The 144,179-nt window shown below is 26.7% G+C and overlaps 12 protein-coding genes across 17 annotated transcripts; 4 read left to right on the forward strand and 8 right to left on the reverse strand.

Moving 5' to 3' along the window:
- Window positions 1-1,178: 1,178 nt before the first annotated feature.
- LOC127290479 (major facilitator superfamily domain-containing protein 8) lies at window positions 1,179-8,376 on the reverse strand. Of its 2 annotated transcripts, XM_051319059.1 has the most exons (11): window positions 7,924-8,376; window positions 7,280-7,406; window positions 7,043-7,153; window positions 6,474-6,624; window positions 5,919-6,162; window positions 5,445-5,533; window positions 5,094-5,310; window positions 4,787-4,895; window positions 4,562-4,696; window positions 2,403-2,512; window positions 1,180-1,936 (listed from the first exon to the last, which is right to left on the reverse strand). In XM_051319059.1, exons 3-11 carry the CDS (start codon window positions 7,072-7,074, stop codon window positions 1,404-1,406), a joined length of 1,620 nt encoding a protein of 539 aa, XP_051175016.1. In that variant the 5' UTR covers window positions 7,075-7,153; window positions 7,280-7,406; window positions 7,924-8,376; the 3' UTR covers window positions 1,180-1,403. The 2 variants fall into 2 exon arrangements, with proteins under 2 accessions (XP_051175017.1, XP_051175016.1); XM_051319060.1 differs by lacking the exons at window positions 7,043-7,153; window positions 7,280-7,406; window positions 7,924-8,376 and having other exon boundaries at window positions 1,179-1,936; window positions 5,919-6,158; window positions 6,474-6,610.
- A 1,228-nt stretch (window positions 8,377-9,604) lies between these two features.
- Window positions 9,605-11,324, reverse strand: LOC127290485 (opsin, ultraviolet-sensitive). Its single transcript, XM_051319070.1, has 5 exons — window positions 11,042-11,324; window positions 10,720-10,935; window positions 10,266-10,647; window positions 9,970-10,154; window positions 9,605-9,839 (listed from the first exon to the last, which is right to left on the reverse strand). Exons 1-5 carry the CDS (start codon window positions 11,260-11,262, stop codon window positions 9,737-9,739), a joined length of 1,107 nt encoding a protein of 368 aa, XP_051175027.1. The 5' UTR covers window positions 11,263-11,324; the 3' UTR covers window positions 9,605-9,736.
- Window positions 11,325-11,604: 280 nt separating this feature from the next.
- On the reverse strand, window positions 11,605-16,088 carry LOC127290483 (tRNA (guanine(37)-N1)-methyltransferase). 2 transcript variants are annotated; one of them, XM_051319064.1, is made up of 6 exons: window positions 15,894-16,069; window positions 13,298-13,463; window positions 12,978-13,221; window positions 12,466-12,901; window positions 12,263-12,404; window positions 11,605-12,186 (listed from the first exon to the last, which is right to left on the reverse strand). In XM_051319064.1, the coding sequence occupies exons 2-6, from the start codon at window positions 13,439-13,441 to the stop codon at window positions 11,761-11,763; spliced, it is 1,392 nt and encodes a 463-aa protein (XP_051175021.1). In that variant the 5' UTR covers window positions 13,442-13,463; window positions 15,894-16,069; the 3' UTR covers window positions 11,605-11,760. The 2 variants fall into 2 exon arrangements, with proteins under 2 accessions (XP_051175021.1, XP_051175022.1); XM_051319065.1 differs by lacking the exons at window positions 11,605-12,186; window positions 12,263-12,404; window positions 12,466-12,901; window positions 12,978-13,221; window positions 13,298-13,463 and adding an exon at window positions 13,967-15,377 and having other exon boundaries at window positions 15,894-16,088.
- A 149-nt stretch (window positions 16,089-16,237) lies between these two features.
- LOC127290491 (probable small nuclear ribonucleoprotein G) lies at window positions 16,238-17,081 on the forward strand. Its single transcript, XM_051319082.1, has 4 exons — window positions 16,238-16,396; window positions 16,516-16,538; window positions 16,617-16,741; window positions 16,858-17,081. Exons 1-4 carry the CDS (start codon window positions 16,365-16,367, stop codon window positions 16,906-16,908), a joined length of 231 nt encoding a protein of 76 aa, XP_051175039.1. The 5' UTR covers window positions 16,238-16,364; the 3' UTR covers window positions 16,909-17,081.
- A 1,535-nt stretch (window positions 17,082-18,616) lies between these two features.
- Window positions 18,617-24,070, reverse strand: LOC127290477 (uncharacterized). Its single transcript, XM_051319054.1, has 3 exons — window positions 23,216-24,070; window positions 20,085-22,395; window positions 18,617-20,010 (listed from the first exon to the last, which is right to left on the reverse strand). Exons 1-3 carry the CDS (start codon window positions 23,300-23,302, stop codon window positions 19,922-19,924), a joined length of 2,487 nt encoding a protein of 828 aa, XP_051175011.1. The 5' UTR covers window positions 23,303-24,070; the 3' UTR covers window positions 18,617-19,921.
- On the forward strand, window positions 22,618-82,526 carry LOC127290487 (ribonuclease P protein subunit p29). 2 transcript variants are annotated; one of them, XM_051319073.1, is made up of 5 exons: window positions 22,618-22,631; window positions 79,516-79,641; window positions 79,761-79,897; window positions 79,974-80,364; window positions 80,438-82,526. In XM_051319073.1, exons 2-5 carry the CDS (start codon window positions 79,623-79,625, stop codon window positions 80,572-80,574), a joined length of 684 nt encoding a protein of 227 aa, XP_051175030.1. In that variant the 5' UTR covers window positions 22,618-22,631; window positions 79,516-79,622; the 3' UTR covers window positions 80,575-82,526. The 2 variants fall into 2 exon arrangements, with proteins under 2 accessions (XP_051175030.1, XP_051175029.1); XM_051319072.1 differs by lacking the exon at window positions 22,618-22,631 and having other exon boundaries at window positions 79,454-79,641.
- On the reverse strand, window positions 25,789-79,337 carry LOC127290475 (disintegrin and metalloproteinase domain-containing protein 12). The gene is made up of 13 exons (XM_051319052.1): window positions 78,979-79,337; window positions 45,179-45,270; window positions 38,973-39,128; window positions 35,649-35,838; window positions 34,688-34,752; window positions 34,232-34,396; window positions 33,771-33,940; window positions 33,315-33,512; window positions 32,627-33,223; window positions 32,359-32,560; window positions 32,084-32,288; window positions 31,881-32,013; window positions 25,789-29,375 (listed from the first exon to the last, which is right to left on the reverse strand). Exons 1-13 carry the CDS (start codon window positions 79,112-79,114, stop codon window positions 26,879-26,881), a joined length of 4,806 nt encoding a protein of 1,601 aa, XP_051175009.1. The 5' UTR covers window positions 79,115-79,337; the 3' UTR covers window positions 25,789-26,878.
- On the reverse strand, window positions 53,416-61,503 carry LOC127290481 (uncharacterized). The gene is made up of 2 exons (XM_051319063.1): window positions 60,892-61,503; window positions 53,416-55,417 (listed from the first exon to the last, which is right to left on the reverse strand). The coding sequence occupies exon 2, from the start codon at window positions 55,408-55,410 to the stop codon at window positions 53,977-53,979; it is 1,434 nt and encodes a 477-aa protein (XP_051175020.1). The 5' UTR covers window positions 55,411-55,417; window positions 60,892-61,503; the 3' UTR covers window positions 53,416-53,976.
- LOC127290473 (clathrin heavy chain) lies at window positions 81,706-91,867 on the reverse strand. Its single transcript, XM_051319051.1, has 14 exons — window positions 91,380-91,867; window positions 89,203-89,410; window positions 87,721-88,679; window positions 87,226-87,660; window positions 86,684-87,137; window positions 86,295-86,614; window positions 85,950-86,215; window positions 85,642-85,876; window positions 85,184-85,566; window positions 84,814-85,111; window positions 83,740-84,743; window positions 83,440-83,662; window positions 83,246-83,321; window positions 81,706-83,131 (listed from the first exon to the last, which is right to left on the reverse strand). Exons 1-14 carry the CDS (start codon window positions 91,419-91,421, stop codon window positions 82,998-83,000), a joined length of 5,037 nt encoding a protein of 1,678 aa, XP_051175008.1. The 5' UTR covers window positions 91,422-91,867; the 3' UTR covers window positions 81,706-82,997.
- An 809-nt stretch (window positions 91,868-92,676) lies between these two features.
- Window positions 92,677-94,330, reverse strand: LOC127290490 (60S acidic ribosomal protein P2). The gene is made up of 4 exons (XM_051319080.1): window positions 94,205-94,330; window positions 93,353-93,531; window positions 93,083-93,181; window positions 92,677-92,865 (listed from the first exon to the last, which is right to left on the reverse strand). The coding sequence occupies exons 2-4, from the start codon at window positions 93,522-93,524 to the stop codon at window positions 92,795-92,797; spliced, it is 342 nt and encodes a 113-aa protein (XP_051175037.1). The 5' UTR covers window positions 93,525-93,531; window positions 94,205-94,330; the 3' UTR covers window positions 92,677-92,794.
- Window positions 94,331-94,732: 402 nt separating this feature from the next.
- Window positions 94,733-102,079, forward strand: LOC127290484 (RNA-binding protein cabeza-like). Of its 3 annotated transcripts, none has more exons than XM_051319066.1 (8): window positions 94,733-94,906; window positions 95,173-95,547; window positions 96,645-96,738; window positions 98,210-98,241; window positions 100,144-100,286; window positions 100,499-100,860; window positions 101,058-101,372; window positions 101,546-102,079. In XM_051319066.1, exons 1-8 carry the CDS (start codon window positions 94,894-94,896, stop codon window positions 101,583-101,585), a joined length of 1,374 nt encoding a protein of 457 aa, XP_051175023.1. In that variant the 5' UTR covers window positions 94,733-94,893; the 3' UTR covers window positions 101,586-102,079. The 3 variants fall into 3 exon arrangements, with proteins under 3 accessions (XP_051175023.1, XP_051175025.1, XP_051175026.1); XM_051319068.1 differs by having other exon boundaries at window positions 101,549-102,079; XM_051319069.1 differs by having other exon boundaries at window positions 98,213-98,241.
- Window positions 102,080-107,340: 5,261 nt separating this feature from the next.
- On the forward strand, window positions 107,341-109,650 carry LOC127290486 (transcription factor Jun). Its single transcript, XM_051319071.1, has one exon. It carries the CDS (start codon window positions 107,826-107,828, stop codon window positions 108,633-108,635), a length of 810 nt encoding a protein of 269 aa, XP_051175028.1. The 5' UTR covers window positions 107,341-107,825; the 3' UTR covers window positions 108,636-109,650.
- Window positions 109,651-144,179: the final 34,529 nt, after the last annotated feature.

The raw sequence follows: 144,179 nt of genomic DNA on the forward strand, positions 1-144,179 counted from the left end.
AAACACTCCAAAAAAATTCAATTTTTCTTAGGCAGACGATTTTATTGCATTTTCTTGCACAAAATACACCGAAAAGTGTAGAAAAAAATTGACACCCAGATCCGAGTAGAGGATACCCAAAAAGGGTATCCACACACACACACACACATACATACATCCGGACAATTGATCAGGATCTTATATAACATGTTTCTATAAAGAAAAAAATTTTGTTTCCGCCACTTTGAAAAGTTTTATAAACGAAAGGACTACAAAGCTTCCTCCACGAGGAAGCAAAATCAGAGTTTCCCGATTCCTATTTTGGTAAAATTAGTAAAAATCAATTTCAGTCAGACGTTACTTCAAATGCTTATAATTTTGCTTTCAGTAGTAAAAGACATTTTTAATCAGACAACGCTTCTTTTAATTTCATATCATTAGTAAAAGTCAATTTCTTCCACAGAAATAATTTTTGTAATAAAATTTCATCAGTAGAAATAGTAAGGTTTTAGTCAGACAAAAAGTATTTAATTTCAAATTTATTATATGTAAATGAAATTATTTACAAATATAAAACAAAAAATTTCCAATAAGTAGTAAAATTATGTTTTTTTTCTGAAACTAATTTCAAAATCTAAAACATAAAAATTAAATTTAAAAATACATAAGAATAAATTTCCAATTTCTAATCTAAAGCGGAGAATTTTTGCATTTTGATTATATAAATTAGGTAAAGGAGAAGGTGATTACTAATTAGGTGGGAGAAAAGTGTTTCATTAAGCTTTGGGTTGATGGTGACATGCTGGAATTTGTCCCCGAACGCGTCAAGAAATTAGCGACAAGAGAGTACTAAATTTTCATACAAATTAAATGCGATTTTACGCAAAGGAAAGGGGTGAGGGGAGCCGTTGAATTTATGTTAATGAGCCACGAGTATATGTACGAGAAAGTTTACTTACTCCAAAACTCCAACAGAAGTACATCTCGGAAAACTTTCAGTTTATTACAAAAGAGAATTTCAAAGTGTAATTTATATATTATTGTTAACTGATGAAAATATTTTTTTTTATTCTATAAAAAAATAATCACACACACCTATATATATATATTTAAGAAAAATATTTTTATTTATAATATATATTTAAGTAGCTTTCTAAAAATTATAATATATGATTATTTATAAAATGTATAAAAATGATATTATTCCTAAAAAAAAAATCTCATTTATTTTTAATCACAAAAATTTTCAATTTAGAATTTCGATGAGTAAAAAAATCGAAAAATTAATTTAATATCAATTATAGAATAATTAATAAATTTAATACTTTTTTATTTAAGTGATTTAAATATTACTATAATAAAAAAATAGAAATTGTAGTTGTTCAAAGTCTCTTATAGATAAAAAAAAAAAAAAAAAAAAAAATTCAATCCTCTATATTTTTTTCATCATTATCTTGATTTAAAGGAACTCGTGTCGAGTCTGTTGTATGATGATTTTGATTTTCCATTCTTTTCAATGGCACCTCAATAATTCTTCTCTCTTGTTGTGTTGCATCGTCTGCGGTGACTTTTTCTAATTCCTCTAATGGAATAAGTCTCTTATCAACAATTTGTAACCAAATCATACACAAAACAAGTGTCATTCCAGTGACACCAAATGTATGATATGTCCCATAACGATTATAGATAACACCAACACAAACTGGTCCCAAAATTCTTGAGACACAACCCGCACCTGTCATAAGCCCCATCCAAACACCTTGCGGTCGGGGACCTAAAATTTTACTAAAAATTGTTTGCGTCAATGTCACACCCAATGGATATCCAATTGTTGTAAATGTATAACCAATCAAAAATTGTGTAATTGTCATTTGGGGCGTGTAACGACACCATTCTTGAATACTTGGACAGCCAACTTTTTCTGTACCATTAATGTAGGTCGTTTCATTTCCAAATGCTGCGGAAAAATAAATTTTTAATTTTAATTAATTATAATAAAAAAAAGTAATTAAAATAAAATAATAAATTAAAAATGTTTTAGTTGCTAAAATTAATTAAATAAATTGTTTATATAATGAAAATGAAAATTATTTAATTCAAATAATCGATTACTTTACTATTAGTCAAATATTTACTTGAGCCAAATAATTTTTAATGAACTGAATAATTTTTACAATAATTTTTGAAATATATTTCATTTTGCTCTCGAATTTAATTGACTCAAATAATAATTATTTATAAACATTTATTTAAGTAAGTAATTAAAAAAACCGATTATTTAATAAAAAAGTAAAATAATAATAATAATAATAATAATAATAATAATAAATGTTTCTTCATTGTAATTTAATAAAAACAATTTAGGATAATAATTTTATTGAATTGAAAATTTACCAATAGATTTTTTTTTATAATACACTTACGACCAAACTCAGCAATTGGTGGTGGATCTGGTCCCCATGGAATCATAAATAATCTTCCAACAAACATGCAGAAGAAACCACCCCACATCATTACTTTTCTTTCAGCGAATCTGTAAGAAAAAAAAAAGACGCATTGTCATAATATTAATATGTTTTTTAATGTTTGATTTTTATCTCAGAAAACAGTAACGGAATACAAAAAAAAAATAAGGAAATTTCAATAATTCACATTTATATATGGTAATAATAATCATGACAATTTATTTATAATAAAACTTGATAACTCATAACCAAAATGGGCAAAAGAAAAAAACATTCCAATTGAACCTAAATTGCAAAAGAATAAGAATAATCAATTTTATTCGATTTTTTTTGATAGAATGTTTTCCTGGAAAATGAAAAAATCCCTTTCAAAGTTAAATAAAATTAAGCAGCATGTCTCTATTATTTTTTTACCTTCAGACAAACCCTTAGTACCTTCAAAAAAACCTACCAATTGGACCTAAATTGCAAGAGAATAAGAATAATCAATTATATTCGATTTTCTTAGATAGAATGTTTTCCTGGAAAATGAAAAAATCCCTTTAAAGTTAAATAAAATTAAGCAGCATGTCTCTATTATTTTTTTACCTTCAAACAACACTCATAACCTTCAAAAAAAACCTACCAATTGGACCTAAATCCAAAAAAACACGTGAAATCAGTAATAACCAACTTCAAGTTAGGACAGAAGGACAGACGAAGCATTTTATTATTATATATAATTAATTTAATTTTAATTTTTATTAATTTTACTAGCAATATTAAACGCGCCAAATTGAGTATTTACTTGTTTGTTATAAAGAAATTAAAGATTAATATTATCAATAATAATTTAAATTTATTAGAATATTATTTCCTATTAAATGATAATAATGAAAATTATTATTATATGTTATTAAATTATATATAAAATTGAATTATTTTCCAAATTTTCAATTTATAATTCAATTATTTACCAAGTTTTCAATTTAAAATTAAATAAAATTCAAATATTACTCGAAATTTTAATTCAACATCAACTTAAATTAAATTATTATCCAAAATTTCAATTAAAATTCAATTATTTTCCAAAATTTCGAGTCAAAATTAATTATTATCAAAATTTTCAATCAACAATCAACTAAAATTAATTATTATCAAAATTCTCAATCAACTAAGATTTAATTATTTTCAAAATTTTCAATTTAAAATTCAATTATTTACCAAGTTTTCAATTTAAAATGAAATAAAATTCAATTATTTTTTAAAATTTTTATTCAAAATTAATTATCGAAATTTTCAATTAAAAATGAACTTAAATTAAATTATTATCGAAAATTTCAATTAAAATTCAATTATTACCCGAAATTTTAATCCAAAATCAACTTAAATTAAATTATTATCCAAAATTTCAATTAAAATTTAATTATTTTCCAAAATTTCGAGTCAAAATTAATTATTATCAAAATTCTCAATCAACTAAGATTTAATTATTTTCAAAATTTTCAATTTAAAATTCAATTATTTACCAAGTTTTCAATTTAAAATGAAATAAAATTCAATTATTTTTTAAAATTTTTATTCAAAATTAATTATCGAAATTTTCAATTAAAAATGAACTTAAATTAAATTATTATCGAAAATTTCAATTAAAATTCAATTATTACCCGAAATTTTAATCCAAAATCAACTTAAATTAAATTATTATCCAAAATTTCAATTAAAATTTAATTATTTTCCAAAATTTCGAGTCAAAATTAATTATTATCAAAATTTTCAATCAGCAATCAACTAAAATTAATTATTTTCAAATTTTCAATCAACAATCAACTAAAATTAAATTATTTTCAAATTTTCAATTTAAAATTCAATTATTTACCAAGTTTTCAATTTAAAATAAAATAAAATTCAATTATTTTTTAAAATTTCGATTCAAAATTAATTATCGAAACAATGCCAAAAAAACATTGAAAAATTTTAACCAACACAAAATAATGTCAAACAATACATTTAAAAAAAACAAAAGACCTATAACAAATACTAACTTCAGGTGTGGACAGAATGAACGAAAGATATTCACGATTATTATATGTAATAAATAAATTTTTTTAAATTTAAATTTTTTTTTTGAATTTTACCTTTTGCAAATTGGCCCAATCATTGCAAATACTCCGCAGGCAATTAAAGCTCCTACGCTCATCATAATACCCACATAGTACATGGCTTCCTTACCTGACCATGCAAATTGATTCATTGTCAAAGAACTACCTAGACTGAAACAATTCAATTATATTTCTATTTTTTTTTTTCTCTTTTGTAAAAAAAAAAAAAATTTTTTTTAAATAAAAATTTCCAAAACTCACGTTTCAATGAGAACAAAATTGAAGACTAAAACCAAAAATGCACATATTAATGTCCAAGAGGCGAGATAATCAATTTTTCTCGATTTCCATGATGATTCCTCTGCAATTTCTGTAATGAAAAAAAAAAAATTCTCGTTTTGAGAGGATATAACTTTTTTGTTTCGCTATATTTGGCAAATTAATTCCTCTCAGGAAAATTATTTTCCAATAAAAAAAAAAAAGATAAATTAAAAAAAAGGCAGATTAAAAAACAATTTTGAAATAATATAAATTCAAAAAAAAAAAAGGATTAAAAAAAAATTCATACCAGAATCGTTTTGCTCCTTTAAAGCTTCGCGAGCTGCAATTTTATGTTCAGTAAAATTTCCAGGAAGAAAAAGAATAAAGTTTAGAATTCCCAATAGTACATTGATCCAACCAACTGATGTGTACATATTAATGGGCAAACTGAACAAATAGAATCCTTGAGGTCCCAAAAATGTCATTGCTGATTGTAAAGCTGGTCCAACCACAAATCCCAAAACCTATATATATATATATATGTGAATGAATATTTTAGCATAAACATATCGCGATAAAAAATTTTTTTTTTTCTAAATTCCCCTCTCAAGGGTCTTAAAGAAACCTCTATAAAATTTTTGAACAAAATATTTCAAACCTGCGCTAGGGACACCATCGATACTGCTTGTGTCCTTTCTGAAAATCTTGTGGCAGCTGATAGATAAGATCTCGCTACCGCAATGTTTGCTGTAAAGAATTACATTCCATTTTTAAAGATTCTTTCTTTTTTTTCACACCTTAGTGTCAAGTAGATTTTTCAAGATAATCGCGATATATATTCAAAAAAAAAAAAAAAAAAATAGATTTAGAGCATTTGGTTTTTTTTTTATAAAATTTTTTTCCATGAAAAAAAAAATTGTTAAAAATAATAAAAGATGTGTAAAATTGTTTAAATGATAAAAAAAAATATTTTAATTAATAATTAATAATTAATAATAAACAGGTTTATTATTAATTAATATAAATATTAATAAAAAATTATAATTATTTTTGAAAATTATTTTTTTTTTTTATTTTTTTTTGATAATAAAAAGTCAAATGAATTTAAAGAAAATTTGTGATATTTAATTACCAGAACTTACGCCAACCAAAAAACGTGCAACGAGCATGGCACTTTTTCTTCCTTCGAGTGGAAGAATTTCCAGGATACTATAAAGTCCCGAAGCAAATGTAAAAATAGCTAATGTTATTAGCATTGGTAATCTTGATGATCCTAATTTATTACTCCACCAGCCAACTAATGGTGAGAATATCATTTGTCCTAAGGGATTTGCAGCCACAGCAAATGCCATAAACTCCACTCCTGTCGAATCTAACTAAATGAAAACGTTAATAAATATTATTTTCAAATATTTTTATTTTCATAATTTTATTAAAAAAAAAAAAAAAAAAATATTACACAATAACTTTAGGGCTTTTTCAAAATATGTGTAACAAATTTAATTAAAGAAAATTCATTTATTTTTATTATTTATTAAATTTATTTATATTTATTTAGATAATTTTTTTGTAATTTATATAATTATTTAAATAATTATTTATTTTGTTGAGAGAGAAAATTTCGAAAACAATAAAATTAATTATTTAACTTTAAAGGAAATTTATCATTTGAAAATGAAAAAATTACCTTCTTTTGTAAATAATCATATATCCCAGTAAGAACTATACTGAATCCTAAGGACATTAAAAACATTGTGAAATAAATGACGTAAATGCTTCTCCATCGTGCTCTTCTTTGGTCAAAATTTTCAAGGTTGTCACCACGAAATGAATGAGCTCTGTAATTTTTAATAAAAAATATTACTATTATTACATAACTTGATTTCTCTGGCAATAGTTATTAAATCAATTTTTTTTTTTTTGTTATTCAGAAAAAAAAATGATATTAAAATTTATGTTCTATGAATCAGCAATCTTATACTTTATCATTAAAAACGAGATATATATGTGTAATAATAAATGTTTTCCAAAAGAGGTTTCTTTCCAATATACATATATATACAAATAAATGGAAACTATTAATTAAAAACGCAAATAAAAAAAAATAGGTAAATTATTCTGAATTATGTGGAAAAATTATGAAAATTTAATATTATTAAAATATTAATTAATTATTATTAATTAATTATTAATTTAAAAAATTAATTATTTAATTGATTAAATAATTATATAAACTATTAATATCGAAATACTTACTTTTTACTATAGAACTTTTTATACCAATCCATTATTATTGTTTATTAATATTCATTTAGAATTTTGAGATAAAAATTTTGCCCTTCCTTTTGGACAATTTAATTAGCGGTCCTAAAATTTAAATAATTTATTGAAAAATACAAAAAAATGGTTAATTATGAAAAATTAGTATTTTTGGAAAAAATATTTATATATTTAAAAAAAAAATTCTTAATTTTAAAAAAGGAAACTACTTACCAAAATGCACTAATTAATCATTTTTCTTATAATTGAAACTTTGAGTTATATTTTTATTTCGATAATACTGAGTGCATTAAATGAAGATAATAATCATTTTGATAACGTTTCATGCATTTTTTTAAAACTGAAAAATACGTAAATAAATCGTGGACATTAATTAACAATTAAAAAAAAAATTGAAAAGATAACAAAAAAAATTATAAATTAATGTTTATAATTGAAAAAATATTTTATCAATATAGATATAATATTATTAACTTTATTATTAACTAAATAAATAAAACAATAAATAAATCATTTGTAAATGGTAAATCCACTTTATTATTTGTTACTGATAATGAAGTTTATTAACCGCGATCACATTACATATATTCGTCATTTAATATTCAAATTATATTATTTTCAGGAAGAACAAAGAAAAAAGAATTAATAATAATAATAATAATTAATTTTAAATCATCCAAAAATCATTTATTAAAATTATTATTTATCATTGTTAATTTTCCTTTGTTTCACATTAAAATAATTATTTTTTTTTTATTGTAAATTTTTCCATTTAAAAAGCAAAAATTTATAAATTTTTTTTTTTAATTAATTATTTATTAAAATTTGGAAAAATTCGAAAAAAAAAAATTTGTCACCTTTGTTTTTCATCGGCTCCGTAAGAAATGAACTAAAATAATATTTAAGATAAGTTTTTATAAAAGTGAAATAAAAAATATATTCTCATCATTTATTTCACAATAATAAATGTATCTTCTGTTTCATATGAACGTAATTGTTGAATCTGAACTATTATAACTATACATTCGAGATAAATCACAGATTAGATATTTATTCTAATATTTTGCAATATATTGTACTTTTAACACTATAATCTTTGGAAAGCATTTATTTCTTTTTTTTTTTTTATTATTGTCACAAAACTTGATTAACGCGTGGAAATTATTTATTTTTTTTTTTTTGTTTTGTATTTGTTTTCATAAAAATGAGAAATATACAAATGGCATCGAGTTTGTTAACTGTTACAAGTTGTATAAACTCGTGTCGAGTCGACAAACTGCCAGAGACGGTTCAAATATACGCGGATAAAGCCTCTTTACTCTCACAAATAAACTTGGACTTTCCACTTTCAGGCTCGAAGCAATTGTCTCTAGAACCCAGGATTAATTTGTTATTGTCAATAATTAATTGTTGAAAACAATAAAAAAGAAAAAACAAAATCAATAAATTAATTTCAAACAAAAATTTTCAATATATTCTAAAAAAAATTAAAATAAAGAAACTTACCTTTTCGTAACACTCCATAGTTTGAAAAAATCATTATTTTGCGTTTAGATGATTTAAAAAATAAAAAATATTCAAACAATGAAGGTCACATTGAAAAAAAAATATTTTGTTATAATAAAATATAAAAAATTTACCTATAAAAGATGTGTTACATTATTATTAATATTTTATTTTATTTAAAAAAAACGAAACAATAATCAATTTTTAAATTTAAAAATTTTTACGTTTCTCTTTGACGATTTCTTTAAAACAATAAATTTTTAACTTAAAAAAATGTTCTTTAAAACAGAAAACAATTTAATCAAAAGAAGAAAAAACAGTAAACACTTTTATAATCATTAAAATAATTAAAAATATTTACATATAATTAAATCAATAAAAATATATAATTAAAATTTGTTCTAAAAGACAATGCCATTGAGACATTTAAAAATCTGACAGCAATGGAATGTGGTCTCTTAAATACAGGAGCGTAAATATTTTAGGTAGTTGTGCCCAAAAGTAAAAGTTTCGATAAGAGAAACTTGATTTTAAAAAAGAAAAAGGAAAATACGAAACTCCATGTAAATTTATAATTTAACGAATTTGATTTCTAAAAGAGCTTTTAGTTGGATTCATTTCAAGGAAGCGGGTTATTTAATTCTTCCTTTTATATAAAAGTACATTCACAATTGTAATCATCCCTTATATAATTATATTACATAACAACCCTTAATTACATTTTCATTATAAAATTTAATCAGTTCAGTTATTAAATTAAATTTTCTTTTCTTCTTCAATTTAACCATTTTTCAAAAAAAAAAAAAGAACAAAAATTACACTTCTGAAAAATTAATAAATTACAATGACTTCGACGATTTTCATTTACTTTGTATTTAGTTCATTATTTATTTAAAACGTCGGAAGAGATCTTTATTACAAAATAAAATAAGAAAATTACATAACGATAATAACAAACAAACGAAAATATTATAATTTAATTTTTCAATTCTCTCAACATGGTCTCTCTTTTATTTTTTTCTTGAAATTAAAAAATTGAAAATATTTCATGTTTTTCTTTTTACCCCAGTTATCAGACATTAATAATAACGTAGTATTAGTAGTATTAAGTAGTAGTAGTAATAGTAAACTATTTACCAATCATTTAATTACATCTTATTAAAATTAAGTGGTAGATTGATTTACAGCTTCTGTTGTCGTGCTGGTTGAATCTGAAATTGGTTTTTCTTGTATTTCAAGCCAAGGCAGCCTCTTTTGTAATTCCAGTCTGTAATTATAATTATATTGGATAATATTTTTTTTTCGAATAATTCGAGAAAAAATTCAATATTGAAATCCTTTTTTTGAATAAATATAGAAATAATTTCTTATTTGAAAATTTAATAAATTTTTTTTACCTGTATCTAGGATGACTGATGGCATAAACGTAAGGATCTAAACAAGCAACTGCTTTACAACAACATGCTGGAATCATTGTCACTGCAGGAGTTAATAAAGTTTTATTTCCAAATGCTCCAATCATCGCCATCACTCCATAAGGTGTCCAAGCAGCAACGAACAGAAAACAAATCGTCAACGCAGCCTTTGAGTAAAAAAACAATTTACTATTTAATTTACCTTATTACTTTTTTAAATTTAAATTTTTACTTTGATTATTAATTTCATGAATAATTAATTTAATATTATTACGAACCTTGGCAATGCGAATTTCCGCCGATTGACTATTGGTATTGGCATTGCTCCTCAAACTTTCGACATTCATTTTTTTCGCCTGTTCTCGTAACGCTTTCTCATGATCCATTACATGGCCAACCATTCGACTGTAATAAAATATAATTAATGTCATTGGTATTACATAGGAGAATGTAAATATTGTTCCAGTAAACATTCGAATTTCAGGTGTGTCAGTTATATAATCGAAAGTGCAACTTGTTAAAAATCCTTCTGGAGCAAAACGTCCCCACACACCCATCACAGGCATTAAACCCCAAGGAATTGTGTATGACCATATTAGAACAATGAATAACATCACTTGACCACGTGTTAATTTTCCATCCAATGGTCTTGCTATTGTACTTTTGAAAAAGAAAAACAAAAATTAGTTTTTTTGAAATATTAATTCAAAAACAATTTTTTCCTCTTTTTACCTGTATCTATCGTACGCTATCGCTGCATTTGTTGTACCAGCACCAATTCCCGATAAAGTGCCCATAAAGCCAAAAATTTGACATCCCAAATTTCCAAGTGCAAATCCCGTGTTAATTGAATTGTAAATGAAAATTGGAGTCTTGAGCATCATTATAAAATCACATATCGCCAAATTTACCACAAACATATTGGACGGTGTTCTTAATGACTTGGCCCTAAAAGAAAATTAATATTACATTTTTTTATCGAATTATTTATTTTATGATCAATTTTAGTTAAATAAAAAAAAACCCCCTTTTTATTTGCAAAAAAATTACTTACGAGCAAAAAATCCAAATAACGAGTCCATTTCCAAGAAGAGCAATGAAAGTGAATAATACGTAAAGAAGTGCCAATAGATAATGAAGGGAGGGGTTTGGCTCAGGATAAACTAGCCAATGTTCTGGTATATGAACCAATTCTTCTGGTGGTACGTTCCATCCTAGCAGACGTGGTGCCCCTGCCGGGAGTCTCGCTTCCCAGTGAACACTACTATTGTACATAACGGTTGCTCCATTCGCCAAAGACCCCCTCAACCTTGATTGCTCTAAACTCGATCACTTCTTTTTATACACAACTTGGATAACGCGGCCCACCGCAAATCCATGCGCTTAGGGCTTTCTCTTACTTGAGACCTTAATTCAGTTTATTTAAGGGGCTTCGCAAAGCTAAGTCGCGGATTATCGTTTTTCATCTTGCGATAGTCAGCAGAAAAATCCCTTGAATGTCAAACTCATCCTTCAAAATCCCACCCTTCCAATTTTCCTTTTTTTAAAAAAAAAAAAAAATTCTCAAACCTGATTCCCATTAAACATTAAGAAAGGAAATTATCAATAAAAAATCAATTTTTAGAAATAAAACCTTTTAAAAACTTTATTACATAAAATTGACAGAGAATTTTCTTTTTTTAAAAATTTAAATAAATTTAGTCTTTTTTTTAAAATAATTTTTTAAAATATTTATCTCAATATAGAAAAATAGAATTTAGCTAAAATTTTTTTTTATTCACGACCTTGACGTTCAGTCGATTCATCAGCTAATGTATGAGCTGGTAAATAAATGGACGGATTATTTGGATCGCGTAAAAGAGGATTTCTCAATGTTAAAGTTGCAATGCCAACGCTACTATAACCCTTATCGTATAACGAACAATATGGTACATTAAAATCAAGTAGAAATTGCCAAATTTGATTGTAATTCCAATCGAATATTGGATTCACTCTTATTAATGATGGCCATCCTGCATCAGTTTGACAAAATGGTTCAAGATTCTCAGCATTTGGATCAGCTTTACGTGTTCCCATTAGACATGCACGTAATTTTGAATTTTCGTTAATAAACTCCGTCAATGCCTCCTTCATTGGACGATTTTTTCTCACTACTCGTAATCCATAATAGGCAGCTGCTTTCACAACAAATTCATCTACCTATTTAATAACAAATTTTTATAATTTAAAATTCCTATCTTTTTTTTAATTTTATAATAAAACCTCATTTTTTTACCTCAGGAAATGAATCGCCAATTATGTAGAGACTCAATAGAGGTTCAGCTCCTTTTAAGGCAAGAAAAGCGGATGTTAAATGTAACACTGCGGTACAATCTTTACCACCGTTGAATGAAAGAAAAACTTCGTTCGAAGAAAATCTGTAAAAAAAAAATTTCTGTCAATACTAAATAATATTTGAAAAAAAAAAATTGATATTACCTATCAAAACACTCTTCAATAATAGACCAACTGCGTTTTAAATGATGATAATTTTGAATTTTTGCAAATACTTTTTCGGCTAACGATCGATTAAATTTACTATCCCTCAAGCGACACGGTGGAAATGAATTTTTAAATTCTTCTTTAGCATTAAGAACATCTTCTTTTTTACCCTCAAATGTAATTCTCGTTGAATGTTTCGAACCCATTTGTTGTGGATAACTTCCAACGTTAACGCGATCTTTCCAACGTTCTGCAAATGCATCTAAACCCTTAACTAATTTTAATTCCTTTAAAGCAATATCCAATTCGTCTATATACAATGGAACACCAACTTTTAAACGAGAGACAATAATTTCGTCAACTGCCGATTGAAAATATTTCGGTGAACCCGGTAACACATAGACATTGTTAACCTTTATCACAGGAAATTTAACTGAAAAAAAAATTAAAATTTCTAAATTAGAATTTTTTTTTCCTACAAAAAAGTAATTAATATTTTATAAACTTACATGATTTTATGTAAATCACTTCACATGGTGATGGTGCCATTGCATAACGTTCAATTTCTGATTCATTTGGTAATAATTTTTCATAAATATCTAATAATTCTTGATTTTTCTCAATTTCTAATTTAAAACATTTAGCCACTGCCTCATAAGTTAAATCATCGTGTGTTGGTCCCACACCTCCAGCTGTGAAGACGAGGGGATAATTTTTCGAGACTTCTGATAATTCTTTGGCTATATCGAAAACCTATTTGTATTATAAATTCAATTTTAATTAAATATTTAAAGATCCCAAAAACAAAAGAGAATAGAAAAATTCTTACTGAATCTGGAATTATGATAACTTTATGAAATTTAATTCCTATTGCATATAATTTCGAGGCCAAATAAGATGTGTTTTTGTCTTCAACTTGACCTCTTAAGATTTCATCTCCAATTACAATCAATACTGCTGTGTTTTTCTCCATAATTGCAAATTTATTTTTTTTTCTAAACACAAAATAAAATGGAAAAAATTTTGTAAAAAAAATTCATTTTATTAGAAAAAACAAAAATTTTATTCTACATTTTGTACATTTAAATTTTCATATCTTTAACTAAACTAGCTGTTGATTCTGTCTCCATTTTTGTCGATTTCTTATTAGTTTGAACAATTTTTTTTTTCATCATTTTTTCCGATTTTTTTGAATCTTTCGCCTGATAGACTTCTTTGCGTAATTCCGCCAGCTGTTGATTTATTAAATTGGTTTTATTTTTGTTTGGATTTTTCACATTGTCCAGCTATGAAAAAAAAATAAAGGGGAAAAAAAATATATGACTATTACATTAATTTTAGATAAAAACAAAAATTACAACCTGACTTACATTTTTCAAATTGAGTGACACCTTTTGCGCTTTTGATTTAATGCGAAGTGTGCGAGATCCTGCAACTTTGAAAACATTTTTTGTTCTGTTGTTTGATCCTTTATTTTTAGCCATCTTTTTCCCTAGGACAATAAAATAAATTATTATCATTAGCATTTTATTTTGGCTTTCTTCATTGCTGGCTCCCCGCCTTTTAATATTGTTTGCGTTAAAAAGAATGAGACTCTCATCATATCTTTATTTGGTGCAACATTACGAACATAATGTACATCTATCAATGTTTCATGACATAAAGTCGTGTTAATTTTCTCCTCTATTAATAATTTTGCAATATCAGTCGCTTTTTCATTTTTTTCAACTTTCACAAAACAATAGACGTGAATTTTTGTTTTTTTAGTTGTAATTTTACAAATTTCCTCATCATTAAATAAATCATGAAATACATCTAAAAATTCAACAGCAATCGCAGGTAAATTCATGACAATATGTTCATATCCCGGTTCATTAGTTTCTCGTCGTTTTAAAATATCATTTTTCACTTCATTTCTTAAAAAATCCCTACCATCCTTATTAAATGCAGATAAATTGCCTTTTGTTTTATTTAATTTTGAATTTATCACAAGCCAATTGTAAGAATTTGGATTTAAATCATTGGCAAGTACTTTAATTCCCTTTCGTGAAGCTGGAATAGAAAATGGTCCAACGCCAGCAAATATATCGTAGAGTACATCTTGTGGTTTTAAATATTCAACAATTCTCTCGTGTTCCGTTCCCAATCGTGGATTCCAATAAACTTTCGCAAAGTCAAATTGATATCGACATCCATTTTCTTTGACTTCGACAATTGTATTTTCTTCACCGGCTAAAAGTTCCATGGCAAAATGTCGAAATGTCGTGTCAATAATGTTTGTTTTATTAACAACTGTCTTTGCAATTGGTAATTTATCGATAATAATTTGACCAATTATATTTTTATAAGGCAATTGAAAATCACGTAGATTTAAATGAACAATATGTCCAATTTGACTAAATGATCCTGGTGCTTCAAGATTTTCGGGAAAAATTGCTTTCAATGTTTCATCTAATTTCCAATTTTCATAAGTCACTTGTAAATTTAATTGAGAAAATGTTCCATTTTCTTGTTTTATTATTTCTCTGTCATTGTCAGTGAAATCTTCAAATTTGTTCAATTTCATTGGATCGAGATAAATTATTGTCAAATTATCATTGGTGACAATTGATTTGAATTGTCTCATTTTTAGAAGATATTTTTTAACAATTGAAATAATTTTTGAAATATTTGTTGTTTCTTGAAATTGTAAAGCGGGAATTTTAAATGATGTTTTAAAGGCATCGCGATCTAAATTTTTCATACCACGAACAGAAGCTGGTGGAACCAGCAAAGAAGCCATTGTACTTTGATAAAATCGACAATTAACACTCAATGCACAGTGTTTTAATATGGAAACAAAATATCCACTCATGTGATAACACCAAGTATTGCCAGATATGCTGAATCCTTCTTTGGAGGCCAAAAACCTAAAAGCATTTATTTCATTTATAAATGATTATTTTCTTTTTAATTATATAGCAAAATATTTTAATAAAACTTTTCTTAAAAATGTCTTTATTCTAATGAAGAGAAAAGCAATAAAGCAGGATTCAACAATTATCTGGCAATAATAGCTACACTTAATAACCTCAATATTTTTTTTAATTTTGACAGAAATTTACAAATCGAAATTAAAAAAATATTTCATATTTACAAATTGCAAGTTTGTTTTAATTAATTAATCATAAACGAATTATTTTTTTATTATTACTATTAATATTAAATTGATAAACTTAACCTAATTTTCTAACCTCTTTTGACAACTGTCAAAATAAATTTTACGAATATAATACTTATAACTTATAAAAGTTCCATAAAATTGAATAAAAAAAAAACTTAATTTATGAATGATAATTGTTAACTTTAAACACGTGTTCAGTTTCAAAGTTTAAATGCATTTTTTTTAAGATAAGAAAGTAAATATAGGTCAGTTATTTATATACCTTTTGATAAGTTGAAAATAAATTTGCACACTATTCGCTCAATCCAATAGCTTCCAATTTTAATACTAAAATGTCTTTTTTTTTAAATAATTATTTATTAAAATAAATTTATTAAATTAAAACTTAAGATTCCGTATGCTTTGTATGTCGATGAATAATAAAAACGACGACATGTCACGTGTTACACTTACGACACATATAAAATTGTCACCTTTCTAGCTGGAAGTTGTACTTCTAAAATTTGACACATGCATGGTACGAGCGCTGACAAGTTATATTACGTCACTTGACAATGACATACAGCGCTGTAGTTTGTAAACAATCAAAACTACTTTATAGTTTCCATTCTTCAGAAAATTTAAATTTCATGCCAATTTCATATTTGGCTTGTTTTTTGCCGGAGCTAATTTTCTTAATAAACAATAGATTTATTAATTTATCTCTATTGAATCAAATTGATAATATTCGAAAATGAGTAAAGCACATCCACCTGAGTTGAAAAAGTAAGAAATTTATTAATAATCATTAGTACTATTATAATTTCAATTTTTTTTGTAATTTTTGAGGTTAGAAAGCATAACGCGCACTTATTTCGTTTATTAATATTTTTACTATTTTCCAGGTATATGGACAAAAAATTATCTCGTGAGTAATTGTATTTTTATATCTGATATGTAATGAAATATTAACAATTATTATAAAAATTTATTTTCTTTTCTATAGTGAAGCTTAATGGGGGAAGACATGTTATCGGTATTTTGCGTGGATTTGATCCTTTCATGAATATGGTGGTTGATGAAACTATTGAAGAATGTAAAGATGGTTCGAAAAATAATATTGGAATGGTTGTAAGTAGATTTTTTAAATACAAATCAAATTTATAAATTAGAGTAGTATTTTAAAAATTATTTTTGGAGTTAAATTGATTTTTTTTAATAGAAAATTTTGTTTTATTCCAAAACAGGTAATTAGGGGCAATAGTGTGATAATGTTAGAAGCACTGGACAGAATATGACCTGCAATTATTTTAGATTATGAAATAAAAGTCATTTAAATTTTGATTATTTCAAAGCTGTAAAATAATATCATTCCGATGATAACGATACAATTTATATTATTTTTATTTAATCTGAAGTCTTATTTTCTGTAAGTATAATGTATACAACTAAATAAACTCATTTCTTTTTTTATATATAAAATTTATATTGATTATTTTTTTTTGTTTTTGTAATACATCATGTATATAATTCTATTGTGTAAGCTTACAATCGAGAAAACGGTACAATCAAACAAAAGTAGTGTTCAACTTACAAATTAATTCTAGGTGTATTGAATTTTGAAAAAGAATTTTCTTATAAAAATTTCATTTTTTTTTCGAGTGAGGCTCACACTGAATGAGTATATTTTCTACCTAACTATCTACATTAGAAGTAATCGCTCGCAATTCACGTGGATTACAAATAGAAATTACAAAGATTCAGATCACGTAATAAGTCGAGATTTTATTTATCTTGTTTTGCGAACTATACAATTAAAAATGTTGACACTTATTGTTTTTCAAAAGTGACATTGAATTTATATTAATTTACATATATATTTGTTTTTGTTTTTTCGTGGAAAACTATTATTTACAGATTGAGAATCTACCAATTACATCTTTCCATTGGTGAAATACTAAGGTGACAATATTAATATATATATATATTTATGAATATAAAATTCTTTTGATACAAATAAACTACAAGTAATATGCGAGCAGACTTAAAAAAAAATATCTTAAAAATAAATTGAAATGAGTCGTTTTTTCACTTGTGTCATTAAAGCAGAAATCTATTAAACTTCGCATTGACAATAAATTTAATTAAATAAAACTATATTATATAAAACTAATTGTAAAATTGTACAATAAATTATATAATTGATTGTAGATCAATCAAATAAAAAATAAATTATATAGATTTTTTTTTTTTGATAATAAAATAAACATTAAATAAAAAAAAATTGGAAAATATGATAAATATTGCAAAATTTAATATTAACATTTTGAAGTTTAATTGATAACTATTTTAATGAAATGATGCGCTTAACAATAGGCAAGTGTACAATAAAAATATATACGATGTTTCAAAATTGTTTTTCGGCAATGACTATTTAATATAATTTGACTACCATTAAAAATTTACTATAAACAAAGAAATCAGACTATAAGAACCACGATTTTGGTTGAAGCTACAAAAAAAAACAATCCCTCAATGAAAGTAAAACAAAAAAAAATATTCCAAGTTGTGAAGGAACATTTCAAATTTAGAAGGCACACTGTGTGTTTTTTTTTTAATATCATAATTCCTAATTTAGGAACATTTATGTTTAAAAGCGGATTACGATTATAAAAATCTGCGTAATATTAACATTTATATTATTAATGTCGAACTATTCTCACATTTCATTGCATTATCAAAACGAATGCAAATAAAAACAAAAAAAAAACAATATCACGTTTTAAACTATTTTTTGATTTTTATATGAAAATTACATTTTTTTTTTTTTTGAAAAATTTTTGAAAAAAAAATACGAAAAGTTCGTGGTACTTCTCGAATAAAAAATAACAATCAAACTTTTGAGTATCTTTAAAAATGATGTACTTGTTTTTCTAATTGGGATTGTATTGAATGTCAGTCGGTAATAATTTTTTTTTTTGTCTTGTTAGTGGAAAAGTCGAAAAAGCAAAAACTATATTGCTTTATTAAGATTAATCATAATATTACACAACGCGTTTTTGACTAAAAAATAAAACTAAGATTAAATTTTTACAAAAAAAAGAAAAGAATATCGCAAAATTAATAAATAATTAAAAATCTATATGGAAAACTAATTTTTTTTTTTTTTTTTTTCAATTCGAAGTCTTTTCTGTAACATTTCCACACATTCATTTTTCATTTATACTCTTAACATCTACAATATCTGTACATAAAATATTCGTTTCTTTTTCTATTTTTAATTGTTCTTTAGAAAACATATAATATATTATATAATCGACAAAAATTTCCTGAAAAAAATATTCTAAATGATGCCGAAAAATATCTACAAATTTTTGTTGTTCTTTTCGTTTCTTTGTAAGTAAAATTTCGTCAATCTTTTATCAACAATACTGTCTAAACTTATAAATTTAACTATTACAAAAAAAAAATAAAAACGTTTTTAAAAAAATTTTAACGTTTACACAAAACGTTTGTTTGGAAAAAAATGACAAAAAAAAATTGTATCAAATTCTACCGGGCGATTCACTGAGATAAAAATTATTTACAATAAAAATTCTTCTAAATTACATTGACAAATAAACTCGTATACGTTTTGAAAAGTTTGCGTCCCATGATAAGTTTTAAACAAAAAATATTTCTTTCTTTCTCTCTAAATATTCAGAAACTAGAATAAAATTTAATGAGCATTAATTGAAAACATAAAATACATTTCGGTTTCTTTTTTTTTTTAACAATTTCAGTTAAAACTAAAATATATTTCTAAATATATTTCTAAAATGATAATCAATTTTTCGTATTAAAGCAAAAATTAAAATCTCTATTATAAAAAGAAAAAACATTTTTTTTCATTATTTTCATAAAAAAAAGCTATTAAAAATAAAAAATTGTAATTTTTGAGAAATAAAAATTAAAATTCGTAAAACAAAAATATTCATAAGAAACTAAGAATACAAATTTGCAATTTTGTACAATTTTAAGCTTGCATTTTGTAAAAGTTCAAGTTAGAATAATCTAAAATTGTAAAGTAATCGTAAAAAAATATATACAAAAACAAAATTAAAATTTGTATAAAACTTGAAACTTTTACAGATTCGTTTTTTTTTTTTTTTTTTTTTTTTTGGTGATATATAAAAATGTTTTAGTATTATTTTAACACAAACCATTTTAGTGCTGTTGTGACACATTGAAATACTCAAAAATCTTTTCGAATATATTCTAATTCTTGAGAATGTTTAGGCCCACTTTCTAATAAGAATTTTTTGTTCGTATCTACGTTGCCTCACCACATTCAAAAGTTGTTGATTTTGATGATTCTTTATCCTCCCTTTTTCCATTTTCTGATACTCTATTTGAATACGCTGAAAAAAAGAAGATAAAATGTACTTTTTTTTGCGAATAATTGATATAAAACAAAAAAAAAAAAGAAACTCACAAAGCTTGAGCGCGGCTCTTAGACAAATATTATTATGTTCCGAGAGTTCATCCTCAGTTTCAAAATCTTCACCACAGCTAGGACATTCATAGGAGCCTCTTGGCAATTCTAATTTAATATCCTCTTCATCAATTTCAGTTTCATCGCCGTCTTCATTAATTTCCAATGCCCCCTCATCATCACTGTCATTATCATCCTCCGAATCAATTCCATTACTCTCCTCCTTAATAAATGTCATTTCATCTTGAATTGAAATTTGATCGCTAATTGAATCAGTCTCATCAAAATTAATTTCTTGCTTAATTCCATTACTATTGTTGATTATTATTTTTTCACCGGTTTCATTTGCAAAATCACAATCAATTGGACATTTCATTTTTGTGCATTCATTGTCAATTTTTGTTTTTGACATTCCATGTTGTACCAATAAATGTTTTTTGTACCTTAATTTTGGCACTTGAATACGACATTGAACACAAACAACTGAGCCATGTTTCTTTTGATGTTCATAAAATGCATTACATGTCTTGTACATTTGTTTACATTCCTCGCACATTAAACGTGTTGTTAATTTCATATGTTCTTGTAATTCAGTTTCTGATGAACAAATATTACCGCAAACCTCACAGCGTACTTCACCTTCTTTATGTTCTTTTGAGACATGTTTTTTAATATCATATTTATTGCTAAATGGCTCTTCACAAAGTTTACATGAGAATAACATTTCGCCACGATGTCGTGCAACGTGCATTTTAAAATACCAATCGGTTGAAAAACGTTTTGGACAATATGTACAATTAAACATTCTACCGGCTCTCTTTTTTCGTAATCGAGCATTTTTTTTCCAAATTCTACTCTTTGCCGCTCTTGTTTCTTGAATTGAATTGGGGATAATTTTTACATCAGTCGGAGTAGCCGGTTGTAATACTCGAAATTTGATAATATTTGGCTGCGGTGGTTTTTGCTCTTGTTTTTGTTGTTCTTGTTGCTGCGGTTGTTGTCGTTGTTGCTGCTGCTGCTGCTGTGTTTGAGCCGGAGTTGGAGCTCGAATACCAGTATCGGCCATTATACAGAACCTAGGGATACCTTGTGTTTGATGTAGAAGTGATGGTTGTGTTTTGAGATTAGCAATTGGCACAACTCGAATTGGAGTAAGAAATGGTTTCGGTTGTATGGGGGTTGTGACAATTTGCTGTGACATTAGCCAATCGTTGATTGACATTGGTTGAACAAAACTACCTTGAGGAATTCCAGTGACTTTAATAAAAGGATTTTGTAACATTTGAGATAATGTACCAGTTGTTGTATTATTTGTATTTTCAATTTGTGGTCGAATTGGTTTTAATGGTGGTGGTGATGATCGACCCTCAGCTCCAATTTGCTTTCCAATAATAACATTTGATTGAGACAACATTATTGGAAGTTTAGGTAAAATACTTCTAAATACATCTTTAATATTTGGATATTGTTGTTGATTACCCGAATTACTTGGTACAGTGGTGATTGTAATAATTGGCGTTTGTTGTGGTGCTGTTGTTTTTGGAATGACAATTAATTCCTCATTATTTTGTAATGCCTCCAATGCTTTACTGTAACCATTAACTGGATCCATGTAATCATTTTTTTTTAATTTAGCTGCTTCGAGTAATTGAATTTCACGTTCGCGTAATTTTTCACGTAAAACTTGTGCGCCATCATTTTCATTGTGTCGATAAGCATTTTTTCTTTTACAATTCCGATGATGAATTCGCGATTTATTGTATTTTAATCTAAGACCACAAATATCACAGCAACCACGTCTATCATCAACACGATGAAGTTTAATTAATACACGTCGACAACGATCGTGCTCGATACTTAATGAATCGCATTTTTCATTTTTACAATGTTTTGCAACTGGTGCATTTATTTCATCGTCGTCAATATTAATTGCAAGCAATGGCTCAACTCCATCTTGATCAACATATTGTTGTATGTTTACATCGCAAATTATATTTTCACATGGCTCAAGATGATTGCAATTTTTTGTTTTACGTTTTATTGGCACAAGTGCAATTTCCGATTTTCCCTCATTTTTCGATGGCAAAAGAGTTGAGTCGTCAATAATTTTCTCTGTATTTGTGGTTTTGACTGCGTGAATTGATATGTCAGGCTCAAATGGATTGTGCAAATCATTGTATATTCCATTTCTCTTGTCAGAAAAGCCATTGGTGTTTGTTAAATTTATATCTGATGGATCATCAAGAGGAATTGTTTTTATAATAATGTTCGGTTGATTGAAAAGACGCTTTACTGCATCCGATTTCAAAACCTATAAAAAAGAAAAAGTAAAATATATTTTCAAATATCAAATTTTGATAAGAAAATAAAATTTTTAATACCCTACTAAATTAATTTTAATGATTTTATTATAAATCCAAAAAAATATACGAAATAGTAGAAACCGGTTTTAATCGCAGACGCTTTTACGATAGCATAATTTTTGCATTCTTTTTTTTTTTTAAATTTACTTTTTCATCGAATCTTTCAAGGCAACAAAAATATAAAATTAAAATTTATTTGCGTTTAAATGGCCTAAACAGATAAAATTAAATTGTATTTACAAATTTGTAAATAAAAAAATCAAATTATAATTTACAAAATTTTTTTTTCAAGGAAAATTATATTTTTTAAAAGAAAATTCAGTATACACGCAAATATATCTGATTTGATCAATGAACCGTTTTAAAGCTCTTGGTAACTATAGCAACTTACTCGTTAAATAGTTGACTAATAAAAATTATTTAGAAAATAAAAAAAAAACAATAAATAAAGAAGAAATTATATTCTTAAAAAATTCTTATCCAACAATGTGTCACAAAAAAAAATTATTAATCAATTTTTAATAAGATTTATTAGTTTAATATCATATAACCTCAATTTAACAACTAGCACAACTATTTTTAAAATTAAAACATATTTGTTAATTATCACGTTTTTGAAAAAAATTTTCTAAGTCGTTTTTTCTTTAATGTTCATTTTGTAAAAAAAAAAAATTGCAAGTACCTCAGGAAGTAGTCAATTATTATATATAGGCTCTTAAAAACAAAGGAAATAATGAATTTCTATAATGAAATTATTTATATACATACTTCAGAAAGGGCGGAGTTGTTGCCAATTTTGGAACAAGAAATATTGCTGTTTCGACTTAAAATGTTTGGCACAGATTTATAAGACATCTTTCAAGGTTTAACTGCAGGGCAAAATAGAGAAGGGTGCAGAAATCTTATAGTGTTGACAAAAAATTATACAAATCACAAAAACGACGCTTTTTCACTGATGATTTATTATTTCCAAAAGAATAAAGTTGTATTTTAAAAATGTCCTTTGTTGTCGACACATTGTCAAAAATTTGGATTTCACATTAAATCCGAAATAAATTGACTTTGTAATTTTTGTTTTAAACCACCGCTCACAAATTGAGGTTAGTTTAGACTTTATGTATAAATTGTTATAATTTATTTTCAAACTATTAAAATACACATTAATTTTTTAACACAATAGTTGAATAGTGCAAATTTCGAGTTCCACTTCGGCGTCGGCCATGTTTTTTTTGGTGGGAAAATTACTCAAAAAATGGGGGAAGAGAAATGGCAGAACTGGGCGACAATTAAAACATCCCGTCGTTTGCACACACCACCTTCTACAATACAAACACTTTTTATATTTAAACACAAATATTATACGATATACACACACACGTTGTTATTTTTACGATTAAATAGATGAATTTCCTTGTGTTATTAAATTATGTTATTATTTTTTTTTTTTGCACTAGGAAACGAGACAAAACTTTTAACAAAGCATAGTCCCGCGTCAACAAACTTCTGAATTCGCCTTTCTGAACCAATTTTTTTTAACAGTTGTTCGCCAACGCCAACACGAGAGGACTACGCATGCGCTATTACTAATTTTTATCTTTCGAAAAAATCCCACTTCGATTCTCCGATGGTCCTCGACGTATTTCCGAAAATTGGCGTTTTCACCCGAATCAAGGTAAAAATATTTCACTTTGTTTAAAGTATTGCAAAAAAAAATTTATTTTTTTAATCACGTTTTTGCATAATTTTTTTTTATTTAGATATAAAAATTCTCTAATTATCAAAAATTTAGAATATTTTTTAATTATAATAAAAATAATTTTCTTATTTTTTTGCCAATAAAATATTTTTAAAGGAATATTAAATTAATTTAATTTAACATTTTTATGAATTGAACATATTTATTTAAATTTGAATTGATCCCCAATTTCCGGTTATTGATGATTGGTATTTCATTGTTTTCTTATTGGTCATTAAGTTAAAAAAAAAAAGCGCGCGTAAAAACGGTATTTTTGTTTAATTTTAATTATTACATTTAAATTATTATTTTATGAATAGTTTTTTTTTTTTTTAAAAAAGCAAGAATTGTTTTAATAAATTTTTAGTTAATAAAAATAAGGAAGGTATTATTAATTTTTTCAATATATATTTTATATTGAAGAATTTATTATAACATATACTTATACGTTATGAAATTTACATTGATTTTCAAAGTTTGAAGACATTAATGGATTTATGAATATAGCAAAAATGATGTATCTTTGGTATTGGGTATTGAGTGCAATACATGAACTTTCTAAGTGTTTAAAAAAATATTTTTCAATGAAATTAATCATAAAATAATTTGACTAACAAATGCTTGATTTTGAATAAATAAATTTTTTTTAATTTTCAATTTACTCGTGTGTCTATAAAAATAAGTCACATTTTTTTTTTACTAATAAAAAATAAAAAAAATTGTATTTACCTAATCAAAATCAAGCATTTGTTAATTAATTTCTATTGTTTTACTGAAAATTATATCCTAAATAATTGTAATACAATAATTGATTGTCATGAATATAAAACGTGTGATAAAAAGAAAAGAAAATATCTTAAACTTGAGAAATTAATTTTAATATAGTCTATTATATACAATATTTATTGCATTTTCTTTTTTATTGAACGTACACGAAATTTTTAAAAAATATAAATTTTATATTTTTAAAACAATTTAAGTAATTTGCCAAATTGAAAAATGTTAAAATATTATATTAAGAGATCATTTTTAACATTTTTTTAGTAAGATTTTTCGAAATTTTGATTTTTACGTTTCATTCAAAAAAAAATTTAATTCATAAAAGTAATAAAAGTTTCAAATATATTACATTTATAATTCTATTATAATTATATAATTATATAATTATCAATTAATTATATATTATTTATGTTAAATATATATATTTACATTATATTTTAATTGTTATAAATTTAATTTATAATTCAATAAATGAAATTTTCAAAAAATCAAATAATTAATAATTAATCGCGTACTGTTCAATAAAAAATGGCTGTGCCACAATGATATTAAGAAACTAATCTCTAAAGCTGCACATATATATATAATAAAGTGTTTATTCTATTATAACTTATGAGCACGGCGTTACGTTGTACAAAAATTTCTTAATCTACTCTTTTTTATAAACATATTTACAAGGTTCAGTCAAATAAATATTTGCTAACTTTTACATTAGTAGCGTTTGCACATATAAAAATTAAATATTTAGTTTTTTTTTCATATTCATCAGAATATAAAATTAAATCCATTATTAATCTCTTTTTGAAATTATTTTCATCCTATTAAAAAAAAAAAACCTATCTGAAAGTCTCAACGTTCCATTAAATGAAAAATAATGTCAAAAAATTGCAAATGCGTGAAAAAAGTAATTTCAAACTATTAATTTTAAAGAACATTTAGAAATTTAAAAAAAAACGTTAAGAACTGTCAAAAATTAAAATAAAAGTTTTTTAAAAATTTCTATAATTTTTTGGAATATTAAAAAAAAAATTGGAAATATTTTAGAAAATATTTTATATTATAGTTAAAGTATTTTTTTCTATTATTGAAAGAAAAAAGTTAAATAAGATATGATTTGTTTGAATTTTTCATTTTGTCAAGTTTTCAAAACTTGGTCGTTCTTTACAATCTTGATTTGCTTTTCGTTCATACTTATTATCACAGAGTTTGCAAATTTATTCACTTACATATTCATTGTATCCTATGTATTTTGTTTTCGAGTGAAACTTTGAAAAATAATGCTACCAGTTTGCTTTTTTTGTCATTATTTTCTGTGTACATATAAAAAAAGCTTTATGTATACATATGTATATATTTATATATATATATATATATATTAATAACTAAAATATTCCTAATGGATAACAATTATTATGCAAATTCAATGGAATATCAACAACCATTGAATACATTTGAATTTTTTTTTTCAATATACATTTCATTTTTACACTTTTCGAACACAGTGTTATCGTTCATAATTTTTTATTTTTAATATATCTATTTGTTGAGATATTGAGAAATGCTTTTTTTTTATTTGGTTAAAATGTTATTTTTTGCATTACGTTTTAAACTTTATGGCATCTTTTATTTTTTAAAATTGATTCAACTCAAGATTTTTCTTTTTTACAAAAAAGAAATTTAACTGAATCAATTCTCAAAAATTTATTCACTACGTGTGATAAATCACTTTCAATAAAGTTGAAATTTGTGATATTTAGAAAATGGAAAATTTTTCCATTTCTCAAAAACATAAACTTCACACTTTCAGTCGCTTTTAAATTCTTATTTACATTTAAAAAAAATAGAAGAAAACAAAAAACCAGACTAGAATCTCAAAAACAAAAGCGCCAATCGCTTAATTATAATGAAAATTAATTTCATTTCTTATCAATAGCATTTTGTGTCTCTAATGATTTTCCAATAATGTCTTTTTTAATACCAAGTGGCAGCGATTTTGTCATTGATAAATTTTTAACAGGTTGCTCAAATTTCTGTTGTAATGATGCAACATTTGATTTATTGTTGGCTAATTTATTAACTAAACTATTACTATTATTACTGGTTTTAATTCCAATTTCCGTGGATTTTGTCTCATTTTTTCCATCCTTATTAGATTGTTGTACTTTTGTCATTACATTATTAAAACTGGCAGTTGTTGTTATTGGTGATTTTTGTTTTTCGGCAAAACTCGCAGCTTTTGAAATAAGTCCCGTTGGTTTTGGTGGCATTATTGGTGTTTTTAAATTTTTCACCACTCCCGATTTTTGATGATTATTTATTTTTGCTGTAACAATTTTATTATTCATCAATACATCTGGTGATTTTGTACTATTTTGAATTGGATTCGAGCAACTTGTAACAACATCGGGACTAATGAATCGTTCTTTTGAATTTGAAGGCACACTTTTTAATGAATTTTTCTCCGAATTTGTCGATTTATTATCGAAACTATTTGATTTGGAGAGACTTTTTTCTGATTTTAAACTCGAATCGGAATTTTGTCGACTTCTTAAACCAATGGGTTTGTCAATTGATTTTGATGCTTTTTCGGATTTTTGTATAATTTTCGTTTTTGAAATACTAGGCGATGTTTTTGTACGTAGTGGTGGTTTTTTGTCCTCTTCTTTTTCATTTTTTTTTTCTCTATTTTTTGTGTCGATTTTTTTGATTTTTCCATCATTTGACGTGAATGGTTTGTAAAAATTTTCAATTGGTTTCATGCCCAATTGTTTGGACATTTGTTGATTGATATTTGAATTTGGTGATTTGTCATCGGTTTTTAAATGAATCGGAATGTTAATAGCCGAGGGTAGAAGATAACCGGAACTTGTTGTTGAACTTGCGGAATTGAAATTTCCCGATTCGGAATTAGAATAAATGCTTTCGGGTGATTTATGATTTGTTGAATTAACGTAAGTTTCATCGCTCTCAGATTTTTCCTTTCCTTTTTTCTTTTTCTTTCTCGCCAAAGTTGATGTTGAATAAATGGAATCGAAATTTCTATTCGATATTTCGGAGACAATTTCCGAGAGTAGTCCCATTGAATCAATTGGACCGTCAACGGTATTTTCAATTGGTTTTGGAGCTTTATACTCTGTATCCTCGAGTTTTGTTTGTTTATTTTTTTCAACAGGAAGTGATTCTTCAATCACGGCGTAAATATTGTCGCTCGATTGTGATTCCTCGGTTATTTTTGTGAGCGAAGCATCGGGTACAAGATTCATACAATCATCATAAGTATTGTCAGTGGGAATATTTGGCTTCACTGATGGTGTTTGATAGCCGGGTAATCCGGGAATTTTCATTCCAGTTTCGAGTTTATTTGATGATTGTTTTGGAGGTCCAGGTGGTGGTGAAGTGGGTCGTGTACTTGAAGGAATGCTCGTTGGTCGTTTCAATGAATTTGTTTGTCGCATTGATCCAAAACTATGAATTGTAGGTCTTTGTGAAACTTTGGAATCTCTCATTGAATGAGCACGGGAGACGGGATTTTTTTTCTCTGGCGAATTGGAATTGTTGATGAGAATTGTAGCTGTGGGTATTTCTATTTCAGATTGTGGTATTGGATGAGAAATTTCAAGATTGCGGAGAATTTCCTTGTCAATGACTTTATTGGCCTTGTGATGCTGTGAACGTGGTAGGGAATTTGTATTGCCGGCAGTAAGTGGTTGTGAAATTGATTTTATAATACCGGAATTTGGACGTAATATGGATGCAATTCTATTTAGGGTTATACCTCCTTTTTCGGATTTTTCCTTCTTCTCGGGCTCCGATGATGATGATGATGATGATGATGGCGGCAGTGTTATTGTGTTTGATAGAGGTCTTGTGGATTTTTCCCTTGGTGGTTCGGGTGCTGGACGTGTTGGAATATCGGGAATATCGGGAGCTGGACGGACGGGATTACAATCGGAATTTGAATTTGTTTTTGAGCCGATTAATTCGAGAGATGTGCACGTGGTGGCTGCCAAAACTGGACTGCTGATTAAAGGCCTGGCAGTGCTTCCGGGATTGAGTGGCGGTAATGCTGGTGCAATTGTGGGAACGTTAACGGGTGGACTTGAAAGTGCTGATCGAAAACTGTTGATCCTTTGTAGTGGCTTGATGTTGGTTTTGATTGCAACTGTTGGAACAGTGGGTGGAAGTGGAGCTGGCTTTGTTGGCTCGGTATGTGATTGCTTATGAATGGGAGTGATACTGAAGCCTTTGAAGTGTCCAAAGAAGTTGTTGTTGTAACGTTCATCGGAATCGGATTTTGGGAGTAAACTTGCGCACGCCGGGTCTTGACTGAGGCTCGAGTCAATTGTCTCAATGGTTCGCGGCAAGGGATTTGGACGTTCGCTCGATTTGATTGGCAATGTTCCACGAGTGATTCTGAAATTTGAAGTAAAAAAATATTGTAAGCCTGGAAAGTAGGAGAGAAGCAAAAAAATGATCGATTTTTTTTTTTTTTAAAATAATTCTATCGCATTCGAAAGAATGTATTTTTTTATTTTCAGCAATATTGTAATGTTGAATGAAAGGGACAGGCTCATAAGTTACAAATTTAACGTAACGAATATCTAATGAAGCATGCAAAAAAATTCAAGCATCAATACCAAATTATATTCCAAAAATATGCAAGCAGAGAAAAAAAATAAAGGAAAATTGTTAACGAGATTGTAATATTAGTAGCAAGCCATGGAAGGAGGAAAAGTCAAATGATTAAACAGGTAAATAGAACGAGTCTTTAACTTTTTTTTTTTTTTTATCTGAGAACTGCTTTTATTGCACAAAAATGTTACAGCAAAAAACCAATGCAGGTGTAAAGTAGTGCTTTCTTGAGTATTTTTTTTTTTTATATATTATATAAGATTCAAGATGAATAAGAATAATAATTTTTCGTCGCAAATCCAGACGAAAAAAAATTCGTATCAACGATACTTAAAAATATAAACAAACATATTTTGCACGATGCACAATAGACAATTAAAACAATTCACAAAAGAAAGACAATTCACACATGCCCCGTGCAATATTCATAAATAATTTCATTTCGCCATTTAATTAAAAAAAAAAAAAAACTGAGTAAAAAAGTCACTAGCACTACATAAACAGTTTAAAAAATTTTTTTTTCAAAAGACACTTTTATTTTGCTATTAAATATAATTACTTAACTGAGCATGCAATCCACCTCTTGCACTCTGTATATTATTTTTTTTTCTCAAAATAAAATTCACAAGACTCGCAAAAAAAAATTTTTTTCAATATCGATTTACATGCAAACAACAAACAGAAAACCATGCTTTCTACTAAATATATAGTATATTACTACTTGAGCTTTGTCTCTTCGCATTCGCAACAATAAAAAAAAAATTTTAACTAAAAACTATATAAAATTAGGATTTTTATTAGATTATAGATAACTGCGATTCCCAGTTATATTAAACGAGAATGAAGTTAAAAATACTAAATTATTAATATTAAAAAATATATATCTCGAATTAAAAATCGAGAAAATCTTGAAAGGAAAGTGAATTAAAATTGTGTGACAATAATTTATGAGAAATAGCTGATTTCAATAATGTGATGCGAGGAGATTCATTCTACGATCTATATAGTATATTCGGCATTAAAATTAATGACTTATTCAATACGATCACAGGATTAAATGGTATAAAATTGTCAATAATTGAGTAAATAAATGCTAATGTCTCTTTTTCAATTATTAAAAATATTATGATAAATATATATATATAGAGATTCTCAATTTTCTATAAGATATTCTCTCGATACTTTTTTTTTGTAAGTACAAGCGTCTGTATCGTTAATACATTAAATTATATATACTTAAAAATTTTTTTTTTAATATTATTAAGTCTCTTTCACTTTTCCTGACTTTTTTTTGGGCAGTGAAAGTTTTTGAGGTTGAAATATGAAATTTATAAGCAATCTCGTTTCGATTTAATTTAAATACTTTACTAATTCTAATTTACTTTTAAGTACAATATTGCTACAAGACCAATATTAAGACTAAATTAAAAATAATTGACCAAATTGAAAGGAATTTTTTTTTATATAGTATAAATAAAATAAAAATTTGGTAAATTTTGAATAATTTCAAATAAAAATTTGAAATTATTTTAATTTTTAATCTTATTTCTAATTAATAGATTATTTTGTGAAAGTCAGTCTACAAAAATAGTGATATAATACTTAGAAAAATAAATATTTCAAAATTTGAATATAATTTCATGTGAGAAATAGAGTTGAAAATATTATTTTGGAGGTGGTGGTGGTTTTTTATTATAAAATGGAGCTTTAGAGGTTAAATTGGATTTATCTTTTAACAAAGTTTCAGAACTATTTGGAGTTGTACCAGAAGTGCTGCAAGGACTTTCATTCAATTGCCCGAACTTAAGCTCTGTTTGAACTTTGAGACCCTTAAAGTTTCTATTAGATCCTTTCTGAAATTGTTGAATGTGATCCGCCAATTTGGATCCCAAGTCTATCTTAAGAGGACTTATCCTCTTTGATGTTACTTCCATTGAATTGCTATTTGAGTTAACATCAATTTTCATAGTGGGCTGTTGATGACTAAATTCAACTTTTGGTTCATTCAATGAATTTCTATATTGAATATTATTACTACTATTAATCATATTGGGATTTGTTGTCGAGACGAGATTGCTTTTAACAATTTCAAGTTTCTCTTTATTCGATAATTGATCACTGATAGAGAATATTTTATTTGTATTTTGAGGTGGATTTTTGTTCGGCATTAGGGCGACTAGAATTCGCTGAAATAAGCCTTCTTTTTGACTTTTGTAAACCGGTGATATTGTTGTTGCACACGATTTACGCTTTGGTTTAAAACAACAGTCGACATTGAATACGTACTTAGAGAGCGCTCCTTTCTTCCATTGTTTATTAGGATTATTTCTTCGATACCATACACCAAGTAAAATTAAACCAAGTGTCGGTAATATACCCAAGAAAATAATGTAGGTAGCAGTGATAAAGTCGTTCCTCGCTAAAAGAAAATACAAAAATTAAATTATGTAAATGAAATAGAATAAAAAAACGTTTTTTTTGAATATTACCATTTGGATCCTCGGCTGGACCACTGTCTTCAGATCCACCAAATCCCGGTTGTGTACAATCAGGATATTGAAATCCACGATTACAATGACAGTGCCCAAGACTGTTACAAACTCCATTACCACCGCAATTATTTGGACATGCTTGTCCCTCGGAAATTTTTGCTCGTAAATCAGCCACTGGCATGCATTTTTGATTCACGCACATCTGAAAATTTATTTAAAATTTTTTTTGAGAGGTGAAAAAATTTTTTTTTTTTAAATAAACTGTAATTTACCTTTCCGGGTCCACATTTAGCGCCATCAGGTGCAAGTCCAGGATCGACTTCATTTAGGCCTAAATCAACAATTGCTGAACGACAAGCAATAATATTGCCTTTACTATTTATAAACGAGTGACTGAGTGTTGCGACGGATTCCATTCCAAATTCCAGTCTTTCATTTAAATGTTTACAATGAAGCATACCACAGAGGATACTCCTGTAATTAAATAATTGTAATTTAGTTTGAGAAAAACAAATTGATTTATTAATTATTGAAACTTACTTATTGTTACATTTATAGTAAGACGAGTCAATTCGATTAAATCCACAATTTCCATTTTTATTGCCTTTATTATTCATCGAATAGCACTGGGGATCAGATGAAACGCCAGTTGGTCCCCAAAGTAATTTACACTGATCGTTGTGAGTTCGACACGATCCCTGATAGCAATAAGCTTTGCCCATATTGCATTGTTCGCCATCAATTTTATAGACATCATTCGGACAATATTCACTTTGACCAGTGCAAAATTCCGGTAAATCACATTCATGCTCCGCTGAACGACATTCAGTGCCGGCAGTTTTTGGTCGACATGTCTTGAGATCGCAACATTGACCTGTCGCACAACTTGCATTTGCATGCAACATACATGTGGATGCATCGCAACATGGATTATCGCAATTTTCTTTTAATCCACAATCACATTGTTCACCTGGTTCAACGAAACTATTGCCACAAACTGGACTGTCAAATAACTTTTGTGGTTTATTACGTAGACAATAATCCATTCCATGCTCAAAGGCAAGTGCCAAATATTCTAATGAGCATGACGACCAATGAACGGGTCCTGCCGATCCACTCGATGGTGCCATAATGCATCTGAAAATTTTTATTTCAACAATTTAATTTCACTATTTCATGTAAATTAAAAAATAATATTAATTTAGATTAAAATTAGTTTTTTTTTTACCTTTCTTCGGGACATTCACATTCAGGTGATGGTGCATCGTGTTCCATGCCGAAATTATGACCAATTTCATGTGCCACAGTGGCTGCGACAACACCAACTTGATTCGAATGATCACTAGAGACTCCTCCAGAAAATTCATAGGTGCATATTGGTCCCTTCAGAGCTTTCCCAACAACACCACCGTCAAATTGTATTCTCCTTTAGAGGAAAAAGAAAGAATTTTTTCATACATTACCAAAAAAATTTTCTTAATTTACAAAAAATCGATATTTTTTTAAAAAGTTTTTTGCAATTTGCCACAAATATTCTAATAATTAAGAAAAAAAATATCCTAATGAAATACACTCTTATGAATGAGTTATTTTGACCCTTTAAAATATGAAAAATTTAATCTAGAATCAAAAATAGAAAATTGAATATTAAAATAGAAATATATAGATCAAGTTCTATACTCACGTTAATAATTGGGCATTATCATTTGGAATTGCTTTGACTAGTGTTTCTCTGCGGTAGCGCAGGAAGCTTGATAACGTCGAGTCTCCATTAACAGAGAGCGGTATTTCATCTGAATCTGACCACACTTCGACGCCCACCAGTGCAATATATATATTAAGTGGCGTATAAAACTGTAAAAAAATCAATTTCCATTAATGTAAAAACAAAAATTTAACCAAATCGAATTTTTTTTCTAAATTTCTTAGTTTGAAATTTTTTTCTCTTTTTACAATATACACAAATACTCTACAATTTTCCAGTTGAACAATTTCAATTTCACAAGTAAATTTATAACTATTCAGAATAATTTCAGCGAGAAGTTTCAAAATTAATCTCAAGAAATTATAATAGTTCAGTTTGCGCGGGAAATAACTAAACTTGATTTCGTTAGCTATATATATAAATTTAATTTCAAAACTCACCGCATTTATAATATTCGCAATATCCTTGCAACGTTGATAAACTTTATCGAGATTTTCATCGAAAGCCATATATTCTTTTTTGTCAATTACAAGAACTAATTCCACATATCTCGATTGTCGATTTGCATTGTATGGGCCTCTTATTGTTTCAGTTGCTCTTTTATTCTGAAAATAAATAATATATTTAAAAATTTAATTTTTTATTGAAAAATTAAAAAAAAATTCGGAAATGAAAAAAAAATTAAGAAAATTAATTTACTATTCATTTAATAATTATAATTTATCAAAAGTTAAATTAAAAAAATTGTTTTCATTGAATATTCAACTCGTGTAGTTAATAAGTAGATAAATTCTTCTTAATTTGTTCAACTGGTAGAAAAATAGATATATATGAAAAGGAAAAAGTGCAAACATCACGAAGAAGAAATTACAGTGTTTATCGTTCTAGATACTCACCCTGGAGGCTCGATGGAATTTTTTCAAATCACCAGTAAGAATATCGTGCGGCGTTCCTTCGTAGCCTATGGAAAAATAACAAAAAAAAAAAAACAAAGAAAGAAAAATGAAAACACTGAGAAGAGATTATTGCGCAAAGTGCAACCGGATTCTTATTATAGTGAAGTTAAAGGACAAAGGAGTCGGCATACTATGCGAGAGAGGACCTTGCTTCCAACATTCGTTAAGACTGTTAAGGTAAGACCAGTACTTTATACTAGAAAGACAGGTCTCAAAGCCTTTTACACTCGTTGTGAACTTGTTTGGAAAAAAAAACCAAACTTCTGTATTTTCTTTAACTGTATCTATATACATATATAAAGATTCTATTGAAATATATTCTCGAGATGATAGATATTACTTTAAATTTAAGAATACAAAAAAAATTTATTGTGCCCTGGCTCATTGCCAATGAGAACAGGTCAACGAGTATTGAAGCAGTTCGAGTGAATAATATATAGAAAAAACCTACTTTCACTGCAAATTCAGGGAATTTCATTTGTTTCAAATAAAATTAAAATGAAAAAGCGTTACTAATTTACGAAATTAAAATTACTTTTCTATTTTTTAATTTCGTTTTTTTACAAAGTACGCAACGTTTATATAAACGATTTTTAAAGAAATAATTTTTTAAAATGAAAAATTCTATAATTTTTTGTCTAAAAAATATTTTTTTTTTTTTTTATAATTTGTTGATTAATGAAAACTACAAGAAATATTGTTTAGGCAAAAAATAATAAAAATTTTCATTTTAAAAAATTATTTCTTTAAAAATCGTTTATATAAACGTTGCGTACTTCGTGTGTTTTTTTCAAGATTTTTAATTTTAATTTAATTTTTAAAATTTTTTTACACGTGAATAAATAAAATTTATTTGTAAAATTTATATTGAGAATAAAATTAAAAAAAAAGGAGATCTTACCACATGTGCGATTGGCAATGAGATCTTTATGTTTATAAATAAAGTGTTTAGAATTTAGTGTCTCAATCTCGGGATGTAGGTGATGAAGATCTTTGCCATCGTAAATGACTCCTTTCAAGCCATTGCATGTGGAAACTGCAGCCCAAGATCCAGGCACATCTCTGATACTCCCTTGATAGTTACATATTTCCTGCAAAAAAAAAAAAAAAAAATTCGTTACACAAATAAACATTTATTTATTTCTAAATTTAATATTGTGTCATCTTTTATCATTCCAAATATGGTTACAAAAAAAAAAAAAAAAAAACGAATTATAAGTTCAGGGAGAATTCCTCGCGCGAGATTAATTATTCCATGTTTGATAATAATTACAGTTTAGCACGCGAGAGATTGTATTTTTTCTCTTTATTTCTTCTCATCACACGATAGAAAATGTCTAGAAATATTAGAGGAACTTGGAAAAAAAGCCTTTGAATGCGTCACCAACTCGTTAAAATAAGTTCATATTTATAACAAAAAAAGAAAAAAAAATTGCATACTTCTGCAATATAAGTGACAAGGCCCTGAGAGAATAAAACAATTGTCTCAAGTCACAAGAGTGAGAGATTATCTCCATGTTTATAGTTACATTATTCGCAGCATTTAATTAATTATTCTTCTTCTTGACTATATGGCCTTGAAGAAAATTCGAATTTTAGAAAAAAAAAAAATATATGAAAAAAATTTTATTCTTCTTTATAAATATTCTAAAATTTTTAATTAATATTTTAATAATCTTTTTATTTTGTTTGAATTATCTGATAAAATATTTTTATGATTTTCATATTTTTCATCATTCAAAATAATGAAATTCTTTCTAATCTTAAAAGTAATCTGACTTGAAAATTGAACAGAGAAGAATATAATACGGGTGCCTTCTTCCTTTTTTTTCCTCCTCTTAACTCGAGATCTCATCTTAATGTAAAATTCTTTCGAATCGTTGAAACTAATCAGCATAATTATTCCATTTTCCTGAATGTCGCAAAAAGGTAATCACAGTATATATATATATATTTATAAAAAAAATTTCAAACTTATTGTTTTGTTTAAAAAAGAAAATACCTCAAAAAAACTCGAAATTACTTTAATTATTTCCGATTTTTTGTACGAAATAGTAAAAAAATCTAAAAGCAATAACAATTTTAAAAGGATAAAAATTTTTAAACTAATAAAAATCACTTAATAGTAACCAGAGGAACGTTATTAAAAAAAAGAATAAAATGCAATTTTAAAAATGATGAAACTTTTAAAGCATAATAAAAATTTAAATGCCATTAAAATCATTTAAAAGTAACAGAGGAACGTTATTAAAAAACTAAAATGTGACGTATACAAAATGAATAAAATTTTTAATACAACAGAGATAAATAATTTTTTTTTTTTTTTTTTTTGCAAACATTTAAAGTAAACGAATAAAGAGTTATTTATACAAATGAAATTTTCATTTTACTTTTATATGGAAACGGAAGTGAGTAATTCGTGTATATCCGAGTAATTATAATACAACTGGGTGTCTCTTGTATGCAAATGATAACAAGTATTATAAAAAAAGAGTAGCATTGTCGAGACAATTAAGGATGGCAATTGGTAAAATGTGAAGTCAAATATAGAACAAAGCACAACGAACTCACATATATATATATATATATATATATATATATAGCCTGTCATATATATTGTTGCAATTTTCTTTTTATTTACTTTTTAATATTTATAAAGCAAGTATTAATGACTCTACATTCCATTAAAGATAAAAGTTACTTAAACGCTTTTGCAAACAAGTTTAACAATTGACAGCGGGAGATTATTAAATTTTTTATTTTATAAAACAGTTTTTTTGCAACATAAAAATATAAAAAAAATTACCGACATAGAAATCTACCTTACCAACTGATGGTAAAACAGATTTTTTTGAAAAATGAAGATATAAAAAATTACCGACATAGGAATCTACCTTACCGACTGATGGTAAGACAGGATTAAAAATGAAAATATCCAAAAATTACCGACATAGAAATATACTTTAACGACTACTGGTAAAACAGATTTTTTTGAAAAATGAAAATATAAAAAATTACCTACATAGGAATCTACCTTACCGACTGATGGTAAGACAGGTTTTTGAAAAATTAAATTATAAAAAATACCGACACAGAAATCTACCTTGCCATTAGTCGGTAAGGTAGATCCCTATGTCGGTAATTTTTTATATTTTCCAAAAAAAATTGTTTTACCATCAGTCGGTAAGGTAGATTTCGCTGTCAGTAGTTTTTATAATTTCATTTTAAAAAACTGTTTTACCATCAGTTGGTAAGGTAGATTTCTATGTCGGTAATTTTTTATATTTTAAATTTTTTTTTAATTTTTTACCATCTTGTTAATTGTTTAACCATTTATGTATTATAAAAAAATTTATTTAAAAAAATTTATTTAAAAAAATTTAATTAATTAAATTGTCACTTTTTTATCAGAGAAAAATAATATTACTTTTTATTGTAAATATAAATAAATACTGTGAAGCAAAATACTTCAATGTTTATTTTATCTCCGATCGTTCGATAACTATATATATATGTGACATCAATTATATATCTTTTTTGATATATTGTTATATAAATTTGCTATAAATTTACCCGAATGGAGTAAATTGAATTTTCTTCTTTGTTTTTAAGACATATTGTTTTAAAAGGATTCTAAAAGAGATTTAAAAATAAAATTTTATCTTTTAATACTTTTATTTCATAAAATTTTATTTTTCGCATTCATGAGAATTATATTATAAAAAGAATAGGATAGCCATAAAACGGAAGCATATTAAATATGAATAATCCTTTTTTTTTTAAACTAAAAGACTTTGTGAGTCACATTATTTTTCTGATTCGTATTTCTACAGGTGCACGTGTTGTGTTGATTAATTTTTTTTTTTTTCAAAAGAAGAATGATAAATTGGAAATTTTGAAGCGTAATAAAAAATTGAATGATTATTAAAATTAATATTTTTAAAAAATGAGCGAAAATATGAATAAATTAATTTAATTAATTATCTAATAAAAATATTTTAAAAATATTTTAAAAATATATTTTGTAATTAATATAATTAAAAAATGTAACAGTAGGTATTTTTATTATTTTTATGAGTGATACATTTTTTTCTCGAGTAAATTAAAATTAAATTCTAATTATTATTATTATAATACGAAATAAATAAATTTTAATAAAATTTCTAATTTAATGTAATAATTTTCTTTAAAGGTAAAAATTTCTGTGATATAATATTTTACTTACAACTTTTGATGGAATATGTACTTTATAAGAGCCTTTGTGTTGGTGTCTCTGTTGATAACCATAGGCAATGAGATCTTTATTCAATCGAAGATCCAGGATCCTTTCTACGCCGTCTAACTCGTAATGAACTGACAGCACGTCGACATGCTCGATGTCCTGAAAAAAAGAGTACTAATGAGCAACTGCGAGAATATCCCACAGAATTTATTCGCCCAGAGAAATTCAATTTTTCTTCTTTACATTCATGTCTCTTTCGCGAATAATTACACTTTTCCCACCTAAGGGAATAAAAGTCATTCATTTCATTAAAAAAAAAAAAAAAAAAAAAAAAAAAAAAAAAAAAAAAAAAAAAAAAAAAAAAAAAAAAAAAAATTATTCCCTTTCAAGAACATAAAATAAAAAAAAAAAAAAATTAATTTATCAAACGAATTTCGATTTAATAGAAATTTAAATTACAATTTTTAAATAAAAATTATTTTATTTTAAATAATCAAATTTTTAATAATTAAATTTTTAATATATTTTTGTATTTAATTCGAGAAAAATTTATTTAATTTTGATTTAATGGAATATTTATACTAAATACATAATTATGAAGTTTCGTATTAATTAACGGTATATAAATTTTGCGCCCTTTAAATTTAAATTATGAATTTAATTTATATTTTGTGTACGAGAATTTAATATGGTGTAAAATATTATAAAGTACATATACATAATCTGAAAAGTAAAAGTACTTCAAATAAACTAGTTTTCTGTCTATTTATATGAATAACTAATTACCTTTCTTTATTATAAAATAGGTTTGAAAATCGCGTAATAGTTTTAAATCGACATTTATTAAATAAAAATTTTAATATTTCCAACAAAAATTTAATCCTAATTTTTTTTTTAGAAAAAACAATCTTCGGAGAAAAAATTTATATACAATTTGAAAATTTATTTAAAAAATGAGTAATCGCTAATAAACTTCCTTATTTCTATACATAATAGATTTCAATTGCAGATGAATTTGTCAATAGAAGCAGGAAATTGTTGTCAATTTGTTTACCTCAGACAAATGATGACTCAAGATTGTTCAGAAAAAAATGATTATATAGTTTTGTTAATTATTCTAATCGCCGATTTGTTTCAAGATTAGTTTAGTGATTACTATAACGATAATATTATAATTGTCTAAATATGATGATTCACTATTTTAAAAATCTCAGAAATCTGTAAAAAAAAATTTAATTATTTTCTAATTCTTTTTTCTAATTAATTTATTTTTTTCCTCTATATAAGAATATACGATTAAAGCTTTCTTGACACATGGCCATAAGATCATTTCGTGCACACCTATGAGATTTGCAGTGACCCGCTTTCGCTAAAGCCAATATATTTTCAGATATAAATATAACGTGGGGTCACGTTCCTCAGACTGCGGAAAATTGCCTTTTCTATGTTCAAAAAATATATATTTCTCTCCTTCTTTTATATTTCGAAAATATACGTGCGACATATATATAACAATGCATTTTATTTTCGCAAATAAAAATAAATTACAATTTCAAATTGAATTTAAATTTATTCAAGTGTAAAATAATTTTCAATTTTTAACTTTAATTTTTTCAAGCGTATTTATGATTTATTATATAATAATTTAATATTATTTAAATTATTAAAAAATAAATAAAAAAAAGGTACAATTGGAAACTTTTTATTATCCAATGAGATTAATTATTTAACAACATTTATTTATTTATTAATTATTTATAATAATATAGTAAAAAATAATTAAAGAACATCATTTGAATCATAAACTTTAAAGAAGGAATTAAACAATAAAAATTTTTTTTTTGAATTTTATAAAACTTTTAAAAAGGATCAAGCCGCCAATTACGAATAAACTTTGTACATTTAAAGTTTCCAAGAAGTAATTTTGCTCCTCGCTCTCATTGAAAATTTATATTACCCCACTTTTTTGATATATAATATATATAAAGTTCGTAATTAAGTTTTGCATCTCTTTATTATTCACGCACGAATAAAAAGGTGCGCGCAATGAAAGAAAAAATTATGCAGCGACAAAAAAAAAATGACTTCGAAAACGTTTTACTATTTAAATTCATGAGATTTGATTTTTTAATAAAAAAAAATAAATTTGAAAATATTTTCGAGTTTTTTTTTGTAACTGTTTGAAAATCGACAAGTTGAGAACCCAATCGTCGATATCGAAGGGTCGTACCAATTAGACAGATACTGGTAACATGAAATATGAAATGGTTGTTCTGATTTATGACTTGTTCTCTCAACCTCCAACGAGAGAAAGATGAAAAATTCCTTAAAAGAGTGTGTACAAAAAAAAAAAAGAAAAAAAAACTTCAACACGCAAAAAGAAAATTTAGAAACATTTTCCAAAAAATATTTTCAATGAAATAAAATAATTTATAAATAAATTATAAATTATTTAATTAAATTAAATACTAATATAATTATTATTTAATTAAATTAAATACTAATATAATTATTATTTAATTAAATTAAATACTAATATAATTATGATTTAATTATAATTTAGTTATATTTAAATTATAAACAATAATTTGATAATTATAATAATGAATCGTACTATAAATAGAAAAAAAAAAAAAATTTGAAACACTGACGTAAAAAGTTTCATTCTATTAATTCGCAAAGAATTTTTGATGTCTAAAACAGAGAACAATGGAAATGAAAGAAACAGTTTGAGAAAAATTAAGGCAACTCACAATACGTTGAGGTGGATATATATAAAACATACTTGGTTGTGGGTGGCGTAATGGAAAGGTCTCCTGAAAAGTGGTGTATGTATTTTTTTTACTGAGTGCTTTCACGTGCCAAAATATTGCAATGCTTTTGTTATATAGTTGAGCGCAGAGAGAAAAGTACAATATCCGTTGGTTAAAATATATATATATATATATACGTATATATAAGCTTTCTCAATTTTATCATAGGATTTATAAAATCCCTCACCTCATTTCTCTCCATATTATCCAGACTATATATATATATATAAATATATATTATTATTTAATACGATTTTGCTATTTACGAAAATTTATGTAGTACATAAAAAAAATATTTTTAATTTTTTTATTTTACCAAAAAACAAATTTTTTCTATTATTTATTTATTAATAATTAATATCACAGAAAATTAAAAGGCATTAAAATAAGCTTATTATTTTAATTCAATTTCGCTTATTTTAATACCAAAATGGATTAAAATAAGCAAAATTGGATTAAAATAATAAGCTTATTTTAATGCCTTTTAATTTTCTGTGATTTTATATGTGTATATAACATTTTACAACAGTGAATAAAAAAAATAAAGATAAAATAAAATTGAAAATTATAATTATTTTTTAAATGATATAGTAAAAATTGTAATAATTTACGCTTATATTTATTTCTATGGTTGTTTCTAGATTATCGAAGTGAAATTTGTTTAAATTGGTTTTGCGGTTGGTCGCTCGTGTTTCTCTAAAAGACATAGGATTTTGCTTTGAAAATATAGTCAATAGTCGTTCTGCATATTAAACTTGCGCAGGTGCTCGTTCGGTCGTATGCACATGTTCATATATATATATATTGTAACAACTGTAGTTACATATATAACAATATAAAATAATATTTAAACGATATTTTATTTTTAATAAACATTAAAAAAAAATCCAATAAAATTTTTCTGTTATAATCAAGAGAAAAATTTGATTTTGACAAAAAAAAAAAAATTTGGAAATTATTTTAAAAAAAAAATTTTTTTGGTACAAACATTTTTGTGTTATATTATTATTTTGCTATACAAACAATTTTTATTAAAAATTATTTTTTTTATTCAAAACAAAAAATTATTAGGCTCTGAGAAAAATATATTTTTTATTTAATTATAAAAGCTTTTTTTCACGGTCAAAATCAATTTAATTCAAGTTCGTGTGTGATTGGAAATACCTTAATCTTAATAATATGCGAGATGATGATGCCAAGGTTAAATCTCTTTCTATGCTTTCTTTGTTCGGTGACTTTATCTTATCCTTATTTCAATTACATATGCCCTTTTATATCATTATGTACAGTTGCGTTTGTTTGAAAGCCTTCTTGTTCTCACTACATATATATACAAATATTCCATTTAAACACATGGACGTCCAAAGATACGGAAAAGGATCATAAATTGAAAAAAAAAACAGTTTAGAGAGAAAAAAAAGATCCGTATACACAAGGATTAGATTTTTTTTTATCAATTTCGCAAATAAAAAAAAAAAAAAAATTAATAAATAATTATTAAAAAATCATAATATAATAATTATTATTTTTTTATTTGTATGTTTTTATTATTTTTATTATTATTTTTTTATTTGTATTTTTTTATTATTTTTATTATTATTTTTTTATTTGTATTTTTTTATTATTTTTATTATTATTTATTCACTTTATTATAAAAAAAAAATTATTATTTGTTTTTTAAAGTTTTATTATTTAAAAAAAAAATTGTTTCAAAAAAGGTAAAATTTTTTTTGTAAACAACTTTTCAAATTAAGATTAAATGGCTAGAGAAAACTGTGACAAGTTGAAGTAAAGAAAATGTGATTTACTCGATTCCGGATATTGACGATTGATCTTTATCTCGAACAAGTCGTACAATTTCAAGTCGGTGCTTTTGTTACGCCTTCGATACAATACGACCATATAGTTTATATAGTGCACTTGCATCTCGATTTGAAATCCTACGCAATATTATATATATATACAAGTGCACAGTGAAAATAAAACATTTTATTGTCACTGAAAAAAATTTCCTTTTTTTTTTTTTATTTAACTTTTCAAATAGTTTTTAAAAAATAGTAAAAATAAATTTTTATTTTCTAAACAAAAACACACAAAAAAAATTATTAAAATTTTTAAATTAGAAAATGTTAAATTAAATTTTTAATTAAAAATGGCATGGAATAAATGGAAACCTACTGAAATTTTAATAGAAATTTTTTTTTTTTTTCTTTAAGTAATTACGATTTTATAAATAATGTTAATATGTGAAAATTTTTCATTTAGTCGTACTTGGTTATTACATTGTTCATCATACATAATTATGTCATTATTATATTATTTAACTTCAAAGAAATCGCGAATATTTTAATTCTATACAATTGTACATAAAAAAGTGAATACTTAACAAAATAATATACAATTTTTCTTGTTAGAAATTATTTGCAATTGTTAAAAAAAAAATGTTAAAATGAAAAAAAATTGATAAAAAAAATCACGTTCGAAACGTCATACACTATGAATCACAATATTAGTAATGATTCTCGCGAATAAAAAGGCATTATGTCCTCGATTATGTCAATGAATAGCGAAAGGATTTTGTCACGATTTTTACACCTGATGAAAATGTTAATTAGCCAAATACACGAATTTACAATAATTTTTTTTTTCAGTCGAAGAAAACAATTTCCGATTCTTAAAAAAAAATTATTCTAACTTAAAAATTTATCAAAAATATTATACAGTTTTTTTTTGTTATAGATCCTTGGTTTAATCTCATAAAAAAAAACAATTTCCCTTTTATGGGAAAATTTCAATTAACTTTTTTTTCTAGATTTTAGGGGAATTTTTTTTTCTCTTTAAAAAAGCAATGGTAAATTATAATGAAATATTAATTAATTAGTATTATAATCTACATGAACAATAATTCGTCTGCATTTGACTTTTGGGTTCCTGTCATTGTCAGGAATATCAGCTCTAAAGTATACAGTTTGTATTTGTGGTGCATTTTGTGATGCAGCTCATGTTGAAACATTTGCATTGAAATTGTTGCACCGAGGTGGTTTGCTACGCGCATAGTAAACAATAAATGAGTTATATATTCCATACCCAGGCGCCAACGACAGTGGCGTTTCCGAGTTGTGAACAATTTTTTTTTTATTTTTTTTAAAGCTCGCGGCTCAAATCAATTCGCGTGATAAAAGATTAAAAAAAAAAATCAACTTTTTTTTACAAAATATATTTACAGTCATATGTATATAATTTTTTTTTCTCTTCACCGAAAATAGATAGACAAAGGAATTTTATCACTAAATAATAAAAACTATGACAAATATTAATATATTATATTTTATTAATATTCAATATATTATTTTTATCTATTTGTAATTTTTCTATAATTATAATTAAATTACTTACATTTTCTTTGGTTGATGAAATTTCCCTTTTGTTTCTACCGTGATAGACTATTGGCCTAAATATCTGATGCCTGCTAAAATCGGATGAAGGACCTAGAAGAAAAAGAAAAAAAAATGCTCAATTTATTTGTTACGAGTATAAAATTAAAAAAAAAACTACTATTATTTATTAATATTTAATAATAATAATAATAATAATAAAATTTCATTTTTTTACTGCTATGAATTATTTATAAAATTTATTATTTTACAGGGTGCCTACTAAAAATCTGAATTAAAATTCCAGGACAAACAATAAAATATTCTGCCTAAGAAAAATTGAATTTTTTTTTTGGCAATTTTTCTACAAGGGGGGTAGCTTTAATGCTCATAATAGGGGTCTTCCTCTACTCGTATCTGGCTGTCAATTTTTTTCTACACTTTTCGGTGTATTTTGTGCAAGAAATTGCAATAAAATATTCAGCCTAAGAAAAATTGAATTTTTTTGGGTAGTTTTTTATAATTTTGGATGACTTTTTGGTGGTAATAGGGACCTTCCTCTACTCGTATCGGGGTGTCAATTTTTTTCTACACTTTTCGGTGTATTTTCTGCAAGAAACTTATTTTTCCATAACATTAAATTATAGATGACCTTAAGGAATAAAAAAATTTTTAATTTAACTATTGTTTGCAGAAATTATTAAAAAATTAATTAATTACTTAAGTAAATCTTCATTTAAATTTATTTAATGAATTTTTTTTAACTTGATTGACAAAATTATTTTTTGAAAATTTAAAAGCAAAATATAAAAAATTCAAGGACAAAAATAAAAATTCCAGGACTTTCAAGGATATTCCAGGACATTTTTTCAAATTCCAGAACATTTCTAGGACCCTGTTTTATGAAAAATTTGGATTTTTCGATTATTTAAAAATTAAAATTTAAGAAAAATAAAATAAGTCTCTTTACGATATATTTTTCTAACCAATATATTGGTTCTCATTTTGAACACATTGGGTATATACCCTCGAGTGTTTGATATTGATCGACCGACAAAAACAGCATTGCCAAGCACTCTATGAACCTTAGAAACAATAGTGCATGAAGAACATCGATTGTTACCAAAGTCAAGTTGTTTTTACTTCAACGACTATATATATATATTATATTGATTGCATTATAATCAATTTTTCTCTCACATTACTCTCAAAAGAATTTTTCTTTAAAAATTTTTCTTTTTTAAAATATTTTTAAAAGAGAAAAAAAATATTTCAATTTAATTATATTTACAAAAAAAAAATATTGTTTTTAATATTTTTTTTTAGTTCCGTTTTAATTTAGAAGCCGGATCAGAAATTTGTTTTTTGCCTCAACAGGAAAGTTCCCATGTGAGTGAAATCACCGAACGTCATATATATATATAATAAAAAGTTGAGAAAAATCATATGCATATTTAAATTCCTTGTGTACAAAAGTGTCAACGACCATTTAAGAGAGAAAAAAAAAAATTATAAAGAGCGATTATCCAGGATGTTCCCAACTGTATGCTTTTTTGTGATAAAAAAATTTATCAACTTTTTGTTTCACATATCTTTATATATATATATATATGCTTTAATAAATATTTCTATAGTTTAAAAAAATGGAAATAAATAAAAATTGTTTATTTCAAAATAAGTAATTTTTTTTTGTATTATTTTAGCTGTAAAAAATATAATAATGAAAATAACATCGCATCAATAATAAAAAAAAAATCAAAAACTGAATATATGCACTGCTTTAGCGATCGTCATTCAAGCTCGTTAGTCAATTAAAGATCATAATTACGGTAACTAGAATAATAATCGCAAGAGATGCTGTACTGACATGACTCATTTTGCCGGACGTTGACATATATATATGTATATGTCAGTTTCATATATATTATTCCATATGGCATTAGATTTAGACTAATAAACTTATATCAAATGACAGGAAATCATATATCAAATGAAAAAAAATAAATTTTATTTTCATTAACAAAATATGAGCCAAAAATTTTGAACGTTCAAATGAACAAAAAATTTTTTTTTGTACCTTCTTTAAGTACGAATTTTATTACAAAATATTGTTTTAAATATTTTAAAAGAAGTTATTAATTTAATATTTGTTTAATTCACTGTTTTATTTAACATTTTGACATTATAATTTTTAATAATTTATAGATTGAAAAAAATACTTTGTTCATTTGCTCAGAATTTTTAGCTTATAACAAAGTTTATTTATACCAAAAATTGAAAAATCGTGAGAAATTCTAATAATATAACAACCTTTGCGCAGGTTAAGGAGAGAGAGAGATAAGGGCATTCTATATAAAAGCACCTATCGTAAGTTTACCCTCTTATAGCCTCAAGTTGTTATCGACTTTAACTAAAAGTACCTGCGTAATCTGCGGAGGTTAGTTTTACAACAGCTACACACTCGATTAACGTTTATCTTAGCGTTCTCTTTTTTTTTTTCTTCAAATCACCTGTGACACTTGTTCACAAGGTATATAGAAAAATTTTAAAGACCCCCCCCCCCCTCTCTCCTTGATGCATAAAATTGCCATCAGAAAGTGGAGCAAACGTATAATAAATAATAAAAGAGAAATCATGAAATGAAATCACAAAGAATATTTAATAAATTTAAAAAAAAACGAAATATCTCGTAGTAAATTTAGGAAAAAAAAACCCAAATTTGCATTAATACACCTAGAGAAAAAATATATTTATTTGTCTCAGAGCCAAATAAATATTTATTCGATTTAAATAAATTTTTATTTGATTTAAGCAAAAAAATTTATTTACGCCAAATTAATAGGCTATAGTTGGCTCTGAGACAAATATACATACGTTTATTTAATTCAAATATATTATATTTGGTTCAAATAAAACAGTAGTATTTTTTGTGATTATTTTTTTATCAAATAAATATTTACTTAAACTAAATAATTTTTCCTGAGCCAATTAAATGTGTGTTGAAAATATTGCGGTTCAAATACTGTTTATTTAATTCAATTATTTGGTTTCGAAAATTTTTTGCCTCAAGTAACGAAGCTGAAGTACTCAACGTTTATGATAAACGATTTTTAAAGAAATAATTTTTTAAAATGGAAAATTATATAATTTTTTGCCTAAAAAATATTTCTTTTAGTTTTCATTAATCAACAAATTATAAAAAAATATTTATTAGGTAAAAAATTATAGAATTTTTCATTTTAAAAAATTATTTCTTTAAAAATCGTTTATCATAAACGTTGCGTACTTCAGTTTCGTCCTCAAGTAATTATTTATTTGAAGTCAAGTAACCGATTATTTGAATTAAATAAATTTTTAAAAAAAATTTTTTCAGAATTTCTAGAATTTTGCTATCAATAATGATATCAGTACAGAATGACTGTCATATATATATATTGGAATGGAATATATAAAGTTTCATGGAGATCCATTGCATTTTTCCGGCTGCAAAACTAGTGAGGATTGAATATATATACACGTACGTTTACGGGATTAATTTGAGCTTCGCGGGGGGGGATCAGTGATCCGAAGCGACAAAACCGATTTATCTCTATACGGAAACCTGTCGTGAATCCCTTAATGGGAAAAATCACACTCATGACTGATTGTTAATTTCGCGCGAAAGCACCAGAGAAAAAAAAACCGATCCATATATATAAAAAATAATTTACAGTAAAAAAATAAAAAATAAATAAAAATTTGTTTCATTCAAAAAAAAATTTTGTTTACAAAAAAAAATTGTCTTAGAAATAATTTTGATTTAAAAAAAAAAATTGATTTCCTCTAGAAGCAGTTTTAAACTCTAAACTTTCAAGTCAGGTCACTTTGTGCGAATGTGTGACACTTTGAAATGCTCGTATAGACAGCGAAATTGAACTGTTCCGGTGTTAAAGTACCAGTCAAAAGAAACCAAACGACTCCGAGTGTAATTGAGAAAAATAATCAGTTACTGCCTATGAAAATAGTTTCCTGAAACTTTTGTTCAAAACGTTATACAAGTAAAAACAACCGTTTCTTTTTTTTTCTTTAGAAAACAAAATTACAGACTTTGGAAACTATTTTCTCAAGGGATTGAAGAAGTTTTTTTTTTTTTTTTTTTTTTTCCTATCGAAATGGAAGTTAAGTCGATAAAGTTGTTTTAAAAGACATACGTTTGACTCCCAAAGGGATCTTGTCTCAAAGAGACAAATTTTTATAAAAAGAGATCGATGAATTTATTTATTAACCCCTCCGCGTCGATGATTTTATATTTTTAATTTCATTGTTTTAATAATTTAAAAAAAAATTTCTAAAAAAAAGCTACTTTTAATTAAAAAAATATTTAAAAAAATAATTTTTTATTTCTATTATCCCTCATCTCTGTTTTTCATAAAAAAAAATTCTTTATGTTCAACGTCATTCAAGGAACTCTATGAAAATCAGTTTTAATTAAAAACGAGATTATATACATCAAATACGCCGGGGTAGTTAAAAATGAATAAAAATCTCTTGCCGCAGTGTACCGTGTATATATAGATTCTTCTATATCGAGTCAAAAGATAAGGTTCAAGTTCGTCAGCTTCACTGAAGGGTTAATTGCACTAACAAGCGTCAAGTGTTGATTTTCGCTTTTGAAACTCTTGTCAATATTGCGAATCAAAGGAGAACTTTACTATTTTAAATATTTAAATATTAATTTTTAGTCCTTGAAAAAAACGTATACGTTAATTAATAAAACTACAAGAATAGTTTAAAAAAAATTTTTTAATTAAAATTTTTCTACTTTTAATATTTATCGAATAATTCGTTTTTGTTTTTAATAAAAAAAAAAAATAAAAATTCTTATGACTTTGTTTAATCTCATCACACTGAAGAGAACGATCAAAATATTTGTGTGTCTCATACAAAAATATAGAATCTATGCAATATGTCAAAAATAAAATAAATTATTAATTAACAATTTTTCTTAATTGCAAAATATTTTTTTTAATATAAAACAAATAATATTAATAACAATTAATAAATTGTAAAATATTCGAAAATCTTAATTAAAATATTAGAATTAGAAATGCAGTAAAAAAAAAAAAAAAAATTGTAAATGTCATTTTCTCATACAAATATATTTTCACATGCTTTCATTATATCTCATTTAATTTCGTTCATTAGTAGAACGGATTTTTGCTCATTAGAATTGTGTTATCCGCTTTGACGAGCATAAACTGATTTCAAAACCAGGGGAAAAAGAATATTTCAACCCCAATCTACAAAGGATTTTTAAACATCAAACAAAAAAAAAATAATAATAATGACAATAATTCTCAATATTGAAAAATACATTTATAATTTATAAAATGTTCAAATATAAAATTACTAAAATCATAGGGTGTCTAACAAGGATTGAGAAAAAAATTCCCTGACTTTTCCCTGACATTTTTTTTATGTTTTCCTGACTTTTTAATAACTTTATTTCTGCTTTTTTTGGACAAAAATATGGTTATTGACATATTTAACAATAATAAAAACCATTCAAGTTTTTTTAAATTAAAAAATTTTTAAATTCACAAAAAAATTTAATTTTTGTAGAAATTTACAGAAATTTCACGAAGCTGAAGTACGCAACGTTTATGATAAACGATTTTTAAAGAAATAATTTTTTAAAATGGAAAATTATATAATTTTTTTCCTAAAAAATATTTCTTGTAGTTTTCATTAATCAACAAATTATATATAAAAATATATTTTTTAGGCAAAAAATTATAGAATTTTTCATTTTAAAAAATTATTTCTTAAAAAATCGTTTATCATAAACGTTGCGTACTTGAGTTTCGTGAAATTTCCCTGACTTTGAATGAAATTTTTTGAAATTCCCTGACTTTTCCCTGACATTTCCCTGACCAACAAAATTCCCTGACTTTTCCCTGACCGTTAGACACCCTGAAAATTATTTTAATTACTTACATTCTAAATGTTTAATTAATTTAATTTTAGCAATTAATTTAATTAAACATTTAATTAAAATAATAAAATTAATTTGTAATAAAAAAAAAATTGGTTTAGATTAAATAAAAAAAAATTGAAGACAAAATGAGAATCACTGTGTCATAGCTTTAGGGCATTATTTCCGGAATCTAAAAAGCTAAACTCAATCCAACAGGCATGTATACGTTGTAAACTCGTCAAGTTGTCCCGCTTTCGTTCACCCTTGATGCACATCGGTGATATTTGCCGTTATTAAACTCATACATAATCTCATCAGTGTACATAATTGAGCAGTAATCGAAAAAAGGGCTTTGCCCTCTATATCTTAATCGATATATATATGTATATTTTAATCGTTCAAAATATATCCTCATTATCAATTTAATTGTTCATTGTCTAGTATAAAAAAAATAGTTAAGAACATTAATTATTATTTTCAATTCACTAATATTGCGGCCTCGGATTTTAATCCATTTGCAATAAAAATTAAAATCTTATAAAATTTTTATTATAAATAATTATACTATTATATACTAATTAATTAATATTAATTAATTAAAATAATAAAATAGTATTTGAAAAATAATTTTAAATAAATAATACAAAGTAATTATAATTAATTAGAACAATAAATTTTATAATAAAATTCTCATAAAATTGTGAAAAACTTTTTTTCCATCTCAGCAAAAATTGCATATATTCTATAATTTTTTCCACTGTTTTTTTTTTAGTTAAAAAAACTGTAAAACTGTAAAATGTGTGGGAAGCTCAGAGGAAACTAGTTTTTGTTCATTTCTAGTTTTGTTTATCAACAAAGTGTCGGAATTTCCGGTTTGAAACTTTACCAGAAAAACTACTAATTATACAGGTCTATTATCTCCGAAAAAAGAGAATATAAAATGTATTATATAATAAATATATATATATATATATAAATATAATAGTAAAATATATTAATCATATTTTATAATTTATTTACAATTTATAACTAACTTCAATTATAAATAAAATAAATTTCAAAATTATAGTTAATTTTTAATTTAATTTTAAAAAATTTTATTTAAAAATAATTTTAAATAATATTTTTTTTATATATACGAGGATCAATTTAAATTGAAATAATGAAAGTGTCGGAAATGGAAAAAAGTATAATAAAAAAAAAAAGTATCTCCTCTTCCAACAGTGGCATTTGCATTAAGAATATAACGATACGAATAAATCTAGACTTCTTTTTAAGATGAATGAGCTGTTCCAATATAAATCCTAGAATTTATAAAAGAATATAGTTGAAAAATGAAAATATGTATGCGCCTTATATATTATTGTCGCAATCTCCCAAGAGGACGTTTAGCTCTTTATTCTCTCTGAAGAAATAAAATAAGAAAAAAAAATTTTTTTTTTCTACATAACAAGACCTTCGTGTGTCAATTAATTACAAAAAATATTTTCAGCGACTTTTGTTTTCTATTTTAAAAAACGAATTTCCAAGGAATCAAAAGAAAAAAACTATACCTTCATATAAATTATATTATTCATACGAAAAAAAAGAAAATGATTGAAATAAAAAAAAAATATTGTTTACCAAAAAAAGAAGTAGAAATTAAAATTTTATAGTTAATAAAAAAGAAATAGATTTTTCAGTTTTATATTTAAGATTTTTTTCTGTATTACGAGACTTGGTGGTTTAAATTTTTTTGTTTAATTTCGTAACCAATATTCTACTGCAGAGGACCCCCTATGAACGTATACAGATGCACACATATACAAAACTCGTGCAACTTCTCGGAACAGAATATATAAAGATAAAAAATAAAGAAAGGAAATAAAAACCAGAACGCACAAACTAAATTTTCTTGGCACTTATATCTTTTAAGACTTATGAGTTTGAGGGCGTATTTCGCATTTTCAAGAGGTTCAAATTCTTTCAAACGAAGTATAATTCTTTTGATGTCATCCTTTGTTCGCGCTTTATATATATCATTTTATATTTACACGTACTTATTTAAAAACATTTTTTAATCTCCCTCTGTGACGGCTTTTTTTTATATTATTAAATAATATTGTTATTATTATTTTAATAATCTGATAATAAATTATTCGTAAATAATTTATTAATTAATTGAAGGTAAGATGAGTAATTATAAACATTTATTTACCGTAGTTTAAAGAATGTTTATTATATTATACAATTGTGAGTAACGTTCCAAAGCCGTAGTTTTGGATACGTCTTGCTCTACAAAAAGATAACTTAGAACTAACTTAAGGACCTTGTCCTAGACAATTCGAAGCTTACAGTTAAAGAGGGGATGGGGACCAAACTAGTTTCTCTAACATTCCATTGAACAAGGGTAGTAGAGAAACTTTGTTTAAGTATTGGGCCTTGCGTCACACCCCCGTACTTAGAGAAAACTTAGTCTCTAAGTTCTTAGTCTAATATTTTGTTTAATGACTCTTACATCTTCACCTAGATCTGGAGCTGGTGCCGTAGCTATCGTATCGTATCGTACTACAGGTGGTTGAGTATTGCTAACGTTATTTTTTATACAAAATAAATTTATACAGAAATTTTTCGGCATTATTTTACTCAAAAATTTTAAAAATCCTGTTTTGTTTAATAAGTACATTATGACGAAAATTAAAGAACCATATCCCAAATATTTGAGAAAGTCAGTACCTTTCTCGAGCCAAGTTTTGTTTCTCCTATTATTTTTAATATTCTGAATCGACGTTTCCATTACATCTAGAGTACGTTTCAAAGCATTTAATTTTTCGTGGTGAATTGACTCTTGGATTATAGGTAATTGACTATTTAATAATTCTAAATCATTTTGAGTAATGGAGTAAGGTATATTTTTTTTTAAACAATATGTCGGTTTTGTGTTCTATTGACTTTCTTAGTTTGAGAATTGATTTTGGTGTGTGTATTTCGCAATCAGAGTTACTAAAAACAATACTAGGTTCCTTAATATTAATAATAGTTATTCTTGATTCGCAAGTAGTTGTTAGTTCTACCTCGCTCTCAGGGATAATGATATATTGATCTGGATCATGTAGTGGAATAAACGCTATTTCATAAATTCTAAAAACTGAAAATTCGCAAATTCGATCGGATATAATTTTGTTGTGGTTTCTTATAATACTTGTTTCACAATTTTCTATTTCACTGATAAGGTAGGTGGGTTGAGTTCGTTTACATATGTACTGATTCTCTAATTTTTTACATTTTTCCAAAAGTTTAATATCACTAGGTACATAAAGACTTTTTTCGTTGTTGATTAAAATAATTTCGTGGCTTGGGATTGGAGCTAGGAAACCTTTTCCATGATGGATAGGTATCGGGATGAGATGGAGAGTCTGAAAATCTCCATGTTCAGTTTCTGGAATTCTGAGCATGTATACAAGCCGTTTGTTCACGATTAAGATATTTATTTCGGAAATATCTATTATACGTTGATAGTTGTGAGGGATTAATCGAACAGGGTATTTAGTGTTTGTTTCTTCTGATATTTCTCGTAATTGTTGAATCAGCATACCGGGAGTGAGAATTTGTGGGTGAATAATGCCGTGTTTTCCGTCATTGACGGCATTTATTATTAAATTTAAATCATCATTGAATTCTTCGATAGCAATACTGCATAACACTATCATATTTGCCACTAGTAAGTTTCTCTCATTTCTATTTGTTGAATTTATGATTGAATTTAGTTGGTTTGTTTTGCTTTCGGATTGTTCGTTTAGCATCTGCAAGTCATGAGATGCAGAGTTTAACAAAGTTTTTAAAATCCTTGTCTGATTACCTATTGCTTGGCTCATTTTATCCTGATTATCGTAAACGTTGTCTAATTCGTCGTTGATTAGTTTCATATCATCTTCGTCCAGAGTGCCGAATAAAGTTTTTGATATGGATCCTATAATATTCAATATGCCTCTTTTTGAACGCGAAAAACCGAGAATTTGATCTAAAGTTGTTTGCAAATCTTCCAACCTGTTTATTCTATTGCAAATCGCGTGTAATTCAAATTCTTCCTGACAACCCGAACACATTTTCGACGCTTTTTCATACGTTTTCTTGATATCCTGTAGCCTAGTATCGAAACTTGAAGTATCTACACCTATAATCAACTTCCATGTCCGATGATACAAACTGGTAGTTCCTAAATTTTCCGCGAAAATAGGGATGTTGCCTAAAGGTTTGACGACGATTTCCGCGTGAAGCAGGGTAGACAATGTCAGGATGAATAATGACAATAGTTTCATCTTGTATCTGGAATTTAAGAATAAAAGAATTTTAATCTGTCTGCGTGAATAATCAATCTATTGTTGTTATAAATTATTTCATAATTGTTGTTAGGTAAACTTTTGACAATAGTGGCGGGACCTTTCCAGTCGGGGCTCAATTTATTTTCTTTCGTATTAGAAATCATTACTAAATCCCCGATGTCAAATAATTTTTGTGCTAAAACTATTTTTGCGTCTTGTACCCGTTTGTATCTTTCCTTACACCTTTGAATTTGTTCCTTTGCCTTTGATATGTATCTTTCGTGTCTTTCTTGCCATAACCTAACAAGTTCCGGATATTTCAAACTTGGAGTTGTTGCGAGCGTGGATGGGATGTTTGCGTTTCTACCGAAAGTCAATTCGAAAGGGGTAAATCCTGTCCCTTCGTGTTGCATGGTATTATATGCCATAGTTATGAATTTCAGTGTTTTATCCCATTCGGTATGGAGGTCTGACATGGCTGTTCGAATTAAGTCTTTTACCGTTCCATGTGTTCTTTCTAAAGCACCGTTACTTTGGGGATGGAAAGCAGTTGTTTTTATGTGTCGTATTCTGAATAAATTTTCAAAATTTTGAACTAATTCTGATATGAAATTTTGCCCTTGGTCAGTTAGAATGTGTTTCGGTGATCCGAACGTATATATGTAGTGATCGAACAGATTTTCGATAATTGTTTCCGATGACGTTTCCTTTAGCGGTATTAAAATAAGATACTTTGTCAACATATCTTGAATTGACAATATGTATTCATTTGATTTAGAAGTGACTGGTAAGGGACCAAAAATGTCCATTGCTATCTTGTCATTGGGTTCAGTTGGAGTGTCTGGTATGATTGCTTCGCTTCTTCTTTTGATTCGGTTGAGTTTTTGTGTTTGGCAAGTGTTGCATCTCTTTATATATTCTACAATATCTTTTTCCATATTTTTCCAAAGTCCTAAATCTCGTGCTCTTTGGATCGATTTATTTTCTCCAAAATGTTGGGCCATTATTGATCCATGACTCTCCTTTATAATTTCATTTTTTTCTTCTGTTGACAATTCAGTGGTGCTATTATAACACGTGTGCACTTTTAAATTTGGGTATTTAAAACTGATAAATGCAATCAAAATTTTTATCTTAACACGTTCGGTAGATGTAATTGTTGGGTCGTTAAAGTGCATCCTAAGAATAGTCAATTTCCTTGATATAGTCCATCTTGCAGTATTATCAAATATTCTAAGCCAATCCTTTTCATTGTACGTTGGTAGTTGTTTAATGTTGGGATCGTTGTTGTCGCGCTTGCAAAATTCTCTCCATAATTTCCCATTTGCGTTGGGTTTTTCTTCTTCTCTTGTTTCCGTGCGATTTGCAAACCACTTATAATATTCTTGATAAAGTTGCTTCTCTATAGGGTTTTCCTTCGTTGCATTTGGTTCCTCTAAAGGATTAGAAATAGGTATTTCATTAAAAGACTGTCCGAGGTCGTCAGATGTTTCTGCAGTTACCAAAGGGGCTTTCTCTATTTTCTTATTTCCTTCGGAAGGTATAGGTGTGTTAAGATCGCGTTCTGATGGATTGTTAATGACTTCAATTTCTGGTAATTCCGATTCTAAGTCGAAATCTAAATCGAACTCGTTTTGCGTGTTGTTTAGACCACTTGTGCCTTCTTGTGTGTTATGTATGCGAGACAGTGCGTCAGCAGCAGTGTTTTCTGATCCTTTTTTGTATTCTACTTCATACTCATACTCCTCCATTTTCAGTCGCCATCTCATTAATTTCGAAGCTGGGTCTTTAACATTAAAAAGCCATTTTAGTGCTTGATGATCAGTCAATATCTTAAATTTTCTTCCTAAAAGATATTGTCGAAGCCTTTTCGTTGCCCACACTATTGCGAGTAATTCTTTCTCTGTAGTAGTATAGTTCATTTCTGGTCCGTTCAGAGTCCGAGAGATATAATAGCACGGATGTCCATCCTGAGAAAGGATACCTCCCAGTCCAACATTTGAGGCGTCCGTTGTTAAAACGAATTCCTTTTCGAAATCTGGGTATCTTAACACGGGAGCGTTGCACAATTCTGTTTTCAATCGGTCAAAAGCTTTTTGACATTCTGGAGTCCAAATAAATTTTACGTTCGCTTTAGTGAGTTCCGTGAGTGGTTTAGCGATAGTTGAGTACTTGTTAATGAATTTTCTATAATATCCTGAAAGTCCTAAGAATGATCTCACATTAGAAACACTTTTTGGTACTGGAAATTCTTGAACAGCTTTTGTTTTTGAAGGGTTAGGTTTGACACCTTCTTCGGTGATAAGATGTCCTAAATATTCTAACTCGGGCCTCAAAAACTCGCATTTGTCAGGTTGTAATTTGAGTCCTGTTTGTCGTAACCTCTCGAATAGTGTTACAACATTTTTGTTATGTTCCTCTATCGTAGATCCGAATACCACGATGTCGTCTAAATACACCATACATATTTTGTTTACTAGGCCTGTCAAAGCATCATTAATCATCCTCTGAAATGTCGCTGGGGAATTTTTCAATCCAAAGGGCATTCTTTCGAACTCAAAATGTCCTTCCGGGGTAGAAAAGGCTGTAAATTTCTTTGATTCTTCGTCCATTGGGATGTGATGGAAACCGGAGCTAAGATCAAAAGCTGAGAAAAACTTTGATTTTCCCAAGCTATCGAGTATGTCCTCCATTACTGCCATTGGGTAGGAATCTTGTTCGGTTATCTCATTAATTTTTCGAAAATCAATCACAATACGCCATTTTTTTATACCTGATGCATCTACCTTTTTCGGAACTACCCATATTGGTGAATTATATGGCGATTTTGAATGTCGTATAATTTTTTGTTTTAACATTTCCCCTGTTTGTGTTTCGATTTCTTTTTTGTGACATTCTGGTGGCCTGTAAGATTTGTTATTGATGATTTTATCTTCCTTTAAAACGATCTTATGTTTAGTGAGGTGTGTACCTGGTAGAGGGTCTCCTGGTAATCGAAAGATGTCATGATATGATTCGATTATCTTGATTAAATGCTCTTTAAAATCTTTTTCGATATGTTCTAAACGCGTGTTTTCTTTAAGGAGTTTTAATCTTTCCGCTAAATTTTGAGGCGAAATATAATAAATATTTTCTTTCAAAACATCCGATTTTATATTTTTATATTTTATTTCCTCCAAATTAATACGTTTAAATTCCTGTGATTCGTTGCAAATAGGAATTGTGATCGTTTGGTCTCGAACCGTGTAAATGGAATCAGGAATGTGCGGATTATCAAAAATAGCTACGTTCTTAGATGTTTTGTTGTTAACTGGAATTTTAACTAGTGTTATCTGTTTAGGTGATAACAGTATTCCATCTTCATGTAATTCGTGTTCCTTTTTATCCAGTGTTAAACTCGTGTTAGTGAGATGGTACTCGTAATTTTGCAGAAATCTGATTCCGATTATACCGTCCTCTGGCATTGGAAAATCATCTGGTACCGAATAGAACGTGTGCGATTTTTCTAAATAATCTAAGTTAACTTTATTTTCCGAAACGCGATTATCACTTCCCATTCTAAATTCTTTTCTGCAACATTCCATTTTAATGTTGTCAGGTATAAATGATCTTTTAATTAGGTTAAGGGATGATCCTGAGTCCACGAGGAATCGTAATTCTCTTCCAAATCCAGGGGGTCGAATAATAATTGACTGTAGTCTTCCTGAAATCCTGTTAACTCTATCGATTCCGATGCTTCGTTTTCTCTGCTGTTTTCTACTGTCGAATCTATTTCTGGGTCTGCCTCGATTGCATAATGGACTCTCTGCGGGGGTCGTTTTGTCGTTTGTCCCTTTTGAAAATTTGGCCCATATCTTTTAGAATAACATTGGTTGTCGGTGTGGCCAGTCCTTTTACAAATACCGCAAACTAAACCTGTCCTTTGGGCTAAAGGTAAACCGTGATTTGGAGGGTCTCTCATTACAGGTCCGCTTTGCGTTTGGTTGAATGGCGAGGGCCTTACTTTCGCGTTCGTTGCACTTGCTGAGACTGGCCTTGCGTGTAACTTGGTCAGTTGGCTTACTACCTTGAATCTATTCTTCTCTCGATGCCAAGTCTCAATTTCTAGTGCATCCTGCTGAGCTTTACTGATGGACGGGGGTTTCAATGCTTGAACCTGTAGGCTTATTTCATCCCGTAGATTCATGATGTACCGTTTAACCGCAGAATCTTCCTCGACTTGGAATATTATTTTCCTGGCCATTGGTGAGGGGTGTTCTGACTGTATAGCATATTTTAATTCATTAAAAATTTTGCGAAATCTTTGATTATATAACTGCACGGGATCACTATTTTGCCTGCAATTTCCTAACCTAATTCTACAGGATTCCACAGACACTTCACAACTTAAATTAGATTTAAGGGCTGCAAATAATTCGTTGAAAGTGGTTATAGGGATGTGTCTTATTGCGCGTTTTGCATTTCCTACAATTTTTTCTGTTTTAATGAAATGCAGTAAAATTTCCGGTTGTGAACATTTGTTGAGAGCAAATTTCACGTTTGTGATAAAATCTTGCACACCCACGTCGTCTTCACCATTGAGGGTTTCGACCATTCGTAGAGCGTCCTTAGCGAGTAAAGTTTCAGGTGTAGCACCCCGCTGTGACGAAACTAGTCTTCCGCACGTCCCTACGCTATTATTTGTTCGTTCGGTGACAAAACCCGCTCTATTTGTTTCCGAATTTTCTTCGCGTTCGTTGTCGCTTATATCGGTGTCCGTATAATTTAAGGAATTTTTATGTTTCCTGTCGCTTTTGTTAGTTTGACTTTGAAAGGCGTTTGCAGGTGAACCCGATTCTTGACTTTTCGAGGAATTTCCGTCCTTCCCTTCGTTTTCGATAGTTTCCTTATTTTCTTTGTCTAAGGGATATGCTAAAGAATTTTTTTGTTCCCTATCGGCATTGTTCTCTTTTTTACTGTCGTCGTCCGAAGCAAGGGCATCGGTTTTCTTCGCGAGAGCTTTTATCTCTTTTGCCCGATTTTCATTTTCTTCGCTAAGTATAGCTTGGTTTTCTTGTATTACGGATAATTTTTGCAGGATTGCTTCTAGGAGGTTCGTTTGGGCCGCGCTATCCTGTTCACTCATTTTGCAATTTTTTTCGTAAGGATCAGGTGTGTAGGAGGAAGGGGGGGATGTATCCCTTTCTAATTCAGTGTTAACTCCTATTAAATGTTTTAAGTACGAATTGAGAGCCAGGGTTACTGATGTATGCTTATCTGTATTTTGATTTAAAATTCTTTTAGTATCGTGTGTGTGTGTGTGTGTTTCGCGACCGTATTCAATTTAAACAAATGTTAAATATTTCAAAATTTTAAACTCCTCACTTGTGCAATCTTGCTACAAAGAGTACACACAAGGTTAATTCGGAGTACTTCGATGAGTTTATTGACGGTGGCAGTGCTCTGGAACACCAGGAGTATACCAACGGACATAGATACCTTTAGAATCAAAGTACTCGCCTTCGTTGTGCTGATCGGTGGTGGTTGGCTGCTGGTTGGCTGCTGGTTGACTACCGGTTAGTTGCTGTCCCCTACAGTTTCGCCTTGCCTCTTCTTCAGGGTTTTACCGTACTGTTTTACGTTCCCTTATAAATAATCTTTATAAATCTGAATTTACGTTGTATAGGACCTACTTAATTCAGCCACTACTTTTATTCAGATTTAAAAGATTATGATTATTTATGTTCACTAAAAGTGAAACACTGCCATCACTTTTAAATAATTCACTTATAACTCGTTGTTAACTGAATATAGGTTCGTTTTCTGGATACGGTTCCTAGAGTTTATAACACTTTTCGTGAAAAGAATTAACTCAACACGTATCCTGGCAGGATCGCCAATTTTGTGACGGCTTTTTTTTATATTATTAAATAATATTGTTATTATTATTTTAATAATCTGATAATAAATTATTCGTAAATAATTTATTAATTAATTGAAGGTAAGATGAGTAATTATAAACATTTATTTACCGTAGTTTAAAGAATGTTTATTATATTATACAATTGTGAGTAACGTTCCAAAGCCGTAGTTTTGGATACGTCTTGCTCTACAAAAAGATAACTTAGAACTAACTTAAGGACCTTGTCCTAGACAATTCGAAGCTTACAGTTAAAGAGGGGATGGGGACCAAACTAGTTTCTCTAACATTCCATTGAACAAGGGTAGTAGAGAAACTTTGTTTAAGTATTGGGCCTTGCGTCACACCTCTCAGCAAAAAAAAAAAAAAAAATTAATTTACTTTTCCTCTAGATAATAAAAGAAAAAAAGTAATTTTAATAATAAATAATTTTTAAATGAAAAATAACTTTTACCTTCCAATATTGATAATATATATTATAGTTTTCTACTTATGTATATATATATTTATAATCTCTAATGATTAGAAAGTATTATATTGCACGAGAGTGGCATATTTATATTATTGCAATACTTTTTTTTTTATTGCATATATATATAAATCATGGGGTCGATACGCATAGGTGGATAAAAATAATGACTACTGTGATTTCAAAGCATCATCGATTCCCATTTGCATCGCTTCTCAGAAGAATAGACACACAATTGTCAATAGCATTTAATTATTTTCAAGCTATTTTACACTTTATAAATCAGAAAAAAAAATTCCGAAAAAATAATTTTACAAATTCATTTGAAAAACCCGACATTAAAATATTAAATACAAAATAATATTCTCTATTGTATATAATTAACGATTTCGCCAAGAAGAGAGATTTCCATAAATAATAATTATATCTCTACTATAAATTTCAAACAAGTAAATTATTTTTCTACAAATTTTTATGCTTTGAATTATAATTATTATTTACTATTTCCAAATTCATTATAATAAATAATAATTATAATTCGTTCATTTGTTTATATTTTTAGGGTTTCGTGACCCAGGGCTGAAAGCCTTAGAGTTTCGTTCTGGCGTACGTCCGTCCATCCATCGTTCATATGGCAACAGTTACTTACTATGGCAAAAGTTACTATGGCAACAGTTACTATGGCAACAGTTACTTCGGCAAAAGTTAGTTACTATGGCAAAAGTTAGTTTCTGGGAAAAAGTTACTATGGCAAAAGTTACTACGGCAAAAGTTAGTTTCTGGGAAAAAGTTACTATGGCAAAAGTTACTATGGCAAAAGTTAGTTTCTGGGACAAAAGTTACTATGGCAACAGTTAGTTTCTGGGACAAAAGTTACTGTGGAAAAAGTTACTACGGCAAAAGTTAGTTTCTAGGACAAAAGTTACTATGCCAGAAGTTACTATGGCAAAAGTTAGTTTCTGGGACAAAAGTTACTATGGCAAAAGTTAGTTACTATGGCAGAAGTTACTATGGAAAAAGTTACTACGGCAAAAGTTAGTTTCTGGGACAAAAGTTACTATGGCAACAGTTAGTTTCTGGGACAAAAGTTACTATGGCAGAAGTTACTATGGAAAAAGTTACTACGGCAAAAGTTAGTTTCTGGGACAAAAGTTACTATGGCAACAGTTAGTTTCTGGGACAAAAGTTACTATGGCAGAAGTTACTATGGAAAAAGTTACTACGGCAAAAGTTAGTTTCTGGGAAAAAGTTACTATGGCAAAAGTTACTACGGCAAAAGTTAGTTTCTGGGAAAAAGTTACTATGGCAGAAGTTACTATGGCAAAAGTTACTACGGCAAAAGTTAGTTTCTGGGACAAAAGTTACTATGGCAACAGTTAGTTTCTGGGACAAAAGTTACTGTGGAAAAAGTTACTACGGCAAAAGTTAGTTTCTAGGACAAAAGTTACTATGGCAAAAGTTAGTTACTATGGCAGAAGTTACTATGGAAAAAGTTACTACGGCAAAAGTTAGTTTCTGGGACAAAAGTTACTATGGCAACAGTTAGTTTCTGGGACAAAAGTTACTATGGCAGAAGTTAGTTACTATGGCAGAAGTTACTATGGAAAAAGTTACTACGGCAAAAGTTAGTTTCTGGGACAAAAGTTACTATGGCAACAGTTAGTTTCTGGGACAAAAGTTACTATGGCAGAAGTTACTATGGAAAAAGTTACTACGGCAAAAGTTAGTTTCTGGGACAAAAGTTACTATGGCAACAGTTAGTTTCTGGGACAAAAGTTACTATGGCAGAAGTTACTATGGAAAAAGTTACTACGGCAAAAGTTAGTTTCTGGGAAAAAGTTACTATGGCAAAAGTTACTACGGCAAAAGTTAGTTTCTGGGAAAAAGTTACTATGGCAGAAGTTACTATGGCAAAAGTTACTACGGCAAAAGTTAGTTTCTGGGACAAAAGTTACTATGGCAACAGTTAGTTTCTGGGACAAAAGTTACTGTGGAAAAAGTTACTACGGCAAAAGTTAGTTTCTAGGACAAAAGTTACTATGCCAGAAGTTACTATGGCAAAAGTTAGTTTCTGGGACAAAAGTTACTATGGCAAAAGTTAGTTACTATGGCAGAAGTTACTATGGAAAAAGTTACTACGGCAAAAGTTAGTTTCTGGGACAAAAGTTACTATGGCAACAGTTAGTTTCTGGGACAAAAGTTACTATGGCAGAAGTTACTATGGAAAAAGTTACTACGGCAAAAGTTAGTTTCTGGGACAAAAGTTACTATGGCAAAAGTTATTATCGCAGCAGTTACTATGGCAATAGTTACTTTATGGTAACATTTGATTTCCATAGCCATACCGTTTCCCGCTTCTTTTTCTGATTTTTTTTTTTTATTATTTGTTATTATTATTAGGGTTCTTAGAAAGAAATAAAGGCGCACATTAACATATGTGCGCGTATACATTTATATAAAAAGAAAGAATCGATAACCTTTGATAGTCGGTGAAATGGAGCTCAAGAAAGATTGAGAGGGTTTGAATTTCAGTGGTTAAAAGTTGGCATTTGATCTTACATTTTACATCGATTTTTGTACTTTGATAAAAAAAAGAAATAAAAAAAAAAAATGTAAAATTATACCTTGGTTTGAATATCATTCCCATCCCTGCATGACTCACATGCACCAAATTCCCTAACTTCCGATATATGCAAAAGTATGCGAGAGGCTTTAAAAATAAAGTTTCCTGTATTTTTACTCATACTCCAACTATTTACCGTTATATAAAATATTACTCATATACATAATATTCGAGAGAGTAATTAATGTTTAATCTATTTAATACAATTAAATTAACATTAGAGGAATATTTTTATTTTATGAAAAAAAAACTAGACTTACTGTAAAAAAAAAATGTTAATAATGTAATGAAAGAAATTTTAATTTTTTAAATTCATATTGAGTAATATTTGCATTTCAACCAAGTTTAATCTTCTTAACGGGAGACCGGAAATTGAGGGCTTCAAGTCCTTAGGGGATTTGAGTGCTTTAAATTCTATTCATCTTTTCATTAGTGTCCTTTATGATGACTCTACTTCCACAAATACTTGATCTAATTCAATAAAATTCTACTCTGATTTTGTATATAAATTTAAATTGAAAATGTATTTCCATATATATTCTACAATCAATATATACGAAACAGTAAAAGAAACCAAAAATTTATTTCGATCAAAATAAATATTTATTTGAATTAAACAAATTTCGAATAAATAATTAATAAAATAAATAATTAATTGATTAATAAGATAATAGTGTTAGCAGTGAGGTAAAACATGTCAAAGTGTAAAAATTAAGAAGGTCTATACAAGAATTACATGCTTGGGTCGATGCTTGTAGAAATTGTACAAAAGGGGCTTCGCGTGTATATTTTCCCGAAGAAACGCGATCGATCCAGAATATATACGTCTGCTTCAATAGCCACCCTCGTTCAACAAATTACTTTTTCTTATAGTGACACACAACGACCACGTTTATCTCGCGAGGGGAACAGAGAAATTCATGTATTTGCAAAGAAAATAAAAATGTCTCGATATTTAGAAAAATCAAACAAAAATTTTCTCTTCAATTTTTTGGTCAATAATTTTTTTATTTTTTAATCATTTTAATTCTATTTTTATATTTTTCCCTCGCGTGTGATTTATTTAAAAAAAAAAGAACAATTTTAATACGATTACAACCTCGTGTAGGAAAAAATTGTATATACCCAAACTCGTAAAATCTATTAGAATTTTATAATCTAATCTATAAATTATAACCAATTTTATGATCCATAAAAAATTTATGTTTGCTAATTTTGTCCAACTTAAGAATTTTTTCACAAACCTTTTTTTATATGCAAAAACCAATTATTTAAAAAAAAAAAACAAAAGCTTGCTATTCATTGAATTGTACGTTTCTATTTTTTGAAAAAAAAGTAATAGAAACGAAATAATGGAAACAGAGACAGGAAGTTTGCAATTCAAACAATAAATGTGAGGCGCATATATATGAATGAATTTATAGTATGTAGACAATAAGCCGGGGAAAATAATGTTGTTTAAACCTATAATGATGTATCAGTTACGATCTATATAGACACAAAAGCAATACATTTATATATAGACTATTTTGAGAAACAAGTTCCCGTGTATATATTTTGCTTGTCATTTATATTAGATACCATAGAAAATATACGTAGGTGTTGAGGAAACGAACAAGTCCAGCTAAAATGATTCACAACGAAAAGATAAATTATTTATGAAACCACAGGAGGATAATAGACAATGCATGGGAACTTTAAATGAAAAAAAAAATGTCAACTGCACGCGACAATAATATACAAAAAACATTTACAAAAACTCATAGAAAAAATATAATTTTTATCCAAAGATGAAAATTTCTTTAATTTCGAATTGAAAATAGTATTTTTATACGAAGAATTGTTTTTGTTTGTATAGATATGTTTTATGTTAAAGGAAAAATTGTATTATATTGAAATTCAGAAGATTGTGTTATAAAAAAGAATAAATTTTATTTTAATAAAACATGCCTCCGAGGCAGTTATTAAAAAAAAAAAAAAAGAGGGTGTGTGTGCCTCTCTCGTGGAAGTTGATTACAACAATATAACGGCTAGTTGCATCTTTGTCATGACGACGGAAAGTCGATAAATAAAATGTCCAATGGAGGCAACGAACTACCACTATATAAACTCTGAGTCACCGGCGCCTCACGTGAGTTCTGTTTCACTGAAACAACCACGACTGTCGCAAAATCACTTAATTGTAAACGAACATTTCCCCTATATAGACAAACGGGAAACATGCCAAAAAAAAACCCCCCTAAAAAATCTGATTTTTAAAATCAAAATTTAGCAAACAAACTTTTTCAAAATTTTACCAAACCTATAACTGAGTAAATGATTAGAAAAATCATTAGTGAGGTCAAAAAAAAAATGATTTCCACATCTGGACGATTCTCATTAAAGGCTGATGACCCTTGAGGCGAAAAGGGTCTGAAAGGCAGAGAATTGGAAAGATTGATGGGCAAATAAAAATGAAAAACAATATAACACGCCATATTCATGTATATGGCACACGCCATGTCGATCAGCTTCGTTAAAATTATAAACAGGAATAGAAGACCCCCGTAACACCGACAGCTGGTTGCGATTAGAGACGCAAACTTCTCCAAACAATTTTCTAAATATAGGTGTACTTTAAGTGAGATTTCACTTGTATTTACTTTCATCAAATCCTCAAAATCTGCACCCAAAAAACCTCACACAAAATATTTCTATACAAAAAGTATATAGCATCACTGAAATAAAATTCTAGTTAGAATAACCAGAATTCTGGTTAGGGTATATTTAACATTTTGATTCTGGTTAGGTTAACCAGAATTCTGGTTATTTTAACGAGAATTCTGGTTAACATAACTAGAAAGTAATGTTAAATATAGCCTAACCAGAATTTTTTTTTCAGTGATTGATTCCAGAAAACCATTTGATCCAATAACATCATTTTTTTTATCAAGAAAAGAATAATACAAACATAATTCAAATCAAGTTATTATCGATAGTTTTCTAAACCACTTATCGTGTTATATGAAGAGTTTCATTGTTGAGCAAGAACAATTGAAGGTTGTTTATATTTAGAATTGACCTTCAAACAAGGTTGAGAGTCCCTGACTAGTCGAAGAGGGTGTGTTCCTTTTGAGTTATTAGTATAGGGTCTACTAAAAATACCACCCAGAACCCATTGAATTGCATTTTAGTATTAAAAAAAAAATACAAATTTTATTTGTATACATAATAATAGGTGAACACTTAAACTGGCTATGGAATTTTGTCTTTAAATTCTCCGAAAGCCAATCAGAATGAAACCAAAGAAAGATTTTTCCCTTTTATTTCTGATAGAATTTAAATATCCGAATTCGGATTTAGAAATGAAATTAATTCAAACCCTAGACAAGTGTTAAAGTGATGAAAGCCAAACGAAATTTGAGAGGCATCGGAAAAGAAACCATATTGAAATAGCAAAAGAGAAACAGATGGTGAAAGAAAATACAATATTCTTAATTGAAAATACTACATGACAAAGAACAAAATTTTTAGAACATTCTGCAATAATCTCTGAATTTTTAATGTTCATTATTTAAAAAGAAGTTGAAAATTAATTCAGCAATAGAAAACTAGATTTTTGAGTAATGAAAATTTGGAATTATTTCTTTAATACAGAATAGGCGTTACTTTCGGGGAAAATTTATAGAATTGATAAATTAGTATATGTTTGAGGTAGTGCCGCAATAAAGAATTGTTTCCAAACTTTCACTATGTTTCAAAAAAATATTTAATTTATTTTGATAGAATTCGAAATTAGGAATTGTATTTTTTCCAAAAAGACATTTCAACTAATTCGTTGTGCTTTTGGGCGTGAAAAAGGCCGCAACATTTGGTATATTCATGTTAGTTAAAACCACCGGCGTCTGACAGTCGAGTTAAAACTGTGGGCTATTGTTAAAGCCGGGAATAGATTTGGATCTGGTTGCAGCGTCAAGGCGCGACGTTGACTTCTCCAGTGTTTCTCAACCTTATAACAATGACCCAATAAATACGCTAACAGTAGTAATTATTTAAAATCAAAAATCTATACCTATGTCCTTTTCATCAATTTTTCTTTCCAATTCCTTTCATCAACATAGTTTCTGTTGAACTTTGTTATACATTCAAAAACTTGTTAGGAACTTAAAAGACAAAAAGTTCAGACCAAAAATTAAACATGCTAATCAAGCTCAGTATATTCATAGTCAGTTAAAATCACGACTTTATAAAGGGTTTTTCATATTATATATGTATATATAATACTCGTCGGCAATATTGCTCGAAATAGGTAATAATTTTTGAATTATGGATTTGTGAAGCGTGCAAAAGTTGCACGATAATGTTGCACACCAAGCGTAATTTAATGGTAATGCAGGACGTTTTACATAATTGGACGAGATTGTCGTGTCTCTCTCCTTTAGAGTTTACCTACTATATAGCCTATATTGTTTATTCCTGGCAGGACCGCAACCTGCAGTTTGTGTACATATAATTTGTGGTTTTAGTATATATATATATACAAGAGAGCGTAATATTGTCAAGACTCCGGAGATTCTATTATCACTGATTTCCTATGTACAAAACTAGGACCTATCATGAATCCTATCTAAAAAAAAATCATAAAATTTTTAAAAAATAAAAATATAAAAAATTACCGACACAGAAATCTACCTTATCGACTGATGGTAAAACAGTTTTTCTCGAAAAATGAAAATATAAGAATTACCGACATAGAACTCTATCTTAACGACTGATGGCAAAATATCTTTTTTGAATAATAAAAATTACCGACATAGAAATCTACTTTACCGACTGATAGTAAGGTAGAGTTCTATGTCGGTAATTTTTATATTTTCATTTTTCGACAAAAAAACCTGTGTTACCATCAATCGGTAAGGTATATTTCTATGTTGGTAATTTTTATATTACCATTTCTCAAAAAAAAACTTTTACCCTCAGTCGGTAGGGTAGATTTCTGTGTCGGTAATTTTTTATTTTCGATATATGTGGATTTAACTGTACAATAAAATATAAAGAAAATAGGTATAATTAATATCTATAATGATATATTATCTGATTGAATTAAGGGAAATCGCAGTTTCGACAGAATGTAAATATTTCCTGTAGTTGATTTCATTTTCAGAGGTTGAAATTCAATGACCTGAATGGAAATGAACCTTATTCTATTCGCGACAGTCGCGCGCTATATAGAGAGGGTAAATTTATTAAACCGTGTCAGATAAAAAGTGATTGGAGTTTTAATATACTCTTTATCGGACAATTTGTTCTTACTGTAAAAAAAAAAAAAAATAATAAAATTACCGCAAATTTCTTATACTTTTGTACTCTACTAATTCTTTATAAAACTCTAAATCTGAATTAATAAAAATTATAATTTAAAAGCAAAAAATGAATTAAATTCAAATTATAGTTAAAATTTGTATTCTTTAGAAAGGTTTCTTTATTAGTTCGACTGTTTAGTATTTAGAGGTTTTAAAGAAAGGAAATAAAAAAAAGAAACAAATACGAACTCGATCATGACTATTTTCGGATGTGGACGCGCTTCTTCATTGAATGGGTGCAACGGCATCGTCAATTTCGCCTTGATGGCTTTTTTATGAATCCCCCAACGAAAGCAAATCAAGTGGAACGTATACGGCTAATTCTCTGGTTAAATAAAATTCGACCAAGATGTTAAAAAAAGAAGAAAATTTTTTTGAAAAAATAGAGAATTGTAAAATAATTAATATTTTAATAAAATATTAATTTTTTTCATCTCCTGTTAAAATTAACTTCATTAAACTAATGACAAGAGGTTTTTTTTCGGGTGAAAGAGTGAACCCCTATAAAATTTCGTAATAGAGGTGTTATTCGAGAACCATATGGCAACGTATGGCACGTGTGCGGAGGCAAAAAAAAAATATTTGTGACATTATTCCCTATGGCTTACCGGAAGTGGTTTTTAGTTCATTCGAGTGTTTGAACAATGCTCTCAATACCACCGCAAGAGAGTGACTCTGAACCACTTTGAGCTCAATTCTCAAATAATTTTACAATAATAATAATAATAATAGAAGTCCCTATATTTATTCGCAAGATCAAAATAAATCAAAGCACAGCTGGCCACCCTCTTTAACTTTTCTTGTTCTATTTTACAAAGGAGAAAATGCAAAATAATAAATGACCCACACATACGTGAAATTACCATTGTTTTCAAGTTCTGTAGGCGGAATAGCAAATTTTGCATATAACAGATGAATTTCTTTTTTTTTCTGTATATATACAAGCGTCAAGTTTGGCTTATGTGGCTTTTTAACTCCACGTGAAATGTGAAAAAAGAAGAAATGTGATAAAAAAAATATATATATACTCTCTTTTCTTCGCGCGCACAGACGCCTAAAACCCGTTACGGATATAGCTGTTTGCTTCTTTTGACAGAGATGGAGAATCATCGAAAAAGGGGGGGGGGAGCAGTGAGTAAGGGAGCAAAGGGAAAAAAAGAGAGTGAGAAGATATATAAAATGAAAGATGGTGAAACAGAAGGATATTTTCGAAGCCATATAGTATATAGCTATATACTGGAAAAAGTTATAACATATGTGCACGCTGAAATAATGATATATACAACGGGCAGATGATATGTCCGCGGATAATGTTATAGAAATTACCAAAGAAAAACAATTTTCACCTTTTTTTTCATTTAAGAATTTTTTTGAAAAAAATTTATTTCGTTTAAATAATAATAATAATCGGTTATTTCACTTTGGCAAAATATAATTTATTTGGATGAAATTATTTTTTATTTCCATATGAAATAAACTGTATTGGATCGATTTTCATTTTTAACTATATAAATGTGCGATTAATATATATATAAACGTGAATTCTATATAAAGTTTGCAGTTTGGATGCACTCTACAAAATAAGTGACGATAACCCATTTTAGATATCAATGACAGATATTAGTAGGCGGTCGATGCATTTAATGGAGGCGAAGTTATTATATTCATTTTGAAAGAGTCCAAGGTCTTTATTTCATAAGAATATAAAATTATCTTTCAAGGATTAATTAAATCTATAATTCCTAATTAACAAGTCTGTGAGATTCTTCACATTAATTCCGCCCATATATACCTTTATAATTTTTCTATTTATTTTAAAATCAAAAGAAAAATTTTCACTCTCTAAATCTGAATTAGTAAAAATGTTTACTAAATTAAATTAGTGACTCACTTTTTGCATTAGAATTAGTTAAATTTGACTAATTGTTAGTAAAATTTACTAATAATTAGTAAAATTTTACTAATTCTGAAGCAATAAGTGAGTCACTAATTCAAATTAGTAAACATTTTTACTAATTCAGATTTAGAGAGTGAAAATTTTTCTTTTATCGGTAAAATAAAAATCCTCTTCCAAATTGATAAATGGAAGTTTGGAAATTGATTTTCATAAGCAAAAAAAATCAATTCGACTAGAAAAAAATTTACCAGTAAAATAGATTTTCCAGGGAAATATATGGAAAAATTTTTTTGAAACCACTAAAGACGTTGTTAAATTTTTCCCTTCTCTCTCTCTCTTTCTCTATATATACAGATGCGTATAGGGAGGTCGTTTTCCATTTTTAAACCAACGGAAAAAAAGAGTATGCGCCTTCTAGCGTCAATATTGAATGAAGAAACATTTTCTTAGTATATATACGAGAAGAGATACAAGTAAATTTTTGTTTCCCTTTTTGGAGGCTATATATATGATGATATACCCGCGTATGTATAAATATATATATGAGGAATAAAAGATATAATTCACCAAGCGAGTCATATCGTTGGGTCAGGAATAAATTGTCAGTTATATAGTATGAAGTCGCTTACATTATAAAGTTAATACAACCCACATATGGCACGAGTTCGTACACACAAATATATATGTACTCTCTCCGTGATCATTGGGATTAACATTATCGCTCTTGACCCACGTTTATAAACCATATCTGACAGCATTTCTATGCTAATTGGTGTATAATTGAGATTTCCTTCGATTATCAAATAGCCGAGAACACTGCATTGAGAGTGAGAGAGAGAAAAGAGGAGAGAGACCCTGATTATTTTACTAGTCGACAAAATATATAATTCGAATCTGGGTTAACGTATAATTAGCGCAAATTTTCCCTTTGGGGGGGCTTCAATTTATTTTATAATATGTCCGCTTTAAAAGAGGTCAGTAGTATATTTCCTAATGCGTTATATAATTTTTGTTAAAATTGCAATATTAAAGTATACTCACAAATTAAATATAATTTATGGAAACTGAGAACTCACCTGCAACAAAAGAAAGAAATTTTGTTCAAAATAATAAATCAAATAGAAATATTTAATAAATATAATAAAAAATAGAAAAGAAAGCATAAAAAATGAATACAAAAATGTCAAGAGAGAAAAACTGATTTATCATCTCTGTCAATAATAAAATATATATATATATATATAAAAGCTTATCAGTTGTACAATTCAAGATGAAAGGTTGAGCAATATTTTTTCGCGGTTCAATGTACATATTATCAAGGGACATATCGATACTCTCTGGTTCAATGTTTGCCGACTCCCTGTGGTTTCTTTCTTCAAATATAGTTGAATCATTCTTTTTTTTTATTCGCTCGTGTCTAACAGAAACTGCCCTTGGCAAAAAAAGAGATAAAATTTTAAGAAAAGAAGTTTCTATATTTTCTTATAATTCTAGAGAAACAAATATTTGTTTTATAATTAAAAACCTACTTTATTTCCATTTCCTCAAAATCTTCAATTAATAATTTTTTTTCAAAATGTTAATTTTCAATGCCAAATAAATTCGAAATTGAAGAATATTTGAAAGAAAATTGTGAAAAAAATTCTAAACTGCAAAGCAATCAGTTGGATATTGTATAACGATAAGAAAAGAGAAAAGTAGAACAGATTAGATTATATAGTACCAACATTGAAAGTCTATTACTTTTAAAGCAGTGTCGTAAAAATGTAGAAAAAAATTTTCTAAAATTAGATACAAAATATTTACACGTACATAATTTTATGCGTTTGTAAATGATTTTCCGTCGTACATAAAAAAAATTACGATTTTTGTAAATAGATTATAAAATTGAATTTAATACAATAATAATTCTAAAACGGCTTTTCTTAATTGAAAAATCAGAAATAAAATTAGATTTCATTTTTGAAAAATGGAATTTTTATAATATAAGTTACATAAGAAAAAGATTAAACTCAAATGCGGATGTTGAGAGGACAATAACTTTTGAAAAGGATAAGAGAACTCTTTGGCATAATCAAATGTAGTCGTGCATTCGCATTTTGTTGAACTACAAATAAGACATGCAATGTTATACATACGCTATAAGTCTTCGCTTACTGAAATGGTCAGTTGATTGCCATTTCATGGAAAAGAAGCTTACTGTACATATAGCTTACAATACACGGAAATAGTTTATACAATGCCTTTTTCAGAGAGAAAGAGAGAGAGAGAGAGGATTATTTCTCTTTCAACAGAATATTTTTCAAAATTTTTGGGATTTCTATTTTTTTTTTCTATAATTCAAATGGAAAAATAAAAATTATAATTCGAATTTATTATTTTTGTTTAACAAAGAAATCAGAGCATTTGTGAAGAAAGCGATAAATTTTTGACCAACTGGACACTATTTCTAGTTACATAAACTTTCCAGATGCTTTGGATTTCGCTCAGATAAGTAAACATTAGACAGCTTTCCCTTCAATGTATATAATAAACCGATATATAAAAGACCCCCAGCATAATGGTAATAATTCTTTCAAAAAAACGATTGTTGCCCGCACGAGGTCGAAAATCATTGCAGATCGTGTGCCCCCGGAACTATGCTCCAGCGGGCTCGAGTCTCTTTTTTTTTCCTCCATTGTCAGCATATATAGCCAAAGGACACTCGACCAGACAACAATCGAAAACCGAATTCCAAGAATTTTCAGAAGCTGCGACTTATGGACCACTCGAGTAACTTTTATATTATTTTTCGTATTCTAATTTTCAGTAAAATAATAATTACATATTTCCTTCTTTTCAATTGAAAACCGAATTCTAAGAATTTTCAGAAGCTGCGACCTATGGACCACTCGAGTAACTTTTATATTATTTTTCGTATTTTAATTTTCAGTAAAATAATAATTAATTTTTTCTTTTCAATTGGAAAATTTATATTACCCTATACCTTTAAATCCGTTTATACGACTAAATTTTCCCATTAATTTTCTCGCTATTATTAATTATCTTGTTAAATTCCTTTTGGGGATTAAATTCCACTTCGCTAAATGCCACTATTAAATACTCCCTCATATGTAAAATATTTATTGTTATAGTCTAGCAAAGTGTTTGGGTTAGAAAACCACATGTATTGTAATATTATTCATTCAGAGGGCGATAATCGTGCGCAAAGCTCGTCAAAACCACAATACAAATATTGTAACTAGAGAATAAATGATTTAAATAAATTGATTGAAATAAAACAAGAAAAAAAATTATTTACCAACAGTTTTTTTTCTAATTTAATTTTTTTTTGGCTTATTAATAAACAATCAAAAATTTTTAGAAAATAAAATACTTGTAAAATTTTAGTGTGAAAATAGAAATGGACGAACAGGTATAGAGAAGAAAAAAAAGGTAGCTGTTAAGTTACTGGTTTCTTTACCTTTTTTTTAAAAAAAGAAAATAAAAAACACTCGATAAAATCGATGGAATGTTTGTCAAAATTTATCTATAGAAAAAGTCCGCAGGACTATTAGAAAGGCATTTTTTTTTCCTTTCAAAAGAATAGAAGAATCCCGACTTATCACTTGCATCAGACGTTTAAAGATGAATAAATTCACTAATGATCGCACTTAAAGGAAAAATAGATTGTTTTCATTTTTTCTCAGTGTGAGGTCCCTTTACATTTGTCGAGTCATTGATTTTTTTTTCAAGTATAAAATATAAATGATTAAAAAAAAATATATTCACGATTTATTAAATTTCAATTCTATCATTAAACGTGTTGAATCAAATTTTGATTAATTAAAAAAAAAATCTCGTTTTCTTTTTTCTATGTTATTTTTACAAATCATTTTTTTTTCTTTGTTTGACAATCAATACGCGTGCTTATTTTCAAATTACATTATTAAATTTTTTTTTTAATTAATAATAATAATATTTTTGCTCTGTACTAAAGATAAGCAAATTTATATTTTTATTATGTCTGATAATGTGAATTTAAATATTTTGTTCAGCACTTAACCAAATCCAAATTTGGTGTTTGTAAAGGATATTACAGGGTCTCATTGTGTACACGTTTCTCTGGTACGTCAAATAGACTTTAGTGTATATATATATATGGGCAAGTCCTCTCGCAATTAGTGAAATTAATGATCCGCAGAGCGTCCGTATTATATATATATTGCACGCGCAGTCGCGTTACTTAATATGATCACAATAATTTATTCATTTGTGTTAAATACTTATTTTACATTGTTTTCAAATAGTTTAGATTTAAACCACACAAATATATTCATATACGCAAATAATCATTAAATCTTTCCACACTGAATCACCGCAATTATAAAAAAATCATTAAAAAATAATTTTGTACTTTTAATAAAATAAACAAAAAATTATCACAAGACATTATAATTATAAAAATAATTATTTTTCTGCTCTATAAGAAATAGTGAAATTCTTTTTTAAAACAACAAAACTTTTTTTTTTCTTAATTAATAAATTATAATTTATTATATTTTTGAAATTCGAAAAGAAAAAAAAAACTCATTTTAAAAGAAGAATAAAGAAAATAATGGAAATAATAATAAACTGTGATGAGAAAATTTTTGCTCTGTTCACCGAAATTAACATCAAAGAGACTTTTCTTTGGGAAATTGTAAACGCATTACAAGGTAACTCTGTAAGGAGCACGTAACTACATATACTTGAAAGAGAGAGAACCTTTGCTCCCTCTTTTTTTTTTCTGTCGCTACCAAGAGGTCATTAGGTTCAATTTCATGCTCATAAAGTGCAATAATTTATTCTCAAGAAAGACGCTTGCTTCTCATCTAACATTGAATTTCTTTTTTTTAATTAAACTCTTAATTTTTTTTTTTTTTTTTGAAGATCATAAACCCTATAACGATTCAAAAACTATTTCCATTTTTTTTTTAAATAATTATCAAAATACAAATGACAATGAAAACTTAGTGCTAATTTTCAAAAATTTTATTAACCCTTGACTTATTAGAAAAAAAAAATGAGAAAAAAAAATACACAATTGTATAGGAAATATTTGTGGAATACATTAGAAGTGGAAAAACAGGTTTTTCCCCCTAGATGAATTTTCTATTTGTAAAAGCTTAATGCTCATCCCATGACTTATTAAATTTTTTTTGAAATTGAAAACGAAAAAAAAATTCTGGTACTTTTTTCTGTTATATCGATAAACTCATAAGGTATTTCATAATTTATTAGACCGTGCAATCATTCAGAAATCTCCATGATTCTAGCAGCTGTGTTCGTACCAACTATATAACAGCGAAACCCGTTAACAAACGTCTCTCGAAAGACTTTACAGTTATACATAGTTGCTCGATTATTTTCTTACTCTGAAAAGGCTATCCGTTGACCTTAATTAACATTCATAACGATTACATTTAAATTACACTAGATTTTCAATACAAAATAATAAAAAAATAACTCGAACAAACAAAAATATATTCTATTTCCTTTTTAAAAAAAATTCATCTAAATAGAAATAATAAAATTCAAAAAAAAAAAAAACAATCCTTTACAATCCTAATTAAAACAATTTAATCAATTGTTAATATAATAAAAAATTAATTTTTAATTAAATTGTTAATTTAATAAAAAATTAATTTTTAATTTAAAATTAATAATTCTTTCAAATAAATTAAAATTGTATTTATTTCTAGTACATATAGACAACTTCCGATTCTTTCTTTTGATTTCTGAAGAAGATAGTCGAATATATCCTGTATACAAACGTACGCGGTTGGAAATTTTGAACAGCCTCAAGACCGTGACACTTTCGGCTTTACTTAGACCGGAAATTATGTCTGGACTGCCAAGTAATATTATAAATTTAGACTAGAATATATTGTTTTCGTCTCTTGAACTCAAAATTATATGTGTATAAAAAAAAAAATTCCAAAAAAGCGGATTAGTTTACTAATTTTCTATATAAAACCAAAATAAAGAAATAGAACGAAAGTCGCATTTGTATAATTAAAATTAAAAGAAAAACATGATTTTTTATATTCATATATATATAGTGAATTAATTAATATTTAATTGGAAATTAAATAATTTTTTCTCGAAACATCAACTCTATTTGTAAAAAAAAAATATCTCTCAAGTTTAACAATTAATCTCACTTGCGTTTAACAATTAAAATTAAATTCTCTCCTCTTATCTATGGGGAATATCAATTCTACATCTCGCGGAAAGTTTCACTCGACTCAGATTAAAATAAATTTTAATTGAACATCATTTTTTTCCCCCCCTTTCAATTTAATTTCACTTTAACCAAATATGGATTCATTTAATTTTGTAAGTAACAATAATTATAATTTAAAGAGTAAAAAAAAAAAATTAAGACAAGTTTCAGTCGACTTATAATATGCCTTTCACATTCAAGCCTTGTTGAGTCATTATGATTCATAAGAAAAAGTTAAACTATTTGAACGTAATTGTTACGAGTCCAAGAGCAATAAAATGCAAAAAAAAATACATTTAAACGTAATGTATGTTTCTATAAATTTTCATTCGGTTCATTTTTGACATAAGGGATCACCCCTCCCTCTAAATCCTTCAACAAAGGGCTTGGATTCCATTATAACTACTCTCTCGCTTTTGTGAACAAAAAACCATTATTCTTCGTCTGACGTTATAATAATAATTTTAACTATATAATACACAAATGCGGCTTAAGTTCTACTTTTTTTTGTCGCGTTCCAACGCATGTGAGAATGAATCGAAAAAAAAATTAAAAAAAAGAAGCAGGAGGTCCCGGAGGCACTTCGATTGCTTTATAAGATAACTCAAGGTGCTTGATTGAGTCCATTTATCCCGCTACTCAGTAAATCAAGATACTGTAGAAAACTTAAAGAAAGTTAAAATTACTTTTAATCCCCAAAAGATTCCGTATTTTATTGTTTTTTTTTAATCAATTAATCATCAAAACCTGTTTGTCACCTTTTTTCAATTATTTATCAAATTAGATTTAAAAATCCGCCTGCAATTTCATAACCAACTTTCGCTGATTACAAAACAAAGCAGTCAATTTCCTAACCTTACAAATTCACTTCAATCTTATTGAACAAAAACACTTGAACTGATAAATTGCTATTATAGTTTTAAATCAATTTCACAACAATCAAAACTTAACTACATTCTTGGTATTAAAAAAATCAAAATTTCAGCAATTGTTCAAAAAAAAAAAATCGAACTCCGTTATGTACATCCTACGTAAATATTAAAAACTAATAAGTTAATAAATAATTATTAATATATAAACAAGCTTACCTTGATTCTGTGACAGAACAGCGGGAAGAGTCGTGATCACCAATAATACCCAAACAAGCACCGATTTCCACTGCACCGAATCACTGTAAAAGCACCTTGTCGTAGATGAAGAATAACACCAAATATCACCTGCCATTTTCTAGTAACTATTTCGGCGATAATTCGCAATGTTTCACGCAAATATAATCATTACGAACAGTTTATCGCACTACTGTCTATTTATTAATAAACATACATCCGCACTGCTTGGAGTATCCAACCTTACTGACGAGTCACACACGCCTACGCCACTGAGGTGAGCGATCGTAAGAAAGTCAACTGCGCATGCTCACCACACTGGACAAAAGTTATCTGATTTGTCGGACAAAAGCGCACTAATTTAAACAGACCAATCACAAGGAACATTTCAAAAATTTCCGCTCATTTCAACCAATTGTCAATTATGGATCCTTTCCAATAAAGCTAACTTCAGATTATATACTTAACATGTGGCAACATAACCTCATGTGTCAAAATTTCACAAACAAAAATAGAAATTTTTATTTATATTGTGTTTATCGATATTTATAAATATAATTAACGGTACTAAAAAATAATTCTATAATATTAAATAAGAATTGTTATTTACGAACATTTTTGTAAAAATGGAAAAAAAAGAACAACGTAAGTCTACTTATATTTGGTATTAAATATAATGTGAAAATTCTTATTTAAAATATATTTGATTTATTAAATGAAAAGTATTAGAATCAATTTGTTAAAAGTTTATTTTTTTTTTAAAGAAATGTTCCAGCCTTTACCAGCAAAAATTATCAATAAAGTAACAACATATGAAGGAAGAGAAAAATATGTTTTAAAATTTCTAAACGATACTTTACCAGCATCGGACATTAAAAAAATACCAGATGAAATGAAAAAAGTAAGTAAAAAAATTTGCTTTTCATTTATCACTATTATTGGTTATATTTTAATGAATTTATTTATTTCATTTGCAGACATTTTTCTTCAGTAAACATAGATCGAAAGATCAATTTAAAAAGAAGCATAAAAAACGATCATTCTCGGGAATGAGGAAAAAAATTCTTTTAAATTTAAACAAAGGAAAACATAAAGAATTACTATTTACAGATCTTATTCCCTTAAATACAATTTGGTTAGATTATATGCGAAATTTGCTTGGAGTGAAGAGTTTCAATAAAATACCAAATAATCCTTTGGAATCAAATTGGGAAACTGTGAATCAAAAAATAATGAAAGCTGATTATCATGGAGCAAAAATCTTCGTTATCAGATCAAAATGTCCCAGTTTAATTGGAGTCAATGGAATTATTTTACAGGATACAAAAAATACTTTTAGATTGATTGGAGAAGACGATGTTATTCGCAGTATGTAAAATAAATTAAAACTTTTAAAATTAATTATTATTTAAAAAATAATAATAATTACCTTTTATTCCAGCTGTTCCAAAGGAGACATCGAAATTTCAAATTATATTAGATAATGTTCATTTAGAAGTTTTAGGAAAAGAACTTTGCATTCGACCAGCTGAGAGGTCAGTTAGAAAATTCAAAAATACTCAAATACCCGATTTATAAACAAGTAAATTATTAAATTTGTATATTATTTGAAGTAATAAGTAAAATAGAAAATATTTTTTAATGTCAATAATTTCCAATTTTAGTTAAAACAATAAAATATAAATAATATTAATTTTAATTAAATATAAAATAAATAATTTCAGTTTCATTAAAACCAAAAATCATATTATTTATTGAGTTTTAAAATTTACATTCTAAATATATGTGAAACAAAGACAAAAAAAGAAAAAAAAAAAAATCAAAGCAGGAAGTTGACATTGAAAATAATTTCGAAACACGCTTCATTTTTATTTCAAACTATTCATATATAGCATTTTCTGCACATTTCATTACATATTACAATTGGAAACAATAAAATGTGTCCTGCACCACATTGATCATGCAAATCAATTAAACATATTCCATTTTTTCGTCTATAATTTATTTTTCTTTTATTTTTCCTTTCGTTAATACGATTTGTTTTTTTTTTAAATTTGTAATATTATATTATATGTATATCTACTACTTACACGTTATATTATTATTATTATTATTATTATTAATTACCAGTTTATAATATATAATTATGTATTTATAATATATATGTATAATTATCGATCTTGTTTTTGCTCTCGTTTGTTTGTTTTTTTTTTTCATCCAATAATTATAATTCACAAATATTCAAATAATTATATGATATATCAATACAATAACAACTTGCGTCAGAACCACAAACGTTGCGGTTCAAATAATTGAAACAAATTCATTCGTTCAAGTATGTTGGTTTTTTTTTTTGTTTTCAAGGATTTGATTTCGAAAATACAGTGCAAGGACAAGAATTTTAGAGATTTTTTTTTTTTTGGGAATGTCATAATCTTTCACTCGTGTCCATCTACCTTTACTGTTTTTCAAAAACTAATACCTATATGCGTATTTACCGGGATTGAAAAATGTCAAACACTCGTGATATCTCAGAAATTAAGTTTGGAAAAAAAAAATTGTTGCTGTCGTTTTTTCTATCTTTTTCCTTACAGGACGAATTTTTGTCCAAATAGTCAAGACCCTCACATATTCTATAGAATGAATTGTATAGCAGTGAAACGAGAATAAAATCTCATTTCCTAAAAGTGCTTTAATAGAAAAACAATGTTTTTGTTTTTACTAAAGTTTACTACACGATAGTCAAAAAAGACTTTTCTTTCTCTTTTTCTCAAGGCAATATTTAATATATATTAAAGTCGATCTAAACAGTTTTTTTTAAAAAAAAAAGAAACCAAAAACAAAGCATTTACAAAATATTTAAAAAATTCTTTTTCTATTTTTATTTAAAAAAAAAGAGAAAATACTACTCGAACTATTTTTAGTTACACTGATTAAAGACGCCACGCTGGGGGGAAGGGTGTTCTAATTAAATTAGAGACGTAACAATTCTATATTAAAAAAAAAAAGTTATCTCAAAATCAAAAGACTTCAAAAGTTATATTTTTTTTTCTCTTGCAGTTTAAATGAAAATTCTATCTAACATACGTCTGGACAAGTATAACAAAATATACGACGGAACAAATAACAGATAGACAAGCAGCTAGATTGTGATGTTAACTGCCAGTTTAACAAATAAGTTCAAAATATTCTAAAACTTAATTCCTTTAAAGAATTTTTTTTTTTCCTTTAAAAAAAGAAAATACTTTTTATAATTCAATGACTCGTGTCATTATGTGAATTTCATTTTTTTTTTCTTTTAACGATCAAGCTCCTGAAAAGTTACGAGTTGCATGAAAATTTGTTTTGTGTACATCAAGATTTATATTCAAATTACTCTTTACGTGAAACAAATTTTGTTTTGTTGGGTTATTTATTATTTTTGCTTTTTCTGGAAGAGGGACGACGTAGAGTATTTCGGAAGTCATGCCACAAGCAAACTACACACACCTGACACAATCATATTTTTTTTTTTTTTTTTTTTTATACAACACGAGAATAATTCTAATCATTCGGATGAAATTTATTATTTTTTTCATCTCAACACTAAATGCAAACGCGAATTTTAAAATTTATTTTTCTCCACGAGAGGGAAAATAATTTATTTATTAATTTGAATTTTTTTTTTACGACAATACGTTTTTTTAAATTCTTTACAGGGCCATTCAATCATGGATGATCGACATTCAATTCTTTTTCTTGTATCTACAAATTTGCAATAAATATTTTTTTTTGATATATGACGAGACGACGTCTTATATCGATTTATTTTATTTTTTTTTTCTTATTAGCATAGACTGGTCTAAGCGTAACGATGTCTGCTGTGTAGTGACATTTCTTCAGCGTTTATTTTTTTGTTTTTTTTAATTTACGTCTAAGATTCTAGGGGCGGTACTCTTGATCTAAGCCTTATAGAAAAGTAAATGTTGATCGGTATTTGAAAATGAGTTATACAATGGTTCTCACATGCCGTAACCTTGATACGCTGCTGCTGCGGGTGCATAAACCCCTTGGGCAGGTGCTCCATATACACCTGCGGGTGCATAGCCTGGTGCCATCATTCCCGGTCCTGCCGTTAACATCAATTGTGGTTCGGCTGCAAATTTTTTATTTTCATAATTATTATGTATTTAAAATAAAATTTTTAATTTACATTTCGTTATATTTAAAATAATTTAAATAAATTTTTACTAAAAAAAAAAATACTTACGCATAATCATAGGCTTAACTTCATGATCATCAGTCTCTTCTAAACGTCGGTTTTCAGCTTCTTCCAATTTATCAACCTTTAAAAGAATTTAAAAAAAATAAAACTCTAATCTTTATTCATTCATTTAATTTTTGTTTTTAAAAATACTTAGTTACGAAAAAGAGCAATTTGTTGAAATAAAATAAAATTCTTACCTTCGAGATATATTCTCGCGCAACTTGAATGAGGTAAGGCATTGCGAAATGCAGAATTTTGTGTCTCCACGCAAGTTCTAAAATCACATCCGGATGAAGTAAATCATAACAATGGAAAAGGCACGCCGCGAAGCAATCTTTTGATCCTCTCTCCAAGAACCACTCCAACAATTCCTCGGCGACTTCAGCTTGACGAGATTCGGCCGCATATTCCATCGCATCCCTAATCAAAATAAAATCAAAAGAATCAAAAAAAATTCTTATCCATTTTTTTTTGTTTTTTTTTTTATTTATACTCACCTAAATAATCTGTCTTTTTTACACAATTCCACCGATTGTTTCCATCTGTTATTACCCTTATACAAATAGGCGGCAATTCGTCTAAATTCAATCAACTCGTGCTTCTCAAGTTGTTGAGCAAGTGCAATATTATCGAAATTATCAAATGCGTCTATCGACGTTCTCAAACCCTGATAATCCTCCTCATCAATCAATAAACCATTTAAAGCCTCATTAATTGCTTTATTGTTTAATGCTTGAACCGAACGCAAATATGGTTTCACCAATTGTAAATGATCCATTCGCGTAAAATAAGCAACTGATCTTGTATGATCCATTCGTGGTGCAAGAACAAGTAAAATATCATTCAACAATAATGGTTTAAATTCCACATAAAATTGTATAGCCTTATAATAAAGCTCAACATTGGCGACTTTGGTGATAACATCCTTAAAATGACCCTCTCTCCATGCCTCAGTTGGATGTTGCATCATTGCCAATACTGCATTATCATATTCCTCGTATTTATCATATAAAAATACAAGTTCCGCCCATAAATGTGCTTGTTCAGCGGCGCGCAATACTTTTGGTATATTAACGCGTGACCAAAATAATTCAAGATGTTCCCTCATTCTTTGTGGTTTAAATTTACTGTAAAGAATTGCAAGCTCCGTAAACATTCCCATATGTGCTCTTTCAAGTCCCAATGCGGCTTCCAAAAGATTTATCAACTCCTCAAAATGTCCACGATCCTGATAGTAATTTATTAAATCTTCAAGTTCATCGGCATGAACAACAATGTGCAAGCCGCACATTTGTGCCAATCGAAATTCACCACTATCAACGCACGCAAAACAAACCTCCTTCCAAGTGCGCGTTGAATTCGCTTTTCTTGCACTGTCAACAGCGCCTTGAAATTCTTTCAAATGCACCAATGTTATTGCAAGACGGGCAAAGTTCGACACATTGTTGTACAATAACTTTGCTGGTTCGTACATTTTATCATCAAAGCAACGATCACCGATCTAGAAAAAAAGAAATTTTTTAAATTCTTAAAAAAAGTAATTTAGTTCCAAAAATGAGATTTTAATTTACCTTTTGAATGTCAGCATGATTTGGTCCAGAAATAAATTCTTCAAGATCAGCAAGTCGATTGGTGCGAGCGTAAGCATAAATCAATTCACTTTCAATGAATGATTCTCTTGTTTTCTTGCGTGCCATCTGAAGATAACGCACAAGGTCCTCCCAGTGTGATGTTCTATGTGCTGTTTCCACAACATCAACATAAGCAGTTGGATCATCAGCCTTGATGTAACTGTCAATTGATTCCTTAACCAAACCCTGATTCAATTGAGCCTTCGCCAATTGAGACCAAACAGCCGGTTCGTTACACCTATTCAAAAAAAAAAAATATTTGAAATTGTAATTATTAACGAGCAAAAATTTAAATAAACAAAATATTTACCTTTCTGCAAATTCATATGCTCTATCAAGATTATTGACTTGATCAATCAATACTTGAATAGCTGACGTATTGACATCGAATTTTTTGAAAATAGCAAAAGCCTCCTCATAAAGTTCATTATTAATAGCAATATTAGCAATATCCGGTGCATCGTAATTATCTAAACGATTAATGTATTCCATAACACGTGTACGATCTGCTTTTATTGCCGTCAATATCAAGAGATTTTGTAAATTACGATGATCACTGAAAACACTGCTATCGAGAACAATTTTCTCAAGAAGTTCAATCAATTCATTTGGCAAATCGGCTGTCATGAATGCCTTAACTGTCACCGATATATCTTCCGGATCCTGTGTCTCTGACAGAGCTGTTTGTACCACCTAAAATAATTAAAGTAAAAATTAATTTCAATTGGTCATTAGTAAAAAAAACAAAAAGGCGATCATCGACATTACCTGATCGATCAATGGTCGCTTGTAGGGATTGCTCTCAAGCAAAACTTCAGCCCAAAGATCCGGATCTCTTCGTCTAACGAGATACCTTGCCTCACTCTTAAAAAGACTATTCTCATTGCAAACACTTATTAATTCTCGATCACATTGTCCACGTTCATAAGCAATGCAAGCCAAATGTGGATCGCGTTTCTCACAATATTTACCCACTACTCTACTGTCGTAAAATTGATTCTCTCTGCAAATTAAAAATAAAATTAAAAAAAAACATTCATTTTACAAATAATAAATAATATATAAAAGTCACTTACTTAAGAAATCTTTCTGGATTATTATTGCTATCAATATAGATTTTGGCTAAAGCATTATGAGTAGCTGGCTCAACACATCCTTCATGAACGCGCGATTCAAGCCACGGTAGCAATAATTTCAATCGATTACGTTTTTCCACCTCTTCCACAAGTTCATCTGTGGAAAATTGTCCACGAACAACTAAAATCAAATTTTTTATTATGTCCTCCGAACAATCAACATCTAACAAACCACCGATAACGACTGGCAATCGCGAAGGATTCACCTGAAAGCAAAAAAAAAAAAACATTTTATATAAAAAATAAATAAATAAATAAAATTTGTTGAAATTTCAAATTACCCACCTTTTGCACATAAATTTCAATATATTTTTGTAAATTATTTCTGTACAAATATAACACAAGATCGTGCACAAAATCAAAACGATCACACACGATAATCAACGGTAACTGATCAGAGAGTTTAGCTTCCTTGAGGAAATTTTTTACTCTCTCAGCATTATAACAATTACTCTCACGACAAATACGTTCAACTTCTTTGATTTGTCCAGTTTTACACGCAGCTTGAATATATTTAAAGTGCACTTCCTGATCTTGACTGAAATTCACAATAGAACCAAGAAAATAGAATAGTCCCTCGTACGATTTAAAGCTCTCAAAAAGATCTGTAAGAGCAAAAAAATTAAGTCAAAGAAAAAAGGAAACCTAAATGAAAGGAAAATTTTTATAATTACCGATAAGCGCTTTCGTTGTTAGTTGCTCGTGATATTTTGTGGCAATTTGAACGCAAATTTGTAAATTTTGTCGAATATTTGCAGTGAGCATTGCTTTTAAACATTCAAGTGAATCCTCAACTGAGAGTGTACCAAAAAATCCAACGAGCCAATCGGGCGATAATAAATGTGTATGAACAACAGCACGTTTAATATCATATAAATCGGTATAATGTTCAAGTGCTCTTTGCAATAATCCAGCTTTTTCACACAATTGTGCAACATGAGCACGATCATAATGAGTAAACATTTGATTTCCTAAAATTGCATCAGCCACTTGTGGCGCTGACATTAAATTCATCTCGAGGAGACGCGTTTGTAATGCACCCTCGCTTGGACGATTATTTTTCAAGGCGTCCAACAAAAAGGCCGTACATTGTTGCACCATATTTTGCTCCATAAATATGTCTACAATCTGTAAAAATTTAAAAATCACATCAATTTTTATATTTCAATTAATTATTAAATTATATCATCAAAATTTAATTTAATTAGAAAATTACCTGATTAATATCAGCTAATGGTTCATCATCTTGCACTAACATTTGGGCGAAAGCTACTCCCTGATCGGGATTAATTCTCATAACGTTTCTTAATAAAAATATATAGTCCGGTGTATATGAAACTTTCTTTGCGTAGAGAACAATTTTTTGAAATTGTCCCGTTTCAGCGAAACATTGAATCACTTTATTCGGTACATTTGCACGTAAATAAACACTGAGCGCAAGTGTTGGATCCGCTTGCTTTACTAAATCACCCAATTCCTCGCTACACTCAAGTTTATCTTCCTTTAGCCATTTTTCCAAAAGTTGCTTTCTACCCTGCAACAATACCGGACGGCACAGCTCAAGTGATTCATATTTATTTAATTGGCCTTGATCCAAAAGAATGCCAAAATATTGTAGTAGTGGCGAAGTTTGACCTTGTGTCGTTGGTACCTAAAATAATAGAAAAAATTAATTTTTGCAAAACAAAATAAAATTTTAAACGAGACTAACCTGTTGAAATCGTTGTATAGTTGTTGGAGTTCTGAGTATTCCCTTGGGAGCGTTAGCAGCGACTTTAGCTGCCTCGGCATATTGACCATTTTGAAAGAGCATATTAAATTTCCTCACAAAGAGATCCTCAGCGCCTGACAAATTATTTCTCACTGCCATTCTCAATGCCAATTCAGGATTTTGCAATACTCCATTAATATAAGGAATGATATTTTCTTCCTCAACAGAAACTGATAGCACTTGTCCCTTTCGATTAACGCCAATAATACCACCTGACGCCTCATGTGGTGCAGTGACAAATATTGTTTCACCCGAAATTCGATTCATAAATATACATGTAGCCGATTCAATATCATACATGTGAATATAGCCATATTTTGTTATCAAATAAATCACATCATATTTAGAGCTAACTTGCATTGCAACGGGAAAATCATTACCAGCTTCCGATGGAAAGAAAACTTCAACAGCTTTCTTTGGAAATGGATGATTACCAGTTGGTGGTTGACCAACTTCAATAATATGCAATTTAGCCCCTTGCACTGTTCTCACAGCAAAGCAAAATAAATTACTTGGCTCTGGATTTCCTTCCATTTTAAATTGTGCAAATGATGCTGCATGACCTTCAATTGGTTGTGAACATTTACGTTCAACTGAATAAAGTTGCATTGCACCAACAACACGACTATGTTGCGCTGATATTCCAATTAAAAGAAGCCACGTTTGTTTAGCGTCTGTTCGATAATTGATAATTTGACATCCATTTAATGATGAATGACGTTCAAATACTTTATTTGGCGTCGAATCACCTTCCATGGACCAATGAAAGACAGCTGTTTCCGTTACTAATGCCAATGTATTTAATGAAATCCACTTCCAAAAGACAACGTCCTCCGGCATTGTGTGTGCTTTCATTTTTGACTTCATTTCAATATTGAATATCTGCAGGGTTTTTTGAGCTGCGAAAAAAAATTAATTTTCAAATTCGAAAAAAAATCTATTAAATACAAGAGATTAGTGGTACAATTTCCGTGCGATAGAAGAGGAAACACAATTTTCCGGATCAAATTTCCTTTCTTTTTCTCTTTCTCTCTGTATGACACAATATCGATTTCTTTTTTTATCCGTCTTAAATGTATCAGTAATCACTTAACTCCAATGGAGCTGAATTCTCGTCTTGTATACATATTATATTGAGAGAGAAATTAATCGCAATTGAAATAACGCTAAGTGTCGAGATAAGTCAAGGGGTTAAGAAATCACTCGCAAAATATTCCTCTTTTATTTATCATTCCAAATAGATTTCGCTAATCTCTTAAAAATACTTTTTACAAAATATTTTGACTCTTTTTTTTTTACCAAATTAAATGATAATATGGAAGACAATCAAATATTACTATTTCTGTCTTTTTTATTTTTTTCTCGTTGCATATTGAAAGAAAAAATAAATTGTTAATTAAATAGATAATGAAAAAAATTTACCTTTGAGAGCGATGACTTTGCTAGCTGGATTCATGATGGCCGAATCTGCAGAGATCGGCTTTCTAATGGGGTTGGCCGTATCATTCATATCAATGATTACTACTTGTGCTGTATCGCCCACTTTTTCTCGCACACAGATGAATTTATCAGATTCCATGGTGACAGTATTGAAGCTGACATTATTTGCATTTATCCCAACAGCAGTCAGCTAAAAATAGTAATTAATATTATTTTAATTAGAGAAAAACATCTCATCATTTATATAATGACCAAATTTTAAATTAATGAAAAAATAATTTATTTATTAAAAATTGAAAACTTTATATATTCAAATATTGAATTTAATTCATCGTTTAAAAAAAATGAGATTAAGATTAAGAACTCAACAATAATTACTTTCGCGTGACCTCAAATCGTTCGAAAATATAGATCAATTTTTTTTTCCCCTTTTTAAAAAAACACATTAGTGTGATTCATACGAAGTTACATTATCATTTTTTTTGATTCAAAGGAAATTAGTGGAGAGCTTTCGATATAGTGATAAAGGCACTCTAATGTTTCAAATAGAAAATGTGTGACTTTGACTTTTAGAATAAAAAAAAAAAGAAAAATTATCCAGCTATTTCCCTTTCTCTTATACAACAAGGTTACTATCTTTGCATCAATTATAAAATATTTTACAACATAAGCAAATATAAGAAAATTATGATTCGCTTAAAATGAAGAATTCTTTTTTTTTTTTACTATTTTATAATAGAAAATAAATTTTTCTTTAGTTACTTTGTTATAGATAATTTTATTCAGTATAAAAAAAAGTAACAGGGCTTATCATTTCCTTACATATAGCTATTTTTGTTATTGGTCAACGATAATTATTTTTAACATACGTGGAAAAGGTCATAGGTAAAATAAAAAAAATAAAAATAATAATAAAGGCTATTTTTTATATTAAATATTCAATTACGGTTAACGAGTTACTATTTGATATTTTATCTGATCTGTTTGTTTAGACAGTGTAACAATGAAGAATCTTCAATGTACTTATTCAGCTTTATTTAGAACGAAAAGACGTCTCGACATTAAAAAAAAAAAAAAAAATTGTCAGTGAGAATTAAATATATAAATATTGAATTAATATTTAATTTTGATAAAATAATTTGGATTTTTTTTTTTAAAATAATTTTTATTCTTTATTAATTTACTTTATTAAGAGGGTTTAAATCTAAATGAATTGAACTCCACCCGGAGGCTAATTAACCTCTTCAAATCAATTCCTACAATTTTGGAAGAGGACAAACTGATAAATTCAATAATTAAAGCGACACAAATTTTAATTGATTACTCCACAGAAGTAAATTTCTGAAAAATAATTTTCTCTTCGTTTCAATTTGTCAGAGAAGATTTATTAAATCTAATTTGACAAATAATTCTATTATCAGACCTTTTAAAGACATTTTTTTTTTTTTGCATTAAAAGAAAGAAAACAAAAACTAAAATAAAAATAGCTTTATATAATAACTAGTTCTATTAACAAAATAATCAGAAATATAAAAAATAAAATGCATCTAGTAATAATTTTCTTTTTATACATAACCGGAATTTTCCGGATGAAAGGCAAAATGTCAGTGTTAAAAACGAGAAATATTGGAAAAATAACTTGAACAAATACGATTGAATGCCCCTGAAAGGGTTAATAACAAGATAAATGAAAAAACACAGGTTGAAGATTCACGTCAAGCGACACGGTGTTTTGTAGGCGGAAGCGAGGGGCGTATATGTCGAGGAGCAGACGTGGCTTCCATGCCACTGACGATCGGTTATCGGCGAAAAATCGATTCCCTAATTCTGACAGGAATTTCCAATTCACAATTACGGGAAATCCTAACCCCCAAAAAAAAAGAACATAAAATAATCCCAATGAATTAATATTTTCAAAAAAAAGAAAGAAACACTCAATAAAAAAAAGGAAACTTGTAGGAATTAATGACTCTCACGATAGCTGTCAACGTAACGTCGGTGGCATTTTGGAGTATCATAAACGCGTCTTTAACTAAACTTTAGAAATTAATTTTAACCTAAAACATATGTGAAAAATTATATTTACAATAAAATAAAAAGAATGCAAATGATTTTAATTATAAAAATACACATATCAAAGAAAAAAGCAGGTCACTTACCTGGAGATGTTCCTGAAACCTTATGGGCAGTAGCTGCGTCATTTTTTATGATTCTTTTGCAAGATTACCGGAATCCTAAAGCCAATAAAATTTGGCAGGATCTTCTCGCAGCCTAAATGGCGATTATTTAATTGTAACAACACCAATTTTTTTTTTTCGTACACCTTTCACCCCGAGAATCTCGATTCAATCATCCGCATACAAAAACCGACTGACGCAAGGCAAATACCGTCACTGCTTGCCGCTGACACCCATCATGGACGCCATTATTCGTCCCCCACCACACAATTTATTCATAGATTGCAAAATAGTCCCTCGTTTAAAGGATGACAATTTCCCGGTAATAAAAATTTTTTCCCTAATAGTAAGGAAAAATACTATGTAATAATTTAATGACGTGATGTGTGTGATATTTTCTTTTTTTTTTTTTGGTCGTTGAATTGATTTTGAAGAAAGACGTGAAATCGGTCAAATTGAGAAACCTGCTGCGCAAGGTTAGGGCGCTCTCACACCTCTGGCTGCCTGCACAGGCAGCCTCCCACCACGCAGAAAACGTACAAGAGTAAGAGAGACAGAAAATTCAAATTTAAATCTACTGACTCTCTGATTGGCTCTCACTGGCTGCCTGTGCAGGCAGCCAGAGGTGTGAGTGCGCCCTTACAAGCCGCGAACGAGAACCCCTCTTGCGTCTCTCTCTCTCACTCACTCCTTTTAAAAACGAATCTCGTGAATGAAGCCAACGGCGACGGCGCGTACGAGAACGTGCCAATGCTTTCATGTATAAATTGTAGGTGACTTTAAATCTTAATTAAAAAAAAAAAAAATCCGAAAAGAAAATGATTTTCCTCTTTCATTTGTATTTTATATTAATTTAAGAGATTTTCCCTCTAGGATAAATTTGAAAAAAATTTATAGAAATTAAGTAAATTATGATCAAATGTAATATTTTTCATTTGTAATTTAAATTATAATCATATGTTTTTTTTTGTCTTTATTGACACGTCTAGAAATTTAAAATATTTGGCAAATTGTCAAACACGATATCAATTGACATCGATACATCTTATATCTAGTTTTCATTTAGATTTTCTTTTTTTTGAACTGTTTTCTTTTTTCTACTTTTAAATTCTGCAATAATTTCTTTTTTTAATTACCCTACTAACGAAATAAGTTCTTTATTATTTAATAATTAGTTGTAATTTTAATGAATAAAATTTTCCAAATTAAAACTTGGTATGGAAGTTTGAGAGGCAGGATGAAAGGTTTTTTTTTTTTTTTGATACTTATCACAAGTGGCTGGATTTAAAAAAAAGATTTATTCCTCAGCAGGGGTGTGTAAAAAAGGGAAGAAATTATTTGTACAACTAGCCTTGATGCTGCACCGCTGTTGGAGAATAAAAGTCTGGATGTTAGGCTTAATCAAAGAGACCGAATCCCATGTCCTCATCTTCGGATTCAGATTCCTCTTTGGCTGGTTTCTTCTCCTCTGTTTCGAAAAAAATTCAAATAGAAAACATTAATATATTTTCAATAAAAGAAAATTTCAATTCTTATAAAATAATTCATTTTTTTGTATTCAGGCATAAAAAATTAGCATCACATCGACTCAGGCGAAAGATGGTATATTGCATAACATCATTAAATATTAAATAATTTAATAAACTGCTTGAAAAATGAAATTAAAAATCAAAAAAATTGCCCACCTTTCTTCTCCTCTGCTGGAGCTGCACCACCTCCACCGGCAGCAGCTGCGGCAGGTGCTGCTCCACCACCCACAGGCATTGAGGACAATTTTTCACGTCCTGAAAAGTATATTACATATTTTTTAATTATCCAGTAAAATAATTTTATTTCAAATTTTTAAATATATATTATTTTTATAATCAAATTTACGTGTTTAATCACTTATTTTGAATTTAATTATTAAAATATTGAATTTCATAAGATTTGTACGAATGAAATAAATTTAATACCTTGTGAAATTAGGTCCTCGATGCTCTTTCCCTTGAGCTCACCGATGACTTTTTTGAGTTTCTCATCATCGGCTTCAATACCCACAGATGACAAAATCTTTTCTATGTCCGTTTTCGCGGGTTCAGCTTTACCGCCAAGGACAGCCAAAAGGTAAGCAGCCACGTAACGCATTGTAAAACTGAAAATAAAATTTACCTTTAGTTTCATTTAAAAAAAAACAATCATTTTTTAAACTATACAATAACAAAAAAATACTCAGATTATAAAGAGTATCATCACAACGACTCAGTCGAAAGATGGTGATATTTTAAAATCATCATATGCATAAATAAAAACAATCACATTTTTCAAGATTGCTAAATTGTTGTATATGAAAATCTGTTACAAACACCATAGTTAACCTCTAAAACAACACATTCTTTTTTTTTTAAATAAACAAGTATTTTTTTTAAATATAAAAATAAAGTATACAAATATACAAAAATATTCTACAATGAGACAAATAATAAATGTTTAATATTCTATTTTAAATAAAAATTAGTAATAATTGACATGATTCCTAACCTATAAAATTTTTCCTTAAATTGAAATTACTAAAAGAAAAATTCATTAATATGCAAATAAAATGAATTTCACATATAAAAACAGAGAAATTGTTATAAAATTTATAGAAAATATACATATTTGTTTAGAATTGCAAGCATGGTGTTAAAGACCATCAAAAACATCAAGAAACATCGGCGATTATTTTAATAAATATTTACATAATTATTGTAAAATAAACACAAATGATATATAGTGATTATTAATTTAAGAATATTTTTTAGAATAATTTAATAAAAATAACTTACTTTTGAGTCTAACGACACGAATACGTGTTAAGCTACCGAGATCACTGACTGTATTCTTTGAAAGAAAAAACAAAATGGACGAGAGTAGCAAGGAGCGTGTCAGTAGTCAGTGTTGCCAACCTGAAAAAGAAAAAAATTTCATTTATATCAATTTTTTTAAAGTTAAATAAAATATCTCTACACTTAATTATTTTTACAATAAAAACAAAGAGAATAAATTTTTTTTATTTATATTCTATTTAAATAATTTAAAATAAAAAATAATTAGATATTTTTGGTAATATTTTTAAAATTCGCGCATTTTTCTAGACAACTTGAAATTTATTTTTTTAAATTGAATATTAGTTTTTTATAATAGAAAGAATATTAATATAATTTTTAAATAAAAATAAATTTTAAAGAAATATATTATTAAGTTAAAAATAAAATTTATGTTCATAATTTATTTAAAAAATTAATTTTTTGATCCCTCCCCCCTAGTGGAAAATGTGCGAACTAGTGAAATAGAGGGAGCTGCATATTTCCGTTTTTGAGGGAGGTTTCCTGTTTCGACTATCGACGAGCAGAGAGGTATTTTTGTCATTCAAGTCTGTATTTTGTCTACGTGTAAAATCAACATTTAATTGTCATTTTCTTTGTATCGAATTGAAATATTCGAAATAAAAACAGAGTCAGTGAAGGGCGCAATAATGACGGACAGTCGTAAGTTTTATATTTTATTTATATTAAAGTTAATGTAATTTCTTTACGAATTTTTCACGAACTAGAAATGTTTGATAAATATGGAGGACCGATTCTTTATTTTTGGCATCAAGAGAGAGAGACGCTTACAATTGAAATGAAATTGATACCGATATTATGTGCAAAAAATAGATAGTCTTCTGTTTTGAATTTAATAATAAAGAGTTTTTTAAATTCAAAATATAATTTTTAATATTTTTTCTTTAAAAATTTTGCATTTTTCGTAGAATATGCTGCTTATCAGCAGCAACAGCAGAATTATGGACAATATAGTCAGCCTCCTCCAGTAACTCAGGATACATCTTATCCACCTCCATCCGGTGCATCAACTAACTACAGTCAATATAGTCAACCACCGCCAAGTGGTGGAAATTATCAAAATTACAATAGTAGTTATGGAAGTAACAGCGGTGGTCAAGATTATAATCAATCGCAAAGTCAAGGCAGTTATGGCCAAAGTAGTTATGGATCTGGAAGTGGAGGTTCTAGTAACAACAATAGTAATAATTATGGAAGTAGTAGTTATGGAGGCAGCAGTGGAGGTGGTGGAGGCAGTGGCGGAGGATACAGTAGAGGAGGAGGTTCAGGAGGTTATGGTAACAGTAAGTTTTGTTTATAAAAATTTTTTTAATTTTTTATTTTTCTTTTTTTATTTATTGTAGAATAATAAAATATATTTTATTATATAATGTCTATATTAAGTGCAATTAAAAATAAGGCAATCGTTTTATTTAAATATATTAATGTAATTTAATACAAAGTTTATTTGCTCCAAAATTAATTGTTTTGGTAGGCTTATTTATTTAAAATATATTATTTATTTAATGTTGTGGTAAAAAAATTTTTTTTTGTTTAAACCAAATTTATTGTAAGAAAACTGTTTAACTACAGGTATATTTATTTTCTAATAAATTATTAGAAAATAGTTTATGAAGGATTGAAAATAAATAAATTTCTTTGATGGGAATTAGAATCTTTAACTTTTATTTTTTTCGTTGAATCAACGTTGGTAACTTTAGTTTTATAAAAATGTTTCAAACACATTTCCTTTGTTGACGTTAAATATCAAAAAAATGAACTTCCTTCATTTTCATCAAATAAAAAATTTAAAAAATATGTATTTTCTTATTTTTCATATAGATTTCGAAAAAAAAATGATTTGGACAAAAAAAATTTTGAATGAAAATTTCCCGTGTAATGCCCCATACGTATTTATAAAATACAAGAATTTTAATTATATTTTAAAAAATAATTTTTATTTGGATATTTAAAGTTTCAATTGAAAACAATTCCATAAACTATTTTCTAATAATTTATTAGCTGTAGCTAAACAGTTTTCTTACAATAATTTTGGTTTAAAACAAAAAAATTTTTTTACCACAACTTTAAATAAATAATTAATTAAATTAAATAATATATTTTAAATAAACAATCCTACCAAAACAGTTCATTTTGGAGCAAATAAATTTTGGATTAAATCACACTAATATATTTAAATAAACGATAGCCTTATTTTTAAATGCACTTAATATACACTTAATATAATAAAATATATTTTATTATTCTAGAATAAATAAAAAAAAGAAAAATAAAAAATATTTTAAATACTTACTGCAAACTAAATAATTCTTATATTTTTTTCTCCCGCTAGCGGGCTAAATAGACACAGCGAAATATTAAATTCAAAAAATATTTTCAGGTCAGGGAGGAGGTGGAGGTGGTGGTGGTGGTGGTGGCAACCGATATGGTGGCGATCGAGGAAGCTATGGGGATCGTTCAGGCGGCGGATACAAGTAAGTTGTCTTAATTTTTTCCCTAAAATTCATTTTCATAAAAAGAAATGCGAAGGCAAATTTTCAAAAAAAAGCATCAGAGAAAAAAAAAACTGCGAATTTGTGTGTTTCTTGTCTTGAAAAATAATTTTAAAAAATTTTCACAAAAAAAAGGTAACGAATGCATTTAATGCAAATGAAAAAAAACATATATTTAATATAAATATATTTTTCACGAATATATCGTCTTTTATATGGTCCCTTGGGTTTTTAATGTGATTTGAAGTGTGTCTACAGGTTTAAACACACAGATATTACTGGTAAGAAGGTAAAAATGAAACAGGTTGTATATGACAAATGACGAAAAAATAAAAGAATGGTTTAAATGACATTTAATACCGCATACTGAATTTCTATATAAAATTCAAAATGTATATGGCTGACATCATGTGGATCAATAATGTTTAGTTTGTCGATTCCTTTTTTCGACAAAATGCAAAAAGGTTGCGTGAAAAAAATATTTTTTTTTTTTTTTGAAAGGATTATACGAAATGCAGGTTGACGATCGCATAAATTAGCCATTGTCTGTTATAAATTACTGCTTTAAATCCTTGACACTTGTTTTATTAAATTAACACACTGTTGGTAGTATTTTTTTTTTTAAATACAATTTTTTTTTTCTACACGATTTTTTTAAAAAATAGTTTAATTGGGCAGTAAATTTCTTTTTAGAATTTTTTATCTACAATTTTAATTTTAGAATACAAATTATTGATTAGTAAATTAAAGCAGAATTTTAATTACAAGAAACTCTGCAATATTGTCGTTTTGGTGCACGACTCCCTTTAAAATACATGGAAAAATGTCTTACCGACTTTTTCTACCCCTCAATTTATATATTTAAATACTCCCCTTCATACTCTACACACTTGACCGCTTTGCAAAAGCTATGTCGCAGACTTATCGTAAATGGGGGGTTTTTTTTTTTCTATTTTATTATACACTTGATTATATGTGCTGTACACTGTCGAGTGTTTTCTTCGTGAAAAAACAGATTCTCATTTAAAAAAAAAATAGTTTTAATAATAATTGTACTTGTATTTAAATATTTTATTAATTTTTCAAGACAATAGTATAATTTTTCTTTTAATGATAATTTGATTTTTTCCGAATTCTGGATGTATGTGTGCATGAAACTGGACGAAACTAACGGACGTGACGTATGAAAGGATGTAATAAAAATAAAAGTCTGTGTGGTTTACGACGCATCAACAATAAAAAAAAAAGAAAAAAAAAAAAGGAGTCAAAAAATAAAAATTGAGTAAATAAAGAAAAACAAAGAAACATGTAATGTGGTGACTAAAAGACATTTAGACAGTAGGTACATCAAGAAGAGAAGGGTGGCGACCAGCATTTGAATCGCCACGCATCGATCAATCAATCTATCTGTTCCATGAGTCGTCTCATTGGTTTTTCTGCTTCTGTGTTTTAGCAGTGGCGGTGGCCGTGGTGGTTATAACAAAGGTAAATGCACCAGACTGTCTGTACTAGTCTGGTGCTATTCACGCAATATTCAATATATAATAATATTTTCATATAAAATTTAAAATACTCGGTTACTCGTATTATTATATGAAAGGGCTGCCATAAAAAACTACACTTTTTTTTCTAGGGAATTAAGTTAAGATTCTTTTTTTTTCCCCGAAAAAAAATTTTTTTTTCAATTTGTTTTATATACTTAAGCGCGAGGTTTCTGATGATGAAATTCCTTCCATCAGTTGTCGTAATCGTCCATAAACTAAATTTTTTTTTGTTCTCATCAGTTTTCGCTTCAAGTTGAAATGACATTTTTAATTTCGCAAAAAAGAAATGGAAATCTTTCAAACATTTAAATTCATAAAATTTTAGTTCAATATTTTTTTGAATTATGATTATATTTTGTTTTAAATTATATATTTAATTATTATTAGTATTACATAATTGAAGTTAAAATATGAAAATTTAGGTACTTAAAAAAATTTTTTTTTGTTAAATTAAAGGATAATTCAATTAAATAGTAAATTAAGTGTGACACTAAAATAATGAAGCTCTGTGGCGGAAATTGTTGTCGATTTGAAAAAGGCAACTGAGAAAAATTATTGACAAATAAAAAGAGTAATTTTCTTTAATTAAGTAAACATAACTAACATTTAAGTCGTATAATTAAACAAATAGGAAAATAAAAGGGGAAAAATTCATCTTGCAGCCCTTTTGTATGTAAAGCCGCAACCTTGTGTTTCTCTACGATAGAATTAAGTCTAGATTATTAAATTTTATTCCTTAAAAAAGAAACTATAATTATCAAGAGAATTAGGACACTTAAATCTAATTAATTAGCAAAAATACGATTAAAAGAACATCAACAATTATCTGGTTTTTACGAATTTTATATACAAGTTGTGCATTAATAGTTTGGTTTAAAATAAGTATAATTATAAACACTGTTGAGAGGTTGATAAGTTAGAAAAAAAAAGAAATGAATCATTCAGACTGGTTCCCATTAATTGAATTTTAATAAAGGTGGTTAGAAATATTAAGGTACAAATATATATAAAAAAAATGTGGTACTCTAAGGTAATTATTAATATACGTAATAGGAAAAATTACACAAATAAGAAAGAAAGTTGGTTTATTCCTGAGAAATATATTATCTGGTTTAATGTAAAATAAATTAAGTGGTGTAATTGAAATTGAAATAGATGAACTGTCAACATACAGGACCATTAAGCAATTCTACAAATGAGTTTTAATTATAAAATTAGTAAAAAAAAAGTCTTTTTTTTTACTCACACTATTGTGACACCGAGAAATTGAGTTATCAAACGCGCAATTTTTTTTTATACTTTAAATAAATGGAGAAAAAACAGTAAGAGTAAAAAAAATAGGACTGTCGAGAGAGACAATTTATTTGTTTTAAAACAAATATTTTTTTAAAATAATAAATGCTATTTTTTTTAGTGATAAATAAGTAATAAACATTATTTTTCTTTTTGTTTCTTTAAATCGATTTTTCAAATAAAAAATTGAAAAAAAGGGGAAAAAGTGTTTTTTAAAAAACAAAGCATTGAATATTTAGAGAATAATATGAATGAAACTAGACAATTGAAATATTTAAATTAGACAGAAAAAAAAATTTTTTGGATTGGAGAAAGTAATTTTAAACAATTTACAAAAAAAGAGTTTAGTTTTAATTTAAAATATGTTATTAGTAATTATTTTAATATAATTTCAAATGAATTAAGATCAGTTAGATTAAAAATTAAAAAAAAAAATTATTAAAATTAAATTAAACGATCAAATTAAGATCGAGTATGAATTTTTTTTTTATTTTGATTAGGGCTCAAATTTTTGTAATTATATGATAATAATCGTCTGAAAAAATTGCAGGAGGATATGGCGGTGATCGAGGAGGTGGCGGCGGTGGTGATGGAATGGTTACTCAAGATGATACGATTTTTGTCTCTGGAATGGACCCAACAGTATCCGAGGAAGAAATTTGCCAGCATTTTGGAGCAATTGGTCTTATTAAGGTAAAAAAAAATTTTTCCTTCTAAATTCTAATTTAATTATTTTTGATTCTAATATAAAATCGATTACTTGACTATTATTAATTAAATTATTTTTACTTTTATCAAATAAATAATTCTTAATTTTATCAAATAAATAATTTTACTTTTATCAAATAAATAATTTTGTGATTTATATTGTCTAAAATTTGTGTTTTTTTTTTTTTTTTTAATAGAATGACAAAAAGACCGGTAAGCCCAAAATTTGGGTGTACAAAGATAAGAATACTGGCAAGCCAAAGGGAGAGGCCACAGTCACTTATGATGATCAAAATGCAGCACGATCAGCAATAGAATGGTTCGACAATAAGGATTTTAAGGGATATACTATTAAAGTACAAATCGCTCAACACAAAAGTAATTGGTCGGGAGGTCGTGGAGGTGGTGGTGGTGGTGGTGGCGGCGGTGGCCGCGGTGGTGGTGGTGGACGAGGTCGTGGAGGCGGTGGATTTGGTGGTGGTCGCGGAGGCGATCGTGACGATAGCCGAGGAGGCGGTGATGATAGACGTGACGGAGGCGGACGAGGTGGCGATTGGAAGTATGTATTTTTTTTCATTTTATTCTAGTTTATATATAATTTAAATTTATTAAACACTACAAGCAATTTTGTAATTAAAATAATATAAAGGAATTTATTTATTTATAAAATAATAAAATTTAATTAAATATAAATTTAATTTTTTTTTACTATTGTTAATTTAATTTTCTCTGATTTGGTATATTTATTTATTCAAGGTGCTCGAATCCAGACTGTGGCAATACGAATTTTGCTTGGCGCGATCAGTGCAATTTGTGCAAGAGCTCAAAACCTGAGGGAATGGGAGGAGGAGGTGGCGGCGGCGGTGGTGGCCGTGGAGGAAGAGGAGGTGGAGGCCGCGGTGGTGGATTCAGAGGTGGAGATCGCGGCGGTCGTGGTGATAGAGGCGGACGAGGAGGAGGTGGCGGTTTCCGCGGTGGTGATCGAGGTGGTCGTGGAGGAGACAGAGGAGGTCGCGGAGGTGATAGAGGAGGTGGCCGCGGAGGCAGAGGTGGTCCAATGAGGGGTGGCTCGTACGTAATTCTCTTTTTTTCCAATTCTAACTTGTAAATTCAATTCTATTCATAATTATATAATAATTAATTTATTGTTTACTTTCTATTTGTTTTTTTAATATCTATTTTGCATTTGTATGAATTTTTTTAAATTTTTCGTTTTCTACAAAAAATTTTTGACTTTTGTCCAGAAGAGGAGACAGGGATCGCGATCGTCAACGACCTTACTAACTCGAGAATGAAGATCATCATGCATCTGCGAGTAAATTTTTTTGCAAAAGCGTGTATATTTTCGAAATGACGTCTCAAAAAAACATGTATAATTTTTTTTTCTCTTTTTTTTTACGTTTTATTAAAAAAAAAAAAATAATTTTTTTTTTTGTACTTTGCAATGTAATAAGTGACTCTCGTGTAAACACAATCGAAAATGTGATTGTTTGAAATCGATCAGTACATATGTACCATTCTTAAATTAAGGTTTTTTTTTTTTTTGTAGTTGTCAGTCATTATCATCAATTAAGAGTTAAAGTACGACTGGTAAAAAATACATAATAGTTGACACACACACACACATAGTTTTATTAAGTTTAGAATTGTAATGAACTATTTCTCAGTCAGCAACGTAATAATAACGTATGCTATATGTAAGTTTTTAAAACTAGATGTGAACACTTTAGATGTGTAAAAAAAAAATGAAATAAATAACTGTAATGTATTATAACCAATATTTTGTCTATTTATTAGTTTTTTTTTTTAAATAACTACATCTAATGAAAATTGAAAACTATTTTAAAAAATGGTAATATTTAATATAAATTAAAAATTTTGAACAATAATTAGAAAAGGAGATATAATTTATAAGTGTATATTAGTGTGGCGATTAAAATCGTGTGTGCATGTCGACAGAAACTCTAAAAAGTTAATATCGCTTTTTCGTCTGATTATATAAAAGCAGACCAAAAAGGTTTGGCCTTCCCAGCTCGTTTAATTGATTTAACCTTTTACAACTATACGACTGGCAAACACATGGCGCGTACAAAAGGGTGTAAGGGGCGGAAATTAATTATGTTTGTTTAATTCAGAGATGAAAGAAGAAAAAAAAAAAACAGACACTGCCTCACCCTATTTATGAACTTTTTTCATTTAAAAAATTTAGTAATTAAATTCTAAATAATTTTTAAAAATTACCACAATTTTGATAATTTTTAATTAATAATTTTACAATGGAATTTATAAATAAATGATTTTTTAATTTATTACAAAAAGCAAAGAAAAAATGTGTTTTGTCAAAGAATAAATATGAAATAAAAAAAAAATGCTACGAAAATATGCATATATAAATGTCACACCTGTTAGGAAAATGTTGACACAAAGTTAAATGACTTATTGCACAAAGTGAGTCATTTTCTTATCAAGTGAGATGATCGTAGAATATAATTTGAAAAGTGAGGCAATATTGAACATTTGAAAAGTTTTCTCCCGAGAAAATAAAAAAATGTACCGGAAAGAAAAATAAGATATTCTTTTATCTCAATATGGAACAATGAAATATTGAACCCTTAGCCGCACGAGCCAAAACTGAAAAAAATACAAAGTGTTCTCTCCCATATACCTGAGGGATTATTATATAGTTGATCAGCGGGGAATCTTTTCGGGGTTTCGTTTTTTTTTTTTTTTGCAACAAACATTTTACCTGATGGTCAGCAAAAATATGAAAGAAGAAAAGATGGAATTTCAATTATTATATTTTTTTTTTATCACTTTGACCAATGGAGGATAATAATTATAATAATAGTGGATGGAATCTCTATTTTGGAATGGTAAACAAATTACCTGCCACTTTTGCGGGTAAGTACAGGTAATTCCTATATAGCTATATATAGTGTATTCATGCAAACAATGAACAGTGAAAAGCCATGATTTTTAGACCTTGAAACGTTCAAGCGTGAAAAAGAAGCGAAATCACTAACACATTTTTCTAGTATTGTATTCATTTGTCGTAAATCCTATACTTTTTTTTTCTTTTTAATTTCTTAACTTTCAATTTAAAGAATACGATTTCACATTTTTTTCAGTTTCAGAAAAAAAAATTGTATTTTAATATAAAAACTGTCGAAAAATGTATAATTAAGAAAAACGATTTTTCATTAAAATTTTCAATCAATAAATTGAATGATAAAGCCGGATTTTTGTATGTTTTTTTTTTTTTTGTTTTTGTTATATACTGTGCGAGATTATTAGCATTTTATTGAAAGAAATGCAAATTTTTTTGATAAATAGAAGCAACGAAACAATGGAAGAAGGAATTTTGTTTTTCTCGCGTTCATTTTACCATCAATTTATATTTTAACGAGATTCATTGAATACATTATGATTTATACCATAATAGATTATAATGCGCCATAATATATACTCTAATGATTACGTGTGCATCTAATTTGTCATGTAATTTGTAATAGATTGAAGGATTTCATTTGCTAATGATTCGAATATAGTCAAATGTAAATGCCTTGTATATATAATTTGCTGGTAGACGCGATAATAATAGAAAGGTGTGACACTTTTCATTGTCATAGATATATAATAATTGTTATTTTCCATCGACATGATTTTTCAATTAATTGTTTAGAAAATAATATATTATAATAATTGATTCGCGAATTGTTTTTCATTTTTTTACAATTATTATTTATTTATTATTTTTATTATCATCATTTACTATAATGATTTTAAATTGATTAATAAAATTGTTTAAAATTTTTATTGAGAAAAAAACAAGTGCGTGTATGTTTTTTTTGAGAAAGATAAAAAAAAAAAATTATTATAAATGTCAGATATAAATTAAAAATTAGTACTTTTGAGAATATTTAAAGATATTATGCTACGTTAATAAGTAATAAGTATTCAGTAAAATGGCGAAATTCTTGTTCAGACTTGTTTCCTCTCTGTGGGGATGCACGTTGAAACTAGTCGTTGCCGGATGAGTCGAATGTTATTATTCTTTTCGAGGTACTCAAAAGTATTTTATTGAGGCCATAAGAATAGACTTCAAATGGTCTTGTCATAAAAGTCACAACTAATAAGAATCTTGAGATGAAAATGGGAAAATTAACTTAACAAGCATAAAAAAAACTATTTTTCTAACATTTATAATTATTCAATTATTAATATATTATTCCTAGAAAAATTAAATAAATTTAATATCTATTTGCAACTTTTTTAATTAAAAAATATAAACAAAATGTGTTAATTTCATTTTTAATATTTTTTTAATATTTTTAAATTTTTTTACTAGTTTTTATTTTTATTATTATTATTATTATTATTATTATTATTATTATCGTTCATAAAATTCCATTGTCTGAAATTTAAATAATTTATCAATTTTTTTTTTATTTAATTATGTATTTAAAAATTTCACGTTACTGTATAAATATTTCAAATGTCGCGAGATTACATAAGAGGAAGACAGATATGTTTACATGAAAAGGTGAAAATATTTTTCGATATCGATACATATATACACACAAGTTTATGTTTTATATATGAATCATATCCGAAATTTATGTCATTTTTTGTGTTATACAAATTCTTTCTTTAAAGAAAAAAAAAAAATAATAATAAAAATGCTATCTATCGTCTTATGATAATAAAACTCCATTTTTTCTCTTTATCATTACAAAAGAAGCGTGACATTGTTTTTGAGACAAATTGTTTGATAAACTTGTTATTATATTAAAACACGTTTGACAGGAGAACATATACGTTCTATATATTATATATGTAAAACCAAGAATTTGGGAATTATCATTTTTTGATAAATAGAAATCAATTTTTTTTTACAAAAAAAAAGAAAAAAAATTGTTTCTTTGTTTTATTAATAATTAATTTAAATTAATGATAATATTAATAATAATAATAATAATTATTAATAATATTATTAATATTAATTAATGATAAAACTAAAAGTATTGATATACTAAAATAAATTGCTACTAAAATGATTGCTACTAAAAGTATTGCCACTAAAAGTATTGATACTAAAATAAATCGCTACTAAAAAAATTGCTACTAAAAGTATTGATACTAAAATAAATCGCTACTAAAATAATTGCTACTGAAAGTATTAATACTGAAAGTATTGCTTCTAAAAGTATTGATATTAAAAGTATTTGGATACTAAAAGTATTGCTACTAAAAGTATTGCTGCTAAAAGTATTGATATACTAAAAGTATGTTGATACTAAAAGTATTAATATACTAAAATTATTTTGATACTAAAATAAATTGCTACTAAAATGATTGCTACTAAAAGTATTGATACTAAAACTATCTTAATACTAAAAGTATTGCTGCTAAAAGTATTGCTTCTAAAAGCATTGATATACTAAAAATATTTTGATACTACAATAAATCGCTACTAAAAGTATTTTGATACTAAAATAAATCTCTACTAAAATAATTGCCACTAAAAGTATTGATACTAAAAGTATTTTGATACTAAAATAAATCGCTACTAAAATTATTGCTACTAAAAGTATTGTTACTAAAAGTATTGATACTAAAAGTATTTTAATACTAAAAGTATTTTGATACTAAAAGTATTGATATACTAAAATTATTTTGATACTAAAATAAATTGCTACTAAAATGATTGCTACTAAAAGTATTGATACTAAAACTATCTTGATACTAAAAGTATTGCTGCTAAAAGTATTGCTTCTAAAAGCATTGATATACTAAAAATATTTTGATACTACAATAAATCGCTACTAAAAGTATTTTGATACTAACATAAATCTCTACTAAAATAATTGCCACTAAAAGTATTGATACTAAAAGTATTTTGATACTAAAATAAATCGCTACTAAAATTATTGCTACTAAAAGTATTGTTACTAAAAGTATTGATACTAAAAGTATTTTGATACTAAAAGTATTGCTGCTAAAAGTATTGATATACTAAAAGTATTTTGATACTAAAAGTATTGATATACTAAAATTATTTTGATATTAAAATAAATCCATACTAAAATGATTGCTACTAAAAGTATTGATACTAAAAGTATTTTGATACTAAAAGTATTGCTGCTAAAAGTATTGCTTCTAAAAGCATTGATATACTAAAAATATTTTGATACTACAATAAATCGCTACTAAAATAATTGCTACTAAAAGTATTTTGATACTAAAATAATTGCTACTAAAAGTATTGATAATAAAATAAATCGCACTGTAAAACTTTTCTCTACAATAGTGAATCGTTTCGCTGTTCCGCAGGTAAATCTTTTTTTCCGCGTAGTAAACAAGTTTTCAAAATAAATTAATTCAAATAAATTATATGAAAAATATTTTGTTACTAATTATTTTAAAAATCATTTTTAACTATACTCAATAACAAAAATGTAATTACTGATTTTAGTTAAAAAAATTTTAAATGATTTTATAAAATTAGTTAAAGAATTAATTTTTAGAAAGTCATTTATCAATTTTAACTAATTCATGTAAAAGTAAATTACTAATTTTTAGTTAAAAATTTCACAAAAATTTCCAATTAATTATTTAATTAATTAATTATTAAAAAAAGTCTGAAATCGTTTAATTTTTTTGGAAATTTTTTTTTTTGCGTCAAAAGGGTCGTGCTACATAACATATTACATACACTCACACATCTCGCGAGATTGAGTATTATCCGCGTGCATATATATATATATATATATATATATATATATATATATATATATTAAATGTTCGCGCTCGGTCTCGCCATCAGTAGAAAAAGACAGTCAATTTCCAAGCAAGGAGCAGTGAAAAGAGACGGTACGTGTCAGCCCGTGTGTATATATATATATGTTTGCCGGCGCGGTTTCATGTTTTAAACTCCCTCTCTTTTTCATTGTGCGCATGCGTCTCATATTTCCCAGTAGCGTGTATAACCAACTCCAACCAATCGAATTTCACCAGTGACGCCATTGTCGTCCAATCGTTACAGCTTTTCATGACGCCAGTGCTATTTTTAGTTACTCTGAGTCACGAGATATAAGGCTGAACGTTTAGTTGGGTGTTCACAAGTTGTTGAGACTTCGAGCTGTGCGGATTGTCGCACGATTTAAATGGGAAGAGAAACAAAAAAAAAAAAGTAAACTCAAAATTACTCAACAATATAGTGAACTGAGTCATTGTTTTGTGTTGACAATCGAGATTTTGAATTTAAAAACAAAAAATTGGAATATTTACTGTTAAATAACAGTGCGCAGCTGGTGTGCAAAAAAAGTTGTTTTTTTTTATTCTCAGTGGAGTGAAGTTAGTTACAGTTTGCCAACCTCGTGGTGCTTGTGTGTTGCCTCGTGCTCTAATCGGCACCGGGGCGAATTGAAAAAAAAAACAATCAGAACAGAAACTATTATGTAATAGTGTAAAAAAAACTATTTTTCCCTCTCTTAAAAGTGAAAAAAAAACAAAATTAATTCGATGGTGCGTAGTCTGACGATGGAGCCGACCTTCTATGAAGACGCTGATATTTATGACAATAATACAAATCGTGAGAATCTCAAGAGAAATCTCACCCTGGACCTAAACGGTCATCATCGTCAGGGACCCCAGGTTAAAAGGCCCCGTTTGGGACCACTGGGACCTGCTCTACATAATATGGCGCCACTTCTAAGTTCACCTGATCTCAATATGTTAAAATTGGGTTCACCTGAATTGGAAAAATTAATAATTGCCCAACAAGATGGACTTGTTACAACAATGCCAACGCCAACAACACAAATATTATTTCCAAAAACAGTTACCGAAGCACAAGAACTTTATGCTCGTGGTTTTGTTGATGCACTAAATGAATTACATCATTCGGATAGTTCACAAGAACCGGGTAGTATTCATGGTGCAACATACACTACACTTGAACCACCTGGTAGTGTTCAAAGTACCGATACAACAATAAGTCAAAGTTTATTTCATCTCAAGGAGGAACCACAAACAGTGCCAAGTGTAACGAGTTCACCTCCAATGTCACCAATTGATATGGAGAATCAGGAGAAAATTAAATTAGAAAGAAAACGACAGAGAAATCGTGTTGCAGCATCAAAATGTCGAAGACGTAAACTCGAAAGAATATCAAGGCTCGAGGATAAGGTTAAATTGCTCAAGGGCGAAAATACCGAACTCAGTGCAATGGTACATAGGCTTAAGGAGCACGTGTGTCGTCTTAAGGAACAGGTCATGGACCACGTGCACTCTGGATGTCAAATAATGCAAAATGTGCCTGGACAATTTTAAAAAAATTTTGTTTAAAAAAAATCCAGGAAAAAGTGTTGCCCCCCTCGTGATTTTTTTATTTACCAAAATTTTTCAAAAACATTTGTATTTTTCGAACACACACAGTGGATTCAAAATTTTGTTGTTTTTTCCAAAAAAAAGTACTCAAATTGGTGATTGAATTTGAAAAAAAAAGTGAAGTGCAAAAATGAGGACTACGTGACTTTTTTTTGTTGTGGCAGACGTGGCCGTTGTGACGTCGAAGGCCAATATGAGAAAAACGTGTGTGTGGCGGCCATTTTGGAGAACGGACGAGTTTTGTGGGAGATTTAAAACTCGTGCGGTGCTGCAAAAACTCTGGAATACGTTCCAGAATTAAATATTAATTTTTTTTTTTTTTTGGTAATACGAAAAATAGGAAGTTGGACTTTTTTGAAGAAATTCTTCTTCTTCTTCCGTCATTCTCAACGCAAAACTCCCGTTTCGTCATTTGTGCATCTAGTCTTGTCCAGTATGATGTTTCTACATTATCAAAACTTAATTGATCGTGCGTGGATCTAATTATACGGGGTAAAAAAATTCAATTTTTTTTACATTAAAATCGTAAAAAACATTTTTTAAACTGCCTTTTTTAAAATTAAATTCGTCAAAAAAAAAACCAATCTATTTTTCAGTGTGCAAAAAAATTTATTTTCCAAATTAGGCAGCAAATACAAAAAAAAAAACATTGGATTTTTTTATCGTGTATTGGCAATTTTGTAAATAAGGCGAAAAATAAGGTAGATATATACAGTACTTGCAAAAAAAAAAAATCGTGTTTTCCAATATTGCAAATTATTTTTTTTATTAACTTTTACTAAAAAAAAAAAAACCCCCTAGTACTGCAAAATCTATCTCATTTTGTATGGTTAAGGTTTTCAGAATCAAAAATATGTTAAATAAAATTATTTAACATTTATTTATTTAGCAAAATTTTATTTACTTATTAAGTAAATAAATAATGAATTTATTTACTAAAAAAAAAATTAGTGGACAAATTTATTTACTAAATTTATTTACTAAATTTATTTATTAAATAATATGAAACATATTTTTTAAATTCTGAAAACAAATATATAAATATAAACGGCGCTTGTTTATTTCAAAGTGTTCTTAAAGGTTTTTTTGAACATTAAAAACGAAATTTTTTTTAATAATTACTAGTATAGTAAATTACTTTTTAAATAATTGAAAGTATAAATGGTGCGATTATAATTATTCTAATGACAATAATATAATTATTTTTCATAAAAATTATTTTAACAAAAATATTATTGATTCAGGTATAGAATATTCTTATAAATTATTTATATATATATAAAAAATATATAAACTTAAAAACGTGTTATTTTGGAAAAAATTAAATTCACACGAAACTTATTTTTTTTAAAATGAAATTTCGTTCTGTTAAATGTTCAGAAGCTTTCAAGTATACAATAATATATAATATAAAGGTTTTTTTTACTATATATAAAAAAAAGTGATCTAAAATAGATAAAATATGTCTAAAAACTTGACTAAAATTTAATATATTTTAGTTTACAAGTTTCTCGATTATTATTATTATTATTTTTTTTTTTTGCTGTTATAGATATATGAAATTCATTTATACGTGTAAATAACTAAAGAATAATATAAACAATTTTCATATATTATATAAATACGATTTCCACAAGTGTGTGCAATGAAATTTTACAGTAAAAAAAAATCTTTGCAAATTTTTCCAATTTTTTTTTTTGAGAGAATTAAATTATTTTTAAGGAAAAAAAAAAAAAGAATTTATTACACTTGAAAAAATGGTTAGTTAAAATTTTTCCTATAAAATATATATTACAGAAAATAATTTTTGAATTTTCTTTAACTTTGCACTAAATTTTTTTTTTTTTTTATTAACGAATGGTAATAAATTATTTGGAAAAATTGTAAATTTATCTATAAAATTAAAATAGTTATTTATAATAGTGCACTTAGTGTATTTTAATAACTAATAAGTCATTACCAATAAGTTATTAAAATGCGTAACAATTTTTGTTATCAACTATTTTACAGTTATATAATTTTATTTTATTAACATATATTAGTTTGCAACTAAAACTTGCAATTTGCAACTTTCTTTTTGTAATATGCAAAAAAAAAAAAATTTTGATTTAATTATAAAATAAATTACAAAATTTTTATGACACATTTTTTCCAGTGTATTAAAAAAATTGCATAATTAATGAAAAAAAATCGTTTAGCAAAAAAAAAATAGAATTTCTTTTTTTTAAGAGAAGAAAAAAAGCATTTGAATTTTTTTTTTTAATTTTAGAACGTCTGACTTCTGAAAAGTCACAGGTGTTACATAATTTTTTTTTGATAATATAAATATATATTTTGTTATTTTGCAAAATAATCGCAAAATGATATGCGATTTTTTCTTTTTTTTGACCATCTGGATGGAATCAAGAATATTTTTTTACTATTGTGCAATTTTTTTTTCGTTAAAGTTTTTTTTACGAATAGAAAGAAAAAATGTGTATGTGTGTGTGATGGCTTTTCCAGGTCGATTCCTCAATGATGAAAACATTCGTGGATTCTAAATGCGTAACAGACAGAAATATACACGCTCACGAATCATCAGATGTAAAGACAGAGCTTAGATTCTAGTTTAAAAAAAAAAAATTATTTTTTCATTTTGAATTTTTTTTTGAAATTAAGAAAAAAAAATCAATATTTTTTTGGCATTTCCCAAATAATGTGTTATCGTAAAACACAAACACAAGATAAGAGGAATTAAGTACGCATATATAGAACAGACACACACACATATACACAGTTTGACGATTCCAATTTTGTTATCTACAATTTCTAAGAATTCAATCTCGCGTTAATTTTCAACGGTTTACTTGGAATTTTATCGTTTATCGCGAGAGTTCTTAACGTACAGCAGGGAACGTTAAAGCCTTGTCTTGTTGAATGCATTATTATTATTATTATTAATATTATTATTATTATAATTATAATTATTATTATGCTTTTCTGTAGTTGAAAGCCAAAGATGAAGGGTATTAAAAATTGTTTAGTATTTTGTTGAAATCATGTTGAAATGGTAAAACCAGGCATGTCATATATAATGTGAAATTGCGAATTTATTTTTCTGCTGGCGTTCAACTCGCATTTTTTTATATATATAATTTTTGTGCTCTCTTGGCGAACGAAAAAAAAAGAATGCTCACAATTTTCATTATTTTAAATTGATTCATTTTTTTTTTTATTATTAATTATTATAAAATAATGTATATTTATTTTGTAAAACAACAAGCAAAAAAAAAAAAAGTTCTTTTGTACGTTTTTCCAAGTATACATATAATGTATAATAAATGAATAGAAAATACGATAATTTATTTTGAGATTTTGAGATTACAAGATTGAGCAAGATAATCAAGGCGAAATTTCCATTTAAGATTTGTTAATTAGTATACTTGAAACATCGCCTAGTTTCTTGGGAGAATTATATCTATATATCTTTATATAGGTGACATTGTACATATATATATATATATTTTTTTTTCCTCATGCTCTTAAAATTAATTTTTTTTGCGCAAAAAAAATTTAATCAAAAATAAAAAAATAAATTAAATAATATATAGTCAATATTAAAAATTGAAATAATTTAAAAATTTCGATTAAATATTTAAGAACTTGAGGAAAATTCGTGACAAGTCTCCAAAAATGGACGAAATTTTAAAGTTGCATTTTTTTTTTTTTTATTAGCAACGCACAATTTTTTGATCTCTTATAATATTAACAAATTTTTTGTTTATCAATTAAAAATTAATTTTTAATTAATTATTATTGCAACCTCTTGGAGACTGTTCGATAAATATATATATATATATATATATTTATATAAAAAAAAGAAGAAAAAAAAAGTGCGTTTGTGAAAGCAATCATTAAAATGTTTGCCATTTTGTGCCGTTGTTACTGAGATTAAACATTTTTTACCTTTTTGGCGCTATTAAATTAGTGTGCCTTTTTAAAAAAAAAAAAAATGCGCCGTGAGTTCTAAACTCAAAAAAAAACGTCCTTTTGTTTCTCTCATTGAGAAATTTTGTATGAAAAAAAAAGAAATTGTTTTATAAAATTTTTTTTTGTTTTTTATGGCGACTAGTAAAATATATGGTAAAAGCGCAGTTGAAAATTTTTTTTTGTAAATGAAAAAAAAAAATTGACGATTTACCGATGCGATAAACATCATACGTAGAAGATACGAAGGAGGCGGTTGCACAAACGTATGAAAGTAAAAAAAGAAAATGAAAAAAAAAAAAAAAAAAACCACATGTGATTTAGCTTGTAAGCGGAAACCCCATTAGTGTTTAGGTGCGTTTGGAGTTGACTACGAGAGATGATAATTAAAAAACAACAATATATAGAGTTACATAACCCTATATATAAATAATGAAAGTAAATAAATATTGCTATTATATTGTAATAATATTATTATATACATACATTATATATATTATATATATGTTATATATTATATATCTACAGAGCGAAGAAATCTTTTTTACAAATAATTTTATTTTTTGAATGAAATAGAAGGAAAAATAAAATTCACTGTATTACACAAATATATTCACCTGTGTTTTTATTTTCTTTTAACACCCGCTTATTTATTGATATAATTACGTTAATTAATTTTATATAATTAAATAATAAAGAATAACATAAAATTAATAGAATAATTATTTTTTTATATTTGGAAATAATTTAAATTTTATATATATGATTAAAGAAAATATTTTTTCAAAAATTTAATTAAATATTTTTCTTCAAGTTCAAAATGAGATTAGCTTCTGTTTTATTAAAGGAATCTTAAAGTCCCTCTTCTAAACTTTTATTCTTTCTCTGTCTCTCTGTCTTTAATAACAAGTGCAATTGGCTAATTGGCTCAATTATAATAAATATTATTAATATTATTATTAACAATACATATTTAAATTTTTAATTATAATTATATTAATATTAAATATATGAAATTAAATTATTATTTAATATTAATTCAAAAATAAATTTTTTTTATTTGAAAATATTTATTATAAGTATATAATGAACAGAAATGTAAAATATTCTATTATCATAATGTCTTATCATAACAGTTTATATACTTGCTTTTGTTGAGTATATATATATATGCTAAAATTTTATCAAAACTCATTTAATTTTTTTTTTCCTTCATTATCGAGTCTTCTTTAATAAAAAATAATTTCATATTAAATTAACATTTTTTCTTTTTATTATTGTAAAAGTTTCTTAATGTTAATCACATATATCTCTATTGAAATAATTCATTTAACATTTATATTTATCAATTTAGAATATTTATGTAACAATTTTTAACTTTAAATTAAATAATTTTTATTTTTTGAAAATTTTGTTTTATTAACTTTTTTAAACTATATTTTTTTATTTATCCATTTTTTATGTTGTTTTTCCATTTTAACGAAACTTTTAAATCATAATTTTTTCATTAAGTACCACACAAAGTTTGAAATAATTTTTCGTTTCATTGACTTTTTTACTGCTGTTAAATGCAAGGTCAGAGACAAACAATATATATATATATATATACACGCATATATATATATAATCTAGCGGTATATAATGAATTCGGTTCTAAATTAGCAATTTCACAATATTTTAAAAGCAAAAAGTTGTTATAAACTTGTTTAGGAACGAGGACATAAATTTTAAAACACACCTTTAATTATCGTGAGTGAATTTGCTTTTAATGTATATAATGTTTATTCAACACTAATAGTATTTCCTGTATTTAAAAACAGCTCGTGTTCTCGCCAAACACATTTTTAAATAAAAATATCAGTTCGCTGAACTACATTTTATGAATATTCACATATTGTTATTAAAAAAAAAAAATTTTCATTTTAACAAAAATTATATCACTTCATAATAATTTTAGTCCATTTAATAAATTATTATTTATTATTATTTATTAATAAATAATTTTATAATTAAAGAAATTATAATTTTGGAAGAGAAAAAGCTAAAACCGATTTGAGGATAAATTTCCAATATTTATTTTATTTTATATATAGGCGTGTAAAAAATAGCATATAGTGATTTGACACAAAATATAAGATATTACAAAAAAAAATTATATATTTGTTGTGTAAAGAATATATATGTACTTGAAAAATTCTTTGCGTAGGTTCGATTATAAAATGACGAGGTAAAAGAGATCGCTAAGATATGTAAATAAATTCCACATATATATTTCGAAATCGAACTTCCGCGTGTATTCGACTTTTTTTTACATATTCATGCATAAAAATATTGCTAGATTTTGTTTTTTACAAAAAAGAATCCAAAATTAATAAAAATAACTTTAAAAAAATTGTTCAAAAAATATATTCAGAAAGAAAAAAAATCTCAGGAAAATCTTTTTATTTTCCCTCTCAAGAAAAATTACGAAAAATTTTATTTTATTTATTTTGAAAGATTTTATGTTTATTTGAAGTATATAATATAGTTGAAAATTTAGAAAGACTAATAGAAAAGGTAAACTTGCTTATAATTATAGATTATCAGGGCTGGGTTGTCGTAAAGCAAGTTGGAAGTAATTTTCCGATATATATAGTAAACCCTTATCAACTTCTAATATTGATAAGAAAAGCATAAAAGTCGTATTTCCTTTAGAAAAACACAAATAAAGAGCCTATGCAACTCAAATACAAAGCTAAATAGAAGTCAAAAAGAAGAGTATATATAGAAGATAAGTAAAAGAAACATGTTTTTTTTTTAACTAAATAAAAAGAATGTTTGGAAACTGTAAATCATTTTCAAATCAACCTTGACTTCATTTTCAATTCATACCAGGAATTATACAAGAAAAAGTTTTTTTTTTAACAAAAAAAAAAAAATCTAAAAGATAAATTTTTCACAATATTTTTATAATTTTAATTGAATTATATTAAAAAAAAAAAAAAAAAAAAAATTATGAAAAATATTTTGTAGAAATCATTTTTTTTTTTTTGAGAATAAATATTTATTTTATATAGAAAATTGAGGAAAAGATTATACGTGTGTTATTGGCTAATTTCATTTACATTTTTATGGAATATATGATTAAATTTTTTTTAAGCTTAATTATCTGTAAATTACTTCCGTGAATTCAGTTTCCAAATATTTATCTTCGAAAATTCGATAAAATAAAATATTAAGATACATTGAATATCAATTAATAGTTTTCAATTTAGAAAAAAATGTTGCAAAATAGAAAAAAAGGTTCTTTCATAAAATTTTAATTATAAATTATATAATTTTTCAATTTTTTTTTTATAATTAATATTAATTACGAAAGGGCATGTCCCATTATTCTATAAATAAATAAATAATATAAAATACTAAATTCATGAAAATAAAAATTAATAATAAAATAAAAATAATTATCAGTGATAAAATAAAAATATCAATAATAAAATAAAAATAAACATTGATTCAGATAATTGAACGTAAGTATCGTACACTTTCAAAGGAGAGAGAAAAAAAAACAATAAAGTGGCAAATGCATTAAGGAGAAATTAAAAAAAAAAAAAGATAAAAATCGCTTGAGGAAAGATGAAAGAATGGAAGAGAGACTTGTTAGTAAAATAATGTTAAAGACCAGTGCGTTGTGTTAATTCTCAGGATTTTTTTTCTTTTTTTTTTTTTTTTTTTTTTTTAAAGAGGCTAGAAGTCCTTGATGTTAGGTTGAGGACAACCGCTCTAGGGTGCATTCTTTTTCTCTCTATATTTGTTACCTTGGCATCAGTGGAATGTATTTAGAAGACAACTAGAAACTACTATAATACACGTAAGGAAATTCAGAGGTAGAAATTCAATGCAAAAACTGAAATTCACTAAAAAAAAAAAAAAAAAAAAACAGGTAAAAGAAAAATTAAATCTAAATTTGTTAATTAAAAGGAAAACAAAAATTTGAAATTAAAAAATTTATATTTTAAACTCAATTTTTTAAACCTGAATTACTATTATAATTATGTTTTTTGACTATGGGAGAATAGGTACGGTTCGTAGTCTAGTGGTTAGCGTTCTAGACTTGGAAGGCGAAATTCAGGGTTCGAGTCCTGGCAGAGTGATAGATTTTTCAGCTATAACTGGTACAAGTATTTCGATTTAGGGACAAAGAATAATGATTTATAAACATAATAATATGGTAGCTTCAATTGGTAATAGTAATAATAATAATAGTAATAATAGTAATAATAGTAATAGTAGTACTAATTAATAGTAATAATAGTACTAATTAATAATAATTACAGTGATAATAGTACTAATTAATAATAGGTAATAATACTAGTAGTACCAAATAATAGTACTAATACTAATATTGATAATAATAATAGTAATAGTAGTACTAATTAATAATAGGTAATAATACTAGTAGTAGTAATAATAGTACTATAATACTAATATTGATAATAATAATAGTAATAGTAGTACTAATTAATAATAGGTAATAATAGTAATAGTAGTACTATAATTAATAATAGGTAATAGTAGTGATAGTAGTACTAATCATAATATTAGGTAATACAAGTAATGGAATAGTTAAAAAGTTAAAATTTTCAAAGTAATTAAAAAAAAAAATTAAAAATCTCGAAAAATAAAAAAAAATTGAAAGAACATTTTTCATATATTTCCCGTGCGATTTGCAGATCAGCAAAGCGAAAGTCATAACAAAAGTTTCCCAAGAGGCCTGCACAATTAGATACACACAGTGTATATATATATATATATACATGTATAGAAATTGTAGATTCTGAAACCCTAGATTGTGTTTGTGTATGTACATATATATATATAGTTGAAACATTGTGTATTTGTCTCAATAAGCTCTCTTATGAACGTTTTTTTTTTGTTCCTGGTGATCGTGCGCTATCTCACATATATATATATGACACACAAACACATATGGAGAAACTTCAAATAAAATTATATGTGGACACGTGCAGACATTGAGAGAGAGAGAGAAAGATTATTTCGCAACACACTGACGAGTATTTTTAGATTTTTCTTATAATAATGGCATTCCCTTGTATTATTGTCCTTTACCCAGCTGTGTACCAGGCAAAATGAACGTGGGTGCCTTTTTTTTCTCAATTTATTCACTTTAAAAATTTCTATTATCCTCTGATATAGGCTAGATTCTAAATGATCACAAAAAATTTACTCTTTCAATTTGTTATAAATTCGCAGTCCATTGAACAATGTTTTAATTAATATTATTGTCTTACTAGAAAACAATAAAAAACATTTTTTAATTACTAATAATAATAATAATAATAATAATAATAAACATAATAATAATTGTAGATTATTATATTAATATTATTTATTATTAAAAAATAGTAATTGTAAAATGATTATAAAATTATATTAAAAATTATATTTTAATAAATTATATATAAAAATATAATACTGATAAAAAAGGAAAAATAATATTTTCACAGCATTGAAATTTAAAAAAATATATATAATTTTCGGCATTACAAATATAATAGCGAAAAATGTTTTTGTAATTTTGGAGCTATAATTAAATTCCAATTTTGAGCTAAACTTTTATATATATATATGTATATAAGCATATACTGATGTATTAAAACGAATGCAGATAAGGACGAGGCGAACTGTTGAAAAAAAGGAGTGCCTTATGTAACTTCCAACAGAACTGCGATTCATTAACGACTTTAATGAATTCTATATACTATATATATCTTCATTTTCTATCATCCATTTAATTTTTATTTTCAAAAAAAAAAAAGAAACGTCAATTTTGACATTTTAAAACACGCAATATATATATTAAAAAAAACATAATTTTTTTTTCAACGCATATTTTCTTGAATTATATTATATGCAAAAATAAAATCGGAAAAAATTTATTTCATTCAAATATACTCTTGACAAATAAATATTAAGTTTAATCAAATAAATATATTTACATGCGGACCGCAAATAATTTTTATTTGAATTAAATAAATTATATTTGGACCAGTAATTTCTGTATTTGAAATAAATATTATTTAGCAAAAAAATTTTTTTAGTGTTTTCAATTTTTTGCAGGGAATTAACTTTTAGAATTAAAATAATAATAATATAATGAAAAAAGTTTTGAAATATCACAAAATGTTATATAATAATTATAGTCATTTCGGCGATTGTACAAAAAATCAGAAGCTTATTCAGTCCCTCACCTTTCATGACCCTAATATACCTAATAAACGACGACTTGCCACTTTGATATAGTGAGAACTATCATTGATTTGAAAAACCTAACTTGTCGACTATTTCCGTTTTTTCTTTACGTTAAGTAATTCTTTTTTTTTTTTTGAAAATATTTAAATTAATTGATCCTTAATTAAATTCCACGTTAATTAATTTATTTCTTTAATTAAGTGGTCGATTTAATTTGCCTCAATTTACCGACTTTTTTTATACATAAGTTAATCTCTATTTATTCATTTTGTTAGATTAATTTTCTAATTAATTAATTTATTTCTTTAATTACCTAATTAATTAAAATAATTTTTTCCTACACACAAAAAAAAAGGTTTCTCGACTACAAATTTATTTCAAAAAAAAAATTTTATCTGATTTAAATAAAAAATTTACTTATGCTAAATATAATTTTATTCAGGCTAACTAAAATTTATTTGTGCTAAATACAATTTTATTTGTGCTAAATACAATTTTATTTGTGCTACATACAAATTTATCTGTGCTAAATAAATTTAAATAATTAAAGTAATTTTTTCCTACACACAAAAAAAAATTTTCTCGAATACAAATTTATTTCAAAAAAAAATTTTATCTGATTTCAATAAAAAATTTACTTATGCTAAATATAATTTTATTTGGACTAAATAAAATTTATTTGTGCTAAATACAATTTTATTTGTGCTAAATACAAATTTATCTGTGCTAAATAAAATTTATTTGTACTAAATTCAATTTTATTTGTGCCAAATACAATTTTATTTGTGATAAATACAATTTTATTTGTGATAAATAAAAAAATGTTTTTACGCTAAACAAAATTTTTCATTTAATACAAATAAAAAAAGTTATCATTATAGCAAAAATATATTTTTATAGAATCAATTTTACTCGGTTTTTTTCCACTCGAAAAAAAATTCTTTTTTTTTTGTTTTCATTTTCTTTTTAGGAGAAAAATTGAAAATGTTATACTTTTTTTTGTGTGTGTGAAAGATCGGTCGAGGGTATTTGTCGAAGGTTAACAAAATAGGACTAGATCACCTTAGATTTTAGCATTTCACATTTATATACTATATATATATGTTTTATACGTGTCTTCCATAAAGGGGAAAAAAATGCAAGGACAAAACTTGATATCCGTAAATGCAGTTCCACTTAAGCTTGTGTGTATACCATAATAATTGAAAAAAGCCCGCTAAGGATCTTTCCATTCCACGCATGATGAAACAAAGACAAGAACGCGAGGTCGTGGTACTTATAATCCATACATAAATATATATATATATACTTATATGCTTTTCATTCGATGGATGCTTCGTTTTACTCTATTAGATGTTGCCAATAAACAAGGAAATCAAAATTATGCCATCTTCATCTGTCTTATAATACCACACTTTGTATTTATATATATAAACGATTTTCATCATATATCTTGAAAACAATTTTCTATTTTTTCATATATTTATAAAAATCATTGAGAAAAATGATTCGCATTTTTCTATATATATAAAAATGGTTTCCATATTTAAAAATTATTAGCAGTTTTTTTTTATAAAAATAGTTAGCATCATTTTTCTCATATATAAAAATCATTTTTTTTTACTAAGAAATGGCAAAGAAAAAAACTCATTTTTTTCCATTATCTTTCACAGGTGTGAAAACGTGATTTATATATATATGTATGAAAAAATAATTTTCTAGTCTTGTTTTTTTTTTCAACATTCCAAGTTTCGCAACTTCGCGGAAACAATTTTGAAACTATTTTCCACTGATCGCGATAAGAATTGATTGATTGAAAAGAGGTATTTAGCGAGCATTTATAAACTACATGCAATTACGTTTGAAAATTGCAGACGATCAATGGAAATAGTGTTAATTGCAAATTTAAATTTCTCGCACTATAATCGTAACAAAAAACATAATATTCTTTTGTTTTTTTTAAAAAAAAAAAAAAAATTCTTTTTCTTCCCTTCCATCGCTTCAATTTTAAAACAAAGTTTCAAAAATTATTAACCAAAATAAAATTGAAAAAAAAAAAATTATTGGTTACAAAAAAAAATTTACCTGAAACAGTGAAATGTAGTATAGCAAAAAAAGTTTTACTTGTTTCATACTCTCTAAATTTGAATTAATAAAAATGTTTACTAATTTGAATTAGTGACTCAATTTTTGCTTCTGAATTAGTAAAATTGTATTATTAGTAACTTTTACTAACAATTAGTAAAATTTTACTAATTATTAGTAACTTTTAGTAACAAGTAGTAAAATTTTTACTAATTATTAGTAACTTTTACTAACAATTAGTAAAATTTTGACTAATTATTAGTAACTTTTAGTAACAATTAGTAAAATTTTGACTAATTATTAGTAACTTTTACTAACAATTAGTAAAATTTTACTAAATTTTTTTAGTATTTTTTTCTCTCAATTAGTAAAATTTGACTAATTATTAGTAACTTTTTCTAACAATTAGTAAAATTTGACTAATTATTAGTAACTTTTACTAACAATTAGTAAAATTTTACTAATTATTAGTAACTTTTACTAAAAATTTAACTAATTATAAAGCAAAATGTGAGTCACTGATTCAAATTAGTAAATATTTTTACTAATTCAGATTTAGAGAGTATTAACTCAAAATTGGGGAAAAAAATTAAATTTATTTTTGAAACTTAGAAAACGCGTGGGTTATTATTATGTAGGACAGTTTATTAAATACGCGGCAATGCTTTGTGATGGAGATATGTGATTACAAATAAATGCATATGGGTTTTAAAATAAGTGCACATGCGCACTTGACCACGTGCTCGAAAGTCTGTACGTTTTTTTTTCTCTCTCTCTCTCTGTCTCTCTTTCTTTCAAACTGTATATTGTACATACTGGGGCAAAATGTAAATGTTCATTCGATTCATATATTGGAATGCATATATGTAAACAAAGAAACCGCGACGGTTATACCAATCGCGAATATATATACATATATATATATACACAATATACAATAGAAAATTTACATTTTGTTTTCAGTACCGGCAAATTCGTAATAACAAAAGGTCGACGATTCTCCTTCGTTTATAATAAATATTAATATATCAATAACATAATTAACACCGGGCGTGCTCATTAAATAAATTATTTTTTTTTTTTTTGTATAAAATTTCATTTTAATGGGGGCAATTTCTCTTATTTATAATAAATCCCCCCTTAAATAACTCTTAAAATAAAAATTGAAAAATCGATTTTAATTTTGAAAAAAGCGCCTTTTATTTTATACTTTATCAATTTTTAATTGTTTAAATTTTTTATAACATTTTAAATTAAAAATCCGTTTAATATCTTTTTTTTATATAATATTTAAATTTGAAAATTTGGAATAAAAAATTGGTTTTTTTTTCTATTATATCGAATGCCAGGTGCCAGGTAATTTAATTAGGCAAGATTTTTATGTTTATTGGATGATTAGTCACGTGACGTTTTTTTGACACAACGCCAAGTAATTCCTCAAGTTACTTTTGGCCGCGAGCCAAAATTCCGTCAAACAAAAGCGCAATTCTAAAGAAAGGCATATCTTTTTAGCATTTACTGTAAAATTCATGCTTTAAAAAAACTATATATATATATATATATACACGAGAGACTAAATTTTTATTTAGAATCATAAAATTAAAAATAGAGCGAGATCAAAAATAAACATTTATTTTAAATGAAAGAAGATTTTTAATTTTTTTTTTTTTTTAAAGGACGTTTTAAAAAAAATATTATATTTATATAGAAATAAAAATTTGTATAAATAAATTAATTTTTAAAATAAATTAAATTCCTTTGACTGAAATTTTTTTAGATTAATCATGATGATATAACTACAATTTATCACTAAATTAGATTTTAGAAAAAAAAAAATAGAAAAATTAACATAAGAAAATTAGGATATAAGTTTTTTGATTTCTTCTTCTTAAAAGAGGCATGAACAAGATCCATAATGCATAAAGTTCTATATATTTGAATTTGCATCTAAATGACATTCTCTTTCCGGACTGACTGACTTTAGTTCGACACACTTTAATTTGATTATATTATATACAGAAGTGAATATAAGGGGAACAAATATTTTTAGTCTCGGAAAATATATTTCATAATTGATCAAAATTTATTTATAAATTTTATTTTTATAATTTTATTAAATATTATTTATTATTTATTATATAAAATTTATAATTATTTATTATTATAATAATATATAATAATATATAATAATATATAATAATATATAATAATATTTAATTATTTATAATCATTTATAATTATTTATTATCATTTATTATTATTTATTATTATTTATTATAATAATATATAATTAGTTATTATTTATAAATAATAAATATAAATTTATTTATTAAATATACATCGCAAATTATAATTATTTCTATATATCAGTGGCGATATATATATTTTTATTTCGCAAACATTTTAATAATCGCGCACGTTTCTTTTTGTGAAAAAAAAATTGCGTTCTAGTTAAAATGTTAAGTCGCACATTAGAAATAATGCTATTTTTTTCTTCTTTGATTTTCCGCGAATTTACACGCGTTTATCTTTCTGGATATATATAAATTTTTTTTTTATTGATCAAATTTAACAAAAGTTAATTATTGAAAATTTCTACTAATTTTTATATACATTTTTCATTTAATTTTTATAGTTAAAAAATTTAATATATAAAAAATAGTAAAAAAAAAAAATTTATTTGTTATAGAGCGCGGCCCTGAGAAAAGAGTATATGTATATGTATGTAGAAAACCGTTTTAGGAGACATTTTGCAACCAGCCTCGCCTCTCGACAAAGAAAACCAAAGTTTACTTTAGATAACATATATAGTTGGTTCGTGTTGCACGCCTCTATATAGCCAAACACAGATTTCGAACGTACGCGGCTTTGTTTAAAATCGCTGAGTAAGATCCAGATTACAATTGCAGTGCTAGTAAAATAATGATAAGAGAATAGTTTGAAAAAGAAAATTAAAAAACAAAAAGAAATCATAACTAATAACTCTCTTTCACGAGATGAAAACGAAAATATTTTTGTAATCATAACAAAAACTAGAAAATCGCGAAACAATGCATTTAAAAAAAAAAAAAGTGAATAACAAAAAATAATTAATAAATTATTTAATTAAATCGTAGCTAGTTAAATAATTAAAATTATTCATTGTTAATTAAATAAATATTTTTCAAATTTCAATTAAATTAAAATTTAAATTATTAAATTTAATTTACTTAACTTAATAAAATTAATTCTTATTAAATAAATTGTTTATAATAAAAACGTGGCTTAATTTTTTTATTCACAAAAAATATCTTTACAAAATTAAGAATTATACAGGCATCAAGAATATTAATACCTTACAAAAATGAAGAAATAAATCTTCGTCTCTGATGTGAACTTTTTTTTTTGGGAAAAAAAAAAAATTATCCAATGCCCTACTTAAAGCAATCTGCCCAAGTGGAGAAGATATCCCCCCATGAATTCTAAATTCTATGCCCCTAATATTTCTCAGATGTCACATTCCAATGATCCGCAGGGACCCCTGAGTCTGCGGGCTACTCCCACACACTTCTTATTATTATAATTTTTTTTTTTTCGAACCCTTACATACGAATATGTTTTTTTTTTCTCGACCCCCCCTTCTCCCTATTGGTATTGAAAGTGTTTATGAAAAAAAAAAAAAAAACCAAGAAGCCTGCGGTTGGTCAAAAAAAAGACCATCATCTATTTGACATGTTAGCTATTTGACCCTGAAGGTTAGATGTTGTGGTACATAATATAACGACCACGTGCAGTAAAAAAATTTAACTCAGAGAGGCCTTAATATTTTGTGTGCACCATTAATGCGTGAAATAATATTGTAAGTAAAAAATAATTGTCTCGTTAAAAAAAACGAGGAAGAAGTACAAGAAAAAAAGAAGAAGAAGTGAAACGAACAAGGCCCATTAAATGAGAGATGCTGTTTTAATTTTTCTAAACTTTTGTTTTTCGAACATTTATATATCTATATATGTTTATATATATATATATATATATATATATATATATATATATATTCTTCCTATAAACAGAAACGCTCTCTTAAAGGGGCTCGCGATCTAAAAATAACAAATTCGCATCTGCACCTCGTTGACAGTGACAGTTTCAATGCGAACTTTGACCCAACTGGGCACAATGATACGAAAAATAAAAAAAAAGAAAACCATGACGAAATTTAAGAATTATATTCGTTTTAAAAATTTCCGACTTTTTATTTTCTAATTTATTCACATTTCGAGAATTGCGAATTTTAGCAACAACAAATAATAACAATAATGATACTAATAATAATAAAATAAGTTTTGAAATAAATAAAATAATAATAATAATAATAATAACAATAATAATAATAATAATAGTTATAATAATAAAAATACTAATGATAACAATAATAAACATAATAATAACAATATTAAAAATAATAATGATAATATTCGAAATTCATAAACTGAAAAAACATTTATTTGATTCAAATAATCAGGTACTTGACTAATATCAAATAAATAATTGTTTTATTTAATTAATATTAATATTTTAATATTTTTAATTATTTCAGTCAATTATAAATGATATTTGCTTCAAATTATTTAATTCAAATAAAAATTATTTGCTTCAATTAAATATATTTTTCTTTTATATACAAATTTTTTCGACTTAATAAAATAATTAGCTACCGAAATTTTTGATAGAATTTTTATTTTTATAAGTCATTTAATTTATTCATGACTTTTTATTTAAAAGAATTTTAATTTAATTGTATTTTTAAATGACTGAAAAATTTACTAAATTTTAATCTGTCCGAATTTTTAATTGATATATTATAGAATTTTTATGACGGTGAATTTTCATTTGTTCGAAATTACTATAAATATATTCGAACCAAAAAAATTGGTAAAATTTAAAAGAATTTTAATTTAATCAAATTTTTTAAATGTCAATAAAAATTCTAATTCATCGAATTTTAATCTGTCCGAATTTTTATTTGTATACGAATTTTTAATTGCGGTAGATAATTTATTTAAGACGTCGAATTTTCATTTGTTCGAAATTACAAATGTTCGAATAAAAAAATAATCGAATGTTTTCGGCGCAATTTTAAAAATTGATCAATCAGAATTTTTTTTGATAATTTCTATACGAAAAAAAGAAAAAGTAATTTTTATTACTTTCATATAGTAAAACGGGAACTGCGTCTAAAGTTTCTGCGCATCTCTGGCAACTTTTACTCCAAAAATATAGTAAAATTTACTATTTTTGTAGTAAATTTTACTCTTCCGTAGTAATTTTTACTATTTCTGGAGTAAATTTTACTATTTTTGGAGTAAAAGTTGCCAGAGATGCGCAGAAATTTCGGACAGTTCCCGTTTTACTATGAATGTAGTAAAAATTACTTTTTCTTTTTTTCCGTGTAATTAGTCGATTCTAGTTGTACTTAATAATTAATTAATTAAGTTCGAGATAAAGTTGCATTAATAAAAATTTAGTTTTACGCGTGAAAAAAAATACCCAATAAATGGTGGGCGCGCTTCTTTTTTTTTTAAAAAAAAAAAGAAAGATCGTTTTGCGGTTATAAATATTATATTTTGTGTGTATGGCAAAAGAGAGTTTTATTAAAACTGACCTGTCTTTTCCATGTTTATTACAGTCATTTCACATTCTTGGCCCTGGGTCCTTGAAAATGAGTTGTTGAGTGAGTCTGAAACATATAATATAAGACATTTGGTCACATAAGAGTATATATAAGGGATTACATGCGCATGAGAGATAAAAGATTGTGCGTCCGGGGGAAAAAAAAACGAAAAAAAAAAAATAAATAAAAAAATAATGAAGAGAGCAATATGTACGCAAGTCACGTGCGCAATGAATATACTCCGTCTGCTAGTCAAGCAGGTTTCAAACCGTTTCGCATTCGTTTGTATACGCATTCACTGCGCCATATATACATATATATATATTGTCTCTAATTCTTTTATAATTCAATTCTCCGAATTAATTTTTGTTTAGAAAAAAAAAAATTGTTCTTTTCAAAATTGAAACAAAATTTGGTTAACAATTTGAAAATTGGAAATATTCAAATTTTTTAAAAGCGGATGTACATTTTTACTTTAAATAAATTATTCCAATGACGAAGAAAGAGAAAAGTTCTCGGGAAATGTAATATATGACAAATTAGCATAATTTGCGGAATCGTCAAAAAATAAAAAATAAATAATAATTGTCGGTTCATGTATACCATAGTGAAAGTTGTTCCTGGAAATTGAAAGGTGGAAACTCCAGATTAAATAATAATTATTATTATTATCAAACAGGTGTATGACGTAAAAGAAATTTTTTCAAAAAAAAAGATGGAAAATCCCCTTTTTGCCCGGAATTATTTTCCGAAAAAAGATAAAAAAAATTGTCAATGCCATATTGAAAACTAATGATTTTTTAAAATGTTTTCAAAAGAGCCTCTTTCAAGATTCGAATTCAAAACATATATCAATATAGGGAAAAAAAAAGAATCTCTTTTGCCTATTGATGAAGAGACAAATCTTGAGTGAAATTTGCATAATATTTTTTTTGAATACGATTATATTGTCGTCGTTTCTTTGTCTTCGCAAGAAACGTAGACATTTAATTTCCATATGCGAATGTACTTAATAAGAAAGAAAACGACGTGCAAACTACGCAGTGAGCTAATCTCAACGAAAAAAAAGAAAGAAAAGAAAAAAAAGGGGGAGGGAAGATAAGAGAATCGTTAAAAGAGAAGGAGAGTGACGAGTTGAAGCTATATACGAAAAAAAAAGAAGGGGGAAGTCTAAGAAGTGAAGAAAGGCAATGAGGAGTGAGAAAAAGATGAAAAAGAAAGTCGAGAGAATTGAAAAGTGAAGAGCTAGGAAAGGCACGAGGGGCAATAAAAGACTCAAAGAGAGCAAGCGAGAAAGGAAAAAAGATAAAAAAAGAAGAAAATGAAAAAAAAAAAACTAAAAAGGAAAAAGAAAAAACTAAAAAGAAAAAAGGAAAAAATAAAAAGAAAAAAAGAAAGAAAAAAATAGTAGAAAAATGAAAAGCAGTTTAAAAAAAGAAGAAAAAATGTAATGGAAAAAAAGATTGAAAAAGGATTTTACTGTAGTTACACTAGAACTCGATTTAGTGGACTTTCTTTGGTTGGTACATATAAACGAGATTTAAGGATTTTTAATTAATTTTCAAATATAAATTTCATGTTTTTAATATTAATTAATTAATTTTTAAATATTAATTTACTATTTGTAATATTAATTAAAATATTATCTAATTTAAATAATATCTAATTTAAATATTATCTAATTAAAATAAGAAACTAAAAAAATAAGATAAGAAAGTAAAAAATCATAATAAATAAAAAAAAAAAAAACAATAACACCGGATAAGTGAAATAAAAAAAGTAAAAACTGATACAATAGAAAACAAAAAGAGAAAGGAATGACAGTGAAAGATTTTATATGTACACACAAAGAGAGAAAAAAAAAATTGCAATGAAGAATAAAAGCGAACTTGTGGTGAAATGCGCCTAGGTCAACCACACGGTGACACTCAAAATCCCAATTGAAAGCATAAAACGAAAAAATAAAAAAAAAAAAAAAAGAAAACAAAAAACCACACGGACACGCTTAAGTTCAATAAAATATACGTTGGGTAATTCCCAAGTGCAGCTCTCTTAACAAAGTACACGACACATCTGAGAATTTCACAACTTAAAATTGGATCGAAATACGACGCAATAAAATATTGTCACAAAATTTCAGAATAAAATGAATATATTATTTTATAATTATATTATTTTTGTTTTTATAAAAAAAAGAAAAATTTTCATTTTTTTTTCTGTATACTATATATAAAAAGGTATGCAAGATCAAATTGATAACACTAAAAGCACTCTGCTACCGGTTTTTCTTACCTACAGCAGTATAACACACACAATAAAAGGTGAAAGCCTGATCCTGTCCCCTTTGTGTGTCCAACTTTAGAAATTATATATCTATATATAGTCTTACAATTTTCACACTAATAATGTCATAATTTAGAAAAAATTCTTTTTTAAATGTAAAATTAAATTTTTATTTAATGAAATTAATTAATTTTTACTACCCATTTATAAAAGTATTAATAATTTAAGTAAATTATTATTTTATTCGAATTTTTCTTAAACGGAATAGTCAAAAGAATTTTTATTTTACAGAAAGAAAAAATAGTTATAACAATTTTTTTTAACCAAAAGGTGAAATTATATTTCACAGAATTCTTGAATCGCCGAATTTTTAATTGTCCGAAAAGCAATCAACAGAAAGATATTGAATGCGAATTTTAAAAAATATGATCAAAATTATTTTTATATAATTTATTGTTAATTTTTTTAAATTCGGGTTCGGTAAAACCATATTTGGTTACATAAAACTTTGGTAAAACCAAATTCGGTTACATAAAAATTCAGTAAAACCAAATTCGGTTAAATAAAAATTCGGTAAAACCAAATTTGGTTACATATAAATTCGATACAAGCAATTTCGGTTGAATAAAAGTTTGATAAAACCAAACTTGGTTACATAAAAATTCAGTAAAACCAAATTTGGTTACATATAAATTCGATACAACCAAATTCGGTTAAATAAAAGTTCGGTAAAACCAAATTTGGTTACATATAAATCAGGGATGTGTCCGGAAATGCCATTTTTGTTCTGTTCCGTGCCAGTGCCACGGAATAAAAATATTTACATATTTAGTTCCGTGCCAAGGCACGGAACAAAATTGGTTGTGTATTCAGTTCCGTGCCGAGGCACGAAACGAAAATGTATATATATTTAGTTCCGTGCCAAGGCATGGAACGAAAATAGTTGTATATTCAGTTCTGTGCCGTGGCACGAAACGAAAATGGTTAAATATTTAGTTCCGTGCCAAGGCATGGAACGAAAGTAGTTACATATTTAGTTTCGTGCCGAGGCACGAAACAAAAATGGTTATATATTCAGTTCTGTGCCAAGGCATGGAACGAAAATAGTTGTATATTTAATTCCGTGCCAAGGTACAAAACAAAAATTTACAGGTATTTATTTTCGTGCTATAAGTACAGAATAAAATTAATTATTTAGGGATATTATTCCGTTCCAAATACGTAAACAACAATAAATGAGAACAGATTGTCGGGCCTGTTTACATTAAGTGTCCTTGCACTCAAGGATATTATCTTTCAAATTCGTTATATGTCCAACATTAGAAATGAAAAGAGACAAAAAAATGTTTTTATTCTAAATAATATGTACTTAGTCTCTTATTATAAAAAAATCAAACCACAGCTTTATGAGTTACATGCGTAATACTTTTTAATAAAATTGATAAAATCAATTACTCGACTACAATAAAATGTATCATATAAAGGGTGGTATTATTAATAAGGGGCCCTGCATAAAATAAGTTAACAATATTTTATTCTTTTTATAACCCCCGGCCCCCCTCGTTATCAATAGGATTACTTTTTCTAAACAGTAATGTGCTGTGGGAACAGTTACTTTTTTTAACGAGTAACGCGTTACCGTTACTTTTTCTATGCAGTAACATACAATCTTTACTGTAACTATTTTTAAAAAGTGACGCGTTACCGTTACTTTTTGTAAAAAGTATCGCTAATCGTGACCAATACATTTTTTAAAAAATAATTCGTTAACATTCTTTTTTTAAACAGTAACGCGTAATTGTTACCGATAATGTTTCTAAAAATTATCGCGTTACATTTTCTAAACAGTAATATGCTATGGGAACAGTTACTTTTTGAAAAGAGTAATGCGTTACCGTTACTTTTTCTATTTTCTTTTATTTTTTGAAAATTTTTCGAAATTTCAGTTTCTTCAATGTAGACCTATTTTCAATGACTGATAACTCGAAAAAAATGGATTTTTTCAATTTTTGATAAGAGAAGAAAAGTTTCAGTTTTTGTTTTACTTTTCAATAATGTTAACAAAAATTTTTTTTTTCATTTTTTATTAAAAAAATAACAATTTTTTATAAACAAATAAAGTTTTTTTTAATTTGGCTATGATATTTTTTTAATTTTTTTTAAACATACCTGGAAATACTAAGAAAATTTTGAAAAAAAAAATTTAGAGTGGGCCGATAAGTTTTATTGGTTTAAGTAAACGTTTAAACACCGCGCGCAGCATTTTGCGCATTTTTAAAAATTAAAAAAAATTGTAAAATTGTTAAAAAATTTTTGTTAACATTATTGAAAAGTAAAAGAAAAACTGAAACTTTCTTCTCTTATCAAAAATTTAAAAAATCCATTTTTTTCGAGTTATCAGTCATTGAAAAAAATTTTCAATTGTTGATAACTTATGAACAATTAACTTTAGAAAAAAATTGGTTAGAGAAAAAATGTTCCTCATTATAAGTAGAATTAGGAAAAAAATATTAAAAATTTTTTTAAAATAATTTTGTTTTTCTCCCATTTTGATCTTATATATTTTTACGACAAATACATGAGGTCAAAATGAGAAAAACAAAATTATTTTTAAAAAATTTTAATTATTTTTTCCTAGTTCTACACATAATAAGGAACATTTTTTCTCTAAACAATTTTTTTCAAAAGTCAATTGTTCATAAGTTATCAACAATTGAAAAAAATGGTCCATTTTTTTAAATAAATGGTCGTATCTTTTTCAAAAATCATCGTACACAAATTTTCAAAAAAGCGTTTAAAAGGTGATAAAATAAGCTTTCAAATGCCGTATCGAGAATTAAATTCTGATCATTTCTTCATAACCAAGATCAATTTGAAATTTACAAAAAAAATGAAAATTTTTTTTGTTATTTTAAACAATTAAACAATGCATTTTTTTTATTTTCTTTTTTGTATCGTTAAAGTCAAAGATATATTAAGCTTTAAGATGAATATTTGAGGAAGGTTACATCTTTTTTAGAATTAAAGATACAAAACTTTTTGAAAAGCCCTAATATGCTGTAAGGTTGGTAAATATTATTGAGCGGCAGTGTATATATGTATAGTAAATAAATAAAATAAATAAGTCGCATACAATAAAAATTGTTTATCAACCAGTTGACTGTCTATTAAATGTTAAATAAGACTTCTGAGAAATTTAATTAAAATAAAATAAATATAGACTGAATATATACAGGGTGTATCATAACCGGGTACTATCATGAAAACATGTAATCATAAAATATTCTTTGAGTTTTTACTCAATTAATATTCCCTAACAGCATCCGGATATTCAAGAAATCCTACGAACGTTCTAGGGATATCCGGTAATTAGGATATCCATAGATATCCTGAGGACATCGTAGAGATATCCGGCTACGGCTAGGACATTTTGCAAAATTATTCGGCATATTGAATCCGCCATTTTGAATTTTGAAAACTGATATCGGATTTGTAATCAGTAACCCAAATAATCCCTGAGTAACGAGTTTCATGTAAATACAATAATTTTTTTAAAAAATCGTCTGCCATATTGGATTCGCCATTATGAATTTTTAAAAACGGATATCAGATTCGTAATCAGCGACCCAAAAACCCCTAAGTAATAAGTTTCATGTAAATCCGATAATTTTTTTTAAAACTCGTCTGCCATATTGGATACGCCATTTTGAATTTTTAAAAAACTGATATTGGTTTCTTAATTAGCGACCCCAAAAACCCTTACGGGTACAATGATCTATAAACTTTGTTGAGTAAAAAAATATACACATATCTGAAAGGGTACAATATTCATTTATGATGTTAATATTCATATATTACAATTTATAGAGTATTTTTATTTAATCTTAATAATGAAATAAACTATAGAATTCGATAAATATTCATTTCTCGGAATTTATGAGATTTAAATGTTTGTATCATGTTGAATAGATGGTTTAGAATCAAAACAAAATCCGAGTCTAATTAGTAACGTGTCAGGACACGTAAATGTATTACTATATATTTCTGTTTTTGAGCTTGGAACGAAATAAAATTTCTACTTATTTTTGTTTCTTTCCACAGCACAAAATATAGTTACCTCTTATTTTTGTTTTGTTCCTTGGCACAAATTATAATTACCACTTATTTTGGATTCGTACCTCGGCACGAAATATAATTACCTCGTATTTTTGTTTCGTTCCTCGGCACAAAATAAAATTGCCTCTTATTTTTGTTTCGTGCCGGGACACAAAACAAATTTCTTAAGTAATTCAGTTTCATGCCTCTGGCACGGAACGGAACAAAATTAAAATTGATTTTAGTTCCGTTTCCGGACACATCCCTGATATAAATTCGGTACAACCAAATTCGGTAAAGCCAAATTCGATTAAATAAAAATTCGGTAGAACCAAATTTGGTTACATATAAATTCGATACAAGCAATTTCCGTTGAATAAAAGTTGGGTAAAACCAAATTCGGTAAAACCAAATTTGGTTACATATAAATTCGATACAACCTAATTCGGTTAAATAAAAGTTCGGTACAACCAAATCTCTTACATAAAAATTCGGTAAAACCAAATTTGATTAAATAAAAGTTCGGGATAATGAAAATGCGGTTTAATCGTAATGCGATGAAATCAAAATTCGGTTTCAGTAAAACCAAATTCGGTTACATAAAACTTAGGTAAAACCAAATTCGTGTACATAAAACTTAGGTAAAACCAAATTCGGTTACATAAAACTTCGGTAAAACCAAATTCAGTACAACCAAATTCGATTAAATAAAAGTTCGGAAAAATAAAAATGCAGTTTAATCGAAATTCGGTTAAATAAAAATTCGTTTAAATCAAAATTCGCTTAAATAAAAGTTTGGTTAAAATAAAAATTCAGTTTAATTAGGTATATATATATTTGCATTGCGAATTTGTGATGCAGAACATAACCCAGAATCTCAATATATATGCGTACGTTGTGTCGTATATATTAATACATATGTGCAAGTTCGTTGTCCCCTTTCCCTTGTGGTACGCGGTTTATTATTGTTATTATTTCGCGAGTGTGCCCCGAGAACTGTGCTTTGTTTTGAGTTTATCTTCGTCAAGAAACAACCACCTTGTATATATGCCATTGCCACTTCTCCCCGCCCCTTCTTTTTTTCATTTATTTTTCCCCTTTTAGAATTTATTTCGAGGAGGGGGGGGGCAAAGAGTAGGGGTTTGGTCGTTTTGTCCTACTTGTATTTTAGTGGTCTTGCGAGTCTTATTTGTAGAACCTCCCCATCTCTTTCGTTCTCCCTATATCCTTAACCCTTTTTTCTTCCCTCTCGTTTTTCCCCTCCTTCTCGCAAAGCTTAATTCGAGCTTCACTTTCTAGTTTATTTGCATGTTTTATTATTATCTGGAAAGCCTCGCTCATTCTCTTTTTCTCTTTTTTTTTTCTTCTTTTTCTCTCCATATACTCGAGAGACCCTTCAAATGAATATATTTCTTCTGCACGTTTCTTAATAGTCGTTACGTTAAGAGAAATTATTATGAGGGCTGATCAAACAGAGTGCTCAAAAATTTACTATATATGTACAAAAGACCCGTTTTTTTTTTGGAGAAAGTTATAACCAATCAACTTATCTTTAAAAGAAAAAAGAAAAATTTTATTGCTTTTTAAGCATCAGTTAATGAACCTGTTATTTTTTCAGGGGGATAATTGGGTTATAATAATGTTTTAGATTTTAACAAAAGCAGAAGTAATTCAATATTTTATGAATTTTTTTTTTCCGAAACATTTATTGAAATGGTAAAAAAAAATTTTTGTACGCTAAAAAAAGGAGATAAGACATATATAACGATAATTTAATTATATTTTTTTTCGTAATGGAAAAACTTTTCTTCCAACTTCAAAATGTGATTTTAATAAAAAGAAAAGAAATATTTGTGCTTTTGATTAAAGGTTGCATGTAAAAAAAAATTTATTTGATCCAAATAATATCGGTTACTTGACTAAATATTTATTTTAAATATAGAAATTATTGGTTCGAGTAACCAATTATTTGAAATAAATATTTTTTTCAGTAAACTAAAATTTCATATTTTTTCCTCTTATGTATTTAAAAATATGGTTAATAGAAAAAGGGATTGCTTCTCCCATAAGAAACGAGGAAGTGGGTCAACTAGAAGGTTTTTTTTTCCGTGTCTTATTTTTAAGATGTCTGCATTCCTTGAATGCCGGCAATAGGGTCGACCTTGCTAAAATCTATACTATATATAATATACTTTTAAAAACGTTAGCCCGAGGAAATATTTACTTTCGTTCACGCAAAGAAGCAGTTTGCAGTAAATTTTTTTCGTCAAGCTAATTAATTTTTACAAAAAATTAACTGGAACAAAATATATAGTATTGAATCAAAGAAAATATCCATTTACTTGTTCGTATTTGATTCAAGAAAATTTTAATTAAATCTTAAATTGAGAAAAAATTTAGTACAGACGAGAATATAATTTTCTTGATGATACTTATTTTTCAGTAATATATATAATACGAAAAAAGAGTCGCCTTATTATAAAATGTGCTTTTAAATTTATATATAAAAAGGGACTGTAATCGATTTAATTTTCTTCGAACATTTGCATTTTGAACGCATCTGTCAAATTATATATATCGCTGTTGTCCTCATATTGTGTAGCTTGGAAATAGGTTCAATAAGTGGCAACTCGCTCGCTCTTACGAAAATAACTTTGAAGACACGCACGATTAAAAAAAAAATAAATAAAAATCAAAACCAGAATTTGAAGGACGTTGATTAAAGCAAGATTTATAAACTTCGCTCTCGACTTCTGAAACTTCAGTTTGTTTCCTTCCAAAACAAGTTTTCCGTTTAAAAAAATAATATTATAAATAATCAGATAAGCAGTCATATTCTCTATGAAAGAATTTTTGTTACAAATCTTTACCATTGTAATGCTATGATAATGGTTCCTATATTTGTTTCAACATAATTTTTTTCGTTCGAATTTATAAAAAAAAATTTTTGATTACAGAATACCAATAAAATTTTTCATCCTAAACAATAAATTCGTGTTTGGTGTGGGTTTCAATTAAAGTGAAATCGAGTTAACCACAAATTTGGTGAGTAGTTTCTTGACTGGGTGTGCTCCATCGACGATACACAAAGGCAACTTCTTCGAGGATTTCCTCTCGCGATAAATCTGTGGCGTGTCGTGAAATTTGGCCACAAGCCAAGTACCACCGGCTTCTCTCCATTTGGAGGGTAAGAGGGGGACAGTTTCTTTATATTCCACTGTTGAGTTTATAAGCAAGAATATATATTTCGAAATAAACCGGTTCTCCTTTTCCAAATCCCTCAAAAAGCATATATATATATATTGGAGAAAATAAAATCCAAAACCTGGTGCGATATCCTTGCACATTTTTTACGATTTTTGTAAGTCTTGATTGTCAACTCTTTTGGTCACTCTTTTTTTCTCATCTCTTTATGTATTTATTTTATTGCCATCCCTTTTTTTTCGATTTTATATAAAAAAAAAATTTGTTTGTAATTGAAAAAAATTTCAAGAGTAGAAAAAAATTACAGTAAAATTTTTTTGCTTTTATGTGAGTTTTCTTTGTGATTAAAAATCGCTTGATTTCATTTCATCGATGGCAACCTTTTTACACACACACACACGTGAGACAAGCTTTCTGAACACCTGTTGCGCGATTCTGATAGTCTTGCTCGCGACGTTTAAATATCATTCCAAAGATCTTTAAACATTCATTCAAGGTTCTGATGTACAATATTCGCTGATATGAACAACATTATTATAAATACCTTTCATTTCCATTGTTTCGAAATAAAAGAGATTTTTTAATTTTTTCCACGTTTCTCATATTAGATTTAGAATCATTGTTTGAAATTTTTTTTTCTTTATTGGGAATTTTTTTGCAAATTTTGTAGGAAAAAAATTTCCTCATCATATAAATGGAAATTTTTCCTTTAGAATATTTTCGGTTACATAAAAATTCGGTTAAATAAAAGTTTGGTAAAACCAAATTAGGTTACATAAAACTTGGGTAAAACCAAATTCGGTTAAATAATAGTTCGGTAAAACCAAAGTCGGTTACATAAAACTTAGGTATAACCAAATTCGGTTAAATAAAAGTTTGGTAAAACCAAATTCAGTTACATAAAACTTCGGTAAAACCAAATTCGGTTATATAAAAGTTCGGTAATACCAAATTAGGTTACATAAAACTTAGGTAACACCAAATTCGGTAAAACCAAAGTCGGTTACATAAAACTTAAGTATAACCAAATTCGGTTAAATAAAAATTTGGTAAAACCAAATTCGGTTACCTAAAAATTCGGTTAAATAAAAGTTTGGTAAAACCAAATTAGGTTACATAAAACTTAGGTTAAATAAAATTCGGTTCCAAATTCGGTTAAATAATAGTTCGGTAAAACCAAAGTCGGTTACATAAAACTTAGGTATAACCAAATTCGGTTAAATAAAAGTTCGGTAAAACCAAATTAGGTTACTTAAAACTTAGGAGCACCAAATTCGGTTGAATAAAAGTTTGGTAAAACCAAATTCGGTTACATAAAAATTCGATTAAATAAAAGTTTGGTAAATCCAAATTAGGTTACATAAAACTTAGGTAAAACCACATTCGGTTACATAATAGTTCGGTAAAACCAAAGTCGGTTACATAAAACTTAGGTATAACCAAATTCGGTTAAATAAAAATTCGGTAAAACCAAATTCAGTTACATAAAACTTCGGTACAACCAAATTCGATTAAATAAAAGTTCGGGAAAATAAAAATGCAGTTTAATCAAAATTCGGTTTAATTTTTCCTCGTTTCTCATTAGATTTAGAATCATTTGTTTGAAATTTTTTTCTTTATTGGGAATTTTTTCCAAAATTTTGTAGGAAAAAAATTCGTCATATAAATGGAAATTTTTCCTTTAGAATAATTTTTACGATTTGAAAATACTTTTATAAAATTTTGATATTTATTTTCTGTCAGTGTTATTGTATGACATAACAAAAAATTTTTAATTTTTTTTTTCTGTTATAAATATACTATTCTGGTTTGTAAGCGTGACAAATTTAGATATGGAAAAGTATAATAAAGAATGCGCGATTTTTATTTTCAGCACACTTCTTTTTTTTCGAATACGATAAATTCCTTCGCAAAAAAATGTTAAATTCGTTTGGATTAAAATTTGTTGATCTATATTATTTTTTTCGTTATATTTTAAAAAAGAATTTTTTGTTAAAAATCCTATTGGCAATTTTTTTTTGTATTTAGCACGTGCAAGCTCGCGCAATGTTATAAGACCACCTGCAGCAGATCTTTGTGTCACAAAACGCAAACATAAACGCGTAATGCAAATGTGATACAGTTTAAAACCAATGTACGCCAGCAAAATTGCTTCTCGAATTCCAAAGAAAACAGTTGAACGTTGCCAAGCGGCAAAAGTTGCTTGAGAGCTACAAATAGAGTCATCCCGTTTAGATTTTCAAACTAAAAGCTTCCATGGTCAATAGTTGGAAATTGATTTTGTTTTGCTTTTCATTTTTTACATTAATTAACCCTTTTTTTTTGTTTCATTGCAAAAAAATTTTCATTTTTCTGTATTTTAAAAATATTTTTTTTTATGTTTATCGCTTGTTTTTATTCTCGTGTCGCGAATTATACATATGACGCAAGAAGAAAAGACGGCAAAAAGCCAAAAATTCGAAAATGTTTAATTATAACAAATTTCAGCTATTTTTTTTTCTACTTTCACTTTTTTGTCTCCTAAAAAAAACCACTGGTGCTAAAAAATAATAAATAAAGAGTAAAAAAAAATCCAATTTTGTCAACAATTTAGAATAACAGAATTTTTTAAATCATTTTTTTTTTTTTTTAATTTATCTTGTATAATTTAGCACATGTTTTTAGTGTTCAAAAAGAATTGAGGCTTTAAAGATAAAAAATGGTTTACTTCATGTTATGCTTTTAAAAATGAAAATTGGCTTTTACAATTTTTATTTTTATATACATTTTTTAAAAGTACATTATTATTTTTTTCAGAGGCAATAATTCATGTGGAGAAATCCGAGTCTGTTAATCAACTGTCAAAAACGTTTTCGCCTTATTACTCGTCGACTAAAAAAGCGGTCAACGGTTCTGCGAGAGAACTACTTGGCAACGCGACAATGCGCCTATATGACGTATCAGGGATTTCCTTCCATCTCTCCAGTTTATATAGCTAATTAAAAACTTGCGTCTTTATTCTAAAACTAAATTTATATCAAAGGCCACCAATTAACACAAAAATATTTTTTTCCAAAATTATAAAAAAAAAAAAACATTGATAATTAATTAATTTGCAAATAAAATTTCTAGAAGAAATAAATTATATGTAATGTTGAAAAAAATAATAACATTTTTCTTCTTTGTATTTTTTTAATAGTCCATAAAATTGTGACAGTTAATTTAAAATTTTAACCAAGAGAATAATAAAAATGTGTGGGAAAAATATAATGGAAATTGTGACCTTGAATTTTTTTTTTTCTCTCAGTTCAAGTATATGTTGTAATTAATCTTTTTACAGTTCAACATTAGTGAATTAGTAGCAGAGACCTTTGTCAAGGTCCAAAGGTATATAATAGTGGCATTTTCATTTGTGAGATAGAAATACACGTCGGAAGTGTAATATATTATATATATATATATTTATATATTTACACAATACATAATTTTCTGAGAAACTTATGTGCGTTTTTACACGTAGACATAAAATTTTATTTCTATATTACGAAAATAGGATTTCATAAGCATAAACTGAGAAACAAAATTTTGTTGATTTATATTATAAATTTGTTTCTTATTTTTCATTCAAAATAAAAATAAAAAATGATTTTTGAATAGAAGAAAGTTTTTCATATTTATTTTGTATAAAAAAAAAAAAAAAAAATTGTGATTTAATAAAAAATTTTTTGCATAATAGAGTCAAGGAAATAATTTTTTTAATTTAAAACTGAGAATTTTTTTTTGAAAAGTTTTTTTTTTTAAACAAATAATTGTAATTAATAATTAATAAATAAATTGATAAATTAAAAAATTAATCATTTAATTAATTAAAAAATTAATAAATAAATTTATTTAATAGATTAAAATATTAATTAATAAATTAAAAACCAATTTTGTAATATTTATTATCATGCAAAAATTTACATTTACTTGTAGTGAAAAAATTGTAAATTTGCGTGTGAGGGAGAATAATAGTGTCAGTGACTGCTCAGGGCGAACAAAGATTAGACGAGAGAAACTTTTATATACACTGTTGGCTCAGGTGATCGACTTTTTCTCTCATTTCTTTGTTCTTTTCCCCCCCATGTTTGTAACTTTTTTTCTTCTTATTTATTCCACTCCCCCTCTCTCTCTCTCTCTCTTTCTGTCTCTTAAGAAGATAATATCAAAAAAAAGGTGGCAGCGAAAAAAAATGGACAAAACTACAAATATACAAAGACTTTATAATCCTGTTCAGTTTTATAAAGGAAGTCATAAAAAAAAGAAGATAATTGTTTTGCAAAAAAAAAATACTATTATTAAAATTATCATAAATTGAAGATAACATTATTGCAGAAAAATTTTGCTATACCATTTTTTACCAATTTTTTTTTTTTTTCGTTATTTCAAAACAAATTTTTTTTTTTTTAATATAGTAAAAAATAAAATTTTGAAAATAAATGTAAAATAAATATATTTTAAACTATTGGCAAATTTTTATTTTTTTAATATAGTAAAAAATAAAATTTTGAAAATAAATGTAAAATAAATATATTTTAAACTATTGGCAATTTATGTGGTTGTTGTTTTTTTTTACTTTAGTGAAACAAAAGGCCTCGTAAAAAATTATTTTTCTCGACTTTGTACGCGTGTATATTATAGACGCGCGAATGAAAAAAGAAGGAAAAAAGTGATTAGGGAATCTTTCGTGACTTCCCACTTTGTAAAGCAAAGCGATTAGTATTCCAAGTCCTTGAAAATGAACAAGAATCGCTGGCAAATGCGAATGGCTCCATAATAAATCTACATATATATATATATATTTGTTTATATATATGTCTCCTCATGGACTGGTTTGTGCAAGACGCATTGCGATCGCGTGGGTGTGTGCACTGTGAGAATTACACTAGATCCGAAGGTCCCCGGAGTCATTATGAATTCACGGTAATGATAGAAACAATGATAAATCTACAATCGGACATAAACACTTGTATAACGTTCATTTAAAATTATCCACATCGTGATACATCATAACGCCTATATAATATTTATAATTTTCCTTTTCAGAAAAAAAAAATTTAATTTCTATTTTTCTAAATTTTTATCACAGTTAACTCGAAAAACTGAAATTGATACTATAAATACTGATACTAAAAGTATTGCTATACTAAAATAAATCGCTACTAAAAGTATTGGTACTAAAATAAATCCCCACTAGAATAATTGCTACCAAAAGTATTTGCTACCAAAAGTATTTGCTACTAAAATAAGACGCCACTAAAATAATTGCTACCAAAAGTATTTGCTACCAAAAGTATTTGCTACCAAAAGTATTTGCTACCAAAAGTATTTGCTACTAAAAGTATTTGCTACTAAAAGTATTGATACTAAAATAAATCGCCACTAAAATAATTGCTACCAAAAGTATTTGCTACTAAAAGTATTGATACTAAAATAAATCGCCACTAAAATAATTTGCTACCAAAAGTATTTGCTACCAAAAGTATTTGCTACCAAAAGTATTTGCTACCAAAAGTATTTGCTACCAAAAGTATTGATACTAAAATAAATCGCCACTAAAATAATTGCTACCAAAAGTATTTGCTACTAAAAGTATTGATACTAAAATAAATCGCCACTAAAATAATTTGCTACTAAAAGTATTGATACTAAAATAAATCGCCACTAAAATAATTGCTACCAAAAGTATTTGCTACCAAAAGTATTTGCTACCAAAAGTATTTGCTACCAAAAGTATTTGCTACTAAAAGTATTTGCTACTAAAAGTATTGATACTAAAATAAATCGCCACTAAAATAATTGCTACCAAAAGTATTTGCTACTAAAAGTATTGATACTAAAATAAATCGCCACTAAAATAATTTGCTACCAAAAGTATTTGCTACCAAAAGTATTTGCTACCAAAAGTATTTGCTACCAAAAGTATTTGCTACCAAAAGTATTGATACTAAAATAAATCGCCACTAAAATAATTGCTACCAAAAGTATTTGCTACTAAAAGTATTGATACTAAAATAAATCGCCACTCAAATAATTTGCTACTAAAAGTATTGATACTAAAATAAATCGCCACTAAAATAATTGCTACCAAAAGTATTTGCTACTAAAAGTATTGATACTAAAATAAATCGCCACTAAAATAATTTGCTACTAAAAGTATTGATACTAAAATAAATCGCCACTAAAATAATTGCTACCAAAAGTATTTGCTACTAAAAGTATTGATACTAAAAGTATTGATACTAAAATAAATCGATATTATAATAATTGTTACTAAAAGTATCAAATTGATCCAAATTTCTATATATAAATTTAATATTTTTGGCATTAATTTAATATTTTTAAACAAACTGTGAATATTATTCAAATTTTTTTTTTAAAATACATTTCCTATATAAATTCGTGATTATTATCAAAATTTCTTTTGACAGAATACATATTTACGATAAACAATCAAATTGAGATAAAGAGAAATCAATTGCAAACAAGAGGAGTTTATACAAATTAACTATATGACAAAAAAAAGAAAATGATAAAGTTATAATGCTGATAAAACCAAAAAATTGTCAATTTTATTTTTAAAAAAGATTTTTTCATTATTTATTAAAAAATTTTCATAAAAAAGAAATAATTTCTTTTTCTTTTTATATATTTTATTTGACACATGCAATATATATATATAAATATATATATATTGTTGTGATAAAAAAAAAATTTGTTCCGCACGTGCCGTAAAAATTGTATAAAATTTTCGATAAGATCATGCTTTATCAAAGTGTGTAATTTTCAAAGAGAACACGAGGGTTGATATATAGAAATATTGCAAGGAACTTGTAAGAAAAATTTATTCTTCATTTTTTTCAAAATTCTTATTTTTTTTATATATTATATTAATTTATATTTTCTATTAATTAGTACCATTATTTATTTTTTTATATATATAATTGAAAAATAACTAAAAATTCAAAATTTTTTAAAAATTGTTATTTTTATTTTACAATGGGAATTTTTATTTTAAAAAAATTGTTTTTATTGAATTTAGTGGTATGTGAGATGTGAATTGCACTTTAGAAAGCGTTGATGTAATACAAAACCAGGAGACAATGAAGAATTCTTGAAATTAATGGTTTGTCGAGATCAGCTCGGAAAATATAATAATTGACAGAATGCCAGAACACTGATAAGAGCAAATACAGTTTGATAAATGATGCTGTTGATCAGAAATATAGTCGAGATGCGCGAGTTATGTTATTTATTCAGTAAAAAATTTTTTCTTTTTTTTAAACCACTCATACTTTTATACTTGATTTTTTATACTATTTTATAACAATACATAACGGTAACTAATTTTCAAAATGCAAAAAGTCTAAAAATTTAAAATAAATACCTTCATTCCTAATAAATAATTTAATATTTATTTTTTTGAATATTCGAGAATTAAAAACTAATTAATTAGTTCAAAATCATATCTGAAATTTGTGAAAGAATATATGTTTTAAATTATTTTCAATGTTAGATAAAAAAAAAAAAAAAATAACAAATTAGCATAATAATCGTCTAAATGTACATTTAGATTTCTAAGAAAACAAAAATTAATGTACACTTAGTAAAAATAATGAAAATACCAGGAAAAAACTTAGTTGTAATTATTTTTTAATATTCGAAGATAATAATGTGAGTGCAATTATTTTTCAATATTCATTTTAAGAAAATATATTAAAATTGAATATAAAAGATTTTTATACTTTTCTAATATTTTTAATTTATAATTATATATAAATTTTCTGCGCAATATATTCTTATGAAATATCACAAAAAAATTTGTAAAATTAAAAATTTGTGATTAACAATTTATATAATTTTGTAAATTATTCAAAAATATATAAATTATTTTACTTTAATTTATTTTTAATTTCTATTTTTTTAAATTTCCTATT

This window comes from Leptopilina boulardi, unplaced genomic scaffold (assembly GCF_019393585.1).
Source record: "Leptopilina boulardi isolate dan_hultmark-lab unplaced genomic scaffold, ZJU_Lbou_2.1 LbouV2_70, whole genome shotgun sequence".
Classification (NCBI taxonomy): Eukaryota; Metazoa; Arthropoda; class Insecta; order Hymenoptera; family Figitidae; genus Leptopilina; species Leptopilina boulardi.

Bases quoted from the DNA above. Each gene is read 5' to 3' on its own strand.
- LOC127290487 (XM_051319073.1), top strand. The intron at 79,898-79,973 runs GTAAGTAAAAAA...TTTCATTTGCAG, and splicing joins TACCAGATGAAATGAAAAAA to ACATTTTTCTTCAGTAAACA. The intron at 80,365-80,437 runs GTATGTAAAATA...CTTTTATTCCAG, and splicing joins AGAAGACGATGTTATTCGCA to CTGTTCCAAAGGAGACATCG.
- LOC127290475 (XM_051319052.1), bottom strand. From the start codon at position 79,114: ATGGCAGGTGATATTTGGTGTTATTCTTCATCTACGACAAGGTGCTTT. The intron at 34,397-34,687 runs GTGAGTATCTAG...ATTTATTTTCAG, and splicing joins AATTCCATCGAGCCTCCAGG to AATAAAAGAGCAACTGAAAC. The intron at 29,376-31,880 runs GTACGTATTCAA...TTCAAATTTCAG, and splicing joins AAGAAAGGAGCGCTCTCTAA to AATCACTCGTGGAACATTGC.
- LOC127290477 (XM_051319054.1), bottom strand. From the start codon at position 23,302: ATGTCTTATAAATCTGTGCCAAACATTTTAAGTCGAAACAGCAATATT. The intron at 22,396-23,215 runs GTATGTATATAA...TCTTTTTTATAG, and splicing joins ACAACTCCGCCCTTTCTGAA to GTTTTGAAATCGGATGCAGT. The intron at 20,011-20,084 runs GTGAGTTTCTTT...TCTTTTTTTCAG, and splicing joins AAGAGCCGCGCTCAAGCTTT to CGTATTCAAATAGAGTATCA.
- LOC127290491 (XM_051319082.1), top strand. From the start codon at position 16,365: ATGAGTAAAGCACATCCACCTGAGTTGAAAAA. The intron at 16,539-16,616 runs GTGAGTAATTGT...TCTTTTCTATAG, and splicing joins TATGGACAAAAAATTATCTC to TGAAGCTTAATGGGGGAAGA. The intron at 16,742-16,857 runs GTAAGTAGATTT...ATTCCAAAACAG, and splicing joins AAAATAATATTGGAATGGTT to GTAATTAGGGGCAATAGTGT.
- LOC127290484 (XM_051319066.1), top strand. The intron at 98,242-100,143 runs GTAAATGCACCA...AAAAAATTGCAG, and splicing joins CCGTGGTGGTTATAACAAAG to GAGGATATGGCGGTGATCGA. The intron at 100,287-100,498 runs GTAAAAAAAAAT...TTTTTTTAATAG, and splicing joins GAGCAATTGGTCTTATTAAG to AATGACAAAAAGACCGGTAA.
- LOC127290481 (XM_051319063.1), bottom strand. From the start codon at position 55,410: ATGAAACTATTGTCATTATTCATCCTGACATTGTCTACCCTGCTTCAC.
- LOC127290486 (XM_051319071.1), top strand. From the start codon at position 107,826: ATGGTGCGTAGTCTGACGATGGAGCCGACCTTCTATGAAGACGCTGAT.
- LOC127290485 (XM_051319070.1), bottom strand. From the start codon at position 11,262: ATGTACAATAGTAGTGTTCACTGGGAAGCGAGACTCCCGGCAGGGGCA. The intron at 10,936-11,041 runs GTAAGTAATTTT...ATTTTCTTTTAG, and splicing joins GTTATTTGGATTTTTTGCTC to GGCCAAGTCATTAAGAACAC. The intron at 10,648-10,719 runs GTAAAAAGAGGA...CTTTTTCAAAAG, and splicing joins ATAGCGTACGATAGATACAG to TACAATAGCAAGACCATTGG.
- LOC127290479 (XM_051319059.1), bottom strand. From the start codon at position 7,074: ATGGATTGGTATAAAAAGTTCTATAGTAAAAA. The intron at 6,625-7,042 runs GTAAGTATTTCG...TAAAAATTACAG, and splicing joins AAAAAGTTCTATAGTAAAAA to AGCTCATTCATTTCGTGGTG. The intron at 5,311-5,444 runs GTTTGAAATATT...ATATATATATAG, and splicing joins CGATGGTGTCCCTAGCGCAG to GTTTTGGGATTTGTGGTTGG.
- LOC127290490 (XM_051319080.1), bottom strand. From the start codon at position 93,524: ATGCGTTACGTGGCTGCTTACCTTTTGGCTGTCCTTGGCGGTAAAGCT. The intron at 93,182-93,352 runs GTATTAAATTTA...TATACTTTTCAG, and splicing joins CGAGGACCTAATTTCACAAG to GACGTGAAAAATTGTCCTCA. The intron at 92,866-93,082 runs GTGGGCAATTTT...TTTTCGAAACAG, and splicing joins TCCAGCAGAGGAGAAGAAAG to AGGAGAAGAAACCAGCCAAA.
- LOC127290483 (XM_051319064.1), bottom strand. From the start codon at position 13,441: ATGGAGAAAAACACAGCAGTATTGATTGTAATTGGAGATGAAATCTTA. The intron at 12,405-12,465 runs GTAATATCAATT...TTTTTTTTACAG, and splicing joins ATTGAAGAGTGTTTTGATAG to ATTTTCTTCGAACGAAGTTT. The intron at 12,187-12,262 runs GTAAAAAAATGA...GTTATTAAATAG, and splicing joins TTGGCGATTCATTTCCTGAG to GTAGATGAATTTGTTGTGAA.
- LOC127290473 (XM_051319051.1), bottom strand. From the start codon at position 91,421: ATGACGCAGCTACTGCCCATAAGGTTTCAGGAACATCTCCAG. The intron at 84,744-84,813 runs GTAAATTAAAAT...CTTTTTTTCTAG, and splicing joins ATCATGCTGACATTCAAAAG to ATCGGTGATCGTTGCTTTGA. The intron at 83,132-83,245 runs GTAAGTATTTTT...AAAAATTTGCAG, and splicing joins AGTTAAGCCTATGATTATGC to CCGAACCACAATTGATGTTA.